Source organism: Stegostoma tigrinum, chromosome 12 (assembly GCF_030684315.1).
Source record: "Stegostoma tigrinum isolate sSteTig4 chromosome 12, sSteTig4.hap1, whole genome shotgun sequence".
NCBI classification, from domain to species: Eukaryota; Metazoa; Chordata; class Chondrichthyes; order Orectolobiformes; family Stegostomatidae; genus Stegostoma; species Stegostoma tigrinum.
The window spans coordinates 53,920,425-54,064,603 of record NC_081365.1 but is presented as its reverse complement, the minus strand read 5'-3'; the positions used below and the strand labels follow the sequence as shown (position 1 = coordinate 54,064,603).

General features: G+C 41.4%; 1 protein-coding gene across 1 annotated transcript; it reads right to left on the bottom strand.

Moving 5' to 3' along the window:
- Positions 1–59,553: 59,553 nt before the first annotated feature.
- Positions 59,554–107,736, bottom strand: LOC125457073 (G1/S-specific cyclin-E1-like). Its single transcript, XM_048540784.1, is given in 3 exon segments — positions 59,554–59,864; positions 59,867–60,214; positions 107,556–107,736. Coding segments are annotated over 3 exon segments (840 nt in total).
- Positions 107,737–144,179: the final 36,443 nt, after the last annotated feature.

Genomic DNA, 144,179 nt, shown 5'->3' with positions numbered 1-144,179 from the left:
TCAATATTGACAACATATTGCAAGGGTTTTTATTAGATTACATATTCAGATTTTCAATTTGTTGGAACTTCAGGATTGTTTATTGTGACCAGCAAGAAGGATATATACTAGAAATCCATTTAAGTGTATAAAGCCAGGTTTATTTACTTTAATTTAGACATTACTGCAGAATCATTGTTTATTACCTCTGTTATGGTCAGTTGAAGAGGAATAAATTGGTTTCCTTTGTTCAATCTCCTCGGCTGGCTTCAACAAATTTTTTGGGTTTTTTTCACACACTCTCCAACTAAAGCTGCAGTTGACTAATTTCTAGTAATCAATACAACGTAAATTATAAGGTTTTCATGAAGGAAAAGAAAGCAATTTTATTAACTGCTAAACCCAAAAAGATAACAACAATATGATGGCAAGTATACATGCACAGTTATCCTCGATGTTCTCAGTACTCTGGTATTTCTTTTCAATCAGAACTGTCACTGGGTTTATTTTCTTCTTGACAGGCAGACAGAATTTCAGTTGTTTCCGGTTTTACAATCAAAGTTTGTCTCTTCTCTCCTGCTACAAAAATAAACTGCTTGAGAAAGAAGCTTCTTTTCTGTATTTTATCTGCAGAAGTTATATTATTCATGTTATTTACCAATTGTAGTTCAGGCTCTTTTTGCTTTGTTATGGACTGCTTTTTCATGAAATGAGAGAAACGGGCAAATTGGGTGAGGTCACAGTTGCTGGCACAGCTGTTGGCACAGGTGAAGATGGGTAAAAGATGGTCAGATGTTCAAGGGGAGTGAGTACAGACGACGGATGCCATACACGGTTAGTGGCGTATGGAATTGGGCAGGTTAGAGTGAGTGAGGAAAGATGTTGCATTAAATTAAATAGGGGAGGTGATTACCTAGTGGTATTATCACAAGATTGTTAATTTGGAGACCTAGATAACATTCTTGCAACCTGGGTTTGAATCCTGCCATGGCAAATGTGGAATTTTAATTCAATAAGACATCTGGAATTCAGAATCTAATGATGATCATGCATTGATTGCAAGAAACCCCCATCTAGATCACTGATGTCCTTTTGGGAAGGAAACTGCCATCCTTATCTGATCTGGCCTACATGTAGCTCCAGACCTACAGCAATGTGGTTGACTCTGAAGTGTCTTCTGGGCAATTAGTGATGGGCAATAAATGCTGGCCTTGCCAGCGACGTCCTAAACCCATTAGAACAAAGAACAAAGAACAACAAAAATTACAGCATAGTAACAGGCCCTTTGGCCCTCCAAGCCTGTGTCAATCGAGATCTTCTGTCTAAGCCTGTCATCTATTTTCTAAGTGTCTGTATCCCTTTGCTCCCTGCCCATCCATGTACCTGAACAGACACATCTTAACAGCCACTAACGTATCTGCGTCTACCACCTCCGCTGGCAACACGTTCCAGGCACCCACCACCCTCTGCATAAAGAACTTTCTGCGCATATCTCCCTTAAAATTTCCTCCTCTCACTTTGAACTCATGACCCCTAGTAATTGAGTCCCCCACTCTGGGAAAAAGCTTCTTGCTATCCACCTTGTCTATACCCCTCATGAATTTATAGACCTCAATCAGGTCCCCCCTCGATCTCCATCTTTCTAATGCAAATAATCCTAATCTATTCAACCTTTCTTCATAGCTAGCGCCCTCCATACCAGCAGCATCCTGGTGAACCTCCTCTGCACCCTCTCCAAAGCATCCACATCCTTTTGGTGATATGGCGACCAGAAATGTACACAGTACTCTAAATGAGGCCGAACCAAAATCTTATACAACTGTAACATGACCTGCCAACTCTTGTATTCAATACCCCATCCGATGAAGGAAAGCATGCTGCATGCCCTCTTGACCACCCTATTGACCTGCGTTGCCACCTTCAGGGAACAATGGTCCTGAACACCCAAATCTCTCTGTACATCAATTTTCCCCAGGGCTTTTCCATTTACTGTATAGTTCACTCTTGAATTAGATCTTCCAAAATGCATCACCTCGCATTTGCCTGGATTGAACTCCATCTGCCATTTATCTGCCCAACTCTCCAATCTATCTATATTCTGCTATAATCTCTGACAGTCCCCTTCACTATCTGCTACTCTACCAATCTTCATGTCATCTGCAAACTTGCTAATCAGACCACCTACACCTTCCTCCAAATCATTTTCATATATCACGGTGCCATCTTCCCTTCGCAGGGGTCTTCAGAAAATGTGCTCGACCAAACAAAGCAGTTTCAGAATGCCAGCACTTATCTGGGTGCACAGTGACCTTTCAAAGATAATGCAAAGAATACCAATCTTTCAGCAGATATTCACGGAGTGGCAAATTGTTCTAGGAATGGCCTGCAGAAAGGTGAAACTAAAATTAGACATGATGGATGACATAGGAGCAGAGTAGGTAGTTAATGGGGTGCATTTGTTAAGGTACAGTAAGAAATCTTGCTAAGTCCTCCAAAAACTATGAACTTAGCCAAAACAATCATTTACTGTCAGTGAGAGATAGTAGCACTGCAGATGCTGGAGAATCTGAGATAACAGATGACAGTTCTGATATTTTTGACTTAGTTGTACCTAGTACTAACCTTTGCTCACCAGCCCACTTCATGAAAGTTTTATGCACTTCTTTCATCTTCTAAATCTGAGTCATTATTTTATTCACTAATAATGATTTGTAGAATAGTTTATTAACAAAAGCCATTTGGCTATTTACCGTTATGTGCATTTCTCACTGAAGGCAGAATTAAAAAGTAATTTGAAGCTTCTGCCTGGCACATCAAAAACCATTATTTGAACTGGAAAGATGGCTACCTGAGACCTGAGGTTAAAAATTAGTTCACACAAACAAGAGAGGTAAGGTGAAAAAAAAGCTTTAATTTTCATTTGTTGCATTTTAGTTTTATGGGGCCAATTCTTCCCCTCCCCCTGCAGAGAGAGTAACGCTGAGCATGAATACAAAATATGCTGAAAATTTAAAAAATCATATTCTCAACATTGAGAAAAATTCTCTCAATTTTCCCCTCAAGCCTTAGATAGTAACGCCAGAATCCCATCCTTTAATGATGACCGCCTTATTTGTCTGAATTTGATTCTCGTTAATTATTGATTCCCCATCCCACTTCTAATTCTCCTCTGCTCCACTGAGAAACTTGAATGGGTAATTTTTCTGTAGTATGACATTTTGGGGCTAAAACTCACCAAATCCCTGTCCTGGCCAGGATCCAACTGATTCTTTACAATAAAGTTTCTGAATGCTCCACGGCCACCACCCTCTTCAATCCTTCGTCCATGCAACTCAACATCAGCAAACCAGAACAACCCAAACACTCTTACAGCACTTTACTTGCAAGTTGTTTAGTCAACCATGACTTCCAGCAGGGCATCGCACCCAGTTGTCTTGTACACAGAGACAGCCACACATCGCATTCATCTACATAGGATGCTGTTGTGCTGCCATGGATACATGCTTATGGGTCTAAGCTTGTTTTGTTAGCTGTCACTGGCTAGAGCTGAGGTTACAGGCTGCCAGTCGATAATGATTTAGTTTGCTTTTTAACGAAGGAGAAATAATAGACAGCTTGAGATTTTGGGGAGCCCTGAATAGTCCTTCATCAATTCAACGGTGGATGGACATGTAGCAGTGTGCTACATCAACACCAGAGCTGCAACGGCTGGCAAAAGCTTACATGGCAAGCAAACCAGATCTGCTTCCAACAAATGTCTGAAAGTCAAAGGGGAGCCAGATACTAGTAGGGTAAAGGGGGCCATAGTCAGTTAGGAGATACCCCCACTAGTTCCATTATACCACATGGGGTTGGCCATGGTAATTCCTAGAGGTCCATGTGCAGGTAGTCCAGGCATGTGGGGTAGGTTAATTGTGATGCCGTGAATACATCAATCTGAATGGGGTGGGCCAGTTTTTCCTGGAATGAAACAAAGGCAGAGATTGAGTATAAAGAAAGTGGAAGTGCATGATCAGGAGAGGTGATGAGATGTCCCCAGTGAGCAAGTAGGAAGCTCAGAGGGCAGAGAGGGATAATTAGTTTGGGATGTGAGTCCTTGAGTGGACATGATACATGCAGTAGTGAGAACTGTAGTTCACCAGCCTTGGTGAGAAAAGTATGCAGTGCCAGCGTTAGAGTGAGTGCTTGTCATTGAATGTGAGCGAGCAGAGAGAAGGTGGTAGCACTTGCCATTGTTGAGCACAGTAGATCATTAACTTTCTTACAGGACTGCTGGACATCCCTTTTGATAAGTGACATAACACTGGCCATACTGTTAGTTCTGCCTGGGATGGCTGAGTCTCTTGGTGAGGCCTCCTTTGGCTGTCAGTGGGGCTACTCATTGCCTTCCTCACTACAATCAAGGCTAGCAACACCTTCTTCGGCTCTCCATCCTTGAGGTGGGGAGCAAGTTTGCTTTTCATCTGCAACATCTTCAGAGTCAAAAATCTCAAAGTGAGTGGTCGTTCACAGCTTCCACTGGCTGGAGTAGGATGCTGCCGGGCTTTGAATATAACACCTGAGGTGTGTAAGCCAGAAGGTCCCAGCATTGGCAAGCTCTCCTGCCTCTCCTGAAAAACAATTGATTGAGAAATATGCCCAAAATCTCTGTTGCATAATTTATAAAGTGAAAAAGTGGAAAGATTGCAAAAGAAAATTCACCCTATAGACCATGGAGGAATGGATGCCATGAAACTCATGCTTCGCCACATGAACTAAAAATGTAGAAATCGAGTCCATTTTTTCTCCCAAAATGAACGACATATTAAACTGAATTAGTGAAATAACAATGCACTCTTGAGAAGGAGAGAAAGTAACACAAAATACAGTACTGTGTTTTATTTATGAAAGAGTTAAGCACACTCATTTAAAATTCAGAGCAGCGTCGAAATCAATTTTTAAAATTATTTGATGTTTAGCAGTCTAAATGCCATAGAATCCCCACAGTGTGGAATAAGGCCACTTGGCCCACTGAGTCCACACCAACCCTCTGACCCACCCCCTACCCTATCCCTGTATCTTCCACCCCCGAGACACTATGGGCAATTTAGCATGGCCAATCCACCTAACCTGCACATCTCTGAACTGCGGGAGGAAACCAGAGCAAACCCACATAGGCACAGGGAGAATGCGCAAACTTCACACTGACAGTCGCCCAATTGAACCCGGGTCCCTGCCACTGTGAGGCAGCAGTGCTAGGTACTGAGCCACTGTGCTGCAAGGCAGTTTTGATGTATCAATTCAGAAATCATTTCTGATGCAGTGTAGACACAACACTGGGATATAGTGCTAAAGCATTCACGTCATTTTAGTGGCTGAAGGCCTGACCCTGACAGTGATTAAAATTACAAAGGATCATATAAACTTGTCAGAATGTTCAGCTGACCACTTAGGTTTTAATGACAACTTCCCTTTTGAGACTAAGAAACAAGTAGTTCTTTCCCATTCATTAAAATAACAGGGTGGAAATGAGAATATTTTTCTATGACAAATGGAGAGAGAGAGAGAAATGGTTCCCACAGAAAGAGACTGAATGAATGAAATAAAGTCTTCAACCACCTGTCTTTAGCTATTGTAAATATTCGAAAAATCAGTGAATAAACGCAGAAAATTTATAAATATTCTTGAAAACTATTTTAACATTGTTTCATGCCATGAGTCCATCGAACAAGATCTTATTCCAGGAATCCTGCTTTAATTGTGAGCTCCATTCTCTTGTATTCTACTGAATCCTGAACGACAGCGTTGATCTTCCCATTTTGTAGCTGAAAGCCTATTTTGACTTGATAATCCAGTTGCTTTACACCTAATAACTTGCAAAATGGTCATCACAAAGCAACTTGAAACTTTGTCTTATGGAAAAAACAGAATGGACAGACTTCACTTATGCTTGAACCACATCAATGTCTTTTGTTCTATCTCACTAAAATATTGTACAAATATCCCATTATATATGTTCACTGCAACAATAAATGATTAGAAATGTTTTTCAGATGTAGGTAGTAATGTCCTTCAAATACAATTTGTCAACATAGAGTAAGGAACTGTGGAAACCTGTCAAGGGGAAGAAACACTGTCATGACAGTTTTTTACTGAGTTCTACAATAGAAATCACTTGAGAGTAAGGCCAGGCTTGTATATACATGACACTAACCTTTCTTCATTCCCTTCTAATTCCTATCAGTCAGAGAGTCAGGAAGTTGCATTCAGCATGAGGATCGAAGTGGGTGCAGTAAATGGTGAAATTAAAAGTTGTTTTTGCTTACTGTGATCACAACCAATTATGTTAGCTAGCAACACTACTGCTAAATTAATATGATGCCATAGATAAATCCAAACATACTTTGTGTAAGAAAGTTCTTATTTCTTAACCAACCAAATTGATTTTAATAAATATTATAATTCCTGATAAATGAGCTAAAGTTAATTTTAAAGAGCCTGACCTGATAAAGATAATATTGTGAAAATATAGCTTTCCAAACTCAAGGAGAAATCAAGGCAAAATTTGCCTTGTGGAATATCCAAATGCTTTTGTAAATTCAATGCATTTGATGTTAGAAGTACCAACACACCTCAGATAAATACGAAGTTAGCCAAGATAGAACTTTATCTTCAATGTCCACAGTACAAACAATTATCTTAAAAGGTTGGTGAAACAGTAATTTATTTTCCAGTGAAGTTTACTTTCTAAATAAATTTTAAAATTATGAAATGACTTTTTAATCTTCATATTTGTACTTCTGTAATGGCATCTTGTTGAAGCGTCTTAAAGTTTTTCACATAGCAAACTATGTTTGAAATCCAATGGCAGTCACCCTTTACTAGCTACATCTGACAAACAGAAATAAGATGAATAACAAGTAGTTGGCCTGGAATTAGCCCACAGCAGGATGAATGAAAATTGTCATCATTTATTATGGTTAAGTGGCTCATTATCTGTTTAAGAAGTGTGAATTACTTTTTATTGCAGGTATCATGCCTTTTTTTTGTTTCTAAGCTGCTAATTGTGTTATATGAAATTGGGCACAACAGTTAATTCTCGATATTTAGATCGAGTACTGTTAAAGCGTGCAATAGATATATAACTATAAATCTTATAAAAAAACATTTAAATGTGCCTTTTTGCTTCATACCTCCCTCTGCAATTTTGAGGTATTATATGCACCGTAAGATATATAACAAGCAAGTGATCAATGTGATACTGAGTGGGTGATGTCAATTAAGATTATCAATCATCCATCGCGGGGATGATTACATCTTATTTCTCCACAATCTTCTGGAGCCAGGCCAGCTTTTAAGGATTTATATTTCAATGCACTTGAGAGATGTCATGAGCCATAGTTTACAGAAGAGAAAGGTAAGTTTAGAATGTCCTTCTCATGCTCCATAATCGTGCCAGGCCCAAAACCCCGCCCAATATCTTGATTCTGCATGAGGGCACTGAGAGCTCAGACTCTATTTCAAATACTCCATTCAAATATCTGACTCCCTGCTTGACTGAAAGTTCTGGCCCTCTGATTGTTAATTGTACAATGTTTATTTATACAAATTTTGAAGGTTTCAATTAGTTTCAGTTTCTGATGTTGAGATTTTAAAAGATCTGAATAATAGTAAAAGGGAGATTTTTACATACAGTAAAAGGGAGACTTTTCACAGCAATTTGAAAGTAATGAATGCTTGACTGCTTTTTTCAAAGCTATTTTTCACATACTATTGTCAGTATAGGGCTCATTGCTTCTACAGAGCGCAGAATGGGTGAATGGACATGCATCTGGCCTAACCTGGCATGTGGAGGCATGAGACAAACTGGGCTATGTGCCGGGTAGAATAAAGAGCATGTGGGACCATGCTGGGGAGGATGGGTGGATATAATGATATGAGCTGACATGTATAAGGAGCATGAGGGATATGGGATTTGAAAGTTAAAGGCTAAAGGGATTTAATCAATTCGGATGGAATCCTACAGCTCTGAAGCAGACTCTTAATCAGCCGACCCAGCATCCCTCTGGCTACATCCACCTTCTTTCCTAGGTTCACTGACCTGGCTGTAGTTCACACCCACACTCAGAAATTCAAGGTCACATTTTACATGACACTTTCTCCTGCTAAGGCAACAGGCCTGAACTGGGACTTTCCCTGACTCCCACTACCTACCTTGAGAATGAGATTCCAGGTCATAGGTTGGGATTTTATTTCAGGCATTTACACCATCCCTAATACTAAATGAGAAACTCAGAAGAAAAAAATTCCCAAGTGTGTTATCAAGACGAATAAAGTTTTAAAATACATGCATTTATATAAAGGACCTCCTGCATTCTCAAAGGATCCAGATTCATGGGTGAAGCTTTTAACTACTGCAGTGATTTGAAGCAGGAAGCATCAGATTTGCCAGCCACTCCACACTCTGCAAATTAAACAATGTTAAAATGCACTAGGAAAATGCAATTTAAAAATTAAAGGATAATTATCACTGATACATATATCATGAAATGATTGAATGTCCTCCTCTGTATTGAAGTTACTGCTTTTATGAAAGAGATATTGCTGTCTGGTTTTCTAAAGATCCTAACCACATGTGCTCCACTTCTTCCAACAGTGATGTTTATATTTGGTATCGCCTGCCACACTGATCTGTTTAGATGGATGATTGACCCTCCAGAGATAGCAGTTCTACCTTATTACCATACAATTATTCCTTAGGTGCTCTACTCAGATTTTCGTGTGTAAGCTGCATGTGTAAGCCTTGGCTCAAAGGTATCAGATTCAGAGTCACAGTTTCAAGTCCAGAGAATTGAGCACAGACTCTGGGCCGATATTTCTGTTCAGAATGATGGATAGCTGCTTTGATAGTGGTATTGTCTTTTGGATGAAACCTTACACTGAAGTCCTGTCTGTCCTTCCGTGGATTTAAAAGTAAAATGAAATGTAAAAATCTAAAGTTTCCTCCAGTTTCCAGAGTCATTTAATAATTTTCTATTGCCCTCGGCTGTATCCTGTGTCATCATTGATCAGAATCTGGGCCAGTGGCTCAAGTATTCATGGCTCAACCACAATTACTGGTAACCACCAGTGTTGATGCCGTCCAATGTTTATGAGGCCAGTGGGGGTTTGGAGGTGTGACCATTTCATCTGAATTGACCGAACAGGCAGTCCTAAGATGTGCATCTCAGCTGCTTGTCTTGTCTGAATGGTCAGCATTCTCACAAAATGCGGTGATTTAGTTCATTTCCTGGAAAGAAAGCAGTAACAGTACAGTCAGCACTTCATTGATGTGGCTAGTAGGTTTACTTATAACCTGTTGGGATCCAGGCACTGTTCATTAAATCCAGGCCTATCCCCCACTAAGCTGACACTCCAGGCAAATAAATCTTAAGAAAGTTATGGAACTGCCATTAAAATTAAATTATTTAATTAAATTCTTAGCAGGGATCAGTCCTGATTTAACATATATAGCATTTTAACATGAGAAGTTAAATCAAGCCATGGGTTGACAGTAATGTGTTGTCAACTCCTTCTGATTGTTTTCAATAATTCCAACACAGTAGAGAAAACAATTACATGAAAAATCAAAAGGTAGCACAAATGTTGTGTTGTTGCTACTTTATAGTGACATTGGCAATCATAGCAATGCAATTGAGCAGAGAAACAAAGACTTAGAACATAGAACATTACAGCACAGTACAGGCCCTTCGGCCCTCGATGTTGTGCCGACCTGTCATACCGATCTCAAGTCCATCTAACCTACACTATTCCATGTACGTCCATATGCTTATCCAATGACGACTTAAATGTACTTAAAGTTGGTGAATCTACCACTGTTGCAGGCAAAGCATTCCATTCCATACTACTCTCTGAGTAAAGAAACTACCTCTGACATCTGTCCTATATCTTTCACCCCTCAATTTAAAGCTATGCCCCCTTGTGCTCACCGTCACCATCCTAGGAAAAAGGCTCCCCCTATCCACCCTATCTAACCCTCTGATTATTTTATATGTTTCAATTAAGTCACCTCTCAACCTTCTTCTCTCTAACGAAAACAGCCTCAAGTCCCTCAGCCTTTCCTCATAAGACCTTCCCTCCATACCAGGCAACATCCTAGTAAATCTCCTCTGCACCCTTTCCAAAGCTTCCACATCCTTCTTATAATGCGGTGACCAGAACTGTACGCAATACTCCAAATGCGGCCACACCAGAGTTTTGTACAGCTGCAGCATAACCTCTTGGTTCCAGAACTCGATCCCTCTATTAATAAAAGCTAAAACACTGTATGCCTTCTTAACAGCCCTGTCAACCTGGATGGCAACTTTCAAGGAAATGTGTACATGGACACCGAGATCTCTGCTCATCTACACTACCAAGAATCTTACCATTAGCCCAGTACTTTGCCTTCCGGTTACTCCTACCAAAGTGCATCACCTCACACTTGTCTGCATTAAACTCCATTTGCCACCTCTCTGCCCAGCTCTGCAGCTTATCTATGTCTCTCTGTAACCTACAGCATCCTTCATCACTATCCACAACTCCACCGACCTTAGCGTGGTCTGCAAATTTACTAACCCATCCTTCTACGCCCTCATCCAGGTCATTTATAAAAATGACAAACAGCAGTGGATCCAACACCGGCCCTTGTGGTACACCGCTGATCTCCAGGATGAACATTTCCCGTCAACTACCACCCTCTGTCTTCTTTCAGCAAGCCAATTTCCGATCCAAACTGCTATAGCTCCCACAATCCCATTCCTCCGCATTTTGCACAATAGCCTACTGTGGGGAACCTTATCGAACACCTTGCTGAAATCCATATACACCACATCAACCGGTTTACTCTCATCTACCTGTTTGGTAACCTTCTCAAAGAACTCAATAAGGTTTGTGAGGCATGACCTACCCTTCACAAAACCATGCTGGCTATCCCTAATCAATTTATTCTTTTCTAGATGATTATAAATCATCTCTCTTATAACCTTTTCCAACACTTTACCAACAACTGAGGTAAGGCTCACTGGTCTATAATTACCAGCGTTGTCTCTACTCCCCTTCTTGAACAGGGGAATCACATTTGCTATCCTCCAGTCTTCTGGCACTATTCCTGTAGACAATGACGAGTTAAAGATCAATGCCAAAGGCTCAGCAATCTCCTCCCTGGCTTCCCAGAGGATCCGAGGATAAATCCCATCTGGCCCAGGGAACTTATCTATCTTCACACTCTGTAGGATTTCTAATACCGCTTCCTTGTGAACCTCAGTCCCACCTAGTCTAGTAGCCTGTATCTCAGTATTCTCCTCGACAACATTGTCATTTGCTGGGGTGAATACTGTCGAAAAATATTTATTTAGTGCTTCCCCTATCTCCTCTGACTCCACACACAACTTCCCACTACTATCTTTAATTGGCCCTAATCTTACCCTTGTCATTCTTTTATTCCTTAAATACCTATAGAAAGCCTTAGGGTTTACCCTGATCCTATCTGCCAACAACTTCTCATGTCTCCTCCTGGCTCTTCTGAGCTCTCTCTTTAGGTCTTTCCTGGCTACCTCGTAGCCCTCAAGCACCCTAACTGAGCCTTCACATCTCATCCTAACGTAAGCCTTCTTCTTTCTCTTGACCAGAGATTCCACTTCCTTCGTAAACCGCGGCTCCCGCACTCTACTGCTTCCTCCCTGCCTGACAGGTACATACTTATCTAGGGCACACAGGAGCTTATCCTTGAATAGGCTCCATATTTCTAATGTGCCCATCCCCTGCAGTTTCCTTCCCTATCCTATGCTCCCTAAATCTTGCCTATTCTCATTGTAATTGCTTTCCCCCAGCTATAACTCTCGCCCAGTGGTATACACCTATCCCTTTCCATCACTAAAGTAAACATAACAGAATTGTGATCACTATCACCAAAGTGCTCACCTACTTCCAAATCTAACACCTGGCCGGGCTCATTACCCAGTACCAAATCTAATGTGCCCTCGTCCCTTGTTGGGTTATCTACATACTGTGTCAGGAAGCCCTCCTGCACACACTGCACAAAAACTGACTCATCTATAGTACTCGAACTATAGTGTTCCCAGTCAATATTTGGAAAGTTGAAGACCCCCATGACAACTACCCTGTCTCTCTCACTCCTATCGAGAATCATCTTTGCTATCCTTTCCTCTACATATCTGGAACTATTCGGAGGCCTATAGAAAACTCCCAACAGGGTGACCTCTCCTTTCCTGTTTTAAACCTCAGCCCATACAACCTCAGTTGACGAGTCCCCAAACATCCTTTCTGCAACTGTAATACTGTCCTTGACCAACAATGCCACACCTCCCCCCTTTTTACCATCTTCTCTGTTCTTACTGAAACATCTAAATCCCAGAACCTGCAACAACCATTCCTGTCCCTGCTTTATCCATGTCTCCGAAATGGCCACAACGTCGAAGTCCCAGGTGCTAACCCATGCTGCAAGTTCACCCACCTTATTCCAGATGCTCCTGGCATTGAAGTAGGCATACTTCAAACCAACTTCTTGCTTGCCGGTGCCATCTTGCTTCCCTGAAACTTTATTTCAGACCACCCTACTCTCACCCTTTTCTATAGTCGAACTACAATTTTGGTGCCCATCCCCCTGCTGAATTAGTTTAAACCCACCCGAATAGCCTTAGCAAATTTCCCCCCCAGGATATCAGTACCCCTCTGGTTCAGGTGAAGATTATCTTGCTTGTAGAGGTCCCACCTACCCCAGAAAGAGCCCCAATTATCCAAGAATCCAAAACCCTCCCTCCTGCACCATCCCTGTAGCCATGTGTTCAACTCCTCTCTCTCCCTATTCCTCGCCTCACTAGCACGTGGCACGGGCAACAACCCAGAGACAACAACTCTGTACTAACTATGGAGTCCCCAATGACTATTGCTCTGCTCCTCTTCCCCCTTCCCTTCTGAGCAGCAGGGACAGACTCTGTGCCAGAGACCTGTGCCCCACCACTTTCCCCTAGTAAGTGGTCCCCCCCAACAGTATCTAAAACGGTATACTTATTGTTGAGGGGAATGGTCACAGGAGATCCCTGCCCTGCCTGCCGGTTCCCTTTCTGTCCCCTGACCGTAACCCATCTGCCTTTTTCTTGTACCTGAGGAGTGACTACCTCCCTGTAACTCCTCTCAATAACCCCCTCTGCCTCCCGTATGGTCCAAAGTTCATCCAGCTCCAGCTCCAGCTCCCTAACGCGGTTTTCGAGGAGCTGGAGTTGGGTGCCCTTCCCGCAGATGTAGTCAGCAGGGACACTAGTGGTGACCCTTACCTCCCACATTCTGCAGGAGGAACATTCAACTGCCCTGACCTCCGTTCCCATTGTTCTAAATTCCCAAAGAGACTGTTAAAAAATAAAGAATAAAATAAAGAATAAAATACTACAAAGACATGAGTTCTAATTCTACTATGGGATTTGGGAGAATTTAAATTCACTTAATTAATAAACACAGAAGAAAAGTCTAGTTGCATTGATAATGAAGAAGTTAGCAGCATGTTATCAAAAGCATCTGGATCACAAATGCTTTTCAGGAAAGAACATCTGCTATCCCTATGAAGTCGGGCCTATGTTTGACAACAGATTCACAAAAATGCTGTTCTTAATTGCCCTATAACCAAATAAGCCATTCATAAGATTATAATAAATATCTGTAGGAGTGAGCCATCCACCTATCAAGCCTATCCTGTCATTCAGTGAGATCATTAGTTCACATAGTTGGATCAAATTGCTATTAAGTACAAAACCAAATTTAGTAACCAACATAATAAAATGTGAGGCTGGATGAACACAGCAGGCCAAGCAGCATCTCAGGAGCACAAAAGCTGACGTTTCGGGCCTAGACCCTTCATCAGAGAGGGGGATGGGGGGAGGGAACTGGAATAAATAGGGAGAGAGGGGGAGGCGGACCGAAGATGGAGAGTAAAGAAGATAGGTGGAGAGGGTGTAGGTGGGGAGGTAGGGAGGGGATAGGTCAGTCCAGGGAAGACGGACAGGTCAAGGAGGTGGGATGAGGTTAGTAGGTAGCTGGGGGTGCGGCTTGGGGTGGGAGGAAGGGATGGGTGAGAGGAAGAACCGGTTAGGGAGGCAGAGACAGGTTGGACTGGTTTTGGGATGCAGTGGGTGGGGGGGAAGAGCTGGGCTGGTTGTGTGGTGCAGTGGGGGGAGGGGATGAACTGGGCTGGTTTAGGGATGCAGTGGGGGAAGGGGAGATTTTGAAACTGGTGAAGTCCACATTGATACCATATGGCTGCAGGGTTCCCAGGCGGAATATGAGTTGCTGTTCCTGCAACCTTCGGGTGGCATCATTGTGGCACTGCAGGAGGCCCATGATGGACATGTCATCAAGAGAATGGGAGGGGGAGTGGAAATGGTTCGCGACTGGGAGGTGCAGTTGTTTGTTGCGAACTGAGCGGAGGTGTTCTGCAAAGCGGTCCCCAAGCCTCCGCTTGGTTTCCCCAATGTAGAGAAAGCCGCACCGGGTACAGTGGATGCAGTATACCACATTGGCAGATGTGCAGGTGAACCTCTGCTTAATGTGGAATGTCATCTTGGGGCCTGGGATGGGGGTGAGGGAGGAGGTGTGGGGACAAGTGTAGCATTTCCTGCGGTTGCAGGGGAAGGTGCCGGGTGTGGTGGGGTTGGAGGGCAGTGTGGAGCGAACAAGGGAGTCACGGAGAGAGTGGTCTCTCCGGAAAGCAGACAGGGGTGGGGATGGAAAAATGTCTTGGGTGGTGGGGTCGGATTGTAAATGGCGGAAGTGTCGGAGGATAATGCGTTGTATCCGGAGGTTGGTAGGGTGGTGTGTGAGAACGAGGGGGATCCTCTTGGGGCGGTTGTGGCGGGGGCGGGGTGTGAGGGATGTGTCGCGGGAAATGCGGGAGACGCGGTCAAGGGCGTTCTCAATCACCGTGGGGGGGAAGTTGCGGTCCTTAAAGAACTTGGACATCTGGGATGTGCGGGAGTGGAATGTCTTATCGTGGGAGCAGATGCGGCGGAGGCGGAGGAATTGGGAATAGGGGATGGAATTTTTGCAGGAGGGTGGGTGGGAGGAGGTGTATTCTAGGTATCTGTGGGAGTCGGTGGGCTTGAAATGGACATCAGTTACAAGCTGGTTGCCCGAGATGGAGACTGAGAGGTCCAGGAAGGTGAGGGATGTGCTGGAGATGGCCCAGGTGAACTGAAGGTTGGGGTGGAAGGTGTTGGTGAAGTGGATGAACTGTTCGAGCTCCTCTGGGGAGCAAGAGGCGGCGCCGATACAGTCATCAATGTACCGGAGGAAGAGGTGGGGTTTGGGGCCTGTGTAGGTGCGGAAGATGGACTGTTCCACGTAACCTACAAAGAGGCAGGCATAGCTGGGGCCCATGCGGGTGCCCATGGCCACCCCCTTAGTCTGTAGGAAGTGGGAGGAGTCAAAAGAGAAGTTGTTGAGTGTGAGGACGAGTTCCGCTAGGCGGATGAGAGTGTCGGTGGAGGGGGCCTGGTCGGGCCTGCGGGACAGGAAGAAGCGGAGGGCCTTGAGGCCATCTCCATGCGGAATGCAGGTGTACAGGGACTGGACGTCCATGGTGAATATGAGGTGTTGGGGGCCAGGGAATTGGAAGTCCTGGAGGAGGTGGAGGGCGTGGGTGGTGTCACGGACATAGGTGGGGAGTTCCTGGACCAAAGGGGAGAAAATGGAGTCCAGATAGGTGGAGATGAGTTCGGTGGGGCAGGAGCAGGCTGAGACGATGGGTCGACCAGGGCAGGCAGGTTTGTGGATTTTGGGAAGGAGATAGAAACGGGCCGTGCGGGGTTGGGGAACAATGAGGTTGGAGGCTGTGGGTGGGAGGTCCCCTGAGGTGATGAGGTCATGAATGGTGTTGGAGATGATGGTTTGGTGCTCGGGTGTGGGGTCATGATCGAGGAGGCGGTAGGAGGTGGTGTCGGAGAGTTGGCGTCTGGCCTCGGCGATGTAGAGGTCAGTACGCCACACTACCACTGCGCCACCCTTGTCTGCGGGTTTGATGGTGAGGTTGGGGTTGGAGCGGAGGGAGCGGAGGGCTGCCCGTTCTGCGGGGGAGAGGTTGGAGTGGGTGAGAGGGGTGGAGAGGTTGAGGCGGTTGATGTCTCGACGGCAGTTGGAGATGAAGAGGTCGAGGGAGGGTAGGAGGCCTGGGGGTGGTGTCCAGGAGGAGGACTTGTGTTGGAAGCGGGTGAAGGGGTCAGTGGAAGGAGGGTTGGGTTCCCGGTTGAAGAAGTAGGCATGCAGGCGAAGACGGCGGAAAAACTGCTCTATGTCCGACCGTGACTGGTATTCGTTGATGTGTGGTTGTAGGGGGACAATGGTGAGCCCCTTGCTCAGGACTGACCGTTCGTCCTCAGTCAGTGGGAGGTCTGGGGGGATGGTGAAGATTCGGCAGGGCTCAGTGTGGCTGTCTCCTCTGGGGTTGCAGGCTGTGGAGGTTGTGGGCGGAGCGATGATGTCGTCGGCCGTGGGTGAGGTTCCGTCGGCCGTGGGCGGGGTTCCGTCGGCCGTGGGCGGGGTTCCGTCGGCCGTGGGCGGGGTTCCGTCGGCGTCGACCGTGGGCGGGGTTCCGTCGGCGGTGGGAGGATCGGGGTGGGCGGCAGCAGCTGAGGTGAGGGTGGTGTGTGGGCTGTAGTACCTGGACGTGGAGGTGGTGACTGCAGCAGCGGTTCCGGAAGTTCTGTGGCCGGCGGAGGCGGATGTGACGTCGTCGGTGGGGTCTCCGGCCGTGTCCTCATGGTCAATGGCGGCGGGTGCATGGTGGGGGAGGGGCAGGGACAGAGTCGGGATTTGGGAGGCGCAGGAATCCTCTTGTGGGTGGCAGGGGCCCGTGAGTTGGTTGTACTTACGATTTTTGGTGTCCAGTAAAGCTGAGTGGAACTGGGTGTTCAGTCTGTGGATCCTGCGGAGGATAAAAAACAGCAGGGGTCCTTTGCAGGTCTGGGAGAGGGAGGCTCTGAGCTGGGGCAGGCTGGATTGCAGTGCCTGGAGGTGCCGGCGCATGGCTGCGAGTGTCTGTTTCAGGACTCGCAGGGAGAACCGCTTCTGAAGGGTCTGAATATTCTGGGTGTAGAGGTGGTCACGGTTGGGGCCAAATTGGGAAGGCTGAAATGTAGACTGTAGTCCCTTGGGGATGATCTGGTTCCGTAGGCAGGTGCTGAGAAAGGTGATGTGGCTGTGGTACCTGGTTTGCTTCAGGACATAAACACTGACTTCAGAGCTAGAAACAACAAAAGCCTACTCTGCCTCGCTGACCCTGCAAAATCTTCCTCACTAACTTCTCACAATGAGACACCAACAATCTAGTTTACAACCCAGGGTGCTTCACTTCAACAAACCAATAACTGACCTTTTTGTCACTTTTCAATCTCCATTTTTGTATTTTTACCCCATGTAAAATATACTACAAGCGAGGTTCTCATATTTTTCTCTGTCATATTGAAGTGTGTAATGATGCACATAGGGATTTTGCGAAAATGAAAGATATTGTCGTTTTGATAGCATATTGCTTGTTTTTATACTGTAATAAGTCAGTTTAATAACCTGATTCAATTTTGTAATCCTGTTTTCACATACTTGTCAGTTTTTTTAAATGAAATAACCTCTCATGATTGTCATCAGATTAGCTTCAGTTCAGGAACTGCAATTGGATTTTCACTGTTAAAACTTCCATTTACTGCAACTTGAAGTAACCTAAATTGAAGTGCTAATGCTCAGAATTTTGAGTAAAATTTTAATACTCATTTGGACTGGCCATATTCATTAGATCAATAAACTGATTTAATATATTATGAAATGCATTCATTACACATTAATGAAATAATTTGTATGAAAAAGAGGAGGGTAATCAGCACTAATGTATTGGATAGTACCATTAATAAAAAGTGCAATAAATATTTCATACAATTGTTGTTTAACCATGTGAACAGCTTTTGAAACTTTTATGACCTATCTATATGATCCGTTGACATGTGAAACCAGAGATCTTACACCTCTAATGGAATTAATCTTACAATCTAATCTTAGGTGATAACTGAAAAGAAATTATACACTTATTTTGCTCTGTCTGTAATAAAATGAGTCTCTTATTTTACTCCTGTCTTAAAAACAATGGGAGTATTTTGGAATGTTGAACTTGCTACAAGTTGAGATATCGTTGCTTTTGCATTGCACGATACTTGAGTTAATGGTGCCAACTCCTGAAGAATGGGGCTACAAAATAAACTGGTAAGCAACTTTATAACCAGGCAACTAATTGGAATGAACTTTTTTTTTAATCAGGCCTCTCAGTGATTGGATTTATTGTTTTGGACTATAAAAAATGGTGGGAGAGGAGTTCATAATTTTAAAAGTTAGAAACCAGCCCTAATCTGCCTCTAATATTTCTGGTTTTAACAGTGTTCTAGGAGGCAGGTGACCATCCTCTTCTCTAGATCCAAGTGCATCATTAATGTGTTCTAATAAAGCTGCTTGCTTCAAAGGTTAACCAGTTGATGCACAGTATTCTTACGACCTGTGAATCAAATTTACATGGGCTTAAGAAAACTAATAGCTGAAGGGAGGTAAAAAAAGGCAAGATCTGTAAAGGAAAGTGTTTGGGGGCCAAGCAGAGAGATACTGCTTCTCCCTTGTCCGGCAAGCTTAATTGCTTGTGTCTCCCATGATCTGAACCCTACAATCAGACACCACAATCATCATCATCAACCCAGTGCTTCAGTTCTCCACTTTCTTCTCTAATTTATTCATGGCCTCCCCTCCTTTACAAATAATCTAATCCGGGACCCTCTGATCTGTCCATACTTCCGAAACAAATCCTTTCCCTCCACAATTTCCTCCTCACCACCACCTACCCCCGCTCCTTTCCTCCACCATTTAGTCGATGATCTTAGCTGCAGGCAATTCCGCTGATACACCCGCAGGTCTGTTATCTGAAATCTGAGTTAAAAAGAAAAGGATGGCATGCCGTTAAATTCAGTGGGGTGGGTGGAAAATTCCTGCATTGGAAACCACTGCTGCAAACATCCCAGTTTCATAGAGGGCCTTTAAAAAGGCATTTGTATTTTTGTTTGTTTTTTATCTATACTGTAATTACTCAATACTGGGTCATGTGTGCTAACTTTTTATTCTTAGTGTTATAATATTTTCACTGGTTGTTAAATTTGGTCAAACTCAGGTATTTAATCAGCAAAAGGTTTGATACTGAATTATTTCTGAGCAATGTCAGATTATGATTACTGCTCATCAGCACTGACTGCAGCAATAAATATAGTGAGAAAGAGGAATGTCATGAGCCTCAACATAAAAGTTGACACTTTATATGAAATGAATAAGCCATCCATTATGATATATTGTAAGATCCTGTGCTTTGAAAGCTACTGTGGTCAATTCCTTTGGCATTATATCTTCAATTCAGAGCTCAAAGGGAAGCATGAGATAAGGATAAGGGAGTTAGTGAGGTACTTCTGCATTGGTATCAGAATGCAGATGGAAGAGATGTGTTTGTCAGTGGCCACTTTCTGATCAAAAAAGCCAAGCGGTTGAATGAGGCCTGATTTCAAGCCTTATGAAACTAAATTTCAAGCCTCCTGAAGACGTATTCGGATTTAGAAGCCTTGCCTCAACATAAGATTCCATAATGAGAAAATAATTCACTCCAATGCCAAAATTGTAGAGCTGTGAATATAAAAAAAAACTTGATGCCACAGTGGCAAAAAGGTCATGGCTTTTATTTATATTTGTGTTAGAAATGGCACAATGTCCTTTAAAGTTTGGTTCACAAAAATAAAACAAAGGAAATCATTTCCTTTATAGTGTGCTGCAACTTGTATGGCAGTAATCAGCAAATTTCAAAATGGTAATTTTGGAGGAGTTCTACAAAAGAGTCAAAGCTTATGGCCTTGCAAGTATGTGGTATTTGTGGGTAGAATGATGCTGCCATCATTTCTCTCTCCTTTGCTGGATCTAAGACCTAACTAATTTGCAGCGTTTGGGGTTCAACTACTTTTGGGTCTTAATAAAAGGCTGGTAACAAGATGTAGTTTGTTGTGTGATAGCAATTATGTAACGATTACATTAGTTGTTAGACATTGTTACTAAGACTATGAGAAGACCTGAGAATATAGAACGGCACTTTATGAGATCCTAAGATGTTCTGCCTTATTCCTACACGTTTGAATGACAATGGATTGTGTACAATTTCATGCAGTCCCCAACATTAACCCTTTCAGATCTGTTACATTATACATCAGCAACAGGCAGGAAGGTGAATTCCAGGCCACACTCAGTTGCTTATCATCTTTTTGAATGGTAGAGCAGGCTTGAGTAGCTGAATGGCATCTAGGCACTTTTCAAACTCAATTTTTATTTTAAAAATTCAAACATTTAATAACTGAAGAATGAGAGCCAACACTTTAAAGTATAATTTGAGAGACAATGATATTTCAAAGTAGTCATTAATTACAATTAAAAATAACTTATTCTTGTATGTAATAACCCTAGCTTTTTGTTGTATTTTTAATGGAGAACTATTGGGCAACTACTCCAAGTTGGCGTCATTGCTTATCTTTCAATGCCAAGTCTATTGCCAGGAGCATTCCCTCATAGTGAGAAAGAGGAATGTCATGAGCCTCAGCATAAAAGTTGACACTTTATACAAAATGAATGAGCCGTCCAATATTTCATATTGAAACATCCTGTGCTTTCAAATCTACTGTGGTCAACTCACTCAACTCCATTTGCATTAAATCTTCAATTCAGATATGAAAGGAAGCATGAGATAAGGATAAGGGAGTTGAGGAGGTCCTTCTGCATTGGTACCAGAATGCAGATGGGAGAGATGCATTTGTCAGTGGCCCCTTTCTAATCAAAAATGCCAACTGGTTGAATGAGGCCTGATTTCAAGCCTTAAGAGCCTGATTCCCTCTATGAGGGAATGCAGTACCTCTGACACTGACTTTCAACTCTTTTGGTTTAATTTAGCATGTTGCTGTCCAACTTGTTCTTCCAGTAGAACTAATTATTAGCTCTATCAGCTTCACTGTTATAATTAACACAAACGCCAAGCTATTTTTTAAAGCTGTTTTTGTACTTTTCACCAAAAGCTGCTAAAATAAAGTTTAACATTGCATGCGATCTCTTTTAGTTTATTCCCCCTGATTTGGCAGCATGCCTGACATGAGTTTAGTAAAGTGCTTTTCATTTTATTGGCTGTACGTGTGAGGCAACCAAAATTCTCAGAAATCACCAGAAATAATGATGACTGTATCAGCAATATAGACCTTGTAAATGAATGAGGGAATTCAATTCATAAGTTATCTGACTTAAAATCTGAAACCCTGAAATGAATTGTTTTGAGAAAAATGCTGCATAGAGTCATAGAGCCCATAGAGATAAGCAGCATGGAAACAGACCCTTTGGTCCAACTCATCCATGCCAACCAACTGTCCGATATAATTCTAATTCCATGTGCCAGCATTTGGCCCACATCTCTCTGAACATTTCCAATTCATATATACCCATCCAGCTGCCTTTTAAATGTTATAATTGTACCAGCCTCCAGCACTTCCTCTGGCAGGTCATTCCATACACGTACCTCTGCGTAAAGATGTTACCCCGCGGGTCCTTTTTATATCCTTCCCCTCTTGGTTTAAACCTCTGCCCTCTAGTTTTTGACTCCGTCACCCCAGGGAAAAGACCTTGCCAATTTACCCAATGCATGCCCTCGTGATTTTATAAACCTCTAAGTTCAGCCCTCAGCATCCAACACTCCAGGGAAAATAGCCCGAGCCTATTCAGCCTTTCTCTTTAGTTCAAACCTTCTAACCCTGGCAACACCCTCATAAAATTTTTCTGAATCCTTTCTTGTCTCACAAGTCCTTCCTTTAGGTGAGTGACCAGAACTGCACACAGAACAATGTTGAGGGGCTTCAGTTCATCAAACCTTTTCGGAATTCATCCTACTAACAATAGAGGTGAACCTCATTCCTCCACTCCACACCTTATAGACTAACATATTCAAACATTGCACTCAAACCAAGACAGTTTATCAACACTGAATGGCCTTAAAGATGTTTTCAAAGCTTTTCATCTTGTATTCATCTAGACAATGCAAGAATATCAAATTTAAAAGGAAATAACAATTTATACTTCAAAATGTCCTGACCGGTTGGCAAGTGGACTGATTAGTTGAGACTTTGGCTAAAGGGAATGCACTTGGGATTAGTTTCACTGCACTCCTCTCACAGCTCCCATGCTTTTGTTTAAATGAAAAACATGCAATGTCTGCATATGTTTCAGAGATGGTAGGAAGTGCAGATCCTAGAGAATCTGAGATAATAAGGTGTAGAGCTGGATGAACACAGCAGAACAAGCAGTATCAGTGGAGTAGGAAGGCTGACGTTTCGGGCCTAGGACCATTCTTCAGATTTCAGAAGAAGGGTCTAGGCCCGAAATGTCAGCCTTCCTGCTCCTTGAATGCTGCTTGGCCTACTGTACTCATCCAGCTCTAAATCTTGTTATCTCAATGGCTGCATATACTCTGTTTACAGAGGACAGGGACCTGTGAATGACTACATTAGCTTCTGGTCAGTTGAAGTGAGCCATATTGTGAGCTCAATCATTAAACTGGCTATCAGTGCCCCTCCCAGAATTGTTGGGACCGTTCACTGAAACACCATCCAAACCCAGAACAAATGTAATGTCAGCCAAAACATTCTGACCCTTGCAAACCTGAGTCAATGAGCATGGTCAGTGCCCTGCATTTTCTAGTTGAGTGTGTTAAATGAGTTAATTTTTGACTTACTGGCATATCTGTAAACCTCACTCTGTGCTTCAAGCAGGTTGAGGATATTGAATGAAGAAATTGGGTGAATATCCAAAATCATCAGCAGCAATGATTTTTGGGCCCATGCAGAATTGCTCACTGTGCACTTAGGAACAGGAATCAGCAAATAGTACCACTCTTGTGAAGAATAGAAGTATCTGTAATTTTTATTCTGACCGACTACGGTAAAAGCACGGAAGCCTCTGTATAAAGAACTTCTGCAATGAAGATGAAACTCCTGGGGGATATCCAGCAGCACCTATCAGTTTGATTGGCAGGAGTTAAAACTAAGCAAATGAGTATATCATCAGCATTCACATGAGTAAGAAATATATCCTGACTTAATAAATCAAAATGCTAGAATTTCCTGTCTAATAGTATACCAGATGGATTGCAGTGATTCAAGAAGGTGTTCTATCACCATCTCCACGTGGGCAATTTGAAATGAGCAACGATTGTTAGCCTTACCTGTGAAGCTTACTTCCCAAGGACAAAACAAAAAAAAGCAGGATTGCAAAATTACCATATTTATTAATGTGAAACAAGGATGTTTGAGACCAAATGTTTAAACAGAAACTAAGGGGTTGGCTTTTACACAAGTAATACTCTTGAGGTGGTGAAATTCACGCTGGGTCTTTGGATCTGGCTGTACACCATAATCCTGAATTCAGTAGGAAATGACTGTCTCAGACAATCTAACAGCATTTCTGACACTTTAATGAGAAACAAACAATGATGAGAAAAGCTCACATGACAGTTTCTACCAAACCCACTATCAAAACCAGCTCGTGCTATGTGGAAAATGTAGGATTTTTGAGTTAAAAGTCAGGGATTAACTTATACATATGATAGATAGGAAAACAAGGATTTGGGGGTCAAAAGTCAGGGATCGACTCTTTGAAATAGCAAGCTGCCAGCACTTATTGAAAACGCTGTTTACACTGTTTTTTGTTCATCAGGTCAAAAGCCTTTCTTCACAGATTTCTATACAATATAGCGACAAATTTCAGCTCATCTCAGAAATAGTTATCGCTTATCAGACCTAAATAACAAATCCTTTGCTAAGTTTCAGGGGACATTACTTGTTTAATCTGTGAAAAAAATTCTTGCAAAATTTTTCAGAGATAAACAGGGCAGCTGATGTTTGAGAAATGTCCTGGAATTAAGATTACCTCTGCTTCTTTCATCAATTATCTCCCTTACCCACTGCCCTATCTAACGTTAATATCAAGTGCAAGGAATTCTTTCATTCTTTTTAAATTTAGGACCATTTTTTATGTCACATCCATCTTCTTTCTTTGCCCACCTAACACCCCAAGATCAGATTTTCCCTCCATCTCAGACAGTGAAAATGATAGCGAGTTTAGAAATCAGATTCTCAATGTCAAGAATCTCTCGATTAAGTCTTCACATTCTAAATGGTAAGTTCAGAATCTCACTAACAGATGGTGTGAAGCGTATTTCCAAGATTTTGCATCTTATTAATAACCCAACTTGCTATATTAATATTGTACTTCCAATTTTCCTCTCCATAATTTGAGAATTGCAACATCATAAAAACTCAACCAGTAAAACAGAGCGAGTACCTGGCAGAGATAATAGGAACTGGAGATGCTGGAGAATCTGAGATAACAAGGTGTGGAGCTGGACGGACACAGCAGGCTGAACAGCATCAGAGGTGCAGGAATGCTGAAATTTCCGGCTTAGACCCTTTCTCTGAAGAAGAGTCTAGGCCCGAAACATCAGCCTTCCTGCTCCTGACGGTACTTGGCCTGCCGTGTTCATCCAACTCTGCACCTTGTTATCTCAGAGTACCTGGCAACTCATTTCATCAGGTCTGATTGTAGATTGTGGACTGGTTGCATTGATTGTCCAGCTTCACTCTAAATGGAATCACTTCTTCTGGTGCTTGTCCCTCATGCTCAAAGGCCATGATCTTCTTGAACACTTCATCCACAATACTTGGCATTGGCAGAGCACAGTTCTGACAACATGATTATGCTTGTCCTCAACCACAATGTCAGAGCTTCAAGCATGTACTTTGGAGGTGAGGGAGACCAAGTACTTGCATGTTGGTGGCGGGTCAGTTTTGTCCTGGGAGACAGTAAAGTATCTTATGCATCTATACATGGCTTTTTTGTCATGCTAACATGTCCATTCCTGCCTTTTAGCATATAAGGCCTTTAGCACTGACTTACCGGTAGACAGCCCTCTGTGGTTTAACTTGCATTTTAGCACAGAAGAGGTAAGCAGTTTGTAGAACTGGGGAGAGTTAATGTATCAATAATAAAATAGGGCAGACATGTCACTGAACATGATACTGCTATGTCAACATCAGAGGTGCCGCATGTGCCAGCATCACACGTGCCGAACAGGCTGTATGTGCTCGAAGAAAATGGTGATGTGAAAGAGTTGTAATGTCCCTACCTCTCAGGCAGGATTCCCAAATGTAAGTCCTACCTGCTTCAATGGTGTACAATAACATCTCAGTACAGAATCATTTGAAAATATCAATAGAAATTATTTAAAGGGCTCTTGTGGTGCTGTCACAGTGTTCTTGCCTCTGGGCTAGAAAATCTGGGTTGAAATCCCACTTGGTCCAGAGATGAATCATCTAAACAAGTTGATTAGAAATTTATATGATGCCTCACTACTGATGCCATTTCGAAACTAAAGTATCCATTATGGTTGAAGCAAGTATTCTTGCGGTGCAATGGCAGTGTCCTTACCTCTTGGCCACAAGGTGTGAGTTCATGTCCTACTTGCTCCAGAGGTATTTCAAAATATTAATTTAAAAAAAGCAAGCGCAAGGACATGGCCTGTGATATGGAAAGAAGATTCGATGATGGGATATATTTTATGGGAGCCTCATGCCAGAAGACTACACCAAATGAAACAATGATACTTTGGTTTACCACCATACATTTGATAGGTCCACATTCCTAAAAGCACCGAAGAGATGCATGGCTATATCATCTTTGTGGAAATTCCTGCCAATCTGTATAGACATAACATTCAAGATGTTTGCAAAAGATGTGAGGGTTCAAGCCTTCCTTCAAAAGGACAATGTGATCTTTCTGACTTTCTGCATAGATTATCTAACAGAGTTCAAATGTCAGTTGCCATGCCTGCCTTTCTTTTGGCCTTACTTTGACTGAGAGAAAACTGCTTTCATCCCTAGAGAAGACGGTTACAAGTGTGATCAATCTCTGGTCATTGCTGGCTTCGTGAAGGTATAGGGTGGCATTGCCCACATTGCCTTCAGTCTGGCCAATAACCAATGGCAGCATTTGTGGATAAGAAAGGATTTCACTTCCTTAATGTTCAACTAATTTGTGACTATCAAAGCCAGATTTTGGAGCTCAGCATCAGGTACGCTAGGAGCTGTCATGATCATGCTCCTTGAAAGTTGTTGGGGCTGCATTCATCCAGGCAAGTGGGGAGTATGCCATCACACTCCTGACTTATGCCTTGTAGATGGTGGACAGGCTTTGAGGAGTCAGGCGGTGAATTACTCGCCACAGAATTCCTAGCTTCTGACCTGCCCTTGTAGCCATTGTGTTTATGTGGTGAGTTCAGTTATGTTTCTGATCAATGGTGACTCCCAGGATGTTGATAGTGGGGGAATCAGTGATGGTACTACTACTGAATGCCAATGTGTGGTGGCTAGATCGTCTCTTATTCATGATGGTCATAGCCTGGCACTTGTGTGGCGTGAATGTCACTTGCTACTTGGCAGCCCTCACCTGGATATTATCCAGATCTTGGTGCCTTTTTTCCTATCCATCTTTTCAGGATAAGTAGATGCTTTACAGCCAAGTACACTGGCTTGGCTTCTACATGAAGCTGCCTGGTCTCTATCTGTGTATCAGAGAACTTGGAAGTTTCCAAGCTATGGAACTGTGTCAGTGATATGCTCACCAGGTTATGTCCTTAAGTCTAGGTTGAGTAGTCAATGAAAGTTTCTGAGCTGGTAGGAGGTGCAGGTCTTACTGGTGCATGTTTTGAGTGTTTGCAAGATTCAGCCTCAGAGCTGGTGCTGTTTCTGCTAGTTCAGGCTATGGTTTGTTCCTTGTGGACGTTTCGTGTGTGCCACTAAGAGAAGAGAGAGAATTGGATGGAGAACATAGAACATAGAACATAGAACATTACAGCACAGTACAGGCCCTTCGGCCCTCGATGTTGTGCCAACCTGTCATACCGATCTCAAGCCCATCTAACCTACCCTATTCCATGTACGTCCATATGCTTATTCAATGACAACTTAAATGTACCTAAAGTTGGCCAATCTACTACCGAAGGTTGAAACAGAGGAAGACAGCACTGATGGGAATGGGACAGCAGCACAGCATAGCAAAGATCCCTGGGTTGATTTACCATTGTTGTCTCCTTGTTAACATATGAACAGTCTTGGTCTTGCCACTAACTCCATTACAATCTACTCACGGAGAGTGAGGAACCTGCTGTCCGCTAAACTGCACCCTAATGCCCACACTCTCTCTCCCCAGCCCCACTGATGTTCTTGGATACACGACCCACTTGTGGGCCAATCTTTCCATCAGAGAATATAAAAAGGATTGAGTATGTTTGGCATGTATTTAAAAGTGACGATTGAGTATGCATGATCGCAAGAAATGCTGCGGTGTTCCCAATGAATGAGCAGAAAATGCTGAGAACAGGATGAGTTCATTGTTTTGAAGGATGAGTTGGGTATGAGTTCATGAATGGATGTGGTGCATGCAGTGATAGCCTATGAGCTGTGGTGAAATGTGTATGTAGTGACAGTTAGAGTGAGTACTGATCCTGTGAGTGTGAGCATGCAGAGAGATGGTGGCATTTATCCTTATGGAGTGCAGAAGATCATTGACTTTCTTTAGGCAACACAGGTGTCCTGCTTTACAGAGGAAACATATTGACATGTGCCAATATCTTTGCCAGGCTGTTCTCTTGTTACTGGCAAACTGGAAAGATGACTGACCTTCTTTCCATTACTCCCTCAGATCTGTTATCAACTCATATCGTCTGAAGGAATGCCTGAGGTCCAATGAGATGAGGGAATGTGATATTTGTATTAATTAAGAGTTAATGGGGTGAGAGCCAGTTGCATAAATATAGGGAGCTCACAATCAGAGATGGCTCAGTTTTACGAATGTGTGGGTAACTGAAATAAAACTCTCATTAAATTGAGGACTTGAACCCTGTTTAAATATAATTGCCTTCTTGGATGTAACATTGGAACAGAGGATGGTTGGGTCAAAATTTAAAGTTTTGCATTATGATTTCCCACTCTAAATTTCTAAAAAGGATCATTATGGCTAGCAGAAGAAGGAAATGAAAATGTGAACCTGGGTTACTGCTTTCCCAAACAGGAAGGAAGGTACGGCCTTAGCACTTCTGTTAACATACGGAATAAATAGAAGAAGAAAAGTCCTTTTTTTTGGAATTGGAGCCTGATCAATTAAATAAGGATGAAGGTTGAGACAAATCTTTCATTTTCATAGATACAGTTTGTCAAAAAGATGATCTCTTGACTTCTTGATCAGATGTTTGCAAATTTAGAAAGACTGAAGTGTACGTTGTGGAACTTAATAGGTTTAATGCCAGACTGCAGAAGTTTTATTTGAAATTCCACAATCTGTGCTAATATTAAAGTTGTGTCAAGATACCAAGTATACAAAGGCTTCTGGTTTGACAGGAGTTAAATTTGTGGCTAAACGTACACTATAAGAACAAATCAGAGGCAATTAAAAGTTCCCTAGGAAAGCATTCCTTTTAAGCAGTACTCATAGAGCAATGGGGCCAACCAGTGATACAGATAAAACCAGGCTGGAAATAAAATATACAATGATAACAAATTGGCAAAAAACAAACATCATCGGTGCAAATATGAAAGGAGAGCTGTAATTGATAGAAATTAGGATAGAAATGCTATTGATAACTTTGAGAAGAGAAGAGAATTTGGGATTTACAATATGCAGACAAATCCCTGAGATCTTTAGGATGTAATCAATCAGTGTTTTGATGGCACTGCTATACCAAGAACCAAGTCTTTTATAAGGGGAGGGTAGTTGATGTATCTTATATGATTTTTAAGCAAGGCTTTTGACAATGTCCCAACTGGGAAACTGATAAAGTTAAAAGCTTATGGGACCTGGGGTGACTTGGAAAGTTGAATCCAAAATTGGCTTGGCGACAGGAGACAGAAGGTGATAATCGACGGCTATTTATGTGATTGGGGCCCAGTGTGCACTGGTACCACAAGGATCAGTGTGAATTCTTGACCCAGAGCTACTAGAGATAGTCCTGCAAGGTCATCTGCATTCTCCCTGCAATAAAATTCAACAGCTTTACCTCAGTCTTGGGCCAACCATTGGAATGTCGCTGCAGAGGAACATTGAGCCAGACAGAGGATGTTGTGTTCTTCATGATGGAAATATACCTGTCACATATAAGAATTAGTAAAAGAATAATGTGGGTTCTTTATTGGAAGATAAGTCTTTTCATAGATCATGTTCACTGAGAGCTAGGTATGATATATCTGATCTCTATCACTGCTGCTTCAGACTGCCCAAGAATTGATGGGACTAATATACAATATCCTGTTGAGATATATAACTGTTAACATCCGTTTAAGATATGTCCCCTTAAAATGATGTCATTATATCGCATACAAGATAGAAAGGGAATGCGCAAGGATGGTGCTTTGACTTTCACAAATATTATTTCGACAGTTGTTTAATAAAGTTGTTTTTCTAATGTTTGCTTTGTGATGTAACTGGTTTTAACAATGAGACCGAAAGGGTCTGGTGGAAGGTAAGGTGGAGGACTTGTACAGAAAATGAAGGTTCTGGCCAGGTCAGGAAAGTGTAGGTTATCTCCTCCCTTCTGTCGTTGCCCTTCTCCTCCCTCTCCTCATCCTGAGCAAGGGCTGTGCCTTCATGTCAGTGAGCTAATGCCGGATACGTGAAACCAATGAAAAGTCATGAAACACACTGCAGATGGTACAGCTGGGTTCCTCCATAACAGTACAGGCAGTAGAATGTTGTTTCAACACATCAGTGGGAGTTTGCTCAATGATGTTCTATGCACCATCACTAACCTCATTTTTTATACATTGACGTATCTGTGGTAAAATAGGATAGTCTTTATTGTCACATATACTCAATGAGCACTGTGAAAAGTTCATACGTTACCAATTACAGCACCAACATAGATACGAACTTACTTAGGTTCAGATTTTTTAGTTACAAGATTTTAGACCTTGGAGAAATAAGATGTCCAGATTTTCAGGAATAAAAGTTCAAAACACTGGCACCTAGCTTCCAGTCTGCAACGGGCCCTGGCTCTAGACCCCAACAGTGTCACACTGGGAGGCTCCTGTGGGATGCCAGGAGGTCAACACGCCTCCTACAGAAGGAGGCCGCTACAGCAGGTCAGGAGATCGCTACGCCAAGCCAGGAGGATGCCAGCCACATTGGGAGGCCACTGTGCCAGGCCAGGGGCCCACTGCACTAGACTAAGAGCGATAACCAGAGGCTGGGAGTCATCACCGAAGGCTGGGAATTGTCGCTCAGCGGAGGACAGGAATTGTCGCCAAAGGCCAGGAATTGTCAGGGGCCATGAGAGAAGAAGGAAGAGTTGTGTTTTTATTTCATTAGGTGATCAGTAGATCCATCACCCAGTAACCACTCTATGGCTTGGTATTATAGCTCAATTACTGAGCACACTGTAGCTTGCTGCTGTGATGCCAGAAATTCACCTTCATTAAGTATTGAATCTGGCTTTTCAGTAAATCTGCATTCACAGAATGGTGATACTTAATGTCATGCTACAGCTGCATATTTGGATGTGTCAATACGTGCCATCAATGGCCTCCTGTATGAGAAAGTTAGCCACCTTAATTCACTTGCCTCAAGTTGCCTGTTTCTCTCTGGTCAACAACATCATAATCTGAAATTCCCCTGTTATAAAATGTTAGTCACATCCCTTATGTAGCAGTGGATGCAAATGATGTCACAGATGTCACCCACCTATTCTTGGAAGATTCCAATGCAAAGAGATTCATGACCAGGGTCAAATTTATACCGGCCAGACTTGTCCTTGTCTTGCTTCGAGACCACAGGTTACAGATTTGTGTGAGTACTTTCTTCATAAAATAAAGATAATCTGTATGTTTTTTCCAGCTTAGGTTGAGATAAGAGAAACACCCTCTACAGATCTTGGATTGATAAGGCCTGCGGCTTTATTCAGTTCGTAATTCCCTGTGTTGCCTATGCTCTGTATCATGATGCAGACAACAGAAATGGTAATTACGGTTCTTGTGACTGGGAACAAATGGTCTAATTAGATCACATGGGACTTGATGTTCAGACCCATCAGAGCCAGTTTCACAACTCAGTCTAACAAGTGGGCAGGATAGTCGAGCTACCAACTCAAAAGCAGCAGGTAGCTCATACAACACAATTAAATGCCTGTTAAGGACAATTAAAGCACAGAGTTTAGCAAAACTTCCCTACTTGACATGCATGCTAGGTAGTTAGTAGGGCTTTTGTGGTGCAGTAGTAGTGCCACTACTTTTGGGCCAGATGATCTGGGTTCTAGTCTTACCTTCCCCAGATGTACATCTCTGAATAGCTGGATTAAAAATATCCACTGGGAGTTCAGATAACAGCTTTGTATTGCAACTGAATCAAATCTGTGCAAAAGCTTATCTTGGACTATGATTGACAAATTTCCCTAAAGAACTGAAATACCACAATAATTTTTATTTTGTGAATACAAAATTATTACTTGGTTTTTATTCATTTAATTTCATTTCCAGATTTGAGTACAAAGCATAAAATATTAATTTACTGACTAAACTCCCAAGTCATGCACAGCATTTTCAGCTGCAGCATGAATTCATTATGTCGTGGTTTAAAAGGAAGTCACAAGAAACAGCTTTGTTAATTTTTACATTGTGCCTAACATGTTGGTATTAATCATTGCTTGCTCAGCTTTTGTAGAAATTAGAATGTGACAGATGAAGTGTGTCCGCTGGAGTTTTCACTATGTAATTAATGTGTTTAAATAAATATCTGATGACAATAAAATACTGTCATGCTTCATTCTAATGATGACATGGTAATTGCAGCTTTGACTGGTCAATATACTTTTCTAAGGCTAATGAGATGAATAAGGACTCCTAGTTTTCCTTGATAAACTGTTTTTACTCACAGTAACATAATTTGTAGATTAATTTACTCCATCCATAGTAGGTCTAGGCACTGTTCTTTCCTTAATACATTCCTAAATAATTTACAAGAACTGAACAGAATAACAAACTCTTGCATGCAAGATAATTGCTTACATATCAGTAGCTGGAAAATCTGTAACATTTCCCAAATGGCAATTAAACCTAATAGACACGCAGTATTTAAAACATACAAGGTTATTTTTACTTTTAAACTGAGGTATCATTGATAACATCACACAATTCCATTGTAGCAGACCGTTGAGGCTGTTCAGACTCACTGGATCTATGGCTTGTTCATAGCGATAAGAAAAATTGGAATTCAACTTGTTATAGTCTTTCAGTTGCAGATTCAAGAGGTGACAGACATTGTTCTGACCCATTGGGTCATTAGGTACTCAAATAGCCCTAGTTGTTGCTATAGATAATTAAGATTCTTAAAATTGCTCTCTTTATGTCAGTAGGATGATAGGACATTTTCCTTTTCATGAAGTATATCTTTGAAAGTTTCACATGGATCTGTTTAGTACTGGTTGCTAACAATGTGGGCATTAAGCAATTACATGAGAAAGGGAGTATAACCCCAATGTTGATGTCTGAAATTCTTCATCTCATGAACAATACAAAATGTCAGAAGATCACAAGAATAGCAACATTGTACAAGTCAAAGATAACAAGGTGTAGAGCTGGATGAACACAGCAGGCCAAGCAGCATCAGAGGAGCAGGAAAGCTGACGTTTTGGGTCTAGACTCTTCTTCAGAAATAGGGGAGGTGAAGGGTGGTCTGAAATAAATAGAGAGAGGGGAAGGCCATGATAGAAGGTGGATAGAGCAGCAGATAGATGAAGAGCAGAAAGACAAGTCAAGGAGATGTGGATGAAGCCAGTACAGGTGAGTGTATGTAATGCTTTGGAATGGGGGTTGGTCAGTGAGCTGGGAGGGGCAGGTAGGTAGGAGGGAGACAGACAAGTCAAACAGATAGGGATGAGGTTAATAGGTAGGAAGTGGGGGTGGGGTCAGTCAGCGACACAGGAGGAGCGGATAGGTGGGAGAAAAGACGGACAGGTCAAGGAGGCGAGGATGAGATGGGCCGGCCCCGAAAAGAGGCCAGGGCTGGGGAGACCCCGAAGCTTGAACCTTGGATCTTACAATCTTCAAAATCTCCACACCCCCAACCCCATCCCAAGACTGGCCCATCTCACCCCCACCTCGCTGACCTGCCTGTCTCCTCTCCCACCGACCTGCCCCTCCTACCCAATTGTACAAGTCTATCTTGATTTATCCATCTGAGGGAGCATGACATGCTTGTATTGTGGCATCTATTTGTTTCCTGAAAGATTCCAGAAAACCTGCTGATTTAGTGCAAAACTTACCATTTACTAGTTTGAATCTGTTTTTCCAAGGTCTACTTACAGCTTAATTTAAAGTAATATTCAATAATAACATTCTGATTCACAATTCTATTCATTCACCTCCCGCATATTTCATTTTTAAGCTGAAGATTTGAGCCCAAGACTTTCCTCTGTGTTTTGTTTTATAACACAGGTCCCCATTATCAGTGATAGTAGGAACCGCAGATGCTGGAGAATCTGTTTTAACAGGGTGTAGAGATGGATGAACGCAGCAGGCCAAGCAGGATCAGAGGAGCAGGAAGGCTGACGTTTCGGGCCTAGATCCTTTTTATCTCCATTATCAGTGATCAGGCTTTTGATTCCTCCCTACACTGTCCCCTGTGCTTTAATGATTCTATTGTTTCTCAGTGATCAAAGCTGGACACAATACATGAATTCTTGTGTGAACACAGCACTGAATAATCTGATAAAATTTCTTTTGCCTTAACTTTGACTGTTTTGGCTATGTAATTCAGCATTTGGATAGCACGGTGGCATAGTGGCTAGCACTGCTGCCTTACAGCACCAAGGACCTGGGTTTGATTCCAGCCTTGGGTGTCTGTCTGTGTGGAGTTTGCACATTCTCCCTGTGTCTGCGTGGGTTTGCTCCAGTTTCCTCCCACAGTCCAGAGGTGTGCAGGTTAGTTGGATTGGCCATGCTAAATTTCCCCTAGTTTTCAGGATGTGTGGGTTATAGGGGGATGGGTCTGGGTGGGATGTACTGAGGTTTGGTTTGGGCTTGATGGGCCAAAGGGCCTATTTCCACACTGTAGGAATTCTAATTCAACAGGATAGTCAATATGGCTTTGTAGGACAGCCAAAAAAATTTTGTAAAGTGCATGTCATGTTTAATGAATTTGATTAAATTTTTCAAGAAGGTGGCTAGGAGTTTGAATGAGGGTGCAGCATTTGATGTGGTCTAAATGGACTTCAGCAAGGTTTTTGAAAGCAATTCATATGGCAGAATGATTAAGAAGCTAAGAGCCCATCGGATTCAGGGAAATAGGGCCCGAGAAAGTACAAAGGATCAGAAGGACCTTCATGCGCATGTCCATCGATTCTTGAACACAGCAGAAGAGTTAAGGTGGTTAAAGAAGTTTTATTGGATACTTCCCTTTATTAGCTAAGGCGTCGAATTATATGATCAAGGAAGTTATGATGGAGCAGTAGATAACATTGATCAGGCCATAGCTGGAATACTATGTGCAGTCTGGCTACTACACTAAAGAAAAGATGTAATTTGCAATAGAAAGAGTGCTGAAGAAACTCAGAAATGAACAGAGACTAGGTAGCCTGGGGTAGTTTTCCTTAGGGCAGAGGAGGCTGAGGAAGTGATTTGATTGAGTTGTATAAAGTTCCAAGGAGATTGATAGGGACACACTTTCCCTCTTAGTAGAGGGCTAAATAACCAGGTGACACAGTTTTAAGGTAAAGAGCTTAAAGGGGATTTGCAGGGGGAAAAAAATCACCCAGACAGTGGGAGATATCTGTAATTCATGCCTAAAAAGGTGGTACAGGTGGAAACTCTCAAGGCATTTAAGAACGATTTAGATGAGCACTTAAAATGCCATAGAATGCAAGGTTATGTAAAAAGTGTTAGAAAGTGGGATTAGAATGGATAGATGTTTGATGATTGGGGTGGATATGATGAGTTATATGGCCTTTATGTGCTGTAAAATTTCTATGATACTATTCAACTAACTGTTGACTACCCTGTACTAAACAGTCCATTCTTTCAGGGATCTGTTTACTGCTTTGCTTGCTGCTAGATTGATTTCTTTCTCCACATTCTTCGCAAATTCCTTTGTCGCTATATGATTATAGTGTAGTATGTCTCTGCTGTGCCTGTGATTTTATCATTCCTAGCTATTTAAGAAGCTTGATAACAAGTCATCAGCTGTTCTTTGCCTTAAAAAAACACAATTTTCTGTCAAATGTTCCCTTTAATAAGGGAGTAATTACTAAAATAAAATTGGCAGGTGAACAGAAAATGGATTATCCTCTTATAGTATACACCTCACATCTATGAGCTTCAAGTTATTTTTCTGCTAAATTGCCAGATTCATTGCTCAGGTACATTACAAATTCACAATTGAAATTACTTTGTCTTGATACAACGCAGCATAACTGGTCTCTAGAAACAAACAATCTGATTTTCTACTTTCATAGGAACATACTAGGTATATTCTGAATTTACTTTATTGTAAAGCTGGCTGCTGTTATCAAATTATCTTTCCTTGTCAGGACAAGTTTCATGACTGGCAATTAAAATACAGAAGAGATTCAGGGGCAAAACACTAACTTTATTTCAGAACACTGACCTCATTTTTCAGCTTTATGTATCATTCAAGCCTGACTGCATTGAGCTTCCTTCAAGAGTGAGAGGGCAGAAAATGTCCTTCCAAATCTGATAAAAATATGCTTCCTATCAGAAAACGTTATTTGGAGCTTAAATTGATGGCGGTATACAACCGAAGGGGGATTGTGTGTGCAAAAGAAGCTTATATCAGAGAAAATAACAAGAGGAAATCATTAAATGTTATAAAGCATTACATGTTCACCAGCCAATCAGGTTACACTCCAAATAAACATATGTCTTCTTATGAGTTCCACGGTGGAATTAGTTGCTTACTCAGATTTTGATTAAAAATTTCATAACCAGATAAAAATAATTTACTTCCATTTAATCATTTATCTCATAATAAATGACACAGCAGTTAATTAGCAGTATAAGTGAATGGTCCAAATAAAGAACAGCTTAGCTCAAGCCTCAATGCTTTTTTAAGATAGCCAGGATTCAATAAAACATTCTCCTCCAGATTGGAGTAGTTAATTTTAAGCTAACTTAAACTTCAATTGCTGCAAACAAATTTCATGCTTGTCCCCAAAAGTTGATGGAATCATTTTAATTCTGTATTACAGATTCAGCTTGTTCCTCCACCATTTGGCTTTCACAGTTATTTGTTATTATTGTACATCCCTTTCCCATTCCCCATGTGTCATACCATTCACAAGGCCTGTTGGAAAAGGGGGAATTACTTGCAATGGGTAGGTGTTTGTGATCAGGTGCCAATAAAGGTATCTATTATACTGCAAACTTGCCATCATTTACATTATAGTATGAACACTCAGAATGCTGTACAATGTTACAGCTTACATAGTGCTGTAAGAATATCCAATTTTGAACAACATCTGGGCACCTACCGTGCTATCCATTCGAATGAATTCATCACACAGCCTTGGAGCAACCGAAGATTAGTTTGGATTTTTTTTTACCAAATGACAAAGAAGCAAAAGTGATTTGAGAAAAAAGCTTACTCACACAGTGAGTAGTCAGGTTCTTGAATATGCTGCCTGAGAGAGAGGTAGTGGCAGATTCCATCATTGTGTTCAAAAGGCAGGTAGACTGTTATTTGAAAAGGTATGGTGTGCATGGTTATGGGGAGAAAGCAGGAAAATGGAACTTAGCGAAATGTTAATTTGGAGAACCAGCACAGACAGGATGGGCTGAATGACTTCCTCCAGGGCTCTCAAGATTCTGTGGTTCTGTAGATTGATGTCTTGAATCCATTTACAATATTTGACAATTAAAACTGGAATTAAAATGGTTCTATTAACTTTTAAGGGCGAGCATGAAATTTGTTTGCAGCAATTGAAGTTTAAGTGATCTTTAATTCCTGAGATCTGGTGATTTTGATTCCAACCCCGTACCACGATTAAAGTGGTGTAACTGTGTTATTAATTTAGAAACTGAATAGATGAATACTTTGGGAACTGAAGTAGGTCACTTAGTCCTTTGATCCTGTTCCTCCATTAAATCAGAAAATCTCTATGAGCAATAGTTTTCATTAATGGAATGTTGCCATCAGTTCAAGAAGACATGTTGCCAACAGTGAATTTGAGCATGAATAGATTGAGAATGAATAGAAGTGCTGATACAATGCCACATACATAGGAAACATATCCCAATGATTGGCTGATCAAATGAAACATGTTACTACTGTTTTGCTTGATAGCCAGAGTGCAGACCACAGCTAATAAATCTATACTTGTAAAATGCAAGCCAAAATGTCTACTGCTTAGGTATGAGTTTATAACTGGACAGCACTCACTGAATAATTCTGAGTGTGCTAATAGCACCTCTGACAAACAAATTTAAGATTATCAGTCAACCTTTGGCTCATTTTTGCTTGCTAGAAGCAATATATCTTGAAATGCACTGCCCAGTTCTCTGCATACAAAGGAATGGGCAAGATTTGCCCAGGTCCTGAAAGAAGTGGACAATGAAAAGACAGTTGGGAAAATATAGACAAATTGCAAAAAGTAGATTCTCAATGAAAAAATGTCAACATAAGATTTCAATAGCTAAATGAGAATCTTGCCACTGAGTAACAAGTTACTATTCATGTGCATTGACACCTCGTTATTACAGAAGCTTGCCTCATTTGTATGCAAGTTACTACTTTCCCAGACAGTGAAGACAAACTAGATGGCACAAATTCCTGGCACGATTTTAAGAATGGTTATCTGGTGGCTGTATCTCACTGCATCGTCTCTGGACAGGCATCTGAATTGATGGTGTTCTCTGTGAGTTGTACTCCCTGCCATCATTTGCCATTTCTAGATGCTAAATGGAACTGGAAAATGGCTGGGACAATGACTTCGACGGGCATTGTCTGTGGCACTTTGATGGACGAAAGCAGGGGTTCCAGTCTGCTGGATGCTAGAACATCAAAGGAGCAAATAAGAAAGCATGCATTTACAAATTACAGCGATATTTCATTTGCAATCGCTTTGTCACCAATGGCAGTGCATGCCCAGTCAACATGAATTGGGTTCGATGCTGGCCAAAGGCAATTTGTACCATCCCATTGTTTCTTGTAAATTGGATATTGACATCCCAATAATTCAGAAGTCACTGTAAATGAGTTAAAAAGAGGTGGATGCTAAGGGCAACCCATTACTTGTAAAGCTTCTAAGGGTGCTATAGGAGATGCAGACCATCCACTGTATAAGTTGAACAATGGTCTGTTCTGAGTATGTTGAAAAATTCAAATTATTGATGCGGATCTGGGGTGGGAATGGGATCATAATCAGTTGGCACTCTCTTTTGATATAATATGTTGTTCATTCAATAGGTACCCTATTGACAATTCCTTTGTGTTATTGCCCTAGTGAAAGCATTGCATTTGCATTCTGCACCATTTAGATGGTCTTCAAGTGTGCCATGGGCCATGGTTACATTAGGTACCTCTTATCCCCCGGTAATCAAACTTGTAAGGCACCTGAATCCTCAAATGCATCAAGTATACAGAAGTGCTTCACAATGTATGAGTAATGGCATCACAGATTATCTGAAAATGCATGGGATGAAATCCCTTCCTCTTGAAGGATTCTGTAACATGATGATGTGTTTCTCTCAGTGCCAAGTGTGTATAACTGAAGGCACCCTGCACCCAGGAGAAGCCAACAATGGTCCCAAATCCTACTGACCAGCGACAGCACTGACTCCCTCATGAGGGATTGAAATGAAACAGTATGATCAACTACAGTTGGAATTGATCAATCTCCTGATGCATTGTGGGTGCTGAGAGATCCATCACAGGTCACTGGTCACTTCCTGGAAGGAGCCAGTCATATTGATGTTCAAAGCAGCTGTCACCTTCACGGTCATCAGGACAGGATGGCTGCCCACTGTTGCAGCCCTCTCCAGCATCCAACAGCATTCTATCATTATTTGATCTTAGAACAGTCAGTGGCCTGCACATTCCGATAACAAGGGCCACGTCTCCATCATTCATTCATCTTCAGCCGTCGCATATGTGTCAACTTGGTGAAGGGTTTGGGTTGCTGAAGGTGTAGTTCTGCTGCTCAGGCAGGCCACGTACTTCCAATACAGTCTAGATAGGCAATGAAGTGACATGCTGAATGCTGACGAACTGTAAGAATGGGAGCAGCTTTCATGAGAAGCGGATAAGGACATTGGGCAGAAGGAAGCCCTCTGTGTACATGGCAGATCTGAGCTGCTTCTGGAGCTACAAGCCAGACAGAGCGTGATTGACATGAGGCCCCTGCAGATTACAGCTGGGCCCAGCAGGCCATCATGGAATGCAAAATGGTCAATGGTCATTGTGCGAGCATTTGGTTTGTATTGTGGAGCTGAACTGCAGCCTCTATTTATTTTATTTGTGTTCGTTCTTGGTGGCTGTAAATAAAATGTCATCTTTGAAATTATCTAACTGTTTGCCTGTTTGATGTTCCTCTACTGGACAATGGCAAGATGATAGTCTTCAATGAACACTGAGAACAGGTAAATTTGACCTGGAAAAGTTGGTTAGATTGGATGTACCTAAGGACAGGTAAACTGTGTGGCCTGGTTGTTTAATAGCAAATAGTGGGTGAGAAAATGGGGATGTATATGTGAGGGAGAGTCAACATTATGGCTATGTGCCATGAGCTGTGTTGCTTCATGGCTGTTGTACCATCACATTATCGATGATGGTTAGTTGGCACACAATCTGCCAATCTCATAAAAGTTGTGAAGACACCATCAAGCTCTTAGCTGAAGTAAAATATCAGGGACTTCTTCCTTGAATTTTACTCTTCTGGCTCACTTTCAATCTGAAGGAGACAGCTGCCTGGTGAGCTGTGCGAGAACCACCCCTGACTCTGTGCATTTGACGGTAACGTTATTTCTGAAGGCTGATTGTCTATACTATGTCAGTCACTCAACTGAATCCTCTCAGCAATACCAAGGGACAATTCCTCACGACTTTAGAATAGCCATCAGCCCTTGTCCATCCCTAGCTTGAGGTCAGCTTGCAATACGTAAGAATTGACTCCTCTCTTTACCCAAAACTTGGGGCAGTGGCCTACAGTGAACTGGTAATCTTTGTAACCTTTATCTTTAATTTGCCTTTTTTTCTGGGGATTGTTTATAGTTGGACATGACGAGAGACGTTCAAAGCCATCTCTGCTAAATGTATTAGTGATAATGGGAACTGCAGATGCTGGAGAATCCAAGATAATAAAATGTGAGGCTGGATGAACACAGCAGGCCCAGCAGCATCTCAGGAGCACAAAAGCTCTCTGATGAAGGGTCTAGGCCCGAAACATCAGCTTTTGTGCTCCTGAGATGTTGCTGGGCCTGCTGTGTTCATCCAGCCTCACATTTTATTATCTGCTAAATGTATTAGAAGTTTCAAACTTGACAAAAGGAAAATGAAGATTGCAATTTCAAACATTCATTGTCATTATGTATGCAACTGATGTTAATCCTATTTGACTACATCTACCCGTGAATCATGGGCAGACAGACAGGAGATCTTATCTGAGAGGATGTGGTGGAAGTGAAATGGTAACAGATGTTGACGTGCTGGATAGATACGGATTTCTCTACTTTCCGAAAATATCAGAATGTCCTTAAACCTAGCAATTATTCCAACAAGAGGGAATATTATTCAGTGGAAAGCTATGAAATCATCTTGGTTGCTACCACGCTAGGCCCTACCATCACAAATCAAACAGATATATCTGGGAGAAATAGATGGTGTAGGAAACGATAGGACTTTTAATGGGTCACAGTAGGAGCACAACAATAAAAAGTCCAGGAATGCCAAATATCATTCAGGTCATTTTTGGGTTTGTATTGCCAAGTAAATTGTGGGTCATCTTCCTCATTCAAGGTCAAAATTAAAATAAAATTTTAAACATCAACTAAAAAGAATAATTGCCGGTAAGAAGAAACAAAGAATGCTAAAACATAGTGAGGATGCCCAGACCTGACAAACATTTGATACTTTTTTAAAGAATATAGGCAAACAAAATGAGCCACATTCTCTCAAATATTTTAAGGCAACCATGGAAAGTGGAAGCTGACTGAAGAGAATTAACCGGTGAATGGATTTATAAAACTCATTCTAAAGGATAATCCAGGGAAGTCCTTACCTGTGGGTAAAACTCACAATGATGAAGAAATCAAGGAGAATCATGTCGATCATCATGCCTCTGCATTCCTGCCACCCCTATCCACTGTCCATCCTTTCCGTCACTGTTTTATCTACTTTCTGTCTCCCACACACCAACTCTGGGTTTACCGAAGAGCAACTTAGATAGCAATGATATGGATGCTGCATCGAACAATGCATTTAGCATGAGAGAGCCAAAGGGCTAGGGAATTTCAATTAGTTTCCTGTTGTTAGCTAACAGAAAATGTGGTGATACATTCCCTCAAGTTAGGATACAGGGACCTCAAAACTAATGAGTCTGCTATGAGAAGAGAGATGGTTGATTGCACTCATGCAGAGGCAATTAGATCACTGGCATTCTACCCCAATGGCTCTGGTCCTGGTAGAGAAAAGATAGGATACCTGGCCCCAATTATCACCAAAGATTCCTTCTGAACATTCAGTTATGGGCAGCATTTTACCATCCTCCACTGGTAAATACGTAGTGGGATGCAGCCACTATTATTCCACCTGTATCATTTCTGCTACCTGCCACCCTTAGCCTGCATGCAACAGTACAAAAGAGAAGAAGTGAGGCCAAGGACTGCTCCCCTGTCCTTGTCTCAACTGAGAACCTTAATGACAGCTCTGAGGAAGGGCCTGAAATGTTAATTCTGAATTTTTTTTCTGACCTGCTGATCTTCCAGCAACTTCTGCTTTTGTTCCTTAATGTCAATCAACACCTGAAGTACCACAATTACAGATGAATTATCTTGTACATTTCCACTTTAAAAGACATCACTCACACACAATTCTAGTTACCTCTTTGTTTTAAAATCCATCTGAAGCAAGCTGAGAAATCACACAACACCAGGTTATAGTCCTGGGGGAACACAGCAGGATCAGTTGAGCAGGAAAGTTGACGATTGGTTCAGGACCCTTCTTCAGAAATGAGGAGGTGGAAGGGGACTGGGAAATAAATCGAGAGGAGGAGTGGGGCTGGGAAAAATAGGTGGGTCACTGACAGGTGGATGCAGCTGGGGAGTGGTGGGGATTGGTCATTGAGATGGGTGGGTCAGATAGATGGGAGAGGAGATGGACAAGTTGTGTCAGGTATTGGAATGTCCAGTATTTCCCTCGGATGGGTATGCATTCAGGTTGTATAGTGTTGTGAATGTCTCTACATCCATAAGTGGAACAGGTTTACATGGAGCACAATGGTGTAGAATGTTCAGCATTTTGATGCTCAAGCACTGGCTGGAAAATTGTATGGCTTTATACCTCTGTAGGCTCCAGAAGGACTGAGGTTGTTGAAGTTATTTGTTTCCTGCAGTCTAGCTTCCATTGTTTAAGCTGAGGTAAGAATGGGGGCCTTCCTTTAGTTTCTACAAGCTAACCCCTATTCTAGATATCTGCCCCTGGGCTTGTATATTTCTCAATCTGTCCCACCAGCGTTTTCCTGGTTCAGTCGCAGCCATGGTTTTTGGAGTCCCAAAAATTCAGTGAATTTAATCCAATGTATTTTCCGCAACTTCTGACTTCAGAGGGTTTTAAGTCCAGGCTATGACCATAAACTGATGGGGACTTTTAGCCCACATTACAGTGCATTATGCAAAATTCTGCAGTCAAGTCTTTCAGAATTGATAGTCAATTGCAAATCCTGCACTAAAGGCTGATGAGGTTCTAAGATTTCTAAATAAAGGGATCCACCTATCAACAACCCACCTATCTTCCGCAGCCCCACCCCTCCTCTCTCGATTTATTTCCCAGTGCCCTTCCACCTCCCCATTTCTGAAGAAGGGTCCTGAACCAAATGTCAACTTCCCTGCTCCTCTGATGCCGCCTGGCCTGCTGTGTTCCTCCAGGGCTATAAACTGGAGTTGTGTGATTTATGACCTTGCTTCAGATGGATTTTGTTAGTGTAAAAGGAAGTCATTGTTTTGAATTTGTGCATAGCCTGTACATTTTTTGACTTTGATGGAACAGTTAGAAACTGTGATAAAATTCTGTTTAAGTCAGCATGTCCCACTGTATGGAGGAACATCACAAACAGTCATTTGTGTGTGATGTGAATGCTGACCACTCATATTTCAAAGGACATGTTCTGTTTCTGATATTTCACCACTATCAAGTAAAGTTGCCATAGTGCCAGAGGATCATAGGGCTGCTCTCTTATTAAAGAGAGAGGGAGAAAGAGAGATGAATGGTGGTAGTTTAATCTTAAGGTTACCATGCTTCAGGCGAGGGGAGAGGTTGAGAAGGAGGGACCTTCATGGTAATCTCAGTTGGTTCAGAATTGAACTCACACTGTTAGTGTCAGTCTGCATCACAAACTAGCTGCCCAGTGACCTGAGCTAGCTTGAGATGGAACAGATACTGACTCACACAACTGATGAAGAAAAGTGCTGCAAGTGCCAGCAATCCTCAGCCTGCTGCAGACACGTGGTAGTGATGTGCTCACCAAGCAGGTACTACTGATCATTACCTAGTCAACATTCTCACTGCGGAGTCAGTATCTGAGCTGCTGGAGGCAACATCACCAAAGCTTCATCTGAGGCATCTTTGCTTTCACCCTCAAGGTGGAAGAGAGGATGTCTTGTGATACCACCCTCCTGACTGCAGGCACCATGGTAATACCAATCATACCGCCATGAAACCAGAAAGAAGGCATCATGCACAAGGAGTAGAAGTTGTGACATGTTAAGAATACATTCACTGTACTGAGGTGACGGTGTTTTCATAATTAGCTCACTTTCTCAAACTCCACATCCAGGATAAAGCAGCCTGATTGGTTGGCATCATGTCCACAAAGGTATTTGTTCCACTCTCAGCAGCAGCAGTGTCATCCTGGTTCTAATGAATGTGAGCTCTATGTAGCAATCATTCATTCATTGTAAATTTGTTGTTGATTGAAAGGCAATCTATTTCCAGAAACAACTGCAACATTTTTTCTCTTTTGTTCACTTGGGCTATTATTAAATAAAATTGAACAGTTTCAACCATTTGAAAGCTTTCTGGTATGCAACACTCCGCATTAAATAATTAGAAGGAGTTATGCTACACCAAGTGTTGGTGAAAAAGTAGTTCTCCCTGATAGAGGGTTCAAAGACGAGGTGACACAAGGACCAGTTAACCTATGTACCTTGTTTATTATGGTTGCCTGTGCAATAACTATTGATCAGATAGGTGATAAAGTAATACAGCAATACATTTGCAAAGGTGCACTGTATTTGCAATGAAGTGTCAGCCACATCAGCTTTATGTGCACTGTGAAGGACAGCTACTCACTGACAGTGTTCGACCTGGTGCACAACTCAGCTTGAAGAATATCACCAGCCTGGGCATCCCACGAGGTTCTTGCAGTGGTGAGTACATCTGCCATTGATGTACAAATGATAGGGTGAATGGAGCTTTGACAAGGTATGGTGCGTAGCTAACGTGTTGGGCTGTAGAGAATAGCGTGAGTAAATTCACTGAGGCTCGCGGAGAGAAACCCTTTATCAAGTTCTCCGAAATAGTCACCACCAAAATTCAGAGATTATAGGAACTGCTGATGCTGGAGAATCTGCGATAACAAGGTGTAGAGCTGGATGAACACAGCAGGCCAAGCAGCATCAGAGGAGCAGGGAAGTTTGATGTTTCAGATTGGGACCCTTCTTCAGAGTCTTTCTTTTCTGATTTCTCACACTGTGTTACCACCAAAATTCAGCCTAATATTTTCAAAACAATGGAAATAATTTTGACTTGCAAATATGGTGGTGTTTGAATTGGGTGAAAAATGAAAATATTAAATATCTGAAAGAGGAACGGAACCTGCCCACTTTGAGTATTAGTGATCAGAGATAATGGGAACTGCAGATGCTGGAGAATCCAAGATAACAAAGTGTGAAGCTGGATGAACACAGCAGGCCAAGCAGCATCTCAGGAGCACAAAAGCTGACGTTTTCGGGCCTGGACCCTTCATCAGAGAGGGGGATGGGGAGAGGGTTCTGGAATAAATAGGGAGAGAGGGGGAGGCGGACTGAAGATGGATAGAGGAGAAGTTAGGTGGAGAGGAGAGTATAGGTGGGGAGGTGGGGAAGGGATAGGTCAGTCCAGGAAGGACGGACATGTGAACAAGGCGGGATGCAATCCACCTCTTCCTCTCTCCCTATTTATTTTAGAACCCTCTCCCTATCCCCCTCTCTGATGAAGGGTCTAGGCCTGAAACAACAGCTTTTGTGCTCCTGAGATGCTGCTTGGCCTGCTGTGTTCATCCAGCTTCACACTTTGTTATCTTGAATATTAGTGAGATGGGATGGCAATTTGCCGTAAGAAGGTGGGTCAATTCATGGAAGGAAATAAACTGTCCTTACCTAGTCTGACCTATATGTGACTCCAGACTCACTACAATGTGTTAAATGCCCTCTGAAATGGCCTAACAAGTCAGGCAAGGGCAATTAAGAATAGGCAACAAATGCTGGCCTTATTTGCAACACCCACATCCTCTGAAAGAATAAGGAATGATAAAAGGAAATTGTATGTTTTCATATAATCTGGTTTTCTCTTTTTAGGATTACCTAGTCTCAGGAAACTCAGCTATTAAGTTTAAAAAATGAGAAACGGTAAATCCAGGAGGTTATTTACAACACTGTTTCTGGGCGAGGAAGAGCAGGAATGATTCCTGTAAGTTCAACAAACAAAAAACATATGTCAAACTCCCTAACAACAGAAATTTACATTGAGATTAGATTCTCTACAGTGTGGAAACAGGTCCTTCAGCCCAACAAGTCCACACCCCCCCTTGCAGCATTCCACCCAGACCCATCCCCCTATAACCCACACATCCCTGACCACTACAGGCAATTTAGCATAGCCGATCCACCTAGCCCGCACATCTTTGACATGGGAGGAAACCAGAGCACCCGGAGGAAACCCACACAGACGCGGGGAGAATGTGCAAACTCCACACAGACAGTCGCCAGAGGCTGGTTTCAAACCAGGTCCCTGGAGCTGTGAGGCTGCAGTGTCAACTACTGAGCCACCACGCTGCCCATCAAGAAAAGCTATTTTCTTTGGATTTTCACAATGATATAAAATGCAAAAAAATTGATCTTGAATCTTATCATCTGTGTTAATATCCAGGACTTCTATGGGCTGAAATGTTGTTAAGAAAGGAACAAAAATCACTAACTATCACAAGCAATATCTGGCCCACACAGTTTGGCCAAGTTTCATGAACGAACACAGATTAAACTAGAGACAGTCAGAGCAGAGGAGATGGATTTTTGACAACGAGGCTAACTTTTTCCCTAGCTGCCTTGCAAGAACAGCCTTAAGTAACACAGACTATTTAAGCCAACTTTAGCTTATTGTGTAGAAAGTTAAATATGGAATGGCTTGGAAATGTTAACATTTTATTGATGATCAGAGAGGAGACCTAGGACATACTTTAACTCATTACATTGAGAAGAACGCTTAATATTTCAAACAGCAGTCTGTTCATGGAATGTAAGAAACTATCAAGGCCAAAAGAGCAAATCACTTCAGCAGAAAGAACAGCTGCTTCAAATGGTTCTGAGAAGCTACAGAGTTGAATTTGTACTGCTCTTGCCATGTATCCATCTGGTTGTCTTCAAATTCTTACTTCAAAGACAAGTGCAAATATCGAGAAGGAAAGGCCTTCCATTTATATGGCACCATCCACAACATCAAGGTGCTCCAAAACATTATACAGCCAAAGAGGTTTCTGTGAGTTATAGACTCAGTTATTTATTTTAGAAAATGCAACTGACAAAATGTGCTCAGCTATTTTCTGCAAGAATAATGAAATCAATCATCTGTTTTTAGATATTGATTAAGGGATTTTTACTGACAAAGACACCAAGAAATATTCATTGAAAGTAATATCAGACCTTTTGCATTTTACCCTAGGGAACTAGCATCTCAGCCAGAAGATGGGACCTCCTACAGTTCTGTTCCAAACTGATAGCCTTCATTACACTCCCAAGCCTCGAGAATATTGCTTCAATCCACAAACTTTTAATTCCATAGTCAAATTTTTGGAATTCTGTTTCCTAATTCAGTTATAATTCATTGCCACAGAAGGCTGTGTAGGCCAGGTCATTGAACATATTTAACAGAGAGATTGATAGGTTCTTGATTGTCAATGGGGATCAAAGGCAGAAGGCAGGAGAATGGGGTTGATAAAGTTATCAGCCATGATTGAATGGTGGGGCAGACTGGATGGGGCAAATGGCCTAATTTCTGCTTCTTTGTCTCATGGTCTTGTGATCTTGTAAATTTATGACTTTGTTTTCCATTTTACTGGAGTTGGATTGTCAATAGATATTAGCCAATGATTATTTAGAAAACAATTTCAGTCATCACTGGCAAACAAGACTGTATGCAAAATAAGAATAATGTTTTACTTGCAAGGAAGAAGCAGTTGTGATCACAGTGCCTCTGTATCATTTTGCTTAAAAGTTTGGCAGTGTCAACCTAATCACAGTTGCTCTGCATTGTTATTGTGTACGAAGAATGCCCTATATTAATATATGAGCATAGAATAGGGAAATCAGAAATGTATAGAAAGCATGTGGGAAAGCATAATCACCCACATGCATGGATTCATTTATTCAGTGAACTGAGGAGAACTAAAGTATAGGCAACTAATTGGTGTGCATTTGCCTCCAACAGAGTGTCATACCTGATGTGGGTGGCAATGTTTATGCTATTTCCCATAACTGGCCATGGAAACCATGGCATTGAACTAGCCACAGATATTTATTACGAATAACTTTTATGTACAAACGTTACATTCCTCAGGGACACTGGGGTCTGGGTTAACGTTAAACTAAGAGGTTTCAAAGGAGAAGAAAGCTTCCAGTAGAGTATCATGCTTCAAGTGATCAAAGATAAGATGGAGTTTCAGATCTTTGCCACCTTCAGGTGAAATACTACAATACAGTGGTGATGTTGTGAGCATTTTTTTTGTAAATGCATACTGACAAACTGGCCAGGAGACATGATACACCCTATAAACTTCATTCATCTGCACCCTAACCACACCTCAGCCAACACCCATCCTACCCTTTTACACACTCCACATACCTGTACTTTCACCACAATGTTTGAAGCACCATCTGGACATTTATATTTTAAATAGTATCAGAAATGGTATTACCAGGAAAATTTAATTTCAAAGATTTGCTAAAGAGAAACCAAATTTGCATATTCTGAAGAAGGCATTTTTGTGAGGCAAGGCATATTTTCTAAATTCAAGGGAAAACAGTAACAAGTTAATATTCCATGTACACTGTTAAGAGTAAAGTAGATGATGCTATAGCTCAACAAAGTACAAATATCAGACAAACCTGAAGAGACAGTGAGGTATTTGAAAACTACAATGACCTCTGAACTATTGTTATGGGTAAATCACTACAAGTTGCTTTTAATTCAGCTACTCACAGACAATAAAGTATGAAAACAATGATTTCAACTTTATTGCATGTAGCAATCAAAATAAGACTCTTCAAGTAAGCAAGTTAAGCCTCACAACCCAACTTGGCGATTACCTGATTAATGTTAGAATCTAGCCAGATTTCACCAACAGTATCTGTCTCCGGAAGTGTCCTGTGTTCGATTTTTGTGTCGTGATCATGTTCAAAGTTTTGTTACTGACTTGTTCTGGTTTTGGATTCTCATACAATTTTCCCTCTTTCAAGTTTGTGGTGTGAAATTATTGATGATTCAAAGGATTCTTTCACCCTAAATATTGTTCACTTGCCTGGAAACCTCAAGCCTATAGTTTGACTTCTTATCAGAAGTGGCTCCCTTGCTCCTTGTTACATTCCGGGCTAGTTGTCTGTTTGAAACACAGCTTTTCCTGTAATTACCTCCTTAAGTTCTTCTGCAGGGTAATCCTTGTCCTTCATAGCAATAATGTATCCAGATTACCAAGCAAGTGTTAAAGTAGTTTTGTTTACGTAATCTCATCAAGACATGGCATTTTGCTTTCAGTCTGTGTAACAGCTTGTTTTTGTCCCTTTCACCTCAAGAAACAGTTTATTCCAGACAGAGGTATTGCTGATTTTTTCAATCTATGAAGTTATTAAAGTTCTGAAGTTTACACAATCATAATTACATTTTGGAATGAACAAGATTTAACAAAACAGTACAGCATCCAGATGTATCAATCGATGATTTCATTAATGATCTCTGCAGGATAATGGAGACTGTGTTCATTTAAAACCACAATTCATAAGAGATCAATTAGTGTGGGCATTGCTGATGAGTCAGTCAGATTTATTATGATCCAAAGAGGACCTAATTCTATCAAAAGGCATTCAGATATTGAGTGAAGCAGAATCCTGGAAACAAAACTTATCAATAATAAAAATGAGAAGGATAAATTTAGCGCATGAGATTTATAGAATCTTTTCATGCCTTATACTACAAATCATAAAAGGTACAAAAACCACTAAAGATTAGTCAACACAGCAATGAATATGACATACACCAGGCAACAAAGTCCTTGCCAAAACTATGGAGCAAAACAAGTTCACATGCTCAAACAGTACCCAGCTTCTAAAATCAAATGGATTTACTGCAAGAAAGTAGGTTGTTTTCAGAAACTGTTCCAAAGGAAGGCACAACCAAGGAAACACAAAAGATTGAAGAATTAACCATGGGCTAACTATGTGCAACAGTCTTAAGTGGTGGATAAGTTCAAAGTTTCTCCACAGGAAACCAAGTGCCCCTCCATTTTGACATAGCTTCAGAAGGCTGCACCATAATTATATTTTTAGATGAATTAAGGAGGCAGGGCCTGGAGAGCAGCAGTGTTAGAGCCAAAGGTATGTCATTTAATGCCAGTGAGTCCATCCTTGCCACAAATCCTCTGGCTCCAACTGTCACTCTGTGAAGCCACTAGGAGGCTGTATCCATACTATCATCCTCCTCTTCACATGGTATGGGGCAGGGGAGCTACCTCACCAATGGCAAAATGTGAACAGCCGAATACTGCTCTTAATTGAGTCATCCATCTTCAAACTGTCTGTTCAACAGGAAGCTAAGTTGTTCCCAATCCCACTGCTCAGAAATTTGTGGAATTACGTCAGGAAGCTGTTGAGTCACAGCTGACTGCTATTTTCTCACTCCACATCACCCCCACTACCGCTCTGTCATTTCAATCCCTGCCATTCAGGGGCTAGTACAGTTCCACCACATATATCTAACATTTATGAAGAAAAGGCTGCCCTTAGACATTAAAGAAAGCATTCACACATGGGCCAATGCATTTGTACCCATTTGTAATAAGGAGCTGTCGCTCCAAGTTATTGTAACAGTCTATCAGCGGTATGTGTGAGAGAGAACATAATTGGTTTGTGGCTGCCTAATAGGTTACGTATTGTCCACATGTTCTTGCTAATCCTTAAAACCATTATATGAACATCTGAAAAAGGCACAGAAGTGGACTATTTGGTCCCTCAAGCCTGCTTCCCATTCAGTAAGATCACAGCTGTTTGTGTTTCAAATTACTCATTTCTATCAACTATCGAGAATCTATGAATCTCCTTGTCTAACAGAAATCTATCTGTTTCTGCCTTAAAAATGTTAAATTATTCATTGTATGGCAGAATTCCAAAATCACAAAATTGTCTGAGGGGTGGTCCTGGGTCTGAGGGGAAAAAACATTTTTGCCACCTCTGTTCTAAAATGCAGTGCCTAAGTTTAAACAGCACCCCCTAGTTCTAGAATCAACTACAAGAGGAAATATCCTTTCCATGTTCAACTTGTCAAGATAATTCAGGATCTAATATATTCTATATATATATATATATAGATATATATATATTCAATCAAGTTTTTGTCACCCTTCTAAACTCCAATGGAAACAAGCTGAGTCTGCTCAACCTAGATTTACAAGACAACCCATACACTCCAGCTTTCAGCTTATTAAACCTTCTCTGCACTGCCTGCGATGCATTTAGGTCCTTCCTTAAATAAGGAACCCAAATTTGCAGTTGGTATTCAAGGTGAGGTCTCACTAGTGCCCTCTATAACTGAAATATAATATCCTTACTTTATGTTCACTTCTTCTTATAATAAATGAAAATATTCCACTAGCCTTCTTAATTATGTGCCGTTCCTGTGTACTAACTTTTGTGACTCATAACAAGAACACCTAAATCCCTCCTAAATCACATCTTAGCAGACATTTTCCATTTAAGTCATACTGTGCCATCAGAACTTTGTTCATCAGAATCCTGGCTTTGGACAATCTTACTCTGAGATTGATGAGATTGACACTCTGAGGAGAATGATACCTGCTAAACATGTGGTTAACTGCCAACAACATATCTCCTAGTTTGCAGTGTCTGCTCTCTTAGGCTATTGATAACTGGTGGAGCACTGTATTTACAAAAACACGGGTTTACTGCTTAATCTGATGGTGCAAAGACATTGATCTCAAATGTTCCAACAAGAAAAAGAATCTGCTTGTAGGAACCAGTTGGGGCAAGATTTAAGAAATGTGGATCTCAAAATTAAAGCAAGATGCAGGACAATGGAGAGGGAAAAGAGACTTTAGGTCATAAAGATGGAAATAAGATTAAATAAAATGTTTTTTTTGAGTTTAAAAATACAATGAAATAAAAATCCAACCTGGAAGAGCTAGATTGAGTGGTTTCAGAAGCAGAAATGAGGCAAAATGTTCTTGTTTATTTATAGTATTGACATTTTAGTGGTTTACTTTAATATTACAATCACACATCTCCTACTGATGTCTCACAGGTATTACTGCTGTAGTTTGAGATGCCTTAACAGCATCACAGTATATGAGTCCAGATCCTAGTAAAATGATCAGCTTATCAAGAATTCCCCTAGTACAGCTGAATAAGGATTAACAAATCAATATGTTGTGCATAGAATCAGCAAACTACGTCAAATAGTATGTCAGCTTAAGATACTAAGCTACCACCTTATCTTACAGTAACTTTCCGTGCCTGAGTCACAAGTGTGTAGGTTACTCAAGATACCTGAGCACACAGTCCCCCTGACATTTCAATGCAGCATGGATGAAGTGCTGCACTAACTTAGGTTCTATCTGTTACATTCTTCTCTTCAGCATAAATGCAACAATCACATGACAAGAACTGGCTCAATTATAATGTTAGTCTTTGTTTGAAAATTAAGTCTATATGCTAAAAATGTTATCTAGGAGACAAGATATACATGTCTGGCTCCTACCATTTGCTGCTGTAGGCTGAATGCAAGTCGTAGGACCAGTATTTCACATTCTGTCAAAGTGGTCATGTATAACATATCACAACACTAACTTCTAGAAGAGATGCTAATACAGACTCAGTCTGCTGTCTCCAGTTGTGGAAGAAATTAGCATGTTGTAGAAGGTTGGAGAACATCAGTACCAAAAAGGCAAAAAGACTCTGTGACAGACTGAACGTTAAAAGTAAGTGTCAACTCAAAGTGTTCAAGCTCCTGAGTTCTTAGTAACTGCTATCTGAGTAAATCCTAATCACATATTTTGCCTTAGTCAGTGAAATAAATGCAAGTCAGCTAAACATTAACAGAAGAAGAAAGCTTAGGGAGATGATGAGATTTCTGGAGAACATTGAGCTTTGGACCGTGAGATCATTGTTATCTGACATGTCAACTTGTTTGTCTCTCGGTATAAATATTCTGTAACTCTGCATTGCTGCGGAATCTTCGATATCTAGCCTTTGTTAGCATTGATTCTCCGTGATATCATGAATAAAAAGTTCTCTTTACCTTGAAGTCTGACAGCTCCAGTCCAGTTATTCGCGTATTATTAGAAGAAGCTTTCTAACACCAGTGAATATAAACATTTCTGAGGCAATCAAACAAGCATACAGAAGTGTCCTGTTCACTATTTATCCGCAGACAACACAAAGATTTACGTGGTTAACTCATTTCTGCATATGGATCTTGCTCTGCATGAATGAGCTAATGAAACTCATATATTACAATACTGAATACATTACTGAGTTCTTCATTAGTTGTGAATTACTTCTTGTAAGGCCTGTACAGATACTAAATAGATAGAGATTTTGCTGTCTTTTTGTAGAAATTAAGAAACTGATAAAGTTGTATCTTCTTTCATCATCAGCTTCTGCTCCTTTGTTGCATTTCAAGGACTAATGAATTCCAGTCTTTTGAAACTGTCTGAATGGCATTTTTAATCAAAGCTTGATTATGTTCATAATTTATTTTTCAACCTTTAACTTCAATACCATCATGATAGCATCACTACAAGATTAATGCTCGAGATTTTGTTATAAAATATCACCTGAGTTCTCAGTGATGAGACATCATGGATCATGTAGATTGCATCTCTGTCCAGTAGCCTGATATTGCTGTTATTGTGGATCAGCAGCAGGGTCACTTCCCTCCATATCAAGATGTTCTCTCTGTATCAAAGTGGCTGCAGACAAAAATGGCATTATCTCCCCTGACAAGAGTGACACCATGAGCAGAATCTTTTAGGGGTTTGAATATCGAAGGCAATCACAAGAAATGTGGCAGAATCATGCAAGAAGTCTAGTGACATCTATCTCAACATCAGGAGCATCCCAATCCTCTTAACTAATTTCTGGTCATCAAGGTGAGATCACCACTGAGCAACAGGTTACCTATTAAGGTGGAGTATTGTTTGTTAATGACATTTTCAACTGAAAATCTTGCCTAATTAATGTGCAACCAACTATCATACCATAAAACGTGAGCAAATTAGGCAATAAAAATACTCAACCAAGAAGTCAGATTGGGTAGTCCGGTAACTTCAGCCTGCCACTTGTTCCAAAGTACCTTCATGTTGCACAGCAGGCACTAATATCACAGGGCATGCTTTATCAGCACTAATCATGAGTACACTGTTTCCAGGGACATCTGCATCCTGCATGTGCCAGGCTCGAAAAACATCAGGTCCCATCTCTCATCCACTTACAGGACATTTCTGCACCACGATGCTGCACCTCAGGGCTAGGGTTGTGATGCTGCAGCAAATAAAACTCTGTGCTCAGCAACATGCATCCCAATCATGGACTGGACCAAGTTGTACCTCCGGCTATTCACTTGATCTCTTAGCATTCACTCACTTTGTGCCCTTCCCTCTCTTTGCATTGCCTTTTTGCGTCTTCCTCCTCAGCCAAAGATAGCAGTCTCACAGTATTATTGTGCCATTTAGTATGGAAACAAAGCCTGGGAGATTGACATAGTTGACAGCCAATCTGAGTCAAGGCAGAAGGTCTTTGCTCGGGTGGGCCCAGGACAGCAAATTAAGGGCAACCTCCAATATCAGTCCAGGGGCTTGAACACATTCAGTCAGCCGCTCACGTCAATCTAAGTCAAGATCTTCTTCTCATAATGGTGAGGAGGCAAATGTTAGGCAGAATGCTACCCGTCCTAACTCTTTCTGCCCTGTTGTAGGCTGTTTTCCTTCTGAAATGAAAGAAGTATTTAGGGACATGAAAGTGGATAGCACTGCTGTTACCTGTGATGAAGCTTGGAGATGTCTCCTGAGTGAGCAACACAGAGGCCAAGCAGGGCAAATGGTGTCTGGGGGTGGGGTGAGTGAGAAGAGGTGGGGAAGATTTTGCAGCCAATAGTAAAAGTTATAGAGCATAATCTTTTCTGGGTGGAGGGTACATTAGCAGAGATAGAATGAGCGTTAAGTATCAGGGAGAAGGTGATGGCACGTATGAGTGGAGAAAGACATTGACCTTCTTTCTACACATCTGAGAATTTGTGCAGATGGCTGAGACTGTACTGATCTGGGACAAAACATCAGACTAGGTTGGCATGGTCTGATGCCATGACCTCCAGTCCTGGTGCTGGGGAAAGAGGAGCTATATCCCAGAAACACCCCTGCCCAATAGTTTCTGCAGGACGCTGTCCACAGAATTGATCTGATAATTATCCCTTGTCTACTAAATCTGGAGCAAATGTCAGGAACCATGAAGGGCAGCTCTGGGCCAGCACTGTTTGTGAATTGTTCTTTATAGGAACACAAACACAGTAGTGCCTTTTAATATCTGATATGATATTGACATCACCCTTCCAATCTGCATTTCCTCATCAGTCTCTGCATTCTTATTTCATAATGCTTCAACTGGTGTGTTAAAATGAAATTCAGTTCTTTGATCTGTTCACTTAGATATCAGATAACTTGTTTGTGTCACTGTGATGATATCAGCTCATACTTCAAGTAGTTTACCATATAAAAAATGATAAGCCTAAACATGCAAAGGCAAGTTCAAGTAATAATAGCATGCCCTTCGACATCAAATTATGCCTTATTTTTGCTCTAATTTCAGCCTAGATAATAGATCAAATCTCATATTCTGTTAATCTGTGTGGTTTAGCTATTTACTCAATGTACTTGTTTAACTAATATGGAAGTAGAGATGCTAAAATTTGTTGACAAATAAGCAGAATGACCTTCCTTGTGGAAGGGCTGGTAAGTATTCAGAATTGCCAACTAAGTTCTGATAATACATATTCCAAAAGAGTCACCGTTGCTGAAAGTTTAGTCTGCAGAGGTTGATTTTCAGCCTGATTTTTGTGCAAAAGCTTTATGCTGATTATGGTAGTGATACATTTTTGGAAAGATCAAAGGTGACTATTTCAAACAGTATTTTTGCTATAATTATTACCTTCTTCCTAAATTTCTCCTTTCAGATCTTCGAAGGCTGCATCACATGTAAAATGATGCGATTGACATCTGGGTTAAATTTAATATTTGCTTGGCATCCATCCATGAAGAATCACTAAGTAGTGAAATAACTTTCTGTGAGTTAAATGGTACTAAAATCTTGAGGCACATTTTAATGCCTATGTGAGAATGACAAATGTACTTTCAGTCTTTTCTAGCAACCTAAGTGCATTGGGATGCACTTTAAATAAACATGTGACTGAGGATCCGGTTGGAAAGTGCCTGCAAATGGTAGTAAACTAGTTTAATAACCACTTAACCAGTATATTGTGGGCAAAAGTGACTGCAAAGTATGCCATTTCTGCTAGAAATAATGTGAAAGTGCAGAAAGCATAACGCAAGATTTATAGATCAGGATGTATAAGTTATGGTTGAATGTAAGAACTTGGAAAAGTGCTCTTCACACATTGGAAAAGCAAGATATCTAAAGAGCGAAAGAGCTAGAAAAGGCCATCACAAAAGAAGTTAATGCAGGATTATGTTTCAGAGATTTGAGTTGCATGTTGAAGATTTTAGGGCTTTTATTAGAGAAATGAAAGTATGCAAGAGAATATAATGTTTGTCGAACTGGTGTTGTTGGTAAGTACTTCCTGTTTACAAAGTAAGTGAAAAACATCAGTCAAGTTTGTTTAAAGTATTTTCCTGTTGGTAAGCTGCATTGATCAAGAAATGGGAGGCAGTGAACATGGTTGGGAATCAATAGGCAAGATCAAAGAGGTCTATATAAATGAGGATTCGTCAGAAAACCATAGACCTGTAGCAACTGGATTTCCATTTGCTCATTTAAATAAATGTGAATGAAAGCAACATACCATTGATTTTGGAAATCTGTAATAAAATCAGAAAATACTGGGTAAATTGAGCAGGTCAAGCAATACTTATGCAGTCAGAAATAGAACTAAAATTTCATGGATAATCATCTTGATTTCCTGTTGTACCTTCATACTGACTTTTGTGATTATGTTCAATTTAAGTAATTTCAATTTGTTAGGTGTTTCTGAGGCACCTGCAGTACCACACTCTAGAAGTTATTTGACATTGTGGACAGAATTTATACTGACCTGAGCTATCTGTGGAACTAGTCAATCAAGATTCAAAATCCACTTCCCCCAACATTCTGTGTGGTTTTAACTACATTAATGTCCTTTAGGTAGGGAAACTGCCATCCTTACCTGGTCTGGTCTACATGTGACTCCAGACAACAGCAATGTGGTTGACTCTTAACTGCCCTCTGGACAATTAGGAATGGGCAATAAATTCTGGTATAACCATTGATGTCCTCATCTCATTAATAAAAAAAACACTACAACAGCTGATCCCTTCTTCATCTCAGAATTTTGCAGTTGTTCTACATTTAAGTAATACTCTTCCTTTTTTAATCTTCCTGCCAAAGTGAATAACTTCATATTTCACTACATTATACTCAATTTTTGCCCATTCACTAAACCTTTCTAAATCCATCTGCAAATCCCTGATGTCTTCTTCATAATATATTTCCCCACCTATACTGATGTCGTCTGCAAATTTAGCTACTATGCCTTCACTCCTCCATCCTTGGAATCATTGATGTAAATTGTAAAGAGTTGAGGCTCAGATTTTGTTGCTTACGTGTAATATAATGGGTTGCTTTATTGAAAGTCAATATCACGTAGGTGGCTTAAAAGCAAGACAAAAGAAGATTTTAAATAACAATAAGGATTTAAATCCTTTAAGAACATGAAGAAACCACAATTTCACAAACACAATCAATATATTTTCCAGCAATTCAGTAATAACTATTGTAGATTGGAGGGAATAAGTGAGGGTCAGAACGATGGCTCAGTGATGAGCACTGATGCCTTAAAGAGCCAGGAGCCCAGCCCAATTCCACGCTCAGGTGACTGTCTGTGTGGAGTTTGCACATTCTCCCCGTGTCTGTGTGGGTTTCCTCCATATGCTCCAGTTTCCTCCCACAGTCCAAAGATGTGCAGGTTAGACAGAATGGTTGTGCTAAATTGCCGTAGTGTCCAATGCTGTGCTGTGTTCATTCAGCTCCACACTTTGTTATCTCAGTAGTTACACAGGATAGTCAGAATTGCAGATGCTGGAGCTAAAGATAACACAGTGTGGAGTTGGAGGAACACAGCAGGCGAGGCAGCATCAGGGGAGCAGGAAAGTTGATGTTTTGGGTCAGGACCGTTCTTCAGAAAAGTTATACAGACTGTGTGCTCCATTATCAGCTCACAAATCTGTGTTCGACATTGTGTTTCTGTTGTCCCCTTTGTAGCGAATTCGCTTCCTGACAGTATAGAGTAGATGTAAATGTATTTTGATTAAGTGGAATGTCCAATATTTCTGCAAATGAATATTAATTGAAGGTGATAACAAAGTGTGGGGTTGGATGAACACAGCAGGCCAAGCAGCATCTTAGGAGCACAAAAGCTGACGTTTCGGGCCTAGACCCTCAGGCCCGAAACGTCAGCTTTTGTGCTCCTAAGATGCTGCTTGGCCTGCTGTGTTCATCCAGCTTGTTATCTTAGATTCTCCAGCATCTGCAGTTCCCATTATCTCTGATCACAATTAATTGAAGTTGGATGCCTTGGTACCTCTGAAGAGTCCCAGAGTCTGAAGTTGTTGCCTTATGTCTGGTTCGTTGACCCTTTAGGGCTGAGGTGTGAATTTCATTCCTCACTGAACCATTGGTCCAGACAATTGTCCCTGTGATTGTGCATTCCAGACCATAGCCTAGCCACCTTTCTTTTTGTTTTCAAACTTTTGTTAAAAGTCCAGGGATTTTGGTCCAGTATTCTAAATGACAAGGAGTTTTGCTCACTCCTACACCACCCAGGCTGACTCCTCTGCCCTATTCTTATAAGACTGCATTTCCTATGGCTAAACCACCTGCACATCACTAGACCCTTCAGGAGGGTCTAGGCCCGAAATGTCAGCTTTTGTGCTCCTAAGATGCTGCTTGGCCTGCTGTGTTCAACCAGCTCCACACTTTGTTATCTAGGACTCTCCTGCATCTGCAGTTGCCATTATCTCTGTGTAACTACTGACCCTCATGTGGGAGAGGAGAGCCATCCCTGCAGCTGCCAACAGAACAGGGGTCCCATGCAGCTACTCTCCCCGAGAACTCTCCACACAGCTATCTCCCTGAAACCTACTGTCTCAGAGCTGTTCCATACCAGGGGAACCAACAGCAGCCAACCATGACCAGCAGATCTGATGACCGACAACCTCTGAAAACCACCGACCTGACCGACAAGACCTCAGACACATCCTGAGGTGAAAATTGGCTCATAGAACCACGACAAAGTAAGAAAACCCAAGTTCTCAAACCAGACTGAACTCCATCCAAAGTCTTCAGTGAAGCACTGGCACTGGCAAGTGTGAAAGCCAGCTGTATTTGGATGTAAGTTTGTTCACAGATTCCATCGGAGAGCCTTCAGAACAACAAGTTCCATGTTAAGGATTTCTTCTTCTGTGCAAGCTCCATCAGTAACATAGGCAAACTGGTGCAGCTTTGTTGGGTAGATTTCCTCTAGCTTTGCAGCAATAAATAAAGCTGAAATACCAATAAGCTGTAATTGAGTCTTCACAACATTTTGTTGTGTTGCCATAAACCTAACGAAAAAGTCCTGGGCTAAATAAAGTGTCTCTCTGTGTAGCTTGTAGACTTCGCAAACCTCCATTAACCAATCAAGAAGAATAGCTCTCATCTTAGGTTACAAGGTGGATGCTTTTGGAAAACATCTTTGTCTCTCAAGTAAGCCTGCTCCTTCTTCAGAAGGATATTCCATACTTCTTCATGATTTCCCCAGCACAATGCTGGTAATGGTGAAGCTCTAGTTGGAGTGGCTAAAACATTTTTGACCCTGTACTGCACACAACTAGTAGAATTTGATGTAACCATGTCATCTAGATTTGTGCATGATGTTGAATGTAGTCTGTATGGACTCATACAGTTGGCTACAGTAGTCCAGCAATCCTCCTTTTCGTATGGTTTCGTAGACTGCACTTCTGTAACTTCATCCAAGACTTGCAAACAAATGGCAACGTCGGCTTTTCGCTTTCCAGTGTAATCTGTGCCCGATAACAATTGTGTCTTGGCTTAACATCTACATGCAAGTTGCATATTTGCAGGAAATGTATGAAATATTAATACCACAGTACCCCCAAGAAATGTTTGTTCAAGTAATGGAGCTACTGGATCTCTGTGTCTTGGATTTCAAATGTTTGGAGTTCACATATGGTGTCACTGCAGCCTCAGCTTTGTATCACTTTTCTTCTTGTGAATTAGTTCACAAAGTCTCAGGATTTGAATGGAGTGAAATAGAAGAATGTGTGAAATGGATGGTTCCATTTGCAATGGCCTTGAGAGAGCTGGGAAATATAAAACTCAAAAATTTGGAAGGTGTCGGTCCAGAAGATTTGCACAACATACAGACACATTCTAACAGCTTATCATTACTGGATAAAGCTCTCTCAAAGCAGGCACTATTGGAACAGAGTAGATGTTCACCTGTGCCTTCTGGAATTTTAACTTCTCCTCAGAGCAGTAAGAAAAACATTGTGGGCTCAAGTGAAGATCTCAAACATTTGCAATCCTGAAACAGATTATGGGTGAATTTCTTATACCTCAAAGTCTGAAGTTAAGAAAATGCTTTAACATAACAAATGAAAGTTAAAAACGAACCTTCCAGCTCAGCGAGCAAACTCACATCCAGAACCTCAACCTGAGCTACAAATCTTCTCAAAACTCCCCAGCTGTATTTCATTGTCATGTTTATCTCCAGTGGTGAGCCTATTTCCTCAAGACCGAAAGAATCCAAACTAGCTAGCAGGGTTGGAAAGGTGGGCTAGTGACAGTTCAGGGCAAACCCAAGATCAGGAAGTCTGATTAAAATGTCTGCATTTTGAAACCACTGTTTAGTTTCTAATAGTAATTAGCCTGTGTTAAGTTAACACCATTTCCACCACCTCCAGCATGATACCATCACCAGACACATATTCCCCTACCTTCCCTTGTCTGTCTACCGCAGGGACCATTCCCTCTGGGACACTCTGGCCCACTCTTCCTTCACCCTCAGCACACCTCCCCACAGCCCTATGGCATCTTCCCCTGCAACCGGTAAAAATGCAACACTTGCCCATTTACCTCCTCCCTCCCCAGTATGCAAGGGTCCAAACATACCTTCCAGGTGAAGCAACGCCCTCCCAGCCTGATCGTTAGCAACTCCTTTGTCTGTCCAACTGTCTTTCTCTCTCTTTGGGCTCTATCCTATTGTTTACTCCCTACCCCACCCACCTCCCTATTTTCTGCATATAAACTGACGTTTTCCCAGCCACCATCTGTTCTGAGGAAGGGTCACCAGACCTGAAACGTTAACCCTGTTTTTGCCTTCGTGGATGGCGCCAGGCCTGTTGAGCTTTTCCAGCAACTTTGTTTGAGCTAATAACTGATAGTGTCAGCTTACTGTTTTGAATTTGCCTTTTTAACTCTTGTATTTTTATTCACCTTTGTTTTATTTCCCTGTTTATTACTTTTGTCTTTTCTTTCCTTGTGATACACTCACCTTTGCAATTAATAAACACAGAGATTCTTTGCCCTTATATACATGCCTACTACCTTCCTCACTTCACATCCCCAAATTAAGTCCAGTGTCAGAACCAGGGATCTGGAGGTGATTTGAACTACCTATTTCAGCAGATTACTGATCGCAAACCAGAATCCCTACAGTGGGATACTCTTTAGAGGGTCAGTGCAGACTCAACGGTCCAGATGACCTGCTTCCACTCAGTAGGGACTCTATGATTCTATTCTAAGTCTTTGTTTCACATTTTCTCTGTAAAGATGTAAAAAAAAGGTACCTGTATAAAAATGTAATTATGCAAAATATTACCACCATCCTCAAAGATTTATCTCTTTCAGCAATAGTTAATTAATCAGCCATTCATTGTATTAACACTATTCAGCTGCTGCACAGTTCTGGAGTCAACGGTATTGTGGTCAAATGAATTAACGCTCTCAAATATGCAGCATAGCAGTAGCAATTATAAATGGGAGCTACATTACTGCCAATTACCCCCTAGAGGAGCATAAACTAGGAAGATCTTTTCTCTTTCTCGTTTCTTTGTAAAAGTAATGACAACAGTAATAATTGATCAAATGTAATGGTTTTTCTAAACCCCAATGAGCAACAGTAAAATTACTGACTATATTGGACAGTTTTTGAGATCTTAATACTCTCAACAACAAAGGCATTGCAGTTAAGGTTATGGAATCCCCAATATTAGGTCCTTAAGGCATAACAGTGTTTTAGGGCTAAAACCCTGAGCAGAAAATGTATAGTGAAAAACACGAGATATTATGATATTTTGAAGATTTAATAGACAACTGCACTGCTGAGGAATGCGATCTGTCAGTTATCATAGAATTAATTCTATTGCTATGAACACCAGCTTCCAAATGAGTCCTGTTTTATTCATGCCTCCCATTATACCACCTGCACATTCAATGACAAATATATTATAATATATTGCTTTATAAATTTCACATAATCTAAAATTCATATTTTCGTACTAGGATTTTTGCTATTGCAGAAGTATTGCAGCACTGTGAACAACTGTTAACAATGCAGTACTATGGTATAAGTTATTAAGGTCCTTTTTTCTTAATAATTAATATGTATTAATTAAAAGCCAATTGTATAATTAATTGGCCAAGTAACATTAACCTCTTACATTATACCATGCTGTAAATGTTCTTTATTTTAGGACAGCATTCCGGCTCTTTTCTGCTTTTAAACTTTCCAAAGTTTTAAATCAGTACAGGCAGGCTGACAAGTGAGTGGTACGGTAGTTTAGTGGTTAGCACTGCTGTCTCACAGTGCTAGGGTCTCAATTCGATTCCACCCTCGGTCAACTGTCTATGTGGAGTTTGCATATTCTCACCGTGTTTGCGTGGGTTTCCTCCAGCTCCTCCGGTTTCCTCCCACAGGTTAGGTGGATTGGTCATGCTAAATTGCTGATAGTATCCAGGGATGTGAGGACTATGTAGATTAGTAATTAGAAATGAAGGGTTACGTGGATTGGGTGGGTGTGGTAGGACTGGGTGGGACACTCTTTGGAGAGTTGGTGTAGACTCAAAGGGCTGGAGGACCTGCTTTCACATTCAAAGGAGTCTATTAGTGACAAGTAAAGTTTGCACCACACAAATGCCAGGCACTAACAACTCCAATAAGAGACAATCTAACCATCACTCTTACCATCCAGTAGCGTTACCATCACTAAACTCACCACTATCAACATCTTTGGATTTACCACATAAACACAGTGGTTACAACGGCAGTTCAGAAACAAGGAATCTCATGGCAACTAACTCACCTCCAAGCCCCCAAAACCTGTCAATCATCTAGAAGGCACAGGTCAATAGTGTGATGAAATAGTCCCCATTTGTCTGAATGGTCATAGCTCTAAACAGCACTCAAGAAGCTTAACACCATCCAGAACAAAGCAGGCCATATGACTGGCACCACATTCACAAGCATACACTCCCGTCATCCCTGAAATTCAGTTGTAGCCGTGTTACTACCTATAGGAAACAATGCCGAAATTTTCTAAAGATCCTTTGACAGTACCTTCCATCTCGAGGACAAGGGCAGTAGATACATGAGAACACCACCAACTGCAAGTTTCCCTCCAAGTCACTCACCATCCTGACTTGGAAATATACTGTCACTCTTTTACTGTCACAGGGTCAAAATCCTAGAATTTCCTACCTAAGGGAATTGTGGGTTAACTTGCAGCATGTAGAATGCAGTGGTTCAAGAAGGCAGTTCATCGCCACCACATTCTCAAGGGCAATTATGACGGGCAATAATTGCCAGCCAGCCAGCAATGCTGATGCTCCATGTGTGAATTTTAAAAAACAATATACTTTTTGTTATCTTTCTTTGTGGAGTTTAAATTTAGAGCTCTAAATTGAACCAAAAAGTCCATATCCAATCTTCTGAGGGGAAAGATGTTCTGGCAGAATGCACAATTAAAACATGAAAATAAAAAAATTGTAATTTAGTTGATAAATTATACTATCATGTAATACTTATTTTTATGAAAATGCATTGTTCAAGCCAATATTTGGACATTAGAAACTTCAGTCATTGGAAAAATTTCATGAATGATTTTTTTTAATAAATTCAGAAAATATTGAGTAGATTCTGAGATCCAGGACTGAATAATCATAGGGTAATATTCTCTGTCAATATTAGAAGAACTATTGTTTGTCACACAGCGTGAAAACTTCAACAGTGAAGATAACAATCACACTTAAGGGTATCTGTTGGTACAATACATCTTCCATGTACCAAATGTAATATGCAAGATAAAATTTAAAAGATACATACAATAAAAGGTAAATGTCAAGAATAGTATTAGAGAAAGCATTTTGGGGGGAGCAGGGGGTGTAGGTAATGCCATGCTGCTCTGTAATCATACATCACAAAATTTGACGCTTTGGTGTCCTTATCTTGGTCCTGTCTTTAGTCATCCTGAAAAACACAATTCTTGTTCACATAAATGTCAGAAACAATATGTGAATATGCAGGAATACATGTGGACACATTTTTAGATACCTATACAAACAGTCAAAATGTTCTAGAAGTCAAAAATGATCATGCAAGTAGCCTACGTGACAAGGAAGCCAACTGAGAATTATATGTATATATTTCTACTGTAATCTACATTTTCAATCGCTTACAGGATGACACTGTAAAGCCATTTCAATAAACCTGTGATTTGTGTTTTAAGAATTCTCAACACATTGTGCTCTGATAAAAATTGATTTTTTTAACAGCTTGTAGAACTTAGATTTACATAATATTTAAACTTTACCAATAGAATAATTTCACATTTCACATGAGACTTAGGGTTGATTTTTTTCCAAAATCTGGCTAAGAGCCAATATCAGGGAGTTTCATGGAAGGTTTCTCTCTGGAAAGAAAGTTCAATTTTCCATCCAAGTTTGAGACAAAGATCTTGTTAGTAAACAGTGAGTGGGCGATTGGCAAACATTAACATTTCATTATTACCTAATCTCACCTCTTTTGTTTAAAAATTGCTATTTTCCCAGGCAGCGGAGAGAAACTAGACAGCAACAATTCCTAACATGAAAGCAGATACCTGGTGGCTCACGGTTGCCACTTGCTCCTCTATGCTTCCATTTTCGCCAGAACTCCCCAACATCTCAGGATGGTTAGCAACCGCCAGCATCCTTTATCCATCAAGATTGCCCCTCGCAAAGCAGCAACCCTGCTCATATCATCGTGGCACAGTTGGGACTTACTTCTGTTAAAGTTCAGCCCTTTAGTTCCAAATGCCATTGATTTGCTCATCTAACCAATCTGTCTATAACCTCCTGTAACCTAAGACCTTCCTCCTCACTGTCAGTCATCCACCCAATCTTCATATCATCCACAAACTTATTTGTTAGCCACCCACATTAATTGGTATATATCACGAATGATAATGGATCCAGCAGTGATTCCTGTGGTATGCCACCAGACACCAGCTTCCACTCACACAGCCTTCAACCACTACCCTCTGTCTCCTACCACTAAGCCAATTTTGGATCCAACTTGACAAATACCACTTGATCCCATGTGTTTTTATAGACTCATCAGTCTCCGACTGTCGAAAGCTTTGCTAAAGTCCATATAAATTTCATCACCAGTCCATATAAATTGTACCACCCCCATTTTACTCACCTGGTAACCTCCTCAAAAAATTCAATCAAATTTGTGGGCATGACCTCTGCTGGTTCTGACAAAGCCTTGCTGACTATCCCTTAGCAAACCTTGCCTCTCCAGCTGAAGATTAATTCTGTCCCTCAGAGTTTTCTCCAGTAATTTCTCTACCAAAGATGTGCGATGCACCACCCCGTAATTCACTGGGTAATCTCTGCCACTCTTCTTGAAAGTTTGAGTCACAACAGCTGTCCTCCAGTCCACTGGCACCTCTCCTGGAGTTATAGTGAGGCACAATAGTTGGTGTCTACGCTGAGCACCAATTACGTCATGTGCGATAAAGGATAGCAATGCATTTACATGGCATCAGCTCACTCCAGCAACTAACCCCCAGCCCATTCAATACACTTTACAGTTAAGTTGGCTGCCTCCGCAGGGCTGTGTACATCAGGCAGCTTTCCTGTAGTGACGTTGGCTGGTTGGATCAAAATTCTGGAATGTCAATGCTGGAGCAAATTACCGCAGATGCTGGAATGTGAACTGAAAACAAAAAGATGCTGGAGATCACAACGGGTCAGGCAGCATCTATGAAGAGAAAGCAAGTTTTGAGTGTAGATGACCCTTCATCAGAGCTGAACTGAAGTGTGGAGGGGGAAGCATGTATGCAATAGTAGGGAGATTGGAATGCTAGGGGAGAAAGGATGTTGATAGTTCAGATTGGAGTCTGAGAATGGCAGGACAATGGTGTGGGTAACTGCCAGACCAGGCAACCATTTGTTGAGATTCACCACCACGTTTTCCAGGGTGCTATTGTTTTTCTTGAGTGCTATGAGAATCTCACGCATTCAAGCAAGTGGACAGCAATATATTACACTACTGCATCAAGTGGACTGCAACAGTTCAAGATGTTAATTCCAACCTTCTCAAGGCAAATTACGGATGGACAATATATTCTGGCCTTACCAGTAATTCTCATATCCCTTGAATGAATGATAGAATAAAAACAATGCTACACTTAGAAATCAAACATTACCAATTGGTAGTAATCAAAATTGGTGAATTTTGGTACATAATACATGAGAAAATAATACTGTTCTGCTAGTCTTAGATCAAATATTATTCAGTTATAATATGGTTTGTTCTAGTTTCCACTGAGTTTCTTTCTATGATAAAATCTTTAGCCACATTAGTACTTTTAATGCTAAACTGAGTTATGTTACATTCTGACTGCTTCACTGACTGTTGATAAGCCAGCGCTAACGAAACTGTAAAATATGTCAGTCCTGTGACAGTCCTATAAACATCTGCTGTTTCTCTTTGAAAAGGACTAATAAAAATGTTGTATTATAAATTATACTTTAAAATATTGCACTCTCTAAGCAGTAAAACTGACGTATGATTGTTTATAAGCACTGTACCACAATTGGCACAAAGGGCTTTGGTACCTCACAGAACCAGGGGCCCAGGTTTGTTTCCAGACTTGGGTGAATGTCTATGTGGCATTTGCATGTTCTCCCTGTGGCTATGTAGGTTTCCATCAGGTGCTCCACTTTCCTCCCAATATCCAATGATGAGTAGGCGAAATTGCCTGTAGTAGCCAGGGATGTGAAGATCAGGTGGATTAGCCATGGGAAATGTAGGGTTACGGGATAGGTTGTGGGGCTTGGGTCTGGGTGATATGCTGTTTGGAGAGTTGGTGCCGACTCAATGAGCCGAATGCCCTCTTTCTGCACTGTACTGACTCTATGATTCCACGAATGCCAGACTATAGTGATCAGGGCTATATGTTGTGTATCCATAGGATCGATGTACGTAGACTTCCATTCAAGTCTATTCATTTTCCCTTTGTGCCCAGATGAAAGCTACAGACACTGACAGCAAAGATGCTTAGTATTTTCAAACATCTTGTCAAGGAATTAGTATCTGCTTTGCTCATCTATTTCAGCCCTCTAAATTCATGTGCTGTCCACTTGAGAAGAAACAACAGAGGGAAAAAGATTTAATGTGAGACAAAGATAATTAGTGAGTATTTCTTTCAGGCTTACGAAAACCATGAAGATTGACAAAGAGATGCAGCCTCTATGCAACAACAAAGCACTCCCTAGTCCCTAATTTAGCTTCAATGTCATTGAATTGACCAGTGATGCTATCAAACTTCTACACTGAAAATGAAATAATTCCACTGACACCCAGCACAAAATTAAAGCAGTAGTACTTGATATCTTTAAATTGCTCAATGAGGTTTAACATCTTGAATGCAAACGCTTTCTCACAATCAGTGGGTATTCTCTGATCACAATGGGGGTGATTCTTTGCTTCACTGCTACTATCAGGGAAATTATATTCATAGGGAGCAGAGGTCAGAATTATATCAAAAGTCCCCCTCTGGTTTGATATAGAATGACGAAGGGATTGCCTGGATCTGCATCAGGCTATGACTCTCCAATCTAGCGACATTCCAACACTTGGCAATTTAAAACTAAACACTAAAAGTGGTAGACTGAGCTAAAACGCTAACAAAACAACATACAAAAGCTCTCTAACTTTGTTCCAGCCAATCTAGAAGGGTGGTGATTCATGTAAGAAGCAAAGAGTCCGGTTCTTTTTTGATGGTTACGATTGAATGTTTCCTTTACACTTTAAGGACAATACATTCCAGAACAATTATCTGCAAAACATAATTTATTTGCATAATTCCTCTGTTCCTGGGCTGGTTATTTTAAATATGTGGCATCAGATTACCAACTCTCCGGCAGAAGGAACAGCTTCTCTTTATTGACCCTATGAAAATAGTTTGTCGTTTAATCATCTTTATGAACAGTCACATCAACATTTTCAGCTGTGAGGAGAACATTGTCAGCTTCACTGATCTCACCATATAACTGAAAACCCTCACCATTGGAATTATTCCAGAAAATCTCCTCTTCAGCATCTCCAAGGATTTAACAACCACTCAAGTTCTCTACCGGCATTTTGTTTAATCCATCATTTAACAAAATGTAAAGGCACACGGACTTTGCAAAGCCTCATGTCCATTCTTTGCAGATACTATAAACAGCTGCATTGTGAAATGTAATGAATGAAAATTGCATAACATTGCAATCATTAGGTTGTCAATGGAATGTGTGAGAAATCTGTTTTGCAGAAAGCTTAAATGTCACTTAGAATAAATCAAAATTTGAAACAGTAAAGCTTCATATCACTGAAATGTCTCAAGCTCAGGTTAATATCTTCACTTAAATTTACTTCTCTCCCTTATATTGCTGTTTGGAGAGCAATTGAACTGTGTAAGCTGTCAATTCTTTCTGCAATGCAGAAGCTTGCCACAATCCCTTCAAGAGCATATTTCAAACCAGGAGCTCTACTCAACTGGAAGAATAAGGGCAGCAGAGGCTTGGGAACATTACCACTTCCAAGTCACAGACCAAAATCCGGACTGGAACTAAATCTTTGTTCTTTCACTGGTTTCGGGTCAAAGTCATGAAATTCCCTTCCCAAAAACATTTAAACCCCGGTGGACTGATGCAGCTTAAGAAAGAAGCTAACCACCACATTCACAACGGCATTCGAGAATTGACAGTAAGTATTTGACTTGCCAGTGATGTAAACATTCCATGAGTAAACGGTGACAAAAAAAATCAATGTGTGTAAGTGCCTGTTGACTCTGCTCTGCCACCAACTGTTCTAATCTTGACAATATAGTGAAAGGCTGAAAAAAGGGACTATTTCATAAGAATAAAGAGTTAGAAATATTCTTGTACCGGATCAGCTTGAACAGCATCTTTAAGTGAGAGTTGCAAATTATTTTCTTCTTCCAGTAGTTTGAAATGAAAACTCTGACATTTGACAGTATCTGCCTCAGTTGCTATTAAGCTTATCACAGAATTGTTCCTGTCTGAGCTGAAAAAGTAGCAAAGTAACTGAAGCATTGCTAAATCTATCATGAGGACTGTGCATTTTTCACCAGCTATATTTGTTGCACATATATCTGTGTCAGGGGACTCTTGCAAAGCCAACAATTTATTTTATATGTATTTAAAACTATGCTTGCTTCAGTCAGCTATCAGCCAGCAAGACAAGATGGACTAAAAGCTTGTCCACCTGTTTAATAGACATGGGTGTCATGGTTCATTTACTCTGAGTAATGCGCAGTCCTACTGCTCCCACCTCACATAGTCCAATTCATGGCAGTAGAAATCCCAAAATGGGTTTTACCTCCAGGCAGGTTCCTTTGCCTGATGACAGCAATGCTTACATTATCCCACTGGCCATAAGAAACTAGGCCTGGATAATGTGGTATTGAAAGATCCAAGAAACATTTATTATTGCTCACTAATATAAATTCACAGGCACAGAAGTGTCTGGACTAGTACTACGTTACTTGGCTGCATCTGAGCTTTATGCTCTTGTTGACATGTGATGATCCCTTATAAGATGGTACCTGAGATGTTTCCACTTTCAGGTCTCATCTTTTAAAACAGTGATAAAATCAGGAGCATGTCTCTGAAAGGTATTGTGACATACTGTGTCACTTAAAAGTATGCTGACACGGTGACCATGAGTCATAACACACAACAGGACTGAAGAATTTTCTCTGTGCTGGCTTCAGTTGACTCAATGCTGATTAGTGAGCTGAGTAGAGTTGTACTCAGATCTCATCGTTCAGTCTTCCATTATTACAGGCACTCTGTCCACCTTACAGAGAAGCTATGCTGAATAGCATTGCAGAAATTTAAAATAAGAAAATGGAACACAAAGGCAGACAGAAGTTTCTGGGTACATGGATGTGGCTGCAGAGGTATTAGTGGCAGATGTGGATTCGGTAGATATACCATGTTTCCTGGGGCAGGTCAGGAGGTTCTCAAGATCCACCATTAATACACCAGGGAAGTGAAAGCCCAGAGTCTGTCAGCAAGAAATTGGCAGCAGTGCTTTTAGGAGACTCATAAATTAAATCAGGCAATCATGATGGTGAATAAATCCTCACATGGATGTCTGCTTCCAATCATAACCACAAACATCTCACACTACTCATTGTACCAAACCCTTGTGACTCACCCAGCAGCACTCTTTGGCTCTCAGAATTCTGCTATTTTCCAGATGCTCTAATTCACCCTCACAAACCCACCAGCTATTGTTGCTCTCCCAGTACCCCAACTATTTAGCTATGACAGCAAGATAATAAAATGTGGGGCTGGATGAACACAGCAGGCCAAGCAGCATCTCAGGAGCACAGAAGCTGACGTTTCGGGCCTAGCTATGACAGCAAATTGTGTTAACACAATCACTCATGCTCTTTCCTTTCTCATGGGTCGAGGTAACACACAACTGAAGGGAACAGAGCAGAACTAACAGAGGACATGGGCACATTCATCCCCTGAGCCATAGAGAAGCGCTGATTCTCCACATTATGGGACTTCCTGTGGCAAGACCTGCAGTATTCAACATCACTAAAAAAATCAGAGATGATAGTGTAATCCTGCCTGATGCCTCATGTCAGCTCACAGTAGATAATTATAATGTTATCTGGTATTATGAGCAAGCTGCTGATAATGTGACAGTGGAGAACTTGCTTCCCAGCTACTTTCCCCTCACAAGAATCTCCACTTCTGATTTGCTGCTTTCAGGTACCCCGAAACTGCCGTGTGCCCAGCTACGAGTCGTGAGGGAGAACTGACAACAGCAGCATGGCACCAATGAGGAAACCCCCATCAATTAATCTAACACTCACAGCCATCAGCTTAGCTATTGGTATGATGGAGATTCCAATGGATTTGGGAACTGCCCTTGAGTAAGCTGCAGGGAAGAAATGGTTTGCTTGCCAGCTCACCAGAGAACAAGGTCACAGATGAGTGTAACTTCAGAGGACTCAGTTGAAACAACAAGCAGAGATCACTGATAGCAATGTTCACTGAGATACTGGCTTCATTAGTTCATCTCCCAGCAATAGTGACAGGCAGAAAAGTGTTTTTATAAAGTAACTGGTTAGGATCTGGAATGTACTGGCTGAATGTGTAATGGAGGCAGGGTCACTTGAGGCTTTCAAAAGGGAATTGGCTCACTGTTGAAGAGGAAAGATTGGCAAGGCTATAAAGAGGAGATGAATGGGACTGTGTGAACTATTCCTTCAGGTAGCCAACAGCTAAACATTTAAGACCAAATTATGTATTATTCTTATACTGGCATCTCTCTCTCTCTCTCTGTCTCTCTCGCTCTCTCTCTCTCTCTATCTCTCTCTCTGCTGATTGCAGTCCTATCAGGAGATCTCTGTCATGGTACGGTACACTCATCTGGCTTGCACTATCTCATATACTCACCATAGAACCTTTATAACTGCTTGGTGATGTCCATCATCCAACAACATCTAGTCTGGTCCTTCTTACTACTGCCCTGTTGAAGAGATGTCTGATTTTTCAGCTCTGACTAAGTGGCTGCAATACTGACATTATTTTTTCTGTGTGTCTTATAGTTCCAGATGGCACCAGAGCTGTGGGCACTGAGCCCAGGGCATGTCCACTTCCATTGGCTTTCTTTCTTTTTTCTATCTTATTTCTGATTTTGCTCTTTCTCTTATTTTTCTTCGCTTTCTTATAAGCCTGATGAGTGACAGCTGAAAGAGGAGACCTCTGGCTGCAACGGCAGCAACCCTAGGGTGAGGAACAGATCCCAGGCTGACATCCCTGGCCCAGACATGCAGGCTCAGCCAAGGCTCCAGGCCCACGGCTAGGCCTGGGCGTCTGAAGGAGGAGAAAGACAGTCTCAGCCTATTGTGATGATCTTCCCATGTAGCAGCAGCACACTATGGCTGTCTTGTCCTGGTGTGCAAGTATTAACCCATGTGGAGGTCTCTGTCTTTGGTGTCTGAGTATTCCAGCTGCCTGGCATATGGTCTCATCCAGCAATGGCGGTCTTAGTTCAGCATGGCGGCTTTCTTCGGCGGAGGCTTCTGGCCTAGTATTCCAGTGGCCTGACATGGCGGTGTCGTCCCAGCTGAGTCTTAGCATATTCCATTGTTTCTTTGTCGGCTTTCCCTAAGCTCAGGAGCCATTAATTGAACGCTGGTGAACTTTGCCTTAATCTTTTATTATTATTATGTACGATTTCTGACATTGATGTAGGCCCCTTGGTGGGGTGACTTATAAAACTTTTCATTGTACTTTTCATGCAAAAGTACACATGACAATAAATTTCCATTCTGTTCCAATCTTTTTGCTTTTGCAGTTTTAATTACATCATTTGTCTAATGAATTGTAGTTGGAATTTTAAGCATACATCTTATCATCCATATTTCAATGGCTGCTGTTATTTTCCACAGATCTTTCCTTATCATCCAGGTTGCTGAGGGATACAGAAAAATCAATGAAATATAACATTTTAGGAGATACTGTTCTTGTACAAACTTGTGTTCTTTTGTGAACACATGCTTTATCATCATAAAATTACTTTAGGCTATTGCTACACTTCTTCTGACTTCAGCACCTACCATCTTCTTATCAAATTTGTCATAAATAGGCTACATTATCTACTTTTTCTGGAGAGACACATCCATTTCCATCTTCACTCCAGGTTTCCCGAATTATTCCTTCTACCTGCAACTGTTTTTGTCTTTTTTGGCGTCCATACTCAATACATATTTTAAACTTCCAGATTTTATTTGACCTATAATATTTTGTAACGCCCGTTTTGATTCTGAAGATAGCACTGTATTGTCAACATCCTGCTAGTTTGTTATATCCCAATCATCAATTTTTAGCCTGAGCAGTACTCTCTGAATACTTGTCTTGTGTACAGATTGAATAATTTTGACAACGGTACATAGCCTTGTCATACTGCTTTCTTGAATTGAAACATAACTGACTGTCTTGGAGTCGAGTTATGAGGAAAGAAATGGAACACCCCTGACAACAATGAAATTGAAAATTAAAATATTCATGTAGGGATGCTAAAGTGAAAAGATATAATGAGATATAATAAGGTGTTGGGGCTGAAAATAAATTACAAAATGAGATACTGCATCAGAAGGATGAATCTTTGGTGTATAAAAGAAAACAGATAACAGCAGATCATAGGTTCACAGAAGACAAAGATGGCAATGTATTGTCTGAAAGAGATGCAGCCATGCAGTCATAAAAAGATGGACAGAATGTATACACATCTTGCACAATGATCCTCATGATGAGATCCCTTATGATTTGGTTTCAAACAATTAACCAAACATTATGACATCAGAGGCAAAGAATACTTTGAAATTGATAAGTACAAGAAAAGCTACAGGCACGGATAAAGTAATAATAAAACATCAAAAAGCTTTTGCAAAAACAGAAATCAAGGCAATGGTAATCTTTTGTGATAGTAACATTTTGTGACAGTAACATTTCGTGATAACATTTATACCAAAGGATACATTCTAAGTGCCAAGATATTCATTATTTGTTAAAACATCTAAAGCAATAGAGTACAATCAATTTAGAGTTTAAGCTTAATGGAGTCATCTCATTAAAGTGACCTTGAAAAGTATTATAGAAGAAATAATACATTTGAAGCAGAAATTGGTGAATTGCACTCATGAATTGGCAGATGTAAACCTGGAGTAGAATTAAGGAAAGGAATATTTAACCCAAGTGCAATCTTCAATAAGTATCAAGAGGCAAACAAGAACGTATGTTTCAGTGACTATGAAAATGCCTTGCTGAAATGCAACATTGACAGTAAAGATGTGAGACTTATTCAAAGGTTACATTGGGATTATAATGGCATAACACAATGCAATTTCCAGGCCGAGACCTCATTAGTTGGTCATTTTTCACAACTGTTTTCCCCAGTCCCATTTTTTTAATCCCCAAACTTAATTATCATTTGCCCTAGAAATCTGATATTTTCAAATTACACCATTTCTATGGCATATTAAAAGATATATCTTTCAGAACATGATCAGTCAGTGAGAGATTTCAATTACACTGATAGATTGGAAAAGCCAGAGTAGAGATGGATTCTATTTCAAAGCCATGATGACTGAAGGCAGAGTAGATAGAGAGAAACTGTTCTCTTGGCAGAATGGTCACAAACCAAACAACACTGATTTAAAGTGATTGGCAAGAGAACCAGTGGTGATATGAGGTGAAAGAATGATTAGGATCTAAAATTCATGGTGAGACAATGTAGAAAGGCAAATTCCACTGTGGGATTTCAGAAGAAAATTGGATAAGGACCTGAAGAGAAAGTATGGCTAAAGTAAAACTTGTGAGCACAGGTTTGTGGACTGACAAGCTCCTGCCTCTGATTGATCTTGCTAGAAACGGTAAAAAAAGTGCCTGATTTGGTTTTGCCAAGGGCCAGTATTGAATGACAAGTTGAATGGCCTTGTTCTCTACTATAAGCATTCTGTCTTTCTAACTAAATTACACGTGAAACCATATGCTGCTTCTCATGTAAACGCATGATTACATTGAATTGCTATTTTCACAAGGTATTCAAAAGGAACAGAAATGCATTTAATGAGTTATGTGATAAGCCATTTTGAAATGTTACAGAAAATCCAAAAAAATATGCTTCTGTGTTCAAAGCGTCAAACTCTTTCATGCCTGTAATTTATAAAAGGAACTCAGTTCATATGTATGAATTTTTTTCAGGAATGGTAGATCTATTTTCCAGTCTGCTAATGGACTGCTTAATGCTGAGCCCCTGCTGTGAAAAGAGAACACAGGCTGAAGCAGGTTTTTCTAGTGTGTAAAGCAACTACTACAAGTGTACAGATGGTAACCTCATTGCAGAACATGGGTAATGTATCTGTATACGCATTGGAGGATTCTGTAGCTCACAGTGAATGCGTGCAAGAAGAAAGAAGCAATTTTCCATTCATTCCAGCAGTGTACTAATCTAGAATGTAGAAATTCTAATCTTCCCTTTCATGTGTCACTGAGATAAATCTACGTAATACATTGTCGATTCATGTGTTACAATATCGTTGATTATTAAATCACTCATTACAATATCACTGCCTGTCAAATCACATATTGCAATATCCCTTCTTACTAAACCATGCATTATAATATCTGGTTGTTTAATCATATGATTTGATTGCAGGATCCTACCATTTATCACTACCACCTTGACGATTCCACACGCATAATAGCAATAATGAATAAAAATTGTGAGAAACCATTAGCTATTATATCAAATAATATACTTTGGCATTCAGTCCGCCATCCTTAAGGATTCTTAAAAGTCACTCATGGGATGTGAGTCCACTGGCTAGATCAGCATTTATTGACCACCTATAATTGCTCTTTCAGAAGGAGGAGGAAGTCACTTTCTTTAACCACTGCAGCACATCTGATGCAGTCATATGCACAGCATGACTTGGAAAGAAGTTCCAGGAATTTAACCCAGTGACAGTGAAGAAACAGTAATATAACTCCAAGTCAGTATACTGTGTGGCTTGGAGGGGAACTTGCAGGTTGGTCATGTTCCCACGCATCTACTGCTTTTGTCATTCTTAGAGATAGAGGCTGTGGGTTTGGAAGATAATGTTGAAAGTCTCTTAGTGGGTTTCTGAATGGCATCTTGTAGGTAGCTTACAGTGCTGCTATTTTATATGGTAGTGCAGGGAGTGATATTGAAAGTTGTGGATAGGGTGCTAATCTGGCAGGTCACTTTGGCCTGAATGGTGGTGAGTTTCTTGAACATTGTTGACAGAATTTTCCTTGTCCAGCTGAAACAATTTTTCCAAGCAGGACAAAGAGGAATATAGGAAGGAAAAAGCATTAGGTCAATTTACCAATGAATTCCCACCTATGGCTGATCTTGCTGGAGGCAGATTGGGAGTAGAAAGGGACCCAGCGAGCAGCAGAGGTTGGTTAATTTGTATATGTGTAAGTATTCAATTTTGAGCAGATTGGAGATGAAGGAGTAAGTAAAGAATTAACGACGAAGTTTGCCGAAGCCTCGGATGGCAGATCGGCAGCAGGAGAACTGCGTATGTGACTGACAGCATGAAGACAAGCTGCGAGCAAGGCCACACCGTTTGGAGTCTAGACAAAACAAACCGCAGGTGTCCGAAGAATTGCGCACATGACTGCGGGTGTATATAAGTCTCGAAACTGTTTGTAGCGGTCGATGAGTTAGGTGAGGCCCCTTTGAGATCCCTGTTTCTCTCAAAAGCTTTTGTTAAATAAAACTGTGTTTGGTTCACTATTGAATTTTATTTGGTATTATTTTTACCTACAACAGAGATTTGCTGGGGAATGTTCCCCCCCTCCCAGTCAACTCTCACACCACCCCCTTCCAACCTCCCCCCACCCAGTCCCACGGTCTAATACTTATGGAAGATCATCTTAAGGTTCTGTTAAACAAAACGGGAAATGCAGTAATGTGGTACAAGTCTCAAAACATCACTCAAAGACCTACTTGCATCCTAATAGTTTATGCAAGTGTCCTGCTCTGGAGAGGCAAAACATTCCAGTAAAACATTCAAATCAAGCTCTTACAGGGCTTGGCAAATCCAACAATAAAATGGAGGTGGGACCTGCTGGTTGGAGATGTTTGTTTCACAGCACCTCAACAACTTGTGTTTTCTTTCTAGATGACTTCAGAGATCAGTGTCCAAAAGGCATATCCTTCATAGTGAAAGCCTACTGGACCTGCATAATCAAAAAGAGCTGGTGACGGCCTTCGAGTTGCCTTGGTGATGGAAGTTGTTATAACCCTATGGGTTATTTCTAACCTTTTTTTCTATAACTAACATTGAATTTTAATTGTCCAAATTTATCAGAAAAGACTGGGATTCTGTATAAGGGTCATGATTCTTTCTAGCACTCCCACAACCCCACTGGGGAATCAAGTTAGGAGATAACAGAAATCAGTATGGATTGGGATTATCCGCTGATCGGTTACTACCACAGTCCCCTCCGCACCCCCCCCCCCCCCAACCCCCGATGCTGCAGAAAGCTAGGAGGGAGTTTAACCCTGTGACCTCGCAACATGACCAGTAAGAAAAGTTACATTCTGGAGGAGTAAACGAGGGGCTGGAGTTTTAAAGCCACAACTCTGTGTTTAGTCGATGCTTAGAGCTTTAGCAGTGAAGTTTGCGAAAAGTTTGCACCCGAAGAGAGGGGCATACCATGGGTGTCCATTTGGTAGGGAACCACGGGGACACTGCTTGAAGCAAAGAACAAATAACTGTGACTGGAGCAGATAAGGTCAGTTGGAGGCCGTTTTCAGAGTGGAGCCATATCATAAAGGTGTGATTGGTAGGACACCATGAGGACACTGCCCAAAAGACGGAACCAACCCAACTCAGCAACTATTTCAAAGGTTACAGCTCTTTCCTCACCAAACTGTTGTCAAATTGCTCAGAGGGGTTTAGCACATTCAGAGGTCAGAACTGTTCGCCTGAGATTCAAACACTCTGAAGCCACATGGCTCACCACTTTCTTCTCTTCCTATCTATCTCTTAATATCTAACCTCCATTAATAACCTTTTATCATCACCGTCAAGTTTAATTGGCAGTTTGGGGGACAAGGGGGATTTTGGGGCAATACACCAGAGAGTTAGTTAGTAGTTTTTAAGAATTTGCATCATTGCCATTCATAGAATTCTGTAAAATATTTTTTATTAGTAAACTGCAGTTATTCCTGTTTTACATAAAACAATCAGTGTCAGAAATCTTTGTGATAAGTATAGCTGGCAGCAGTAAATCGAGGGACAGGTCATTTGGGAGGAGGTATAGACATAGCTTCAGAAAACTTTCATCAGACATTATGGATCCACAGTTCTCCACTTTGTGTTTGTCCGCATAATTAATTCAACATCTGTGACAAAGTCCATTCAATGATACACTCAGATGCCACATGTTTAGAGCACACATCGGACATAGTGAAATGGCCATCAGAACTCAACAAATCGATTATGGGCTTTCAGCATTTCAATGCAGTTCTTTTTAATAGCTGTTCTTATGTTCTTCCCCACCTTCATATAACCTCTCTAGCACCTTCAAATCAGTATCTATCATGGAACATCACATTTGGTTTGTTAGTCCTAAGTAACCATCTCAGTCCAAACAGTAAGAATAAATAATTGAGCAAAACTGAAGTGCACCTTGTCCTGTTAGATACAATTTTCATAAATAATTGAGAATGAAGTAAATGCACATTTTCCTTTATTAAAAGGAATTCAAGTCTAAACATAACCAGTCACATTCTTTCTTATTAGGAAGCAAAGATGCATTTACACAGCACTTTTTATTATCTATTATCCTATAAAGTTTGACAGGCTATGAAGCACATTTGAAGTTTAGTCATTGTTGTAGGGAGTTGCATTCAGCCAGTTCCAGTATTTTGCAAAGTTGTGTAGAGTGCTTGTGGATTGAGAGATAGGAAGTTAGAATTTGGTGTTTGTAAAATGCAAGGGAGAGAGCCTTGTATGGAGTCTTTAAAAGATGATTTGCTTTATCTCTGATTAGAGATTTAAAACGGACGTCTGTGAGCAGCAGCTTGAAAGTTTGCAAGTACACAGAGAGCACCTGAATTGAAACATTTGTATTGAAAGGCCAAGCAGCAGTTTTTACTGAGACCACAAGTTTTTGAATTTAGCCAATCGATTTGAACCAGGCACTTAGCTACCAAAATCTAATTAAATTTAAATCTGATGGTTTGACAACATAAGACCAATCCTATTGTAAGAAATAGTGATATGTCATCAAGGGTATAAAAAAGATGGCAGTTGGACAAAGCCGCAGAGACAACTGCCATCTGACAGAGTTAACAGCTCTCAAGACAGAATCACTGTCTCTGAAAACTTACTCTATGTTTTAGAGAAAGCACAATCTAAGTAACAATGGTGTCCGTGGCACAACAAGTTATTATTCCTGACAAGAATCAACAGAGAAGGCACAGAACATTCTGGAAGACTTGTAACCTGGCTGTAATTTCGAGAGGCTAAATTCTATTGTATTTATATAAGTGAGATTTGTATTTATTAGATCAACATACATTTAGAATCCTGTTTTATTAAGGAATAGATAGTTAGAACAGATTTATTCAGTTTGTTAATAGTTTAGTTAACTTGTTCACTGTTAAAGTTAGATAAATAAATTGTTACTTGTTGCTTGTGAAGTGAGTGTCAGGGATTTATTTTATTTAACCACTAGAAGTTGCTGAAAAGCAGGTTGTACCACTTCTCAGAGATAATAGGAACTGCAGATGCTGGAGAATTCGAGATAACAAAGTGTAGAACACAGCGGGCCAAGCAGCATCTTAGGAACAGGAAAGCTGATGTTTCGGGCCTCGATGCTATCCAGCTCTACACCTTGTACCACTTCTCACATTCCTTTTACAGATCATGGCACAAGGTGTTCCTCTTTGGATGCTTTGGTTTTAGTTTTCTGGGGGAGATGACAGCCTTCGCTATATAACACAATATATATTTAATAGCGCTAATCCTGTGAGTTACAGAAAGGTTAGCATTAAAAATGTTCACCTTAGCAGTAATAACATCATGATCAAAGGATCTTATGGCATTTGGTAGTGCAACAGTCACATAACATTTTGTGTATAGCTTTGAGAGCAATTGGTTGGTCTGCTGACTCCTTTCAACAAGCGTGCAACAGAAACATACAACAAAATAAAGGCATTGTGGTTGTTATCAGGATACCATACATCAAACTACATTGTTTTCTTCCTGTAGTCTATTATCATCTGGGCAATAATGTTTCAGTAGTCTTCCCTATTCAAATATATCAGATGGGCTATTGCTGACCCTCCAGATGGCAATAGAAGTACCGTCAATGAGAGAACGCATCCAGCTAGTGATAGCACTGCACCTCTTGAGTTATTACTTCCTTTCCAGGACATATGATGGAAATATTTTCCTGGCAATTAAGGGTTCTAACTTTATTTAATGTACTATGGACTAGAGATTGACTAATATGAAAAATGTCACAGATATGACTTGAAAGAATTCTGTTGGACCACGTTTAATAGTTTAGTGGAGGAGATGATGGCCTAGTGGTATTATCTCTGGACTGTTGATCTAGAGACCCAGATAATGTTCTAGGTAACAAAGGGTGAATCTGGATGAACACAAAAGGCCAAGCAGCATCTCAGGAGCACAAAAGCTGATGTTTCGGGCCTAGACCCTTCATCAGAGCTCTGATGAAAGCTCTAGGCTCGAAACATCAGCTTTTGTGCTCCTGAGGTGCTGCTTGGCCTGCTGTGTTCATCCAGCTTCACACTTTGTTATCTTGGATTCTCCATTATCTGCAGTCCCCATTATCTCTAATGTTCTAGGTACCCAGGTTCAAGTCTGCCCTGGTGAATGGCAGAATTTTAATTCAATAAATATCTGGAATTAAGAATTTAATGCCGACCATGAAACCATTGTCAATTGTAGGAAAAGCCCATTTGGTTCACTAATATCCTTTGGGGAAGGAAACTGCCATCCTTACCTGGTCTGGCCTACTTGTGACTCCAGACCCACAGCATTGTGGTTGACTCTTAACTGGCATATGGGCAATTAGGGATAAGCAATAAATGCTGCCACATAAATAACTCAAGAGATGCAGTGCTATCACTACCTGGTTGTGTTCTCTCATTGACGGTACTTCTATAGCCATCTGGAGGGTCAGCAATAGCCCATCTGATATATTTGAATAGGGAAGACTACTGAAACATTATTGCCCAGATGATGCTGCCTCATCCCATGAATGAATAAAGAAAAAAAACTAAACTCCACAGCCAAGGATAGTCCCTACACAATACCAGATCCCCAACTGAAATTTTATTTGAAGAAATACTATTGTGCCAAAACTGCATTCCTCCAGAAGTTTAAACAGCAAAGGCAGGTCCTTTGAGAAGTTTGGTTATTCAAATAAAATCAAATGCCTGAGACGTAAGTACCTGAGAGGCAACAGCACATTCCTTTGTTTCACATTTAAATTGTTTTTCTCTTCCAAGTAGATCATTTGTTCAATGCTCAGCTCCTCAATAATACTATGTTTGCTGCTAAACAACCTATTACCAGTAACGCTCCTGTGGAAAAAGTTTGCACAGAAGAACAATTTCAATGCACACCTGCAGCAGTAAAGAGTGGGCAGAAAGTTTACACCAAATATAATGCAAATACAACAAAGCAAATAGTCAAGAGGATAATTTTAGAGCCAGAAATTTGTAGGAGGAGACAGGAAAGGTGTATGGGATCATGATAGTACAGTGACAGTGACAGTGAAAATGAAGTAAGGCACAGGGCACAAATGCTGAGTATTTAACAGCATGTCTGCAGAATAGGTTTTAATATCCTTCCCATCAGATAAGCTAGGCTTACCAGAGCTCAGTGAGGTGAAAACCTGAAGCAGGTTGAACAATCAGGAGTAGACAGGGAGCAAGAAATGAGGGCTTTAGAAGAAGAAGCCAAACAATCATGAAAGGAAGGGAGTCCGGAACAGAGAGAGAGAAAAAGAGGCTGTCATCTACTGAGAGGATGCCAAAGGTTTCTTTGAAGGGCTAAGGGTATTACTCTTGATCTCCAGTCTCCAAGAGATGTTGTGAAAAGTATAACTTCTTCAGCCAGCAGGTTCACTATTGGATTTCTCAAAACCAATAGGAGCCTGATTTAAATATCACAATGAAATGGTTTGTCTTTCCTGAGCAGGACATTCACTTTACCAATCTGCCAGTTCCAGTAGCGTGTTTTTCCTTGGAACAAAAGTACCAGAACTCCCTAAGACAAGTCCTTTACCATTTTCAATAACATCATTCCAGTATTAGGTTATGTTAACTTTAGGATAGAATATTGTGATTACTTGCTGTTGGCAGCGAAGGAGGAAACAAATCCTCCCTGATGAGAAAGAATTAGTTTCTAAAAATAAATTTACTGAGATGAATTATTTACAATAGGAATCACTAAGAATATGTCTGACATTCATGAACTGCTAAGAGAACACAAAGTGATCTTTGAGCAAGAAGGACTAATGATAAAATTAGCTATCAATATGATACTAAATACCACCTAATAGTGCAGGTCAAGTTAAATTGACATTCTTTCAGGAATTTCTGCAAAAGTTGGTTCATGTTAAGCCACTGAGTTAGCAGTGAGTTATATTACACAAAGAAAAGAATGCCAATGTCTATCGGAGAAATTAGAGAAGAGCCTCACCAGAAAGCAGTACTTTGTAAACAGCTCAGCTGTGTCATGAGTTTTAAAGGAATATTTCACAGGTGGAAAAGAACTTGTAGATCAAGACTGTCTAATGGTATTTAAGAGTCATTGTTCTGCTAAGTTTTACAGATTGTTAAAGAAACTTCAATAAGCGTACACAGGGATCAATAATGTGAAAACAGTAGAAGAAGCAATTATTTGTATGCAAAGCCAGATAGCAATATTAAAGAGTTGGAAAAAAATTGTGAAGAATGTCTCAGAACAATAGGTTATGAGGAACTATGTTGTTTGCTTTGACCTGGAAGAGAAAGAATACCTTGTTTTGGTTGACAGCGATGCTAAAAAGATAAATGTTGAATCTGTACCAAATATCACAAGTGACAAAATTATTGAGGCTTGAGAAGTTGGTTTGCAATATAAGGGTTGTCAGAAGTGAGGGTGTCAAAAAAATGGATGAATGGGTCTCCATGGTTCATGTCAAAAGAGTATAACATATTTCTGAGTAAGAATGGACTGAAACACACTCAAATCCACCTTTTCACCAGCATTGAACGGTGCTGCAGAAAGAAGTATACACATTGTGAAGGAGTCTGTGCAACATGTATAAGTCTCTTCATTGTAATAGTAATACTCTTAACATTGTATTACCTACAATCACATCAAATAATTAAAATTATAACCCATGCATGAGGAAGTTGGAAGCTGAGCTTAAAGTAAATCAGGAGATTCATAAACAGAAATTAATCTAAGTGAAGACGTTGTGTGCTTTTGATTTCCAATTAAATCACACTGAATAGAAAATCAGATCAAGATATTACATTTAAATTTATATTCATGACAATATAATAAAATTTGTATGAAAGAAACTGAAGTAATATGCATGTTATTTATGTACAGCTGAGTGCAATGTCTGTATAGAAGCATTTTTCCAAAAGGATAAAATAAGTTCATCCTTTTTATACTACGTTCACATTTTCACTTAGCTACAGAGGTAAAAATTAAAGCGAGTAGCGAATTTTTGACATGGCTTCTTCTTGATGGCTGAAGCACAGTGCTCCTCAGCAAAGGAATTATGTGTAGTTTAGTTGCAGGCATTGATTATTACTCTGTCCAGGTGATTACTCACAGGTTCAACTCAAGGTCAACTGTGTGATGAAACTTCAAACTGATAGGCCTATTAGCCAGGTGGAACAGGAGTGAAAGAGATAAGCAGCTATATTTGCACTGCACAGACAACTTTAGTTTTCAAAGGCACCCATTACCTAAATATTACTTGTCATTGTGCACGTTATTTAAAACATAAGCTGCATAAAATGAGAAAAGGTAAGATCACGTACAGATTTTAAAAAGTAGGGCCATGTCAATAAATTAATTTTTTTTTAATCTTTTCTGTGCAAAGCACTGGCATTGAGAAGTTACATGTCCTGTAACATGTTTTAGCATTAGTGCTCATACATACTGTGCCTCAGAGTAGTGAAATCTATCGCTGCCTCTAATTTCCCCAAAAATAAACTTTCAGTCCCCAGCCTTGTTATGTAAATATTTGCCCAAGCATTTTCAGTTTGGATGTTAAGGGAAAGTCCAAAAACTGCACTTCGCAAGATAACCTTACAGAATTGCTGGTAGATGGATAAACAGCAGAGCTTCTAAAAACGCTGGGTGTAATTGGGCTTCTTCTTAGAAATGGCTGAAGCTGCTTTATATTCGTCAGCAGGCAGCATACTGCATTTAGTTCTGCAGCCTATTCTCTGAAAGAAATCTTTGATATATCAGTTGGCTCTGCTTTTCTCACTCATTGATCACAAAAACATATTTTAAATTATTTAATGGCAACTTGACAATAAGAACACAAATCTGAAATTTAATTGAAGCAGAACTCATTGATTGACAGGTCAAATACCAATTCACTATCTTGAAGACTTTATTATATTTAGCTCAGAACTTTTTGATGATACCATTGTGCAAAGGAAACTTGTTACAAATGTTTGTCTAAGCTCCAAACCCCACAAATGATTATAGAACTCAACTGGGGTTAATAACACAGCTGGACTATAAATTATATGTAAAATTATAGTTTCAAAGCATCGTTAAGAGGATTTTTAAAAATAGCTTTGGGATTTCTGTTTGTTTATTTTTGCAGGTTTATGATAGCTCAATATTTTTAGCACCTTTTTCTCATGTGGAGCTTGACTGACTGTGCATTTGATTGCCAATTTAATGTACTCTTAAGAAAATTAAGGAATATTTTCAAGTAAAGATTGATTGACTGTTTCTTTTGACAGTTTCATGAGCACCTCAAATATCTCATCATGTTATTATTGAGTTTATGATTCATAGTGGAGACAAGATGAGTAGGAATTGGAAAATGGGGGCATGGGGAATGTAACAAGAATGTTTAGAAATTTTTTCAGGCAATATAGAATGGGCAGGCAGTTTTGGAGGGGACATACCATGAGAGTTGTTTAATTCTGTATGTGTGTGCTTTGAGGATTATGTGGGGACGGAGGTGAGGCTTGAGATGCATAAGGCTCAACTTGAGAACGGGATTGATGTCCTGGTTGACAGAGGTATTCTTCTCTCCTGGGGCCTTAGCACTTGCAAACTTCCATTCCTGCTTCACACCTGCTTCGGCAAGCATCAGTCCTGACTTCAGTCTCTCCCTGCCATATAACACAAGTACTGCAACAGGCAGAGTCATGATGTCAGGAAATCTCACAACTCATGATTTCTGCCTCTTAGGAAAATTCAGCTCAAGATATTAACAGTGGAAAATTCTCTCAATGCCCTATTCAAAGTTCCAGCCTAAAGCAATATTAACAAACCAGCTGATCTGGCCATTCTTCTCATTTTTCCTGTCCTGTTTTACTGTACACAGAAAGCAAGCAGTATTTATGTATTTCATAGGTATCTGCACTGCAAAGCAATTTATATTAAGTGACAAGAAGTCTCCTTTCACATGCAAATGATTCTCTTGTTCTGGAAATTGGAATATGAAGTGGAGATTTAGAATTTAGCTTAACGTCTTAAATTCTTTGAAAATTCTTTGGCAATACTTCTTTGAAATTGTCCTTCTGATTATCTAATGATTACTCTTTGCATCACAGAGGCTTGCTGTTGCCAAACTACCAAAGTTCAGTATCAGACTTTCATTACAGTATCACAAAGCTCCACAGTCTCATATACAGTAGGCACAGAAGTGGATAAGGACCAATAATCAGTGGCAGGATCTTGCATAATTAATAACTGATCAGCTTCCAAAGGCAAATGCCCTGCTTCTCGCTGTGGCACATGATAACTCCATGCAACCAGCACTAAATCTTCTACTGCAGCAACAGGAGGCCTAATTGGAGTGAACAGTTGGAAAGGAGAGTGAGCAAGAATAAGACTGAATAATGGTGTAACAGTTCTGGAAATGAGCAACATGTTTCAAAAACACTGTGCTAGAAGTCTTCTTTCAAAGGTCTATTAATCCTCTGTTCACAAGAGGAAGAGGAGGCCACCCAGATAGCCGCTGTAATGGCAATGGAACTAGACAACCATACGAATCAAAATCAAGAATCCAGCCCCCAGGGCCTGGGTGCAGCATTGCCAGCTGTTGCATGGCCTGTCCTTAATTACAGGAGCTTTGGTTTAATATTTCAATGGTCTACTGTGCACATTTGTGTGGCAGCATGGCCACTCTTGTAGATATTGTTAAGCAACCTGTTCAAATATGTTATGACAGAGCCTTCTGGAGCAGGTGAGACTTGAACCCAGGTCTTCTAGTTCATTACCACTATGCCACAACAGCCCATTAAAACACCGAAAATAATTGTCAAATGCCAGAATTGAATACTCTTTAATACTCTTCCAGTTCAGCTATTTGGGCTCACCTACCCACTACTGTATCTATGCAGCTAACTGTGCATGGGTTGCACCCTATATCATATGCTGTGTTATCAAAAGATTTCCCTTGAGACCCTTTGCAACCTCTAATTTGTCATGATGGCTCAAATACAGAAGTTACAGTGGACTGCCACAGAGTGAAGTTAGTGTGACTTGCCAGGATGCTGGCCTGATTTGCTACAAATAGTCACACAGTGGCTGAACATTGAGTGAGTGGAATTCCATTCAATTGTAACACATCTTAGGATTGACATAAGGTGTTCACAAAATAATGTGCGTGTAATGATTAAGAAACAGCATTAAAGGCGAGTTTGCTCTCCCAGTTTCTCTCTGACAGGAGAGAATGAAATGTGCTCAGCTCTCTTTGAATGTAAAGTCTCTTAGACTTGCCTTCTGCAAATGTGGACAGCAAACTGGGATGTGAGAAATATTTCCAGCTCCTGCCTGAAAGAGACAGGTGCATAAAATTTCATTGCCAGCATCACCTTCACAGGTCATGTCACCCTCATTCTGTGATTGATTTCAGTGAGGAAATCCTAAATGAAGTGGATAACACAGTGTGGAGCTGAAGGAACACAGCAGATCCCACTGTGTTATTTCAGACTCTGGCATTGAAAGTTCTTATTGTCTCTAAATGAAATGGAGATATCTGACAGTTCTTCACCTAAATCAGTGTAGGAAAATTGCTGTTTGAAACCAAAGTAAAATTTGCCCTTCTCCTCCTGTTTTTTTTTTCCAGCAGGTTGTCCTACAGTGTGTTGCCTGTAGCCATTCGTCCTCTCATGTTGTAGTTCAAGGAAGATACAAATTAATTCACCAAATCTGGAGCAAATGGTTTCCCTGAGAGCTTTGAAGTCAGGACAAATTCCTTCAACTGGCGTCACAACCTTCCTGTAAATCTTAGCAACTTTAAATTATGCTAGACAAGAGCAGACTTCGATACTGACAGTGAAAAGCAGTGGAAATCAATTAGCAGTAACAGGATGCAGTTGATTTTAAACAACACTGGAGCAGAGAATTTTTTTTGTTTCTGTTGTGAATGAAGCATGTTCTTCTGTGTCAAATGCATTTTGACAGCAAACCAATATAGACTAATGAGATTCATGTCAGAAATGTAGATGATAGTTATGTAGCAATAACATCAGAGTTATTTAACTGACTTGAGAGATCTGGGAAAATGAAGAAGCTTTAACCTTATGTGAGGGTTATATGTATCTTTAGGTGTAAATTCGGAGTTCTTGCTTAAAGCTCAAGCAGCCTACTTTTGGGAGACTGTGCAGTGCTATATCTCTATAACCTGACCGTCAAACAAACCAAACAGCAAATGGGGCACCTGAAGAATAAATATTACAGAGCTGAATTTCTCAGCCAGCAACTCATGACTGCTGTCCTGTGGCACAGCACTGAAGTTATATGTATACATATGCACAGGTGTGGGTTAAATGGTCTTTGGTTCATTTCCTACTCCAGGAATACAACCAAAAGATTTAGGCTGAGATAACATTACACTGTCGGAAGTGCAAGTCTTTGGTTGAGGCATTGAAATGAGACTTCAGCTGCCTTCTCCCAAGTATGTAAAACATCCCACAATGCTATATCAAGGGTAATTGGGGAAGTTACCCTGTATTTCTTTTAGCTTCTTCATTAATCAATATTGACAAGCAAATTAGCTGGTGATCACTTTACAAGTAAATTGCTGAAAAAGACATGATGCACTTTCACTGAAATCAGCTTTCTCCTCGTTCTAAAGGTGTTGACAATTTGCTGTGTTGCAGTTTTCTGAGCTACTCATCCAAGTGCCTATTAGCCCCATGAGATGTCTTATTTGCTCATGGGTTGTGGTCTTCCCAGGCAAGGCCAACACTTATTTCCTGCCACTAATTGCCTCTGAGAAGCTGGTAGTCAGCAGTCTTCTTGAATTGCTGCACCAAAGGGGTGTACATAAATTTACAATGTTGTCAGGGAAAACGTTCCAGGATTTTGACTCAGTTACAGTGAAGGATCATGATCTATTTCCAAGTTAATAAGTCATGTGACCCAGAGGAGAACTTGGAGGTTTATGTGTTCCATGCATCTGGTGCCATTCTCTTTCTAAGTGGTAGTCATTACAAGTTTGGAAGGTGCTTTTGAAGGAGCTTTGGCATTTTGCTGCAGTGCAGCTTGCAGATGACACCCTCTGCTGCTATTATGCATTAGGAGAGATTGAAGTGGATGCGGTGCTGATCAAATGGGCTGCTTTTTCCTGGATAGATTGAACTTCTTGAGTTTTGTTGGAGCACTCAATTGTGGAGCGTTTAATGTCAGCAGTATTCACATAATCACATTCAATCCTGTCCTTACCCTATGTAAATATATGTGGACGTTTAGCATAAGCCACTTGCAATCAAGAATATAAATGGAAGACAATTTTCACATTGTAGGATACCATGACCAATTGTAGCTCTTTCACGATCATTCCAAGTATGGTCAAATAATTCAGTATAAGGTAGGGATCATATCTTTGGTGATAATGGGGACTGCAGATGCTGGAGAATCCAAGATAATAAAATGTGAGGCTGGATGAACACAGCAGGCCAAGCAGCATCTCAGGAGCACAAAAGCTGACGTTTCGGGCCTAGACCCTTCATCAGAGAGGGGGATGGGGTGAGGGTTCTGGAATAAATAGTGAGAGAGGGGGAGGCGGACCGAAGATGGAGAGAAAAGAAGATAGGTGGAGAAGAGAGTATAGGTGGGGAGGTAGGGAGGGGATAGGTCAGTCCAGGGAAGATGGACAGGTCAAGGAGGTGGGATGAGGTTAGTAGGTAGGAGATGGAGGTGCAGCTTGGGGTGGGAGGAAGGGATGGGTGAGAGAAAGAACAGGTTAGGGAAGCAGAGACAGGTTGGACTGGTTTTGGGATGCAGTGGGTGGAGGGTAAGAGCTGGGCTGGGTGTGTGGTGCAGTGGGGGGAGGGGACGAACTGGGCTGGTTTTGGGATGCGGTGGGGGAAGGGGAGATTTTGAAGCTGGTGAAGTCCACATTGATACCATTGGGCTGCAGGGTTCCCAAGCGGAATATGAGTTGCTGTTCCTGCAACCTTCGGGTGGCATCATTGTGGCACTACAGGAGGCCTATGATGGACATGTCATCTAAAGAATGGGAGGGGGAGTGGAAATGGTTTGCAACTGGGAGGTGCAGTTGTTTATTGCGAACTGAGCGGAGGTGTTCTGCAAAGCGGTCCCCAAGCCTCCGCTTGGTTTCCCCAACGTAGAGGAAGCCACACCGGGTACAATGGATGCAGTATACCACATTGGCAGATGTGCAGGTGAACCTCTGCTTAATATGGAAAGTCATCTTGGGGCCTGGGATGGGGTGAGGGAGGAGGTGTGGGGGCAAGTGTAGCATTTCCTGCGGTTGCAGGGGAAGGTGCCAGGTGTGGTGGGTTTGGAGGGCAGTGTGGAGCGAACAAGGGAGTCACGGAGAGAGTGGTCTCTCCGGAAAGCAGACAAGGGTGGGGATGGAAAAATGTCTTGGGTGGTGGGGTCGGATTGTAGATGGCGGAAGTGTTGGAGGATGATGCGTTGTATCCGGAGGTTTGGTGGGGTGGTGTGTGAGAACGAGGGGGATCCTCTTTGGGCGGTTGTGGCGGGGGCGGGGTGTGAGGGATGTGTTGTGGGAAATGCGGGAGACGTGGTCAAGGGCGTTCTCGACCACTGTGGGGGGAACGTTGCGGTCCTTGAAGAACTTGGACATCTGGGATGTGCAGGAGTGGAATGCCTCATCGTGGGAGCAGATGCGGCGGAGGCGGAGGAATTGGGAATAGGGGATGGAATTTTTGCAGGAGGGTGGGTGGGAGGAGGTGTATTCTAGATAGCTGTGGGAGTTGGTGGGCTTGAAATGGACATCAGTTACTAGCTGGTTGCCTGAGATGGAGACTGAGAGGTCCAGGAAGGTGAGGGATATGCTGGAGATGGCCCAGGTGAACTGAAGGTTGGGGTGGAAGGTGTTGGTGAAGTGGATGAACAGTTCGAGTTCCTCTGGGGACAAGAGGCGGCGCCGATACAGTCATCAATGTAACGGAGGAAGAGGTGGGGTTTGGGGCCTGTGTAGGTGCGGAAGAGGGACTGTTCCACATAACCTACAAAGAGGCAGGTATAACTGGGTCCCATGCAGGTGCCCATGCCCACCGTCTTTGTCAGTAGGAAGCGGGAGTAATCGAAAGAGAAGTTGTTGAGGGTGAGGACAAGTTCGGCTAGGCGGATGAGGGTGTCGGTGGAGGGGGACTGGTCAGGCCTGCGGGACAGGAAGAAGCGGAGGGCCTTGAGGCCATCTGCATGCGGAGTACAGGTGTATACGGACTGGACGTCCATGGTGAAAATGAGGTGTTGGGGGCCAGGGAATTGGAAGTCCTGGAGGAGGTGGAGGGCGTGGGTGGGGTCACGGACGTAGGTAGGGAGTTCCTGGACCAAAGGGGAGAAAATGGAGCCCAGATAGGTGGAGATGAGTTCGGTGGGGCAGGAACAGGCTGAGACAATGGGTCGACCAGGGCAGGCAGGTTTGTGGATTTTGGGAAGGAGATAGAAACGGGCCGTGCAGGGTTGTGTTCTTCCTCTCACCCATCTCTTCCTCCCACCCCAAGCCGCACCTCCATCTCCTACCTACTAACCTCATCCCACCTCCTTGACCTGTCCGTCTTCCCTGGACTGACCTATCCCCTCCCTACCTCCCCACCTATACTCTCCTCTCCACCTATCTTCTTTTCTCTCCAGCTTCAGTCCGCCTCCCCCTCTCTCCCTATTTATTCCAGAACCCTCACCCCATCCCCCTCTCTGATGAAGGGTCTAGGCCCGAAACGTCAGCTTTTGTGCTCCTGAGATGCTGCTGGGCCTGCTGTGTTCATCCTGCCTCACATTTTATTATCATATCTTTGGTGTTTACTGGCCCAGTTATTCACTGAACAAAGTTATGGAACTGTTGGAAGTGTGTAATAAGTGATTACAAACTGTCATAAGTCAAAGATCAATACTGTCAGTATCTACTTTAGGAAACTGCTATCAATGGTTAAATGAGTTTTGCTAACTTGAGAGATAATGGGAACTGCAGATGCTGGAGAATTCCAAGATAATAAAATGTGAGGCTGGATGAACACAGCAGGCCAAGCAGCATCTCAGGAGCACAAAAGCTGACGTTTCGGGCCTAGACCCTTCATCAGAGAGGGGGATGGGGAGAGGGAACTGGAATAAATAGGGAGAGAGGAGGAGGCAGACCGAAGATGGAGAGTAAAGAAGATAGGTTGCTAACTTGAGTCTAGTTCCTATGAGAATTGAAGCCACAGCACTAATCAACCCAATTTTGTGTCTTTTCTTCACAGTAAGAGATGGGAACAGGAGAGTTGATGCTCATTAAAATTCCAATAGCATGAAATATTGCCCGAGTGGCCTGAATCATTTGCCTCAATGAAAAATTTCCTATTAGCTCAAGGAGAACCATTCACTGTTCCTCAACATTTTCAACTAAATTGAACAGCACTTCTAAAATACCAATTAATTTGACAGCCAATATATGACTTATAAAAGCTTTTAATCAAGACTCCCCGACTCCAACCTTCCCATTCTACAGTTGCAGCCCAATAAAGTGATTTGGTTATGAATCATTTGCAATTTATTTTAATTTGAATAATTCTAAAGCAGTATAAAGCTTTTTCTTGCTGTATGTTTGTCATATTGAAAAATATGATAGACTTAACATATTTACATAAAATGTAGACAAGGTCAGGTAACAATGAAGCCTTTAATTTAGCTGTAATCAACATTGATTTGCATAGTTGTATACAATTAGCAATGATTAACAATAATGTCTGATAATGGACAACCTGGATTTCATGAAAATGTGACATTTTGATTAGTATGAAAAATTCTTGTAGCATAAAAGCCTTTTGATTTCCATAAGTTAATTAGGCTTGATAATTCACAACAACTATTAGAATATTACTCTATATGCCTTAATGTTCTCATCCCAATCATTACATAGTTTTTGTGTTCAGTTCATGCAAGCTGCAAGATGATCCATGAGATTGGCATACATCAGCCACTGACCATCAAAGAGTGGAGACAGTCAATCAATTATCTTTCCCCATAGTATGACATATGTCACAGAACTAAATGAGACGGCTAAATTATGATATAGTCTGCCTTGCATTTCAGCACTCTTTTCATATTAGAGAGGTACCAAAAAATTAAAATGCCTATTACAACACCACAGCTGCCCACCTATTCTGCTAAAACAACTGTTCTTCCACTTCTACACTATAATGAATGCTGCTTCAAAGCTGAAGCATCCTCAATAAACAGGCTTCAGCCATATACTTTTAAATGGTTTCTTCCATTTGCTGTGATTGGATTAATAGTTTATTTGATAGCTAAGCAAGATAGACATCAATAGACCCAAGTTCATTTACAAGGCACCAGATGGAACGATTTAGTGAAAGGACATTAGCATGCTGATGATGTTCTAAATCATTAGCATTTGTTTTTGAAAACCAGCTGGCTAGGTCAATAGAAGGCATAAGCATGTGGTGGAAAGTTAAAAAGTAAACTTAGAAAAATTCCCATCCAGCATATCAGGATTGGGCAGGTTTGAGGGAATATATTCCTCAACAAAACTGATTTAATGATTTTCTAAAGCAGGCAAACATGAAATTCTGAGATAACAAGGTGTAGAGTTGGATGAACGCAGCAGTCCAAGCAGCATCAGAGGAGCAGGAAAGCTGGCGTTTTGGGCCTGGACCTCTGATGCTGCTTGGCCTGCTGTGTTCATCCAGCTCTACACCTTGTTATCTCAGATTGTCCAGCATCTGCAGTTCCTACTGTCTCTGAAACTTGAAATTCCCTCAGGTATACAGATAGAAGTAGTCTGTGTCCCTGGAAGATGGCAGTAAAGAATTTCTATTCTAATAAATCTAACTTCTAAACTCTCCTAAAACTTTCTTCCTCATGGTGAAACACCTGTGTCAACAACTATGTGAGTACCAAGAGAAATCAAGGTTCACGTGCAGGGTCCATGAAAAGACGTCACAAAGTGGTATCTTCTGATCCTGAAGAAAGTGAGGTAGGAGGAGCAAAGGGCATTTAATTAGTTTGGGACACAAATTAAGTTCCGGGTGGGAGGTTCCATGGCTACCCTTCTTGCTTCATTTAAGGACATCTGCCTGCTGCCAGTGAGACTCATACAGCAGCAAATAGGCCTACTCTGATAACTACTGGAGCCAAATTTGCAGTGGATACAAACAGAGGTGGAAAGGGAGGTTGTAAGACAGATACGATAGGATCTGTGTAAATGGACACCAAGATGCCTAATGGAGTTCCACAGTGGTCAGTGCTGGGACCAAAACTATTCTCATTCTATATTAAAAATTAGATGAAGGAACTGAAAGAATTGGTACTAAGTTTGCAGATGGTGTAAAGATAGGTGGAGGAAATGGAAGTGTTGAAGAAGTGGAAGGGTGCAGGAGGACTTGGACAAGCTAAGAGAATAGGCAAACAAGTGGCTAATGGAAAACATTGTGGAAAAATATGGGGTTATGTACTTTGGTAGGAAGAATAAAGGTGTAGACTTTGGAAATATGAAGCACAAAGGGACTTTGGAGTCATAGTTCAGGATTCTCTTAAGGTTAAGATGTAGGTTTGTTTGTCAGTCAGGATGGCAAATGCAATTTTGGCTCCATTCAGACAATAGCTTTAAATTGAGGGGTGAAAGATATAGGACAGATGTCAGAGGTAGTTTCTTTACTCAGAGAGTAGTAAGGGAATGGAACGCTTTGCCTGCAATGGTAGTAGATTCGCCAACTTCAGGTACATTTAAGTTGTCATTGGATAAGCATATGGACATACATGGAATAGTGTAGGTTAGATGGGCTTGAGATCGGTATGACAGGTCGGCACAACATCGAGGGCCGAAGGGCCCGTACTGTGCTGTAACGTTCTATGACTATGTAATATTTGCAATATTGTGAGCAGTTTTGGACCCAGTATCTGAGGAAAGATGTGTTGGCATTGGAGGGGTTCCAGAGAAGAGTTACAAAAATGATCCTAGGAACATGTGAGGAGCAGTTGAAAACTTTGTATCTGTACTCAATGGAGTTATGAAAGTTTTGAGACGATCTGATTGAAACTTACAGAATACTGAAAGGTCTGGATAGAGTGGATGTTGAAAGAAGTTTCCACCAGTAGGAGAGACTAGGATCTGAGAACACAACCTCACAATGAAGGGACTGAGATAAGGAGGAATTTCTTCAGCCAGAGGATGATGAATCAACGGAATTCATTGGTGCAGAAGTCTATGGACGCCAAGTCATTAACTGTATTTAAGACAAAGCTGAATAGTTTCTTAAATAGTAAGGTGATCGAGGGATATGAGGAGAAGGCAGGAGAATGGGGTTGAAAAATAGGTCGGCCATCATTGAACGGTGGAGCAGGCTCAATGGGCCAAATGGTTTGTCTTATGGACTTATGTTTTAAATGAACTAATGTGAGACTACTGTACAGTAGTATTGTACATCGTACATTGTCAGGTACCTGGACAGTTAAAATCCATTTTATTTTAAATGTAATACATAGAATGATATTTGTTTTGAAAATGGGAGGGAGGACTGGAAGAAACTAATAATCTAGTTCAAGATACAAAAATAGAAAGACAACCTCATCAAAAACTCACTTAAAGACAGATATAGGTATGGGGAGAAAGCACAAATAGCAAACAGTGAAGATCTTGAGATCTACTTTGCCAGTGTAACATGCATCATGTGGCAAACAATACTTTGCTGTATAAATTTCTTTGAAACAATGTTAAAAAGGAGACCTAATCATACACAGGGCGATTTGATAGGACAATGACTTATTTCAGAGGGACTAGTGGATGCTTAATTTAATACATCTGATGCGAACACATTTCAGATGAACGGAGAATTATTACCTTTGACAGAAAGGACATTACCTAAATCACTCTACTCTAATACCATTGCTAGAAAGTAATTGATACTTCTAATTATCTGTGTGTGTTGGAAGTAAGATGTCTGACTGAACACTCAGAATTTTCTCATTGTTAATTTTGATTCAGATGGTCATATGATGAGATGGGGCCATTGAAAATTAAAATCACTCAAGATGAAGGTCAGATCTCCTCAAATCCTTAAATTAAACAATCTTACGTGGTTGATAAGTGATAACATATATGAATCTTAGCGCACAGTAAACCATTATTATCCACAAGGTTTTGGTTTTCATTTAAACCTAAGTTTTGTAATTACATAACGTAATGTCTTTTAGAGATAATGGGAACTGCAGATGCTGGAGAATTCCAAGATAATAAAATGTGAGGCTGGATGAACACAGCAGGCCAAGCAACATCTCAGGAACACAAAAGCTGACGTTTCGGGCCTAGACCCTTCATCAGAGGTTCGTTTTATTTGTTGTCTGTATAGGGTCTTTTAAGTTCATCAGCTAATGAACTTAAAAAAAAAGACCCTATACAGACAACAAATAAAACGAACGTCATCTACAAAATACCCTGCAAGAGCTGTGACAAACACTACATAGGACAAACTGGCAGGAAGCTAGCCACCAGGATACATGAACATCAACTAGCCACAAAACGACATGACCCACTATCACTCGTATCCTTACATACAGATAAGGAAGGACACCACTTTGATTGGGACAACACATCCATCCTAGGACAAGCCAAACAGAGACATGCATGAGAATTCCTAGAAGCATGGCATTCCAACCGGAACTCCATCAACAAACACATTGACTTGGAGCCAATCTACCATCCCGTGAGAAAAAGAACAGGAAATGACATCACCAACCCAAGGAAACCTAACCAGATAAATAGAAAGCGGGACATAACACCAGCGCTTCATCGGAGGCTCACTGTTGATGTTACCTAGAATGGTGACGAAACATCTGGGAACAAACCTTACAGCTCAGTGAACTAGCTTACATCCGGAACACAATAAAGACCCAGTCTCTTGTGGACCGAGAGGAGGAGAGCGCTGTCTTGGAGGTGAAAGGAGGGCGTCGGGTTGGCTGTGCACCCTTGCGACCAGTGGATCTTAATGCTGGCTTCGGCCTAACGCTGGTTCAGGGGAGCAGCCAACCTGCAACGATGGCTGCGGCAAGTGCTCGTGCCCCAGGTCAGGGGGTCCGGAACACCATCCGTGTTTCTGTAAAGAAAGTGGATGAAGGTGCACCTGTGGACCGCACCTTCTTCATGAAGAGGGTCCTGTTGGACTGTTGTGGGTTCGCTGCTGCGGACATTTACGGCCTGCAGGATTTCCCCGGAGGAGGTTTTTACGACGTGACCTTCAGGAGTGCCAAGCTTTGCGAGCGCTTCCTGGAGGTTTTCAAGGAGAAAGGAGGTGAGGGCCCCCTCTCTGTATTGACCGCTGTCCCGCTGTTTGTGATGCCAGCTCAGAGGAGCCGTATGGTGACTGTACATATGTACAACCCGCATGTGCCAGCAGTTCATGTCCTGACCTTCCTCGGAAGGTATGTGAATGTGGAAGGGGACCTAACTGACATCATGGACCCATTTGGCATCTGGACCAGTAAGAGGCAGGTCAAGGTGACGCTGAGGATGGGCGCGGACGGGAATGTCGTACACCCACCGTCCAGCTTCGCGATCGGCGGGAGCAGGGGCTACCTGACCTATGCAGGGCAACCTAAAGTCTGCCATGCCTGTGGTAGGTCAGGTCACGTGGCGGCCGACTGCAAAGCCACCATCTGCAGGAACTGCAGGGAGGAGGGACACCTTGTAAAGGATTGCCCCCAAGAGAAAAGCTGCAACCTTTGCGGGGAAGCGGGCCACCTCTATAGGGCATGCCCGCGGCGGGGGACCACCTACGCCCAGGTCGCTGGCAGGGGCAATGCGGGGGGCCAGCCCCCCCGGAGGAGAGGAAGGCACCAGGGCCCAGCAAGGACCCCACTAATGTGCAGGAGGGCCAGGTCGTGCAGGAGGGCCCAGCCCCGCAGGATGGACCCGAGGCCAGCAAAGCACCCCTGCAGGCTCCGCTCCCCCCCGACAACCCAGAGTCGATGGAGGCGGCGACAGGCGACCCAGGGGAGTGGACGACGGTCCGGAAAGCAAGGAGGAAGGTGCATCGACGGGCCCAGGAACCGCAACCATCAGGCGGGAAGAGGCAGCTACAGGGGGGCTATAAGAGCTCCTCTGACGACGGGGATTCAGAGAGGGCCCACCCGAAGCTGAAGATCTCGAGGGGGAAGGAAAGCAGCACCCCGCTTCCAGGTGACGGGAGGCGTCCTGAGGCTCCCTCCGACACCCAGTCAAGTGCCGCTGGAGCACTGGAGGGCCCCCCGGGACTTCCAGGCGGGAAGGACGAAACAGCGCATCCCCAGCCTGACCCGGAGCCGGACCCTCCTGCCTCCGCACCCCTGATGGGGGGATGCCACCCGGAAGGCAGCACCGTCGGTTTCCTGAGCCCGGAGAGCGTCCAGCAGTTAGCCCGGGCAATGGGCATGCAGGGACAGATGGAGAGGCTGGACCTTGGACTTGGGGAGGGTACTGCGGTCACTGCCCACAATGGGGGTACGAGTTGCGAGCATTAATGTGCGCAGCGTCAAGTCAACTGCAAGATGTGTGTCCACGTTGGCCTACCTGACCACCATCAAGGCGGACCTCCTGTTTCTGCAGGAGTGCGGGATACCGCACCTCGGCAGGTACGGGAAATGGTCCGGCGCCTGGACCTGTGGGCCTTCGATCTGGTCGCGGGGTAACGACTGTCGCTCCTCGGGCCTGGCTATTCTGCTGCGGGGGCGCGACTTCACCATCTCTCAAGTTCAGGAGGTGGTGGGGGGAGTGCCTCCTAGTGGCTGATGTCGCCTACAGGAACGCTCCCCTGAGGCTGATCAACGTGTACGCCCCAGCGGTACGGAGTGAGCGGTTGGCCGTCCTGCAGTGGCTTCCACCCCTGCTGGCTACGTCCAGGCCGGTCATCCTAGGCGGAGACTTCAACTGCATCATTGATGCAGATGGAAGAACCGGCGTGGGGACAGCGGGTGGGGGGAGTCAACTGGACGTCACGTCCAGATTCCTGATGGGCACGGTGAAGGACGCCAAGCTGCTTGACGTCTTCAGCACCACTGCAGACGGAGCGCAGCAGAGGTACACCTGGTCGCGGCCAGATGGGTCTATCCACTCAAGGGTAGACTTCCTGTTTGTGTCACGGACGTTCTCGGTCAGGTCCACCGGCGTTGAGCCGGTGTTCTTCTCTGACCACTGCCTCCTGCTGGCCGACTGTCACTTACAGGACGACCAGCCGGCCGGCAAGGGGACGTGGAAGCTCAACACGACTCTGTTGACCCCAGAGAACGTCGAGGAGCTTAAGAGGGAGTACGCCGGTTGGAGAACCGTGAAACCCCTCTTTGAGTCTCCAGGCGACTGGTGGGAGACAGTGAAGGAGAACATCAAGAGGTTCTTTGTCCTCAAGGGTGTTCAGAAGGCAAGGGAGAGGCGGGGAAAGCTGTCGCGACTCCAGAAAAGGGTGCAGAACCTGCTCCTTCTGCAGTTGATGGGGGTCGATGTCACGGAGGACTTCCGCGAGGTGAGGGGCCAGCAAGCCTCGCTCTTCGCCGCAGAGGCCTCCCGGATAATCTTCCGGTCCAGGGTCTGCTCCGTGGAGCAGGACGGGACGTGCTCACGTTTCTTCTTTCAGAAGGTGCACAAAGAGAGCTCTGTGCTTAGCCGGCTGAAGGAGGACGACGGCTCGGTGACGTCGTCTCGGCCCGACATTTTGAGGATCAGCAGATCCTTCTATGCCGGACTGTACGACACGAAGCCCACGGACAGCACGGCCTCCGAGTCGTTCCTGTCGTCTATCACGGAGGTCTTAGACGATGGTGCGAGGGAGTGGCTGGACCGGCCGATATTCCTGGACGAGCTGACCAGAGCCCTCAAGTCCTTGGAGAGGAATAGGACTCCCGGAAGCGACGGCTTACCGGTCGAGCTGTATTCCGCTCTGTGGGGCCTGGTCGGCCGGGACCTGCTGGAGGTGTACGATAGTGCGCTTCGGGCAGGGGAAATGTGCAAGTCCATGAGGAAGGGCATCATCACCCTCATTTACAAGAGGAAGGGGGAGAGGGAAGAAATTAAGAATTGGCGTCCCATTTCACTTTTGAACGTGGACTACAAAATCCTGGCCAAGGTCATAGCCAACCGGGTCAGGTCTGTCCTGGAGTCGGTGATTCACCCCGACCAAACCTGTGCTGCGTTGGGCAGGAAGATCGCTGAGAGCCTCGCGCTCATCAGGGATACGATCGCCTATGTACAGGACAGGCGGGTGGACACCTGCCTTGTCAGCCTGGACCAGGAGAAGGCCTTCGACAGGGTCTCTCATGCTTACATGAGGGACGTCCTCTCCAAATTGGGGTTCGGGGAGGGCATCCGCAATTGGATCCGGCTGCTCTACGCCAACATCGTTAGCGCAGTCTCGATCAACGGGTGGGGATCAGACAGTTTTCCTGTTAGATCTGGAGTCAGGCAGGGCTGCCCACTCTCTCCTGCCTTGTTCGTGTGCTGTGTGGAGCCCTTCGCCGCCTCCATCAGGAAGGACATGAGCCTGAAAGGCGTGACTATCCCAGGCAGCGGAGGCCTTCAGGTCAAGACCTCCCTGTACATGGACGATGTCGCCGTCTTCTGCACCGATCGTCGGTCGGTGAGTAGGCTGTTGGACATGGGCGGCCAGTTTGAACTGGCCTCGGGTGCCAAAGTCAATAGGGGTAAGAGCGAGGTCATGTTCTTCGGGAACTGGGACGACCGCTCCTTCATCCCCTTCACCGTCAGGACAGACTACCTGAAGGTGCTGGGTGTTTGGTTTGGTGGAGCTGGGGCGTGCACTAAGACTTGGGAGGAGCGCATCACCAAACTGAAGCAGAAGCTGGGCAGGTGGACGCTCCAGTCCCTCTCCATCGCGGGTAAGAACCTGGTTGTCAGGTGCGAGGGGCTTTCGGTACTGTTGTATGTGGCGCAGGCCTGGCCTATTCCCTGGACCTGCGCCGCTGCGGTCACCCGGGCCATCTTCCACTTCATTTGGGGGTCGAGGATGGACCGGGTCCGCAGGGACACCATGTACAAAGACCTGGGAAATGGGGGAAAGGGCGTACCGAACGCCATCCTTGCCCTGACGGCTACCTTTGTGTGCGGCTGCATCAAGCTGTGCGTAGATCCTCAGTACGCAAACACCAAGTGTCACTACTTACTGAGGTTCTACCTGTCCCTGGTGTTGCGAAGGATGGGCCTGGCCTCGTTGCCGCGGAACGCTCCGAGTAGTTGGACCGTTCCGTACCACCTGTCCTTCGTGGAGAAATTTTTGAAAGGAAACACCTTTGACCACAAGGCCGTCAGGCAGTGGTCAGCACGTAGTATCCTCGGGACCCTTCGGGAAAAGGAGAGGGTGGATCCCGTCGTGTGGTTCCCCATGCAAACTGCCAAAGTCGTTTGGCATAATGCCTCATCGCCAGAACTTTCAAACAAGCACAAGGACATTGCTTGGCTGGCGGTGAGAGAGGCTCTGCCAGTGAGATCCTTTATGCATGCCCGGAATCTCTGCGCCACCGCACGCTGCCCTCGAGGTGGCTGCGGGGGGGACGAGACTGTCGAGCACCTCCTTCTGGAGTGCGCCTGTGCGCAGGAGGTCTGGAGGGGGATGCAGTGGTATTTGTCGAGGTTCGTCCCAAGCAGCTCCATGACACGGGACTCCGTGCTCTACGGGCTGTTTCCGGGGACGCACACCGAGACCAACATCAACTGCGCCTGGAGGACCATCAATGCGGTGAAAGACGCTCTTTGGTCTGCCCGCAACTTGCTGGTCTGCCAGCTGAAAGAACTGACCCCGACCGAGTGTTGCAGACTGGCGCACACCAAGGTCCAGGACTACGTGCTGAGGGACGCGCTAAAGCTTGAGGCAGCCGCCGCCAAGGCGCGGTGGGGAAAGACCACCATATGAAACCCCTCGTCCAGAATAGAAAAAAGAACCCTATCTGGTAACTGGGCCAAGCTGGCACCTTCCCCAACTGGTCAGGTGGCCAACTGGGACTGTGCGGGGTGACGACTTCCGGGGTGGTTTCTTTGCTTTGTTTTTTTTTCTCTGTTTTGTTTTTTCCTTTAGTTGGTGTGCGTACTCCCTGGGTAACCCGGAGTGGCTTGCATGACTGGGTAGATGTATAAATGTTTTATTTTTTGTACATTCTATGAATAAAGTATATTTTTTCAAATAAAAAAAAGTGACGAAACGTCTGAAAACTAACCTTCCAGCTCAGCGAGCAAACTCACATCCATAATGTCTTTTTATATTAACTAGGTCAAATAAGATTTTTGTTTCTTTGAAAGATTATTACCAAAAGTTTAAAGGTTAAATGGGATGAGTTGAAATAATATTTGTATACATATGGTTAGGATGATATCATTCACACCAAAAACTTCAATTTTATTACATTCCTTTCTCAAGATATTGAATAACATGAAGATTTTCTAGAATTTTTCCCTTTCCAACCAATAACAGGGTTACTTTAAGAAAAAGACATCGATAAAGGTTTGAATGTCTTGTTCCAGGCCACCATGTGGGAATTAGCCAGTGTGTATTTTGTAAATCCCCATTAAACTTTCACCTGCTAAATCCCAAATACTATAACATATCTTCTAACTGAATTATATATTGACACACAATTATCTCTATCTTATACTGAAGGAGGAAGGAGCTCAAACAAATGCAACATCTGCATACCAGCTCTGCTGAAGTGAACCTTGATACATAAATGTTTTTAATTATTTGATTTGTACTGAAATATTGAAGGTCTGTTTTAAACACAAATAAGGTAGAGTTATGCAGGATGAGTTGTTGAAATATTCTAACAACTGAGCTAATTTCAATCAATTATTGACTGTTGTGAGCAGGTGTTGTATTTCACCAAAAAAACTGCTCATAGTTCATTTCATCATGGGCTGGATATCAACAGTTTAAGGCCTAATCTAGGTCCAGATTCTATTTACACAGACTGAAAGATTACAGACAATTTAAAATAAAAGGGTTTTAGAAGGTTGGTTGCTTTAAACAAGATTCTCAGAAGCACAGTTGAAATGTGCGTGTTTAATGTGCCACCATAGGTTTATTTAATTGTTTGATGCTTAATTCTGGATATTTTATGTGAGTGATTTTCATTTGTGCAACAACACTAGAGGGAGTACTTCCTCATCATGTGCAGATGTAGTAGTGTTGCTTTAGACCGTAGAATTGTGTTGAGGAGCAGGGCTCCAGCCAGCTTTTTTTAAGAACCAAGGACAGACACACACTCTGTGCTTCAAGGAAGATCTGCAAACAACACAATAATCAAGCAAGTGGCAAGTCCACCACAAGTGGTAGGCCTTCCCCAGGAATGAAGACCTCTGGGTGGTAGGAGTCCAGCCCTACAAGAGTTGCCATCTGATCAGAGGTCAGCTGCTTTTGCTCTGAGCAGTGAAAAGGAGATGTCCGTGGTTTGTGCCAGAAGAGCACTCCCTGGCTTGCAGGAGGGCCAGGTAGTTTCAGAGGAGGCGAGGGCCTAATTAGACTAGGGTTAAATGAGAGGTGGTCCACCTCCTGTTCCATGGTCAGTCTTTTGACTTGGTATTAAGCGTTTTTGGTGAAGGAACCCACCAGATAACCATGACTTCTTTTTTGTTTTTAACTATTAACACCAAAAGTAATCATCTGTGCAGCCAATTAGATGTTTACAGGCAAAGGCCATTTTGGGCAACAGGGGCCGCTTTTTTAAAAAAGACTTATTTTCCTAATCAATGCATTCAAAGATGTTATGACACACCTTTCAATCAGATGGGACTTGAACTCTGGCCTCTCACTACCCTGCACCACAAGACAGCCCATCTGGGTCTGCTTTTCTTCTTTTTTTTGTTTTCATTTTGCCACAAGAGAGCCCAGCAGTAATATTTTTCTTTTCTGCATTTTCTCCTAGATAATCCATGCTCATATAATTTTTATGTGTGTAGTGAGACAGAAAAAAAGAAGACACTGTTGTCATAAAATCATAGAATTCCTATTGTGAATAGACTCTAACATCAGAAAGTGAAGAGGTGGGTGTAGGGAGAAAGGGGGCGAACTAAATCGAAATGGAATTCTATCCATGCTATGGATTTGGAGGGGGAAATAAAGCACTGTATCCCCTGTGGCTGAGTGTAATTTTTTTTTCAAAGGATCTGTTACATGTTTGACAGGCACAATTAGGATACAGGCCCTTTATCTCAAAGTCAGCCCTTAATGCTGATATTATATTGTCTAATCAGCCTGCTGTAGAGATGTTATTACTTGATAATGTTGCAAATGGGGCTTGAACGTAGGACCCCCTGGTCTGTGTGTGTATCCATTGTCTTTTTCAGACCATCGGGCTGCTCTCTCATGAGGCAGGTAGCTGGTGGTGATTTAACCTAAGGGCAACTGTACATCAGGCAAGGGAAGAGGTTGAGAAGGAGAGTCCTTCATGGTAACCTCAGCCAGTGAGGGAATTGAACCCATGCTGTTGGCATCACACTGCTTTGCAACTGTCTAGCCAACTGGGCTAAACCAATCCCTTGGTTTAGTCTACTTTATAAAAGATTCAGGTGATGAGTTCCAACTGGGAAGCTGTTGCCTGTTGCCAAAGGAGCTCATACTCAACAAACTCCACAAGGAGATTAAATAGTGATTTCCCCATAGGCCTTGTCGAGGTTATCATAGGAAAACTCCTATTTTTCCAATGTAAAACATCAAATTATGGATATACATGTTTAAATGACTTGGATTGATGATTCCAGTATCAAAATATGAGATAAATAACTGATTACAACTGCATTCAGAAAAATTTGAGTATTTGAACTAAGCCAGTAGATGGCAGATGTAGTTCACTGAATAAGCATATAAAATTTGTAGAATATTTGATGCAAAGGCTAAATATTGAAAACTAATGTTTACATTAAATGGAGCGATAGTATTACTGAACAATCACAAAAGAACTTTCATTTGCTTTGATAACTAGAAGTGTAAAGCATTCGTATATAGCATGGGCTGCCACTTTGCTCAACATCCAGACAATTCAAAACAGAAAAATATACCATGGAGGGGTTATGCCAGTTAATGAATAGAATAACCAAACTGGTGTTCAGCAGTCACAAAAATAAACATGAGGCTTTGAGTTTCAAGTTCAAACTATGAAAGTGTAAAAGATGGGCTGATTTGTAAACATGTTGCAGACCTAATTTTATACACAATGTGCAATTCCACTCATCCAAACATAAAAAGGGCATTATTCTCTTTGATGCTACAAAAGTAAACAAGCAAGATTATGCTGGAAATGAAGATATAAGAAAAGGTAAAGTAGTTAGATTTGGATCCTTCATGGAAAAGAAATCAAAAAAGCCAATTGAGATTTTCACATTTCTGAGGGAAATTGATTAAATTCATTGAGGAAAATTATTCACTACAATAAAAGGCTCAAACATTGAAAGTACAAGTTAAAAAAGAATTCTCACATAATTAATATTTTGCAGAGGAATTGTGCAGTAATATTATAAAACCACATCTCATAAATTCTCAATTTCTGTTTTAATACAGCAAATTCCAAATTAAAACCTGATGTCAAGAATCACTGTTAGCATATAGCACAGTCAGAAATCTGGAAAAGTAAGCAAATTGGAGATGTTTGCTCAGGGCATCTTCTGATGAGAATGTGGCTTTAATTAAAAGATCGACATAAACATCACTTTTGGGGAAAATTTTGTTGATTGAAACATTGAGCTGAATCTTACCAGAAATCAACTCAGGATCAATTTTGGCAAATTTTATGAAAAGTTTTATTCGGTGAGCCCCAAGTTATTTTTCTCATGTTATCTTCCCACATTCAACTCATTACCAATACACCAGGAACCTATGGGCTTCCAGTCATCATGTCCTCCCATTCCACTCTCCAGAAGGCAAGTCCTAGTCACTGCTGAGGTCTTCTGGGAATTCTGGCACCCCCGCCATCTTTGAAGCCTGGACGTGTTTGTTTTATCTTCCCCAAGGGTAATTGCAATTCTGTTGGCCAACAGGAACCTGGAGGTCCAGCTGGACTGGGCACCATGTGGTTGCTGCCCATGGAGCATGCTCTGTGATGTTGGTGACTGATGGAAGCCTGGAAGAGCACATGGTGAGCTGGAGTTGCTGGATTACAGTCCTAACTTTCCTGTTGGTAATTGTCCCTGCCTAGTTTTTAACACCGCAGGTAGGAAAATGCAAAACTGCATATTATAAGACTATAAGATATTGGAGTAGAATTAGACCATTTGGGCCCACTGAGTCAGCTCCACCATTCAATCAAGGTTGATATGTTTTTCAACCACATTCTCCTGCCTTCGCCCTGTACCCGTTGACCCCCTTGTTAATCAAGAATCTATCTATCCTTATCTTAAATACATTCAATGATTAGGCTTCCAGGCCTCTGCAGCAATGAGTTTTACAGATTCACTGAGGAAATTCCTCCTCATCTCAATTCTAAAGGGTTGCCTCTTCTCTCAGAGTCTGTAACCTTGGGTCCTAGTCTCTCCTACTAGTGGAAGCATCTTCTCCACTCTATCCAGGTCTCTCTGAGGTATCTCGCCCTTCATCCATCAAAACTCCATTTAAAATAGAGTCCTCAACCACTCCTCATATGACAATACCTTCATTCTTGTATATCCCCAAGGCCAGCACATCCTTTGTCAGATGTGGCGCCCTAAACTGCCCATAATATTCCAAATGTTGTCTAACCAGAGCCTTATCTAGCCTCTACAGTATATCTGGCCCTCTTGAAATGAAAATAACACTGAATTCACCTTCTTAACTGCACTGGACCCTTTATGTAAACCTTAAGAGAATTCTGAACTAAGGCTTCCAAATTTCTTTGCACTTCAGATTTCTGAAGCTTTTAACCATTTAGAAAATAATCTATGCATCGATTTTTTCTACTAAAGTGCATAACCTCACACTTGCCCACATTATATTCTATCTTCCACTTCTTTGCCCACTTGCTTTGCCACTCCACTTTCTCAACACTATCTATCCCTACACTTATCTTTGTTTCACATGAAAAATTAGCAAAAATGTCTCCAGTTACTGCATCCATATCATAAATACTTAACATGAATAGTTGTGGTCCCAACGCTGACCTCTGCGGAACTTCATTTGTCACTAGCTGCCATCATGATGAAAAAAACCCTGTATCTGCATTGTCTGCCTTCCACTAGTCAGCCAATTTTCTATCTATACCAGTATCTTGCTCCTAACACCATGGGGTCTTTTCTTATTTACCAGCTTCCTAAGTCACATCTTGTCATAGGCCTTCTGAAAATCCTAATAGGTCAAGTCCAAGGGTCTCCTTTGTCTAACTTGCTCAGTACCTCCTCAAAGAATTCTAAAAGATTTAACAGGCATGGCTCCCCTTGACAAAGCCAAGTTGACTCAGTCTTGTTGTGCCATTGTACTTCCAAGGCACCGTTATCTCATCCTTAATAATGGACCCAAAAGTCTCACCAATGACTGAGTTCAGACCAACCACCTATAATTTCCATATTCTGCCTCTCTCCCTTCTTAAACAGGTTTTTTATGTTTACCATTTCCAGTCCTCTGGGGCCCTCCCTGACTCCAGATGATCAGCAATTCCTCTATAGTCTCCTCAGCTATCTCCTTCAGAACCCAGGTATATAGTCCATCCAGTCCACGTGATTTAACCACCTTTTGTACTTCTAGTTTTCCCAGCAACTTCTCCTTAGTGATAGCCACTACACTGGCCATTGTCCCTAGTACTCTTAAAGTTCGGGGATGCTTTGGTATCTTCCACTATAAAGACTGACGCAAAGTACACATTTAGTTCCTCTGAGATACAATGTGTAGAGCTGGGCGAGCTGACATTTCGGGTCTGGGCCCTTCAGATTTCTGAGGAAGGGTCCAGACCCGAAACGTCAGTTTTCCTGCTCCTCTGGTGCTCTTGTCCTGTTGTGTTCGTCCACCTCTACACCTTGTTATCTCAGATTCTCCAGCATCGGCAGTTCCTACTATCTCTCTATTTAGTTCCTCTGTCATTTCTTTATTCCCTGTTACAATTTCTCCAGTCAAATTTTCTAGAGGTCCGATGTTCACTCTTGCCTTTCACTTACCTTTTATATATCCAGAAGAATTGTTACAATCTTCTTTCATATTACTAGCTATTACTTACCCACAATTTTCATCTTCTTTCCCCCTTGCTGCTTTTTTAGTTGCCCTCTGCTAGTTTTTACAGACTTCCTATTCCTCTAGCATCCCACTAATCTTCACCACATTATCTGCATCAACAAGGCGAGATGAGATTGTCATGAGGGTGTTAATGTCTTCTAATGCATGCTCTCCTTCACCATTTTGCTGGAAAATGTGACTTTTGTTCTTGACAGCAGGAAGCTCCTCACTGTCAATCACATGCAAATCTCCCAACTTTTGAGCCAACGCCCTCATTATGTTAGAGGCTGGTAAGATTCAGCCCACTGTATTTATTTTATAAGCTTTGAGTATAGGAGTTGGGACGCCATGTTGAGGTTGGACAGGACATTAGTGGGGCCTCTTCAGGCATACAGTGTGCAGGATAATAAAATGTGAGGCTGGATGAACACAGCAGGCCCAGCAGCATCTCAGGAGCACAAAAGCTGACGTTTCGGGCCTAGACCCCCATACATTGTGCAGTATTGGTTGCCCTGTTACAGAAAGAATATTAAATTGAATAGGGTTCAGAAAAGATTTACCAGTATATTTCTGGGAACAGAGAGTTTGAGATATAAAAATAGCCTGGAAAGACTGGGACTTTTTTTACTGCAATGTAGGTGGTTCATGGATGGCCTTATTAAGATGTATAAAATCATGAGATGCATGATGAGAATGACCAGGGTCTTTTCCCTCAGTTGGGGGAGTTCAAAACTCAGGGTCACATTTTTAAGATGAGGTAAAAGATTTGAAAAGGACACGAGGGGCAACTTTTTTACACAGAGTGGTTCATGTGTGGAATTAACTGCTACAGGAAGTTCCAACATTTATAACATTTGGATACAGTTACAACATTTAAAATACAGTTAGATAAGTACATAACTAAGAAGTGTTTGGAGAGATATGAGCCAAGCACAGGCAGTTGCCTCTGGTTTAGTTTGGGATTATAATCGGCATGGACTGATTTGACCAAAGGAACTGTTTCCATGCTGTATAGTTCCATGATTACATTGTCCGCCTTGAAAAACTATGAATATCTAATTGCTTAACAATAAGAATGACCTCATGCTGATGAATGCATGGCTGAGGAGCTGGTGAAAGGGAGAAGGATTCACATTTTTGGATCTTTAGAATCTCTCCTGGAGTAGAAGTGACCTGTATAAAAAGGGTGAATTGCACCTGAATTGGAAGGGAACTAATTTGCTGGCAGAGAGATTTGCTAGAGCTGTTTGGGAGGATTTAAACTGGTGTGTTGGGAGGAGGGGGTGGTACCCAGAGGCATAATGAGAAAAGAGACCAGTCTGAGACTGGTTCAGTTGGGAAAAGGAGCAAGTCTAACAGTCAGGGCAGGCAGGAACAAAGCAGAGAACGAGGTAGGACTGATAAGGTAAACGGCATTTATTTCAATGCAAGAGGCCTAAAAGGTAAAGCAGATGAGCTCCGGGCACAGTTGGGAACATGGGACTGCAATTTCATAGTGATTTCAGAGATGTGACTCAGGGATGAACAAGACTGGTAGCTTATTGTTCCAGGCGCTGTAAAAAGGATAGAAAGTTGGGGAAGAGAGGAGGGTAAGTAGTGTTTTTGTGAAGGGATGACATTACACCTGTTCTTGGGGAGGATACTCCTGGGAGTACGTCCAGGTAAATTATTTGGGTAGAACTGAGAAACAAGAAAGGGATGATCACCTTTTTGGGATTGTACTATAGAACCCCCAGTAGTCAGTAGGAAATTGAGAAACAAATTTTTAAGGAGATCTCAGTTATCTGTAAGAATAATAGGATGGTAATGGTAGGGGATTTGAACTTTCCAAACATAAACTGGGACTGCCATAGCATTAAGGGCTTGGATGGAAAGGAATTTGTTAGGAGTGTGCCAGAAAATTCTCTGATTCAGTATGTAGATGTACATACTAGAGAAGGAGCAAAACCTGACAACTCTTATGCAGTAATGCTGGGTAGATAACTCTGATGTCAGTGGGGAGCACTTTGGGGCCAGTGATCATTATTCTATTAGTTTTTAAATAGTGATGGAAAAGAATAGACTGGATCCAAAAGTTAAAGTTCTAAATTAGAGGTAGGCCAATTTTAATGGGATTCGGCAAGAACTTTCAAAAGTTGACTGGGGGCAGGTATTTGCAAATAAAGGAAGGGCTGGAACATTTGAAGCCTTCAAAAACGAATCCGGGAAAACACAAAGGCATTTTACACTTATGTGAGGAATAAGAGAATGGTCAAAGAAAGAGTAGGGCCGATCAGGGATAGCATAGGGAACTTGTGTGTGGAGTCTGAGGAGGTAGGGGAAGCCCTAAATGAGTTTTTTGCTTCTGTCTTTACGAAAGAAACGAACTTTGTAGTGAATGAAACCTTTGAAGAGCAGCTGTGCATGCTAGAATGAATAGAGATAGAGGAAGCTGATGTGCTGAAAATTTTGTCAAACATTAAGATTGACAAGTAGCCAGGCCCGGACCAGATTTGTCCTCGGCTGCTTTGGGAAGCGAGAAATGCAATTGCTTCGCCACTTGCGAAGATCTTTGCATCCTCGCTCTCCACTGGAGTCGAACCTGAGGACGGGAGAGAGGCAAATATAATTCCTGTCTTCAAGAAAGGAAATAGGGAAATCCCCGGCAATTACAGACCAGTAAGTCTCACGTCTGTCATCTGCAAGGTGTTAGAAAGGATTCTGAGGGATAGGATTTATGACCATCAGGAAGAGCATGGCTTGATCAAATACAGTCAACACAGCTTTGTGAGGGGTAGGTCATGCCTCACAAACCTTATCGAGTTTTTTGAGGATGTGACTAGAAAAGTTGATGAGGGTCGAGCTGTGGACGTGGTGTATATGAACTTCAGTAAGGCATTTGATAAGGTTCCCCATGAAAGGCTCATTCAGAAGGTCAGGAGGAATGGGATACAGGGGAACTTAGCTGCCTGGATACAGAATTGGCTGGCCAACAGAAGACAGCGAGTGGTAGTAGAGGAAAATATTCTGCCTGGAAGTCAGTGGTGAGTGGGGTTCCACAGGGCTCTGTCCTTGGGCGTCTACTGTTTGTAATTTTTATTAATGACTTGGATGAGGGGATTGAAGGATGGGTCAGCAAGTTTGCAGACAACACAAAGGTCGGAGGGGTCGTTGACAGTATAGAGGGCTGTTGTAGGCTGCAGCGGGACATTGACAGGATGCAGAGATGGGCTGAGAGGTGGCAGATGGAGTTCAACCTGGATAAATGCGAGGTGATGCATTTTGGAAGGTCAAATTTGAAAGCTGAGTACAGGATTAAGGATAGGATTCTTGGTAGTGTGGAGGAACAGAGGGATCTTGGTGTGCAGATACATAGATCCCTTAAAATGGCCACCCAAGTGGACAGGGTTGTTAAGAAAGCATATGGTGTTTTAGCTTTCATTAACAGGGGGATTGAGTTTAAGAGTCGTGAGATCTTGTTGCAGCTCTATAAAACTTTGGTTAGACCGCACTTGGAATACTGCGTCCAGTTCTGGTCGCCCTATTATAGGAAAGATGTGGATGCTTTGGAGATGGTTCAAAGGAGGTTTACCAGGATGCTGCCTGGACTGGAGGGCTTATCTTATGAAGAGAGGTTGACTGAGCTTGGTCTCTTTTCATTGGAGAAAAGGAGGAGGAGAGGGGACCTAAGACCTAATTGAGGTATACAAGATAATGAGAGGCATAGATAGAGTTGATAGCCAGAGACTATTTCCCAGGGCAGAAATGGCTAGCACAAGGGGTCATAGTTTTAAGCTGGTTGGAGGAAAGTATAGAGGGGATGTCAGAGGCGTGTTCTTTACACAGAGAGTTGTGAGAGCATGGAATGCGTTGCCAGCAGCAGTTATGGAAGCAAGGTCATTGGGGTCATTTAAGAGACTGCTGGACATGCATATGGTCACTGAAATTTGAGGGTGCATACATGAGGATAAATGGTCGGCACAACATTGTGGGCTGAAGGGCCTGTTCTGTGCTGTACTGTTCTATGTTCTATGTTCTAAAATGAGATACTGAGAGTCCAGAGACAATGTGTTCTTGTTAGTGTAAAGGGCAAGGTCAGTAGCTGTAGGAAATGCTGGATGACGAGAGAAAATGAGGTTTTGGTCAAGAAACAAGAATGTATATGTCAGGTATAGACCGCAGAAATCAAGTGATTCCCTAGAAGTGTATAAAGGCATTAGGATTATACTTAAGAGGGAAATTAGGAGAGCAAAAATGGGACATGAGATAACTTTGGCAAATTGGGTAAACGAGAATCTAAAGGGATTCTACAAATTTATTAGACAAATAGTAACTACAGAGAGAATAGGGCCCCTTAAAGAAACTACAGAGAGAATAGGGTCCCTTAAAGATCAGCAAGGCCACCAATATGTGGAACTGCAGGAGATGGGGGAGATGCTAAATGAGTATTTTGGGTCAGTGTTTACTGTGGAGAAGGACAGGGAAGGTAGAGAACTTGGGGAAATAAATAGTGACATCTTCAAAAATGTCCATATTTCAGGGGAGGAGGTGCTGGACATCTTAAAATCTCCAGGACCTGATCAGGTGTACCCTAGAACTCTGTGGGAAACTAGGGAAGTGATTTTTGCTCCCCTTGTTGAGATATTTGTATCATTAATAGCAACAGGCGAGGTGCTGGAAAACTGGAGGTTGGCTAATGTTGTACCACTATTTAACAAAGGTGGTAAGGAAAAGCCAGGGAACTATAGACCAGTGAGCCTGATGTCAGTGGTGGGCAAGTTGTTGGAGGACTGAGTAGGGACAGACAACATGGGTTTGTGCTTAGGAAGTCATGTCTCATTAACTTGATTGAGTTCTTTGAAGACGTAACAAAGAGGATTGATGAGGGCAGTGCAGTGGATATGATCTATGTGGACTTCAGTAAGGTATTCGACAAGTTCCACATGGTAGACCGGTGAGTAAGGTTAGATCACACTGAACACAGGGAGAACTAGCCATTTGGATATAGAGCAGGCTCAAAGGTACGGGACAGAGGGTAGTGGTGGAGGGTTGCTTTTCAGTCTGGAGGCTGGTAACCAGCGATGTCCCAAAAGGATTGGTGCTAGGTCCACTACTTTTTGCCATTGATATAAATGATTTGGATGTGAACGTATGAGATATGGTTAGTAAGTTCGTAGATGACAACAAAATTGGTGGTGTAGTCAACAGTGAGAAAGTTTCTCTCAGAGTACAATGGGACCTTGATCAGATGGAACAATGGACCAAGGAGTGGCAGATGGAGTTCAATTTAGATAAGTGTGAGGTGCTACATCTTGGAAAGGCAAATCAGGGCAAGATCTTTACACTTAATGGTAAGGTCCTGGGAAGTATTTCTGAAAAAAGAGACCTTGGAGTGCAGGTTCACTTGAAAGTGGAGTCACAGGTAGACAGGATAGTGAAGAAGGTGTTTGGTATGTCTGCGTTCACTGGTCAGTGCATTGAGTATGGGATTGGGAGATCATATTGCAGCTGTATAGGACATTGGTGAGGACACTTTTGGAACACTACATTCAGTTCTGGTCTCCCTGCAATAGGAAGGACATTGTGAAACTTGAAAGGGCTGAGAAAGACTTACAAGGATGTTGCCAGAGTTGAAGGGTTTGAGCTGTAAGGAGAGGCTGAATAGACTGGGTCTAATTTCACTGGAGTGTCGGAAGCTGAGGGGTAACCTAATAGAAGTTTATTAAATCATGAGGAGCATGGACAAGGTGAATAGCCAAGGTCTTTTCCCCAGGTTGAGCAGTCCAGTACTAGAGGGCATAGCTTTAAGGTGAAAGGGGAAAGATTTAAAAGGCATGTAAAGGGTAACTTTTTGACATAGAAGGTGGTGGATTTGTGAAATGAGCTACCAGAGGAAATGTTGGATCCTATACAATTGCAACATTTCAGAGGCACTTGGATGGGTATATGAGTAGAAAGGGTTTAGAGGGATATGGGCCAAATGCTAGCAAATGGGACTAGATTTATTTACTGTATCTGGTCAACATGGATGTGTTGGACCGAGGGGTTACTCTCCATGCTGTACATCTCTATGACTCTATGTTTAAGCTACTTTTATTTATTTGTGTATCTCCTTTTTAATGCGTTCACTATCACTATTTTGTTCGTAACATCTTTTTTCATCCTTCATATTGCATTCCCCATCTAAATTAGTCAAGAAAACTAAGCTTCTTTCAATATTTTTAATTTAATTTTAAATAGCTTAACAGAGAAAAGAAATTAAATATCTGACAAAACAGAATGTTCTTTTGTTTGAAATAATGGATAGTTAAAAAATTTTTTAAATGATTTTGAGCCAGCAAGTTAGTAAATGTCACGTTATCATAGATCGTGAGTTTCTTGTTTTTACTATGGAAATGATAAAATGTCATATTTGGTGCCATATTAGTGGAAAATAACTCATGAAAGTGTCTCCTGGCTCTACTACTCCTCCAATACTAAAATTTATGTCCTCTTGTTTTAGTTTTAAACATGGTACATTATTTCTCCATCCATGCCTTTTATCAGTTTTATATCAGGTTCCTATAATAGACTGTCAGACTTTCTTGATTGTAGTCCTGTCCTGAAACGGTCTAACATAAGTGTCACAATAGTAATTTAGCAAGCAAGCCAATGTCATTTTCTTGGAATGAAAGAAGATCTGAGGTTGTGATCTGGAGTTATATGCTTAATTTAGTGTTACATCTATCCCCATAGAGCTATTAATTCAGGTGAAGTAACATGAAGTCACAGATCAGACATGACCCGACTTGGAAAGTTCACATAAAACTAGTATAACACAATGACTTTTTAAATATATTATACATATAAACCATGTTAGCTGTGTGACATAGTGTGACATGTCACTAGACTAGTAATCCTGAACCACAGGCCAATTTTTTTGGGACTTGAGATCAAATGCCACTAAAGCAGGTAGTGAAATTTGAATTCATTTTTTTAAAAAAATCATGTGACTGATGTCAATTGTTGTAAAAACCAATCTGGTTCACTAATTTTTTTTAAAAGGTTTGTGGGATGTGTGTGTTGCTGGCTGACCAGCATTCATTGCCTGTCCCTAGTTGCTGTTGGGAATGTGGTGGTGAGCTTCCTTCTTGAACTGCTGCAGTCCACAATGCACTTAGGGAGGGAATTCTATTACTTTAGCCCAGCAAAAGTGAATGAATAGCAATATATTTCTGAGTCAGGATGGTGAGTGGCTTTTAAGGGAAATAGGCGTTTCCCATATATCTGCTGACCTTGACTTTCTAGACGGAAGTGGTCGTGCGTTTGGAAGGTGCTGTCTGAGGATCTTAGGTGAATTTTTGCAGAGCATCTTGTAGATAGTACACTCTGCTCCTACTGAGTGTCGGTGTTGCAGTAGATGTTAATAGGTGTGGAGTCAATCAAGTGGACTACTTTGTCCTGGATGGTGTCAAGCTGTTGGAGCTGTACCTATCGACTCCTGACTTGTGTCTTATAAATGATAAACAGTCTTTGAGAGTCAGGAGGTGAATTACTCACCAAAGTATTCCTAGCCTTTAATTTGCTCTTGTAGCCGTCGTATTTATATGGTGAATCCATTTGAGTTTCTCATCAATGGTAACCCCAAGAATGTTGATAGCAGACAATTCAGTGATGGTAACACCATTGAATATTAAAGGGCGATGGTTAGACTGTCTCTTGTAGACATAATGGTTATTGCCTGTTTTTGTGTGCTGCAAATATTACTTGCTACTCAGCCCAAGTCAAAGGCTGGGAATAGTTTGTTGAGTAATTCACCTCCTGACTCCCAAAAACTGTTCATTATTTATAAGGCACAAGTTAGGAGTCGATGGGTACAGCTCCAACAGCTTGACACCATCCAGGACAAAGCAGTCCACTTGATTGACTCCACACCCATTAACATCCACTCCACCACTGACACTCACTAGCAACAGTGTGTACTATCTACAAGATGCGCTGCAGAAATTCACCAAAGATATTGTCCAGATTTTGTTGCATTTGAACATGGATGGCTTCAGTACCTGAGAAGCTGTGAATGATGCTGAACATTGTGCAATAATTGGCAAACATCCCCACTTCTGACCTTATGTTGAAAGGGAGGTCATTGCTGAAGCAACTGAATGTCCTTTAAGGAAACAAAACTGCAATCCTTACCTGGTGCAGCTTATCTTCTTTCTCTGCAAATAACTGCAGCCAGGTGAGATCAACACAATGGGCTTTATTGAACATAATTACATAGAGATAATAGTAAGAAAGGATATCTTACTTGAAGCCCTACACAGTCACCCAAGGATGGAATCAAACCTGGTCCCTGGCACTGTGAGGTAGCAGTGCTAACACTGAGCCACCATGCCACCCTCACCTGGTGTGACTTATTAGTGATTCCCAATCCAAGCAACATTCTCAACTGCACTTTGGGAAATTAAGAATGGGAAATAAATGCTGGTTTAACCTGTGGTGCTGACATTCATAACATTCAAAAAATGCTAAGTAAATGTAACTATACCAGGACAAGATCGCTCACAAAACTAGGACATATTAGTTAAAGATGTACAGCCTACATGTTTCAATGCACTTTTTTCAATGGATGAGAAAGCAGCAAAGGTACACTGATTAGTTTTCAATATATAGAATTGACTGCCATGGGAATGTTGATCCAGAAACCCGGAAGAAGTAATTATACTTTTTCAAATAAGCACTGGACCTCACATATTTGGCAACATTATACTTATAAAATCTCACAATAAGATTAATTGGAGGAATTTATAGTCCATTAATACTTCTGTTTCCCAGGTTGGTATTTTGGATTCATTATTATCTATCTTGGATACGAATTCCATGCATAAACTGAAAATGTTCCAGTTAAATAGGCCACATTGGTGTTTACAATACGGAAGGGATGGTTTGTATTTTAATTTTTGTTTTTAAACAGTGCATAAGACCTCAGTCAACCTCAGCAACCAGTAGGATTTTCCACTTCTCCCAGATTACTGGGCCCAATCCCAATGCCTCCAGACCAACAAGACATGCAAATGGTTATTTTTAAATTTCAGGTTCAGAGAGCCAAGTTTTCTCCTGCCTCTGCAAACTTACCTGAAATCAAACTGGGGCTTACAATCTGGCCTATTGCATTACTTCATACATTAAACACTCCAAAGCAGTATTTGGGAAACTTTCCAGATGCACTGGCCAAATTCCTCCTTCAACCAGTTTCACTGATAGATTGGTTGGTTTGTTTTGATGGAACAATTTTTAAAATTTATTTATTTTCTCAAAAATCTGAATATGCATGGTCATATCAGCTGCACTCATTTCTCTTAATGGTTAAAGAATGGGTTCCTGTTCTGGCAGAGATGGTTTGAGCTGGTAAGCCTGCACTTAAGGCTGCTTGATATTGGTCCATTTCCTGGCAGAGGTCAAACACAACTCATGTTTGGAACACATTGGCATACATCCCCCCCCTGTCTCAGCTGCAAAAGTAGATAAGCCTTCTTCTTGATAATAGAGAAGCTTGAGCTAACATTTTCATTGCAGGGGGCTCTCACTTCTGGTTACTGGAATATGGAGAAGTGAACTCTGCTCTTGGAGAGTCCAACAACAATAATACTTTCCTAAGGTGCTCTTCAGGGTGACAAAACATGAGGCACAGGAGCAAACCCTTTTGGCCATAGTGCTTTGATTGCAGGAATGCACTTGGTAGGACATTTTGTTTTCTTACTTATCCCCAAGATGTGTGTATCATTGACTTGTCCATAATTTACTATTCTTAGAAAGCTAGTGGTGAGCTGTTTTCCTGCACCGCTGGAATCTACATGGTGTAAATACACCCAATGTTGTGTGGATGTGGGTCCAAGCTTTTGACTCAGTGAATATGAAGGAAGAATGATATAATTTCTTTTCAGGATGGTGTGTGGCTTGGAGATAAAAGTACAGGTTGTGGTGTTCCCATATATCTGCTGTCCTGGCCCGTTTAGGTGGTAAAGGTTACAGATTTGAAAGGAGCTGCCTAAGAGCCTTGGTGAGTTGTTGCAGTGCATTTTACAGATTATATGTACTGCTGCAACTGTGCAGTAATAACACAGGGAGTGAATGTTTAAAGTGTTAGGTGAGGTGCCAGTCAAGTGGGTCTATCCTGGACGGTAATAATATGTGAGGCTGGATGAACACAGCAGGCCAAGCAGCATCTCAGGAGCACAAAAGCTGACGTTTCGGGCCTAGACCCTTCATCAGAGAGGAAAGTCTCCCCCGCAGAACGGGCAGCCCTCCGCTCCCTCCGCTCCAACCCCAACCTCACCATCAAACCCACAGACAAGGGTGGCGCAGTGGTAGTATGGCGCACTGACCTCTACATCGCCGAGGCCAGACGCCAACTCTCCGACACCACCTCCTACCGCCTCCTCGATCATGACCCCACACCCGAGCACCAAACCATCAAAAAAAAAGCTCTCTGATGAAGGGTCTAGGCCCGAAACGTCAGCTTTTGTGCTCCTGAGATGCTGCTTGGCCTGCTGTGTTCATCCAGCCTCACATTTTATTATCTTGGTTTCTCCAGCATCTGCAGTTCCCATTATCTCTGATACTATCCTGGACGGTGTCAGGTTTCTTGAGTATTGTTGGGGCTGCACTCATGTAGGCAAATGGACAATATTTCAAATCACTATTGACTTGTTTTGAGGAGTCAGGATATGAGTTACTTGCTGTATTCCCAGCCTCTGATCTGCTCTGGTAGCCACAGTATTTAAATGGAAATTAAAGTTCAGTTTCTGGTCAATGCCAACACGAAGGATGTCAACAGTGCAAGGTTCCTTGAATGATAACACCGTGAATAACAAGAGATGATGTTTGGATTCTATCTTGCTGGAGATTGGTCATTGCCTGGCACATGAATACTATTTTCCAGTCATCAGTCAAGCCTGAGTGTTGTCCAGATAGACTGCACTCATTATGTGAAGGGTTGCAAATGGAGTTAAACATTGTACAAACATCACTGAACATTCCCACCTCTGACTTAATGAGAGAGGGAGGATCCTCATGAAGCAGTTAGGTCAAAGAAAATACAGTGCAGTTATTTCTGTAACAGAGAGGATTGGCGTCCAACAACCACAGCTGTCAGCATGTGCACTGGGTATGACTCAAGCCAGTGGCACTATGTGGATTCACGTCCAAGGCAAAATCTTGATTTAGCTTTCATACATTTTATCAAAAATCTGTATCCATACCTGTTTCACTACTTCCAAAAATGAATGTTATAGCTGTAACAGTCAAAGCTGGTCATTACTGAAACAAAATCACTGCCACATTTCACCGTGATCCAAAAATTATTCATTGACTAGAATACTTTGAGGTATTTGATATATGACAGCATTAAGTGAACACCAATATAATTTATATCTGCAAGTTTGTCCACAGACTGTTCGCCTTTATTTCCTTTATTTATTTTCACCTTTTTAGACTCCTGATTATTCTTTTCTCCCACAAATCCCGAATCTTACAATGTTCTTTATTTGTAATTACTTTTCATCCTTTTCTTTATATTAAAAAAAATGCATTTAGCGAGTCATAGGGTCATACAGCATGGAAACAGACACTTCAATCCAACCAGTCCATGCTGAATGTAATCCTAAACTAAACTAGTCCCACCCATCTGGTCCTGGTCCATATCCCTTCAAACCTTTCCAATTCATGCACTTATCCAAATGCCTTTTAAACACTGTAATTGTACTCACATCCACCACTTCCTCAGGAAGTTCATTCCACATGCAAACCAGCCTCTGTGTAAAACATTTTCCCCCATCTCTTTTTAAATCTCTCTCCTCTCACCTTATTAATGTGGCCCCTAGTATTGAAGTCTCCCATGCTAGAGAAAAGACAACTACCATTAACTCTATCTATACCCCTCATTATTTTATAAATTTCCATAAGGCTGCCTCCCAACCTCCTACGCTCCAGTGAAAATGGTTCCAGCCTTTCTTTATAAGTCCATCCCCTGTGTAAATACATTGGTATACAGTGAGGTGAGTTGATCACTTGAACCCAGTCCTGCATTATAAAGCACTTCGCATGATCTCTGGATGTCACAAAGCATTTCACAATTAAGGAAGCACTTCTTATCATGTAAAGATGTGGCAGCCAATTTGGGAACAACAAATTCTCACAACAGTCATGACTTACCTTGTCTTGAGAGATCGAGTTCCGGAACCAAGAGGTTATGCTGCAGCTGTACAAAACTCTGGTGCGGCCGCACTTGGAGTATTGTGTGCAGTTCTGGTCACCGCATTATAAGAAGGATGTGGAAGCTTTGGAAAGGGTGCAGAGGAGATTTACTAGGATGTTGCTTGGTCTGGAGGGAAGGTCTTGCGAGGAAAGGCTGAGGGACTTGAGGCTGCTTTCATTAGAGAGAAGAAGGTTGAGAGGTGACTTAATTGAAACATATAAAATAATCAGAGGGTTAGATAGGGTGGATAGGGAGAGCCTTTTTCCTAGGATGGTGATGGCGAGCACGAGGGGGCATAGCTTTAAATTGAGGGGTGAAAGATATCGGACAGATGTCAGAGGTAGTTTCTTTACTCAGAGAGTAGTAAGGGAATGGAACGCTTTGCCTGCAATGGTAGTAGATTCGCCAACTTTCGGTACATTTAAGTCGTCATTGGATAAGCATATGGACGTACATGGAATAGTGTAGGTTAGATGGGCTTCAGATCAGTAAGACAGGTCAGCACAACATCGAGGGCCGAAGGGCCTGTACTGTGCTGTAATGTTCTATGTTCTATGTTCTATGTTATCTTCATTATTTACAAAATATATCATGTTGCTTTGCTTAAGGTTGTTGAAATAATTTCACAGGCACAATTGTGTTATTTGGACTTCAAGCTCTGCATATTTTAATTGACTCAAATCTCTTCAATTTAACCTCATAGGCCCAATCTTGAACCTAGCGAGTGGGTTTGAATACCAGAACAGGGATGTCTGCTGCAACTGCATAGTATTCCAGGGTATTAGTGAGACCACGCCTAGAGTGTTGTGTGTAATTTTGGTCTTCTTATCTGAGAAGAGATGAAGGATGTTGTGGCTATGAAGGGAGGACAATGAAGGTTTATCAAACCACGAGTTGGCAGAACTGAAGTCTGAAGAGAGACTGCATTAGTTAGGATTATATTTGCAGGAGCTTAGATTATTGAGTGGGAGACACTGAAATTCATAAAATTCTAAACAGAGTGAAAACAAAATCAATGTTCCTGATGACTGGGGAATCCAGAACCAGGAGTTATAGTTTAAGGATACAGGCTAGGCCCTTTAAAACTGAGATGAAGAAAAATTTCTTCACCCAGAGAACAGTGAGCTCGAGGAGTACTTTGCCACTGAAAGTGGTCAAGGCCAAAACATTGAATGCTTTCAAGAAAGAGTTTTTAGGGCTAAAGGGATCAAAGGTACAGGGCGAAAGCATGGACAGAATATTAAGTTGAATAATTGACCATGATGATATTGAATGACATGTAGGCTTGAAGAACTGAATGATCTACTTCTTTTCCTTTTTTCTATGCTTCTATATTTCTTTGCTCAATAAACACCAAAATAGATGTTTGTAGCAAAACCAGAAATTGTTGGAAAAACTCAGCAAGTTTAGCAGCATCTATCATAAATTGGAAAGAAAACAAATTTGCTGTTTTGAGTCCTGTGAACCTTCTTCAAAAATGTTTCATTCTGTTTACAAGAAGGCCCAGAGGCCTTTCAGCCTCAAGAAAGGTACTTTTGTTCAGTGCCCATCCAATTGATAACATGCTGCCCCTAAAACATCCTCACTCATTTCCACCAATAAAAAATAAACTGCCAATTATCTCAGCGTGATTGCTATGCAATGAATGCAGTGCAGCCATAGCTCATACTGTCCCATGCTATCCTTGGACATCCAGTATGACATTGCTATTGGCTAGATGTCCGTTTCAAATAAAAATCAACTTTTTTTCCTCCGCTCTGGATTTTTTTGTTTGTACTTGCTGTTCTGATTTGGCCAGCACGTCTGAACCTTTAGTGCACTTACAACAGAAGAAGGTGTTCTGCAAAATTGCTATGAAACTTCCAGTGTTCAACAATCACCCATATTTATATGGTAGAACTATTGTACAAATCTGAAATATTTGTGAAAACAAAATTGTACTCCTCTTTGTGGTCATTTTTCCTTGCATTTGACTTGTTTATTGTTATTTGTATGCATGTACCAATTGTTAACCTGTGACATACAAGCCAGAAAGCAACAGAGTAGAAATCCATTGCTGGCCTGGCTGAAGTGTTGAGTTGCCATCAGCCTTAGCATCTGGAGGTAAATCATTTATTACTGTTGGGTCGTTGTTGGCTATGGGGGCATCTGGATAGAATAAATCTATTTATATAGGTTACATTGCCAGTAATACTGCCCCATTTAACTTTCCCATGCAGCCACTGAAGTCCGAGCTGACAGCAAGCCGTCTAGTAAAGAACTAGGGCAATCACTGACATTCAGATGAGATGTTTACTTGATTTTGTGCATATAACTTATATAACTTTGCATCCTGCTGACAAAGATATGTGTTCCATTCCAATCAAATATCATTAAATAAATTTTTGACTAAGTGTGTCCTTGTGGCATTAATAATTCATTTGATTTTGTTAATACACTTCTAATATAAAAAGAATAATTTAAATCCTCACCACTGTTCTTAATGAATACAAGACTGAACAATGAGTGTAATTATCTAGTTCACACTTTTATTAATCTTCCTAACACATACATTTAATGACTGTTAATTACCCTAGATTAACAGTGCCACTGGGAAATGCCTTGTGTTTTTTGCACGCTCATAACTTACAAAAGGAGGCTAATAAATTACAATTTTACTGTCTAGAATGTATGAAATTATGTATTTAATTAAAGGTTACATTTTCATTTTATTGCTTTGACATCTAAAATGAAAAATATCAGCAAATTATTTTTTCTACATTATATATACTATAATTTCATGAGTGATTTCCAATGGCCTGATTATCCAAATGATTATATGTCAGACTTTTAAGGGTTTTTTTCATATGCTCAGGTGAATCAGCTCATGACATAAATGTAAAATACAATTAATAAATGAAAAGCTAGGAATTGTAGATAAGATCAGCTTTATTATTCTGCATAGCCTTGTCATTTTGATCCTTAAGCACATTTTCTAAAAACAGCTATGAAACATTCAACCATTTCCATCCGTGAGAGGTTTATCCTACTTGTTTGGGTTAATTATGACTCCTTATATTTCATTTCTTGCTGGCTGAATTCTAAGGTTTTAGGTTTAGTTGTCTAAGTGTGGTTAGCAAGAGAGGGAACTGAGAGAATAAATTAAGGAGCCATCCAGTATCATGTGGTCAGCCCAGTTTCCCTTGTAATATTCAGTAAGGGTAATTTTCATGAGTCTTCACTCCTAGCATTCAAGCATGATTGAAAACCATGGAGAATGAGCACCCGAATTCCTAATATTTACTGTCACTTGCAATTTTTTAAGCCTCCCAGTCGCAACACAAAAACTCATGAAGCTAATCCTCAAAGAATCAAATTTTCCGATTTGGAGAGATAAAGATTCAAATAATTCTCATCAACTACATCACAAACAAAATCCTGAGACTCTAAGGTTTATTTGTAAATCCATACTCCCCCAGGCAAAAGGGGGGAAGAGAGAGTCTGAGAGGGACTTCGAAGAAATGTAGCCATTAAAGCATCAAGATCAGGCTACGTGACATCATTCTCACCTCTTTAAATTAAAGAAAAACAGAATTCAGGTAAAGGAGGGTGTGTGAAACTTCCACAAAGGGTAAATGGGCCTAATTTATGAGGAAAAACCAGCATTCTGATACGATCAGCACTATAAGTTAAGTTTAGCTAAAACTGTATTGAAGATCCAAACTGTGGGAGTTACAGAGGTTTCAAACAGTAACTGCCAGTTCCCAAGGGAGGTGACTCTTTTGGATCATCTTTTAACAGGAGCAATTTGTTCCTTTCCAAAATGAGCCTTCCATGATCCGTTCAGCTACCTGAACCCAGATTCACAGCATCTTTTGACACCCTGGATCTGCAGTCTCCTTCCTACCCCTTAGGCCTATCCCTAACCTTCTCAATCATGGGCTACACCTCCAGTCATGCTATGCTTTACCCAGGCTGTCCATTTGGGCAGCTGCCAGGTGGAACATAAAGACCTTACAATGAGGTCTTGCCAACAAGTTCAGGAGGGTTTCCAAATCCTGGCCTTGTCAAACTATTGGGCTGATCCTAGCCTCAACCATGGTCTCCCTTGTCACCCCTTAAAAATCAACATCTCAGAAACTACTAGTGTCAACCATCTGAGGGCGTGTCCATAGTGTGGCTGACAGCAGGGTGCTTAACAACTGAGGTAACACATGGATTTGGAAATTGGTAAACATGGAGTAAGACGCCTAATCATAAAAAAAATACAGTGAACGTTTTATTATCTGATACCTATGGGATCGAATGTGCCATTTAATCAAATATTCCAGGTAACTATGAGGGTCACATAACAGATGTAAAAAAGCAAGTGGTATATGCATCAATGTTTATGTTATTTATAAAATTAATCACTTAAATAATAATGCAACTTTGCCTGAAATAAAATTTGCTGGCAGAGAGCTTTCTCGCTCACACCCTCAACTGACTACTTGTGCGTCAATCCTGGTATTTGCGGGAGAGAAATTGACTCAAAATTGAACGAACTGTTGATATTTCACCTGGCTGTTTGATTGAACAAGTGTATTTACATTGAGGTAAATAAATTTTAAAAAGATAATGGTTGGACAGAATAATACAGTAACGTTTGTGATTTTGGGGGTATGTAAGGTTCTTCTTTGCCCATTTACTGAGAGTGCCAGTTAAAATAAAGTTTGTTGTATTAAGAAGTCCAGCCTGAGAAATGAAAAAGAAACCAGGAGCTGATTTTTTTTTGTTACAGTAAACAGGGTCCTGTTTGTTTTGTGGTTGCACAACTGCTTTGCAAGCAATGGATGGGACCTGACTACAATTAAGATTCTCAGGCTTAAATCTTCATGGAGATGGATTTCTTGCTCAATTGAAGGTGTGAGTTGAGGCCTCGAAGCTAGAGAATTGAGGTCTTCCTGCTGCCAAGGAACATTTAAGTGAATAGTGGCTGCCTCGATCCCTTTTAAAATATTAGAATAAAAACAAGGAGAAAATGCAGCTAGGCCACACACGGCTGAGCTGGGGTGGAAAAGCCTCTGTACAGACTGTACTTCCACCAGGGAGGCTGGGCAGGCTGTCAGCCCGCTAGCAGATCCAGGCAGTGGATCTGCCTGCATCGTGTATGGAAAACTAGAAGTCAATTGAAGTCAGTCGAACTTAGAAATTCACCTAAAGCAACAAATCAGAAATTGCTGGATAAACTCAGTAAGTCTGGCAGGTTCTGAAGAAGGGTGACTGGACCCGAACTGTTAACTGTGCTTTCTCTCCACAGATGCTGCCAGACCTGTTGAGCTTCTCTGGCAATTTCTGGTTTTGTTTCTGATTTCCAACACCCACAGTTCTTTGGTATTCTTCACCTTTGACAAGGTTGGCAATGAGTGTCAGCCCAGAAGCCTTCCCCAGTTCAAACACAATGCCACCAAAATGCCTGGCAGTGTAAATTGTGTGCTTCTGCAGCTGACACAGTACATAGCACTGGTACTTTGGAGCCTTCCTGCTCTACTTACTGCTTTCAGGGGCCCCAACAATTCAGCCTCAGGTATGTGTCATGTTCAGTTCCGAGTTTTGAGGAATCAATGAAAGCAGGGTTTTAAATGGTCTCCTCATACCACTTAACAGATCAACACAAGTGCATTTTAGAATATAATTTACATTGCTACCACTTGTTTCATTGCTGTTTGAATGATTAAAACTGTAGTTTTATGCCAATCCATCACATCATTATTCCATTAGGACAGCAGTGGAATACAATGGGCTGTCATTTTGATCTAAGGGACTATGAATATTATTGTCATGTTACATGTAATCTACTCATTTACTGGGTCTCCTTTTAAGAGCACCACTTAAAAGTGAGTGCCTGTACATCAGAATAAATCTTCCATATCAAGATCTCACATTTCTGTACTTTGCACAAGTCTTAGCGAGGGAGGAGAGTCATGGAATGCAAAGCATAGATAAAGTGAAAAGACTAGACATAGGATTACATGGGACATACAGCATGGAAACAAACCATCCAGCCTAATAAATGCATACTGGTATTTACATATCACTTAAGCCTCTTCCAAAATATCATGTTAACATCTCATTGTAGTCCTCTCATTCCTGCTCCATCATATACTTGCCTAGTTTTGCCTTAAATACACTTATACTGTTTATGTGAATCACTTCATATATAAGCAATTATGTCATTCTCACCACTCTTTGAGTAAAGATTTGTGTCTGAATTCCTGATTAGACTTCTTAGCAAGTAGCTTACGTTGCATAGTTACTAATCTTCATCACAAGAGGAAATATTATTTCTGTCTTCACTGCATCAAAATCTTCCATAATTTCAAAGATTTTAATTTTACTTTTGTGAGCCCTCAGCCTTTTTTTTTGCCCCAAGAGACAAATGACCCAGTCTGTCAATTCTTTCCTGAGATCTACTCATGCATTTCTGATAACATCCTTGCAAATCTTCTCTGCAACATCTCCAGTATCTCTGCATTTCTTTCACAAAATGGTGACCAGGACTGCAGACAATACTTTACTGAAATTCAACCGAGGCTTGATAATAATTTAGAGAAACCTCACGACTGTCCAGTTCCACCAATGAAGAATACTAGAGGGCCTAATGCTTGGCTTTTTCATGACCGTCCTACTTGGTGTAACTACTTTCAGTGATTTAGTGATTGTATTTCAAAATTTCCTTGTCTTCTAACCCATTTGGACTTGGGCATCTAAGTAATAATTAAATAGCTCTGCTATTGTTCCTATCTAAATAACCTCAAAATTATCGGTGTTAAACTTCTTAGTCAATTATTTGTCCATTCTGCAGGTTTACTAATGACTAAATGTAATTTGTCACAATCCTCTTCAGTATTGAATATCCCTCCAATTTGCAAATTTAGAAGTTGTGGGCAAAATTTTATTAGGGTCTGAGTTATCAGGTGAGATGTGTGGCAGGATCAGGCAAAATGTCTAGCAAGGCCCATCTCAGTATTAAAATGACCTTGGTCCACCTTGTACACCTTTCACAGATAGCATGGTTAGATACTTAGTGACAGGGATTTTTTTTTTAACTTCCTCATTGACAGCTCAGGTCACCTAATTAATATCCTGCTTTTGATCTCACTAAACTAGTCCAACAAACTAGCTGTAGGGAAAACCCAAAATGGAAATCAGTGTGGATTCTTGGCAGGTTCAGCTCACTGCTTCCTCTGAATGACTTCCATGTAGCCCATGACCAAACTGCAGCCCAAGCAAGCAACCTTTCTCCAGATACATTGGTATTAAGTATTCAAGGAAATTTCACCATCATCTTAGGGCCTCTCTAATGCACTGCAGTGAGCACTGGAAGAACAGACTTGCCTTGCAAGTTTTGTTTACAGTGCTTTAAAATGTTAACTCTCTTCAGTTCAAGTTTCTGACTCTTTCTCCTTGTTTACTTTTCCCCAAATCGATAACAAGCCTTAACAAAACAAACAATGGTGAGCCTCAACAGTAAACAGACATACATGATCAAAAACAGAACAATTGAACATAACAAAATGTGGAGCTGGATGAACACAGCAGGCCAAGCAACATCTCACGAGCACAAAAGCTGACGTTTCGGGCCTACACCCTTTATAACATCTTTTCTTCCTTTTTGAAAAGTAAAGATTTTAAGTTAAACAATCCTAAACAACCAACTAACTTTCATCAAGTCTTTACTCAGATTTCATTTGTCTATTTTCTCTGAACACAGAAATTGTCTATGAGGTAGGAAAGTCTCTGATGGCTTTGCTGAAATCTGTGAATCTGAGGTTATGGGCCTTCAATTTGATGAGTTGTTCATTAGAAAAGGAAGTGCATCCTCAGAATCGCTGTTCTCAAAATATCCAAAATTCATTACCAAGCACCTTGTGTTGTGCTTCGTGTTGTTAAGCGACAGACAGATGAAGAAGCCAGCAAATACCTGATCTGCTTTGGTCAAGATCTAAACTATGTGACTTTGTGTTCACAATTTTAGTATTTAATACAAACACAAATTTCCAACTTCAAATTATGGTTCACTTTCACTTGTTCATTTTTTGAAGTACCCTACTGCTTTGCCTTGTCAATGTGCAAATTCTTCTGCTTTTACTCTGCTATGCTCATTTAATGAATGATCACTTTCCTGCAAACGTTCCTCCAGAAGTGTTTGGTTAAAACCTTGGAGGGGTTATCCAAAGCTAAAAAGATATAAGCTCAATTATGTGACCAATCAAGTAAAAAGACTGTCAAACTTTCAAGACAGGGATTTAAAGGAAACAGTTTAGTCTAACTTATAGATGTGATAAAGGAGAAAACTCTCTGTGGTAATGGTTTGCTGTAAAGTGATACTGTTCAGAATACATGGGACACATTACGTGTTTGTGTCTCGGAAACAAAACAAAATTTGATCTATTAAGCCAGATTTAAGTCTGGGGTCTGACATGTACAGTAATAATCTAGTTGGGATCATAATATATGCCATTTTTAGTTGTGGTTTATATGATGCTGTGGGAGATTCCACAGCTTGTTAGAAACTCCATGAACTGTCTGGAAACAAATTGAAGTCCATTGTCTGTAAATATAGTCTCCAGCAAACTCCGGTTTATAAACAATTTGTCTGGAATGTCACTGACTCAGTGGTGGCTTTTAATTTGTGGTTGTATTTTCAGACAATTTACTATTTAGGGGTGGTGTGGTGGTTCAGTGGTTAGCACTGCCGCGTCACAGCTCCAGGGACCTGGGTTCAGTTCCAGCCTCAGGTGATTGTGTGGAGTTTACACATTCTCTCAATGTCTTTGTGGGTCTCCTCTCACAGTTCAAAGATGTGCAGGTTAGGTGGATTGGTCACAGAAAATGCAGGGTTACAGGGATAGGGTGGGGCGGGTGGTGAATCAGAGTGGAATCCTCTTCAGAGAGTCAATGTGGACTTGTACTGAATGGCCTGTTTCCACACTGTAGGGATTCTATAATCAGGAACAACAAACAAAATTGTTGATTCCTCAGGGCTGCTTGTAATTCTTGAAAATTATTAACTTGTAGCTGTTGCCACAGCTTTGTTGGTTATTGGTTGTGGAGGTGAAAGACACAGTTTAACAGATTTTTCATTGTGTCTATAAGTAGACCTCACCAATCAAGGACAATGATCACCAGCAGTAAACACTCAGAGAATCAAACATAAAACAATTCAACACAACACCATACAGCTCAAATCAGTCAGTCTCTCAAAACATGAAAGAACCCAGCATTTGGCATACATGATTCATTAATTAAAAAATTGGCAGCCAGATCGCATTTTACTTTTCACACATAAAACATGGAACAGCAGTTAGTGAATGCTGATAGATCTTACACATGCAATCGTTTTGATGGTTTAATTCTTCCATATGGCATCAGGACAGCAAAGATTAAATGCTTCCAACTTACAAAATGCTTATCCAATCTGCCATTATACTAACATTTTAACACCAATGTTAATCAACTTGAGCTGCACATCAACAACATGAGACGCAGCAGTATAACTCAGGGAGCAGGAGGCAATTTGATATCGAAGTACATTAACGCTGAGAAATGTAATACAAATTGTATTTTATAGGCCCATGGTACACAAACTTCACATTAACTAATTGTATTTCCCTGCAGCAGGGACAACTATTCAGATGCCAAATCCATGAGCTCACATTCACCTGGAGAAACTTCATTGACTGAAGAACGCCGACAAAAATGCTATGACTGGTCCAAAATGAGCTGCATATTCTCACAGCAACACAATGTCATTTCTCTGAATGTGCCTGACCATTTTAAATACAGTTTATGTCAACTTATTGGACCATATAATTTTGATTTAGAAAAAAAGGTTTTGCCATCCATCTGTTCAAAGTCTGTTCCTTGAATGGATCAGTAAAAACTGCACATAATGGCCTGCTTTCTGATGCTGTATAGGTGTGTAGAGTCAGCTGGGAGGTGTAAGTTAAAATTGTCACTCACTTACTGTCATAAGCACATGAAAACTGTGCAGAGGTCTTATAAGTCTGTTTAATTTAGCGAATTTTTCCATACTGAATCAATGTGCACCAGCATGAGACACCTGTCATATGAAGTTTTTCACGTCAACTGAACATACTCATGATGGTTACATTGCATGACCTTTAATCTAGCCAAATCAAATAGCTTTCCATATCCATGTCCAATATATTTATTGATAATAAACAAAGGCATTCATATTAAGTAGGTAACAAATGCACAATTTTTGTTTCTGCCAACTGCCTCATGAAAAATTTGACAGGGTTAGCATAATTGACCTAAGGGACATTTTTATTGCAATTGCAAAATTAGCCTCCATGTTTTATCTGGAAGGTATCTTTTTCTGGTCAGTGTAGGAGGACCACATGAGTGAAGTGGAAGCATAAGAATGTAGAGAAGGAAGAGGCAGGGATCCATGTCAAGTTGTAGAGAAAGAAAACCTCTTCAGGAAGAACTGCAACTTAGAGAAACGGTGAGTGCGACAGAGCAGTAGCTCATGGACAGTGAGGCTAAGAAGGTAGCTCAGACAATATAGAAATGGTACAGAGTGATGGACTGAGGGGATCAAATGAAAATGACACTCAGTAAGAGCCTTAAGTGAAGTGAGACAGGGTAATTATGAACAATGGGAATACCAGTAAGTTAAGGGGCTGAACAATGTTGTATGTGCTTGGATATTTTAGATTCATTGATTTATTTACACAGAGAATGATTTCAACATATTAAGACTTATGACAGTGTAACACAGTGGAATTTAGACTATTTATAGAGTGAAGAGTTCAGGCTAATTACAAAATAATTACTGGCAAAAAAGCTTGGTACATTAGCAGGGCTGAAAGGAACAAAGAACCTGAAGAAAGGGAGAGGGTAAGGCCAGACTGGGGAGTGTGTGAGCCAGCTGGAACAGACCCAGGAGAGGGGCGTGGTGTAAGACAGGCAAGTTAATGTTCAGAAGAAGGGTCCAGACCCAAAATGTTAGCTTTCCTGCTCCCCTGATGCTGCTTGGCTTGCTGTGTTCATCCAGCTCTACACCTTGTTATCTCAGATTCTCCAGCATCGACAGTTCCTATTATCTCTGAATCATGTTTTGGCCTCAACCACTTTCTGTGGTAGTGAGTTCGACAGGCTCACCACTTTCTGGGTGAAGAAATTTCTCCTCATCTCAGTTCTAAAGAGTTTATCCTTTAATCTTTAAAGTATGACCCTTAGTTCTGGATGCCCCCACCATCAGCAACATCCTTCTTTCATCTAACTTGTCCACTCAAAGTGTCAGAGAGTCATACAGCTATACAGCATGGAAACAGACCCTTCTGTCCAACTTCCAACACCAATGAGATATCTTAAACTGATCTATTTCCATTTGCCAGCATTTGGCCCACATCTCTCAAAACCCTTCCTATTCTTGTACCCATCCAGATGCCTTTTAAATATTATAATTGTGCTCATCTGCACTACATCTTCTGGTAGCTCATTCCATACACACACCATTTTCTACGTGAAAGAAGTTGCCCCTCGGGTCACTTTTAAATCTTTCTCCTCTCACCTTAAACCTATGCCATCTAGTTTTGGACACCCTCACCCTGAGAAAAAAACCTTGACTATTCACCCGATCCATGCCCCTCATGATTTTATAAACCAGTATGAGGTCACTCCTCAGCCTCTGACACTCCATAGAATTTTACAGTTTCTAAGAGATTTACTTCTTATTCTTCTAAATTCCAGCGAATACAATCCTAAGCAATTCAATCTCTCCTCATACGTCAGTCCTGCCATCCCAGCAATCAATCTGGTAACGTTCACTGTACTCCCTCTACAGTAAGAACATTCTTCCTCAGAAAAGGAGACCAGAACAATATTCAAAGTATGGTTTCACTAATGCCCTGTATAATTGCAGCAAGGCATCCTTGTTCCTGTTTGTAAATCCTCTCGGTGCACTAGGATACCCGGGTCTCATTGAACATTCCCCTCTCTCAGTTTACAGCCATTCAAATAATAATCTGTCTTCTTGTTTTTGCTACCAAAGCGGACAGCCACACATTTATCCACTTATACTTACGAAACATCTTTGGGTTTACCGTAATATTATCCACCAGTGTTTTTTCCTATTCCCTCTTCAGTCTCCTATTTTCCTTTTTAAGCAACCTCTTGCACTTTCTATGCTCCTCTAGATCATTCTGCTGTGTTGAGTCTTCAGTATGTATCATTAGCTTCCATATTTGCCTTACTTAATGCTGTAAACCCTTGACATCCAGGGTTTTCTGGACTTTTTAGTCCCAACCTTCGCCTTTACAAAATCATGTTATCACTGCGCTTTCACAGTTACCATTTTGAATGTCACCCACTACTCTAATGTGTATTTTCCTCTAAGTAACTGTTCCCAGCTACCTTACCAGATCATGTCTTTTCCTTCTAAAATCAACCTTCCACCAATTCAGAATCTAATTTTCAAATAAAGTCAAATATACTTTTTGCATTTGATAACAAACACATAGAGAATTCAGACCTCAAGGGAAAACCCGTTTCATAGCTCATTGTTACTCAAACAAAATATCTTGCTAGATTGCAAACCAATTTAATTAGAATGAACTGTAGGGATTGTTTGTCTCCTGAGGAAAGCAGACAATTTAGTAGAAAAATAAGTGTCACCAGCTAAATGTTTTTAAGAAGTAAGCCTGGCTTACCTTGAACTCAGGTCATATCAGATACACTCAGATAATATACCTCGAGCATGACGTGCATTGGTCAGTACAACTTCTAAAACAATGGGACCTGCATTGCATATGGGTCTGAAAGGGTTAATACTGAGACATGCCACAGACACCACCCACTATGATGATGTAATTTGAACTTGCAGGCAGAATAACTTAGGACCTCAAAAGAGAGGCCAAACACCTGATCCTCCTCAAAGTCTTGGTAACATCTATCAACCAAATTAACTGGTTACCCCATGCCATATCTTGTTAATTACAAGAGATTCTTCTAGTGAGGCGAGGAAGTGGCTTTCCTCCACTACACTACAGGAGCCCCTGTAGTTTCCTCACTTGAAGATACTGGAGGCAACCTTCATCAGTAGCTATGGAACAACTTAAGTGTGACCTTAAAAGTTTGAAACTAGAGTGTTTCTTCAACGAACCTACATTCAATCTTTGTACAATGTCCACCATCCAGACAGCCTACAATTATGCTACTTTAAAAGACACAATACCTTGTTCATTCCACAAGGAACATCCAGCTGGATTAAAGACAGATCTGGAGTGAGAAAACAAAATGACTGCTTTATGCAATAAAACTCAGTTCTCTCAGATTGTGCAGATGATCTATTGAAGTGACCCCAAAGAAAGAACCTCAAGATCATGAACGCTGCACGTTTATTGGAAGGTGCCTTGGCTTTATAAACAGATCTATAAGCAGAATCCGAGGTCTGAAGCCATCAAATATTCATATTGGCACTAAATGCCAAAAGCTGTAAACAGTGTGGTAACAGACCAGTGAAGTAGAGAACAACAGGAGGGGTCAACCAATGCACTCATTCAAAGTGAATCAGGTTATTTATTGCTGCAAACATCTTGACAGATCATAAGCAATGGCATGTTTAAAACATTAAAGAAATACTTGTAGTCAGTCCAGGTAGAAGGATTGAATTCAAAATCTCAATGCTCCTTCTTTAAAATCCCCAATAGGTGCCTACATAAGAATGGAATTTGTCATTCCCAGCAGATCACATGTGCCAAACTCACAACAAAAACTGAATTTGGTCATTGATCCAACTTAAACAGACCATGAGTTGTATTTGCATGACTTTGAGGGACTGTTTGGGTCCTATGATATAATGATGGAACTGACTGAGATATCTACTATGAAACTATCTCTGGATAGGTTAGTTATAGCTACCTGTGCAGGATCTCTCTATTTACCTTCTGAACCCATAACTGGTGAGCTACACCTCAGCAATTTCTACTGATCTTAGTTTCTAAGTTTCCGTTAATTATATCTCAAGATTATATCTCAAGATTAGCTTGGTGCATTTCAAAGAGATCTTTCAGATTGATTTATCCTAATACATTCTTGTGAAAAGCCATTTAATATGACAGCTTTAAGAATACATCATTGTGATTGGTGATTTCTTTCATGAATAATATATTAATATATTTCAAATGGACTACAATTTTGATCATTTTAGTTCCATAGCTTGCTAATTTCACCTTACTGGGATTTTGTAGTCAATTTTCAACTTTACTGGTCCTCTGCAGTTGACACTTTGGCCCAGATTTTCTGCTGGCCAAATAAATGTTTCTGCAGTGGCAATGGGAGTTACACAATGATCCTTGATAATGCAGACTTTGAGGGGATTGCCTGGAAATTTAAAAATTCCTCAGGGAAGTTCTCCTTCACCTGGAACACTTTGAAAGTATCAGCACAGATAGGATGGGCCAAGGGGCCTTTTTCTGTGTTGTATGATCTCTATGATTCCAGGCATTATAAAAACAAAAGAATTTCAGTCAAGCATTATCTCTATGATTCCAGGTATTAAAAAAACAGAATTTCAGTCAAGCATTATTCCATAGGCCAGTATTTCATAGAATAATATCAAATCTATTTTGCCACCTCTATTTTCATATGGTGATATCAGATAAATTTTAAAAATTACAAATACATCGTAGCTTTAAAATCTTTCTGTTGTCAGTTTTCTTCCTTGTTAATGTTCTCAAGATTCATTCTAAAGCATAAATATTTATTTCATTAGCCCAGACCACAACTGTTCATGTAAGTACACTATTTTGTCAAAAATTACTTTTGGAAGAACAAATGCATTTATCCACACTGTTTAAAGTCTGTCAATATTACACCAGTTCAATCTCAGATTAATTCCCTTTCCCTTCAGCAGGCCCGCTCTTCACTGAACACAATTCTCTTCAAGGAGAAAACCTTTGACAAACAAGATGGGTAAAAAGTCTCTAATCTCATGTTTTAGTGACATTTTTCAAATAACCATTAAACAGAAGAAGAGAACCATCTGATCTCCCTGAGGGCTGCATGGTTGTCATAGAAAATGATGCCAATATCAGGTGATTTGAAGTCTCTGAATATTTGGAATTTGGCAAACATTTCCTTTTGATGCCTCAGGAGGGTTTAGTCCTCATTTACAACACAATTTGTACATGTTAATTATGTCTGATCTCTGCAGTAGCCCCAAAGTATTATTCCTTTTGGCTGCAAAGGTAAGGGCTGTTTTTATTCCCCTGCTTAGGAATTTGAGGGCCAGGAGCTGAATATATCCTTAAATTCAGTTCTCAATCCTCTTGTTTCAGTTATTTCATATGTTTAACAATGAATCGTTGTTTCTCGTGTTTTCTATCACAAAAAAACTTCACTCGCAAAGCTAGCTGAAAGAACTGCCAGATTCTCTTGTGCCATGACACTCTCACTGCTACTGCTCACCCTGTTTGAACATCAAGTGCCCATGTGATGTAGAAATTTCAGAAATGTGGAAGTATGAGGTGAACTCAGATTTATGAGCAATTGGAAAGCATCACATGCAGATGCAAAACTTCGTACTGACGCATTGCCACATGCATTTCATAACATTGGTCACTGAGATTAGATTGAAGGGATTTCTGATACACTGGTATTAACCTCTAAATGTACGATATGTAAGATGCCAACTCATCCCAGTTTGACTTTTTACTGTCAATTGCCCTGACTAAAGAAGATTTTATAAAGGAAAGATATGAGTTCAATAGATCTCACAGCAACTGCTTAATCCATCAAGCAATTAGTTGAATAAGGCCTGTGTAAGTATTTGATTGGCTCATACACTTCCTCTCACCCATGTTTGCTATGCCCATTGCGAACCAGCAAGGCAAGTTGTTCAATAATTATCCAACAACTACGCTCAGTCACTTCCAAACTCAGTGCAAACCTTTCATGCAACTGCAAATTAATGGCTCTTCCTTTGTTCAAGCACTGCTGATAAGAACTGAAACATTTATCTGTTTGTGCTCTTGAAATATTTACCTTACATTAAATTTGATTCAGCCCAATGGTGTAAGTCTGACATACTAAAAGTGCAACCTCATTGAATGGACCATTTTGCTCATTGCTGGCAGGTTGAATGTTTTCCTCACTGTCAGTCGCAGAGTTTGTCTTGTATGGAGAAGGTTACAAGGGAAACTGTCACAGATCTGTGTGGCCATTGTCATGTTACTCACATGATCACATTGTATGCAGAAGATATCAAGAGATCATGCTGTGAAAATGTCCTTGAGGCAATTTACAGTGTCAGCTGTAATGTGTCTTCCTGACATTTAATACTACAACGCACCTGTGTAGAGGTGTATAATGCCCTTTCATTTAGATATGCTGACATATCCACTGATGACCACTGGTCTATTGCGACCAACATGTCAGCATGCTTTCCGAGGTCACCTGCCAGTTGACTTTTAACAGTACTTTGGCACTGTGGTAAGGAATTTGTTTCTACATGCTGACTCAGAACACAGCAGGCTATAAATGACTGTAAAACCATGTCATTTAATGATTCAAAATGAACATGTATCTTGATTTCAGTAAGTTATACCTTTGGGGCTGACACCTCTGGCCAATATTTTCATTGCCAAGAGAAGTTGAACAGAACAAGACATCGCATTGAATAACAGGTCTGAATTTTTATAGAGCGAAAAAGGCTGATTGAATGAGATAATAAATTAGCATCTGACCTTCAGATAATTATGCATTTATGATGTACTGTTTTGTATTTACAATCCACAGGACACATTTATCAAGACTGAAAACTCCTGCCGCCTAACTGTCCTATTTTGTAAAATATTTTTTCTCGTTTTATTGCTCATTATTTTTGCCTAATATTTCATTCAGTTGATATTCCCTATCCTATCCATATATCTGCAGTTGTACCAAAATAACAAGTTGTTAATTTATTTCATGTCAGATTTTTCTAACTCAGGATTTGCAACTGCTGTGGACTTGTTCATAAACTAGTAGAAACTGACTAAAGTACAGCCAACACTATTTATCTGATATTTCTCTGATTTGTAAAATAAGATGTTTGCACAGGAACTGAAAGGACCATAAAAGGGTGGCATAACAAGGTGCATGTAAATGAAGATGTCTTCATATATATGGTTGGTCACATCATGAGATTTACATCACTTGAAATTATCCAATTACATTGTTGTTGTTCCTTTTGAGGAAAGTACTAATAATTCAGCAAATTTCAAAACTGACATTTGACTTGGGACAAAAGTTAATAGTGGCTGGGACAAGTCCAGATTAATTAGGAAATTTGCTCAAGACAAATCATTTTTGAGATATTTGATGAGATGACTGAAAGAGCTGACAAGAATAATGTAGTTGATTTGTGTTCTGGCTTCCAAAAGGCTTTGGATAATGTGCTACATAACATATTTGATGGCAAAGTTGAAGTTATGGAATAAAAGAGACAGGGGCAACATGAGTATGTTATTATAAAGAGAAAAGAGAACACGTTGGAGAAACTCAGCTGGTCTGGCAGCATCTGTGGAGAAACAGATTTAATGTTTTGAGTCCAATACAACTTTTCTTCAGACCTTTAGTTCCTGAAATATCAGTGTTAAAACTTGCTAGTGTTAAATTGTGAAGGATTAACGACGAATAAGTCTTTAGCAGAGGAGGCATGAACATGAGTAACAAGAAGCGGTTTGTTACTTTTCTGAACCAGATGTGTTAAAAGTTCACCAATAATTTCAGAAAGTTCTTTTACCAGAGTTTTGTTGAAAGCAAATCCTGAAGATTTTTCCATAAGGTAGGTACATGTAAACACTTGTTTCAACTCTGTGAACTTTTTTTTCTAGTTCAGACTTGCTGTGGGACTCATTTCACTCAAAGCAAAGTGGATGACCAGATCAAGTCCACAGGCCTATGGCTTTCTCTTTGGCCAAACCAGTGATCAGTGTGAGGAGAAACAGGAATAGTTACTTCCCCTCAAGTATAGTACACCAAAATTCATTATCCCTGCCAGCAGAAGTCATACAAAGGAAAATCTCTCCAGTCACCCCTTCATTTTATGGTTGCAAAATAGTAGTTAATGGGAAGTAAGCAACAAAAAAGGGCAATAAGTATAAGACTATTACACTGGTTGATATATTTCAAAAATTCAAAGCAAGATCCTTTTGGAATTTCTCTCCAGCTATCAGAAGTCCAAGACGTCACTGAAGCATGCTGACACTTTACAAGTTCTCTCCAGCAGACCATATTCTTACATATCTTACAATTGTTCTGCTCTTTTAGACTTCAATTCTTCTGATAAAATTACTAACAATGTACTTTTAAATCTACTTGCAGGTCTGAAGATACTACAATTGTCCAGGCCTAATTACCCACGCTGGATCCACAAGCCTACAGCAGATCTATGGGCTTCCCACAGGCCTGACCTTCCTGGCCACAAAGAAACCCAAACTGAGGTCTGGCCGGCCCAGGAACAATACCTGACCCCACAGTGACCTGACTCCAAGGAGACCCGCCCCAACTCCAAGAGACCTGACCAGCTCAGGAACAACAGCAGACCTAAAGGGAAACCAAGCAATGTTGAAGTCAACAAAAACTGATTCCAAGAACCACACCACCTCCCCCTCCCCCGGAGTGCCCATTGCAGTGCCCCATGCCCAGGACCCCATCGGGAGCACACACTTACCTTCCAAAGCAGACTTCCATCAAAAATGCCCAGGAGCGACCAGAAGCAGACACATTACCAGCAAACATGGGAGATGACCTGGCCTGCAGGTGAGACTGAATCAACATCCTTTCAAATACACCATGCCATCTACAATCTGAAGTCCACACCTGCTTCAAGAAGACCACCATCATCATGTACCAAAGAAAACACATGCAGCACACCCCAGTGACTACCGCCCAGTGGCTCTGGCCTCCACAATTCTGAAGTGCTTCGGGAAGTTAGTCATGGCTTATATCAACTCTAATCTCCCAGCCTGTCTTAGTCCTTTGCAATTGCAACAGGTCCACAACAGACACCATCTCCCTGGCCTGACATCCCTGGAACATCTGGATAACAATGATGCCTACACCAGACTCCTACTCATTCACTACAGGTCCACTATCAACATAATAATTCCAACCAAGCTAATCTCCAAACTCTAAGACCTAGGCCTCTGCTTCTCCCTCTGCAACTGGGTCTTCAACTTTCAACACAGTCATGGGTATACAGTGAGTGCCGCAGGGGGATGAGTGCACATCCTGTGGGATGCTGGTGTTGAGGTTTGTTGTGGAGGAGGTGATGTTGCCTATCTTCACTGATTGTGGTCTGTGGGTCTTGAAAAGTTTTGTCTTGCATACAGTACAGGCAGATCATACCATATAAAGTGCATAAAGCTAATAGAACAGAGAGCAATAGAGCGTTGCGGCTGCAGAAAAGGTGTGTGGAGAGCAACGTCAACATTAAATTTGAAATTTGAGAGGTCCATTCAGAAGTCTAATAATAGTTGGGCGGGAAACAACTTTTATAGGTGTATCATAGAAAGCGTTCTATCCAAATGTATCACAGGCTGGTACAGCAAATGCTTTGCCAAAGAAACTAGAGCGTTGTGAACGCAGTTCGGTCCATCATGCAAGCCAACCTTCCATCCATTGACTCCATTTATATTTTCTGCTATCTCAGAAAGGTAGCCAGCACATTCAAAGACCCCTTCCACCCTGGTTATAATCTCTTCCAACCTCTTCTGTTGGGCAGAAGATACAAAAGCTTAAACACACGTACCAACAGATTCAAGAGCAGCTTCCCCCCCAACTATTATTAGACTTCTGAATGGACCTCTCAAATTTCAAATTTAATGTTGACGTTGCTCTTCCCGCACCTTTTCTGCAGCCTTAACATTCTATTGCTCTCTGTTCTATTAGCTTTGTGCACTTTGTATGGTATGATCTGCCTGTACTGTATGCAAGACAAAACTTTTCACTGTAACTTGGTACATGTGACAATAATAAATCAAATCAAATTTACTCACTCTGACAACCAATCTATATCTTTCTGAAACCACCTTATGTTTTCCTCACGACATACTTTCTTATCTATCATGAAATTGATTGTGAATGTAGCTACCATGGCTTAATTGCCCACCTTCAAGTCATTGATGTAAATTGTGAAAGTTAAGGTCCCAGCACAGACCCTGGCAGGACTCCATTTGTAACATCCTGTAAAGCAAAGAAAGAATCATTTCTGCATACTGTCTGCTTTCTGCCAGCCAGCCAATCTTTTATCTATTCTCATTTGTTATACACCATTGGTTTTATCTTCGGCAAGAACATTTGACATGGCACATCACTAAACACTTTCTGGAAATGATGTCTCGGATATGTCTATAGGCTCCCCTTTAACCAACAAATTGTTTAAATATGATTTCACTTTCACAAGATCATGCTGGCTCTTCCTGTTTACTTTAAGATTTCTTTCTACATGTACAGCTATAATCTGTTTAATGATCAATTACAGGCAGCACAGTGGCCAGTGTTTAGCACTGCTGCTTTATGGCATCTGGGACCAAGTATCGCTTCCACTCTCAGGCAACTGTCTGTGTAAAGTTTGCGCATTGCCCCCGTATCTGTGTGGATTTCCTCTGGGGTGCACTGGTTTCCTCCCAAAGTCCAAAGTTTTGTGTTGGCTAGGTGGATTAGCCATGGTAAATTACCCATAGTGTTCAGAGATATGTACGTTAGGTGGATTATCTGGGAGAAATGCAAAGTTACAGGGATAGGACAGGGGTTTGGGTCTGGGTGGAATGGTCTTCAGAGGGTCAGTGTGAATTTGATGGGCTGAATAGCCCGCTTCCACACTGTAGGTATTCTATGATTCTGTGAACACCTTCCCCACAACAGATGTCAAGCTAACTGGCCTGGAGCTTAGATAATAAAATGTGAGGCTGGATGAACACAGCAGGTCCAGCAGCATCTCAGGAGCTCCAGGCCTGGAGCTTCGTATTTTCAGCCTCCCTCCCTTTTTGATTAGATGGGTTAAAATTTGCCACTTTCCAATCTGATAGAACCTTTCCTAAATCAAAGGGGTTTTGGAGAATTAACATGTCAAAATCTACCAGCTGTTTATTTACCTATAATAAAATTCTAGAATGAAGAGTCTCTGGACCTGGAGACTTGTCAGGCCACAATTCTATCAGGTGCTTATTACCACATTCCTTATGATTGTAATTTTTTCCCATTTCCTCTGCCCATTCAACCACTAAATGAACAGCTATTAATGGAATATCGTCTACAGTGAAGATAGAATCAAAACATGTATTGATTTCATCCACCATTTCTTTATTATCTACTATTAACATTCTCACTCTCTAGAGGACTTTCGCTGACTTTTCTTATTATATTTTATATTTTATATTTATTATATTTTCTTTTTAAATGTTTGATATCCATTTTTACATTTCAGTCATTTTTGCCACACATTACATTGTAATAAATCATCAGATTTGTACATTAGTTAATTTTTCCTTAAATTTGATATTTTCCTTAACTTTTTTTGTTAAATACTAATGGTGGGTGCTCTGTTCTGAATTTATCTTTGTGGTAGAAATATATTGACTGTGAGTATTCTTAAAATCATGCCACTGTATCACTATTAATCTATCCCCTAGCTGAGTATCCCAGTTCACTTCAGCTATCTCAGTTTTCATGCCCATATAGTTGCCCTTATTTGGTTTAAATTTAATTAGTTATCTTTCTTTTAAGTCTTAGACCCAATCTTCTCCCTTTCAATTTGAGAAGGAGGAAGGGAGTTACCTTCTTGAACTCTACAGTCCATGTGCTGTCAGGAGACCCACCATGCCACCAGGGAGGGAGTTCCAAGATTTTGACTCAACAAACTGAACAGAACAGCGATATATTTTCAAGTCAGGATGGTGGGTGCTAGGAGGGAAATTTGCAGATGGTGATCCCTACTTCTCCTGCCCTTCTAGATGGAAATGGTCATGGGCTTGGAAAGTGCTTTTTAAGGATCTTGGGTGCATTTCTGCAGTGCATCTTGTATATGGTACACACTGATTCCACCGAGCAATGGTGCTGGACGGAATGGATATTTGGGGATGCAGTTCCAATTAAGTAGGCTGCTTTGTCCTGGTTGGTGCAAAGCTTCTTGATGTTGTTTGAGTTGCACTCATCGAGGCAAGGGTGAAGTATTTCCTGACACGCCTTAATTGTATTTTGTGGATGGTGTGCAGACACTGGGGAGTCAGAAGGTGAGTTATTTACTGCAGTATTTCTAGCCTCCAACCTGCACTCATCACTATTGTATTCATATCATGAATCTACGTCAGGTTTTGGTGAATGATAATCCTCAGAATATTGGTCGTGGGAAATTCTGTGACACAAAAACAATTGCATGTCAAGGGACAATGATTAGATTCTCTCTTGTTTGAGATGATCAGTGCCTGGTATTTGCATGGCATGAATGTTAATTACCAGTTTTCAGCCTAAGCCTGAATATTGTCCAGATTTTGTTGCAATTAGGCATGGGCCTGCACAGAGCTTTCAGAAGCGTAGATGGGGAAGCTCAGTTGAACAGAAGGCAAAAATGCAGTTTCGCAATGACAAGTTAATGTTTTGCCACTAATTTCTCAAAACATTTCAGGTAAGTAGCTTTTCCAACTTTCATTATTAAAAACTTCTTTTAAATTCATTATCATCATACAAATAGCTCTTGCTCTCAAGGGAGTACAGTGAAGATTTTACCAAGCTGATTCCAAGGATGGCAAAACTGATGTAGGAGGAAAGATTGACCAGGTTAGGATTGTTTTAGCTGAAACTCAGATGAATGAGGGGGGTTCCCACAGAGACTTATAAAATTCTAACATGACTAGACAGGGTAGATGCAGGGAGAATGTTCCCAATGGTGGGCGTGTCCGAACCAATGATCACAATCTGAGGATTTGGGGTAGACCATTTAGGATGGAGATGAGGAGACCTTTCTTCACCCATAGAGTGGTGAGCCTGTGGAATTCATTACCACAGGAAGTATTTCATGCCAAAACAAGAGGTGGCGAGATATAGCACTTGGGGCAAATGAGATACAAAGGTCATAGGGAGAAAACAGGATTAGGCAATTGTGTTGGACGATTAGACATCATCATGGTGAATGGCGGATCAGGCTCGAAGGGCTGAATGTCCTCCTCCTGCTCCTATCGTCCATGTTTCTATCCCAGCCTGCTGGAAACACAATTACAGATACGGTCTTTACTGCCAAAAATGGGAATGCATGTATGTCCTAAACCCAAGCTGTGTATCTGAAGGGGAAGACTGCTTACCCCAAGTTGTGGTGAATACAACGTTCTTCCACCACTCAATTCCTTCTTAACCAAGTTATATTATTGTGCAAATACTTGTAGAGCAAGAAGAGAAGCCTTGCTAGAACAATCACCTCATGAGAATTCCTCGTCATTTGCAGCCTTGCTCGTAGTCCTTTAATGCTAACAGTGTAAGAGGTGAAGACTGATTGAGCTCACTAGCCTGGCCAAGTGAGGCAGCGACATTGGCTATTATGAGGCAAGCAAAAAAAAGCAGGGCTCAACTGAAAGGGAATCGGAAATAAAAAGACTGTTCTACTTAAAATGTGGCTAACAGAAAAAGGTTCATAGAAAGGGTTAAAAGGACTGGTGGGGAATGAGATTTGTATGTCATAGTTGTTTAGAGCACTAGAAGGATCTTGGAATTGGAGGGAGTGAATTGGGATGAAGAAGGGAATGTTACGGTGCTAGGGGCAAGTGGGACAAGGAAGGATGTAAAC